This window comes from Lissotriton vulgaris, unplaced genomic scaffold (genome assembly GCF_964263255.1).
Source record: "Lissotriton vulgaris unplaced genomic scaffold, aLisVul1.2 SCAFFOLD_1040, whole genome shotgun sequence".
Classification (NCBI taxonomy): Eukaryota; Metazoa; Chordata; class Amphibia; order Caudata; family Salamandridae; genus Lissotriton; species Lissotriton vulgaris.
In genome coordinates this window covers 38,671-182,849 of record NW_028245133.1, presented here as the reverse complement: position 1 = coordinate 182,849, position 144,179 = coordinate 38,671, and the positions used below count along the sequence as shown (strand labels likewise).

Here is a 144,179-nt window from a genome sequence, read left to right as displayed (position 1 = left end):
AAGAAAAGCAACATATGATGTCTCGGCAGGCCCTTAAGTGGAATGGTCTGACATATAATACATGATAAAGGTCAATAAAGAGAGAAGGGAGGGGTGCTAGTTGGTATAGAATCGACCCTGTTCTGTCTGTGGGTAACATCTAGGAGGGACGTACAGCAATTAGTTTCAAGTGCAAATTAGGTTATGTGCTCCGATCCCTCTAAGGAGTCATTGCAGGGTTTAGAATGGTGACGTTGTCAGGTCTAGTTACTCTCATGTTTGTGCACTTGCGAGAAGGGGAGATGTACCGGAATGTAGAGGTGGATCTCCTGGTAGGTTTTCATGGTGGTTTAGAGGTGGCAAAGTAATTGTCAAGGGCGTTCCAAATAGGTGTGTTGCGTACCATCCATGAGGTATTTTGTAGTGAGATGTTATCTACTCCTCTCAGGAAGGAGAACCAGTTTAGCCAGGATGGGAAGGTGATGAAGGATGTATTCTTCCAAGTAGCTAAGATAGTTTTGCATGCAGCAGTGAGTAGGATATCAATTAGTAAGCAGTCTTTATGAGATCTTATTTTAGGGGTAAAAACCCCTGAGTAGAGTTAAGAAAGTCCGCTCTAGAGGGACTCCACAAGTAGAATTGATAAAGCTAAACACTGAGTCCCAAAAAGGGGAGACTGTGCTATAATAGAAGAGGAGATGAGGGAGATCACCCATGGGATCAGTGCAATTCCAGCAAGCTGGTTTCTCTCTAAGGGAGAGTTTGTGGAGGCGTGCAGGGGTCTAGAATGTCTTGTGTAATAACCAGAATTTCGTCTATGCAAGTGTGGGGGAGATTTGCATATGTTTCTGAAGGAGCTCTTTTGGTCAAAATCAGGATCCAAAGTTTCATCATCTTGAGAATAGATAGACGTGGAAACAAGAATAATGGTAATAAAAGGTAATGGTGCCATATTTTCAAATTTTTCCAAAGAGAGGTTACTGTGACATTTCTGAACTAACAAACTTGAGTCTATTCTTTGTTGTGCTTTGTTGTTAAATCCTTTGGGTCACAGTGGAGGAAGGTATGAATCCAATTACATGGTTGATGTACAATTTATAAGCCTGGCAAAGAGGCTTAGAATAAGGGATAGAAGGTAATTTCTGGTATATGATATAATTTTATTTGACTTGTAAGGGCTTGTGAAGTTATATGTTTAATTTAAGGATGTGCAAATTTTAATTGTAGTTGTAATTGCATTTATATAGCGCTTGCTACCCCTGATGAGGCGTCAAATCGCTTTTTTGGCAGGTTGAGTGCTACTCCGAAAACCATAAAGTATTAGTCTTAAATTAGTATAGTGAAATATGAAAGTAATTTGAGTGGTGGATATGGTATTCAGTTATTTGGGTAGAGAAGGGTAGCTGAGGAATAGAAGAGGGGAAAGGTTTGCATTTATATAGTGCTTGCTACCCCTGATGAGGTGTTGAAGCACTTTTTGGGCGAGTAGCCTGCTACTCTAGAACCCATAAAGGATTAGTGGTGAATTATTATGGTGCAATATGAAAGTAATTTGAGTGGTGGATATGGTATTCAGTTATTTGGATTCAGAAAGATAGTGGAAGGATAGAAGAGGGAAAGAGGTTTGCATTTATATAGTGCTTGCTACTGCTGTTGGGGTGTTGAGGCGCTTTTTTGTAGCGAGTAGCACACTACTTTGGAACCCATAAGGATTAGTGTTGAATTAGTATGGTTTAATATGAAAGTAATTTGAGTGGTGGATATGGTATTCAGTTATTTGGATTCAGACAAATAGCGGAATGATAGAAGAGGGAAAGAGGTTTGCATTTATATAGTGCTTACTACCCTTGATGAGGTATTGAAGCGCTTTTTGGGTGAGTAGCACGCTACTCTGGAACCCATAAAGGATTAGTGGTGAATTAGTATAGTGAAATATGAAATTTGAGAAGCAGACATGTTAGTCTGTTATTTTGCTTGAAAAGGATAGTGGAGGGATAGAAGAGTGAAGGATTTAAACTTTTTTGTTTGTTTTGGAGGTATTAGCAGTAGGAGGAGGCTTGGGATGAGTAAAAAGGGATGTGGAGGGGAAGAGTCAGAGTGAAGAGTTTAGAAAAGCTTGTTTTGTGGGGATCAATATGGTAAAAGAGGTGTCAGATGTTGCAATGAGGGGTGGAGTAGGAGAGAGTCTAGAAAGGGTTATTTTGGGGATCATAGTAGTGGTATGGGGTCTGCGATAAATGAGAGAGTGGATGTAGAGGATATATTGATAGAGGTATAGGGTGAGAAATCGGGTAGTGCATTGGAAAAAGTAGTAGAAATACATTTGAGATGAGTCAGAAAGTTATGGTAGAAGATATATTGAGAGATGTATATGGTGAGAAATAGGATAGTGCATTGGATATGGTGAATTAGAAGAAATTGATCCATAAGTACATGGAAAGTATATAGATGCATAAAGGAGGTAAGTATATGAAGATTAAAGATAATGATAGAGGCATAGAATGAGAAATAGCGTAGTGAATTGAATATGTTTTTTTAAGGAGAAAAGTAATAAATATATAGATCCAAGTACACGTAAGGTTTACCGATGCTTAAAGGAAGGAAGTATATGTAGATTAAAGATGCATTAGATAAACTCTGGTTTTGAAGTGTTCTTGTACTTAAAAATGTATTTTATTTATTTTTTAACAACATAAATATTCTACATGTTTATACAAAGCAATACACATATGTAGGTACATATCTATAGTACAAATAAATGCTTATATACAGAGGGATATGCTGTATATTTCTGTTGCGTTTGGTGCTTATGTGGGAAAGAACCAATTCTTGAGTAGTTTTCTGAAGATAAGGTGATTGTCTGTGGATCTTATGTTGGGGGGTAAAGCGTTCCATAGTTTGACTGCTTGAACAGAGAAGGATGTGCCACCCATGTTTTTTTTCTTGTATCTTGGGATTTTGAGGCGAGGTGCCACTCTAGAGCGGAGGTTCCTTTGTTGAATGTGTTTGGTGATGTTATTCCTGATGATGAGTGGTCCCTTTACATCTATTGCTTTGTGGGTGATATAAAGCAGATTGAACATGAAGCTTCTGGCAACGGGTAACCAATGCAGGGCTTTCAAGGCAGATGAGATGTGGTCTAGCGGTACGATATGTAAGAGTAGTCTGGCAGCTGAGTTCTGAATCAGTTGTACCCTTTTCATGGTTGTTAAAGGTGATATGTGGTAGAGGCTATTGGCGTAATGAAGTTTGGACAGAACAAGGGAGATGGTAGCTTGGACCTTGTATGGAAATCCCAAATGGGGGAAGATGTGTTGCAGAGTTTTTATAGTGACAAAACTTGATCTTGCTAGTTTGTCCATTTGGGCATTCATCAATAGCTTGGAGTCCATGGTCATTCCGAGGTTTCATACTTCCTTCGATACTTTAGGTGGTGATCCCAGTTCATCAGACCAGTCAGCAAGGGGGTCATAATTTTTCCACTCACCACACATGAGTATTTCCATTTTGGAAAAATTCAATTTGAGATGGCTCCAAGTTATCCATTGATCCACAGCTCTGAGACAACTAAATATTGGATAGTTTCCAATGTCTTCTGGCATTTCGGTTAAAGAAGTATTTGTGTGTCATCTGCATAGTTATAGCATGTGAGGTGAAATTGATTGATCAGTACTGGGATTGACTTCATGTAGATGTTGAAAAGCATGGGCAAGGTGACAGAGCCTTGAGGGACCCCTGCTTTTGTGGAGTACGGTTTGGATGAGAAAGGTGGGGTATGGATGACATTAGTTCTGTTTTGAAGATAGGACGCGATCCAGTCTAGAGCTGTCCCCTCTACGCCGGTTAAGTATAGTCTTTGTTTCAAAGTGTCATGGTCAACCGTGTCAAAGGAAGCCGAGAGGTCCAAGAGGAGTAGCGCTGCAACCCTGTTGCAGTCAACTGTGTTCTTCAGGTCATCCCAGATGGCAATAGGGGCAACTTCTGTGCATCTTCCCAGACAGAATTCTCTTTGGAAGTCTGAAAGTATGGCATTCTTCTCTATGAATTGTGATATCTGGGTGAATGGTGCTCTTTCTATCGGTTTACCCAAGAAAGATCCATTTTTAATGGGTCTGTAGTTGTCAGGGTTCAGCAGGTCCAAGTATATTTTCTACAGTAAAGGGCGTATGTATGACTTTTTGAGTTCTTCTGGAAATATTCCAGTAGTTAAGGAATCGTTGATGATTCTTCTTACTGGAGTGGCAGCAGAGGTTGTTAAAAGAATTGTCTTGAAAGTTTGCGGTGGACATGGGTCAGAAGGGCTGCCGGCAGGCCTGCTTGTTTTGACCACGCCCATAAATTAATTGTGTGAGATTTGTTAGAAGGAATGGAGAGGCTGGATTAGAGTATTGGATTGTTATTTTGTAAAATAGTTAGTGCTGGTACTTTGTCTCTGTTTTAAGTATGAGTCCAACATTTCTGCTTTGTCCGCGTAATGATTTGCCAGTTTGTCTATGAAATCTTGAGTAATAGGATGAGTTCCTTCTAGACTATTTGTTTTACAAAATTCATTGAGTATTTTATAGAATTCTTTATTTGCACATTCAGCATTTTGAATTCTGTCTGAATAGTACCTTTTCTTTTCTTTTTTGATAGCTGATTTGTATAATCTGCTAATTTTCTATAGGTGAAGTTTGTCTTGCTTGGCATTTGTTTTGAACCAGGTACATTGCAGCTTTCTAATTTTTTGTTTTATTGACACAGTTCAAAAATTAAATATGAAATACATGGTCGAGCTGTCCGTGCAGCAATGTTAAACCTTTGCGTTCAGGGAATCTGTTAGACTGGTGCTACCTCATAGTTGCCCAACCCATGCCCTTCCCTGAGCTCCATCATCCCTGCAGCAAAGTTAGGTGCCCCACATTACCACGCTATCTCATCACAAGGATTTCTGGTCCTATGTTACAGCTGTTTGGGCTGGTCTACTGGTGCATCCAGTTAATTGCACCTCTAGCACGTCTGCCTACATCCATCTCCCTCTCTTGCATCGCTCCTCAACCAATTACCTGGTGGCTGGAAGGGCTACCAGCTTTAAAGCTCTTGTCAATCTTCTGCTTCAGAATATCCATGCCGCACAACACCCTCGAGCAGAAAATCATAAGGATCTAGGCTGGGAATTTTTTTATGTCTCACATGAATTATGTGAAATCGGAAGGCTTTAGATGGCGGCCCGAAAAAATCGCCCACCCTCATTTGGCATTATAGTGTTCAAGGGGGCCACAATGGGCACTGCACCACTTTCTTTATTTTTGTGTCATAATATTTTATTAGATAACATGAGAGAGAGAATATGACAGTGAAGCAAGGATACAGCAATATATCATGGTACATAAGGTTGGTTGAAACATTACGTATACATCATATGCTGATGGGGGTATTGGAGAGTGGGGAGAGATGGGGGTAGGGTGAGACAGCAGGAGGAAGAGATGGGCGGAGAGGGTAGAGGGGAGTCGGGCATATACAGATAGTAACGTCTTCAGCATCATCAGTGCAGCAACTAAGATCATTCATGAAGTGGTAGCATTCTCTAGAGACAACAGGCTTCATATATGGCATCTAGGAGATGCCCTCAGGTGAGATTTGTGTTATGACCACAGCGGTGGGTGCTCTAGGTGGAGAGTAGGGGGATCGTATGCTGGTATGAGCTGCCGGGTGGAGTGGAGTGGGGATAGGGGGAGGAAGGGAGGGAGTGGGGAGGGGAGAGTCCCCTATTGGATATGGGTGAAAGATGGACTGTGAGTCTCGAGTAGTGGTGGTAGGTGTTCAGGTGAGGGGACAAATTTGCAGTGTAGTAAGGGGTGGTGTATCCGTCGATCTGCTTAGAGGGCAGAATGGGCTGTGTCCCTAAGTGGAGAATTAGTGTGTTGGATTTTGTGTATACGATAATAGCTATCCGCATTGAGTAGGGGGAGGAGAAGGTGCTTGCCTACGTGTTCAAGTGTGGGTCAGGGAGTCGGTCGGGTGGGGAGGAGATTGGAGGTCAGTGTAGAGGGGAGTAGGGAGAAGATAAGGGAGAGAGAGAGGGGGAAAGAAGAATAGTGGGGGGAGTTGGTAGGGAGTAGAGGGATGGGGAAGAGTTAGGTGAGGGTGTGTGTGACGGAATGATGTATCAGTGGGGGGGGAGGTAGGAGAGGGGAGGTAGGTTGGGAAAGCTGACCATAGCATTAGTCATTTGGTTTTAGACTTGTGGCCAAGTGCAGGCTGAATTAGGCAGTGGGGCATTAGTGCATTGCATCTCGGAGGAAGGGGCCCATGTCTGCATCAATACCTCCCTCTGGTCCTGTTTGCCATAAATGATGTGATCATGGAACACTGTTTGGATCATTGCCACCATCCAGTCCTCATATGAGGGGGTGGTCAACCTCCATTGCCGAAGGATACAGAGCTTGGCTGGACAGCGATGTATGAAGGAGGAGGCGTTGTGGGCGGATGTTATCTGGAGAGTCTCTGGTGTCATGTAGGAGGATGACTGAGGTTGTGGAGGGAGATGAAGGGGAATTGTCACTCCCAAATTATTCTCTACATAGGTCCAGAAAGGTTGAACTGAAGGGCATTCACAAAGTATATTGGGGAGGTTGCATCATGTGATTGGGCACCTCCAACATCTGGAGTGTGGTAGTAGGGCAGCCTTTTACAGTTTTGGAGGACTCCAATACCAATCATGACGGTATTTAAAAAGGCAACATTTGAGCCGGGCCTCGCTGGTTCCCTTTTCCAGGGCTTCTACAATTTCTGTCCAGTCCTCTTCTTCAATTGTGAGTTGTAATCGGACCTGCCACTTGGCATGGAGACCTTGTAGGAGTGGTTGTGAGAACAGGTGGTTTCTCATAGTCCCATAGAGTCCCGACATCACTCCTTTGTGTTTTAGCTGCATATATTGCCAGGCCTATTGTGGGGGCAGCCCAAATTCCTCTCGTGGGTGATCAAAAGGTTTGAAGTTGTCATCCAATATCACCTGGTCCAAGGTACTGATGTTCAGATCTTGCCCGTGAAGTTTCCGTTTGCCTATTCTGATGCTGCCATTACCCCAAATTGGTGCCTTGACGTGTAGCAATGGTTTATGCACATTAAGTGGTGCGCTCAATTCCATGCTTTGTGTCTGACCTGTATCACAGGATGTGGTCCTGACATGTGGGGGGTAAGGTCACCAAATAAGAGATCTAGGCTTACACCAGAGTTGAGGAGGGATCTTTACATTGCCACCCATTGAGATGGGTCCGGTGTCCCCTGAAGCAAATAGGCTGGGAGAGGTGCACGGCTGAGGTGTATTGTTCTACAGATGTGGTAAGCCCAGGCCAACACTTGCGCGGCGGGCCATGAGCTTGGATGCAGCAAAATGGGGGCAGGCAGAGCCCCAGACGAAGGCTTGTATTCGTGCATCACTGAAGCGTACGGTAGTTAAGGGTACAAAACAAACCAGACTGGAACTGCACCACAAAAAAGTCCAAGGAGGGTTATCATTGAAATCTGAGGAAACCACAATTTTATGAAGAAAGTTGCTGCTAATGCAAGGTGTACGATATATCTCTTCTTTACTATTCAATTCTTACAAAACCATCAGTCAACGCATTTCGTCCCTCTACAAAGGACTTCTTCAGGGCTGGAAATTAAAAAGATATGAATGTTCATCAGCCATGCTAGCTTGAATCCAGTGGCAAAGTGAGCAAGCAACCCATATCTGGGCATTCCCTGCCAACTTAGGGTGAACAAAGAAAACACAAGGAGATGATGGATGAAGCACTGAAACTTATTCTTGACCCTATACCTCATGGGAACAGCCCAGCCCGACCTGCCAAGCCAGGTCTGTCCTGGACAGGAGACAAGAATCCTGGGATGGGTTTCAGGGTAACACCCTTCATCAGCCAGGCTAGCTTGAATCCAGTGGCAAAGGAAAATGATTAAGACTGATTTGCATATGGCTGGGTCTGAACTGGAGTGGCGAAGTGAGCTAAAGGATGATGATGGATTAAAAAAGATCTGTGACTGGGTATGAGTGTCTGAAAAATTTCAGCACTCTGTCCATCATCTCTTTTGTCAGTCTGTTCGCCCTAATTTGGAAGGGTATGCCCAGACGGGTGTCCCTTGCTCACTTTGCCACTGAACAGGAACAGAAGTGTGGGTGTCCATGTCCTGGGGAGCGAGGCCATCCAGATAGTGAAGAAGGTCCTCTGGATCAAATAATTTCTTTGAGAAGCTGTCGCTGGTGATGTAAAGTTGTGCCGGTTCGAAGAGGCCACATTTAATGCCCATGTGTTGGGGGTAAGGGCCGTAAGGAATGGAAGGCTTTTTGTTTTGGAATTGTGGCGCCCCAAGAAGTATTTGACATCATAGCCGTCCACATTTTCCGGGAATCCGAAAAAGTGGATGTGGTCTCGCCAGCTTCCGTCTTCCAAGTCTATGACTTTACTGAGCAGATACAGGAGTTCCTGATCTCTCTCCCGTGCATTGTTGAGGCAATCCTCCATTGCGGAGTCAAGTTGGTTCAGGTCTTCCACTCAGTTTTGGAATCCGGCTAGTTCCGACCTAATAGATTTGGTCTCAGCAAGAGATGGTGAGACAGAGATGGTTGTGTCCATGCCCGCTAGTCTGCAGCCCACAGCTGAGATTTCTTTCAGCATTCGCTCTATGGTGGCGTCTTGTGTGGTTGCAATGACTGGGGAGCCGGATTCGGCAGGTGTAGGATTCTGGGTGCTGTTCAAGAGTTGGACCTGGCTAAGCGCTTCTGTGAAGAGAAGCTGGTACGCTTTCCAGTCGTTTGTGCCAGGAGTAATCCCCACGCTACCTGTGAGTTCCGTGTATCAGATAGTTAAGTCCCAGATATTTTGTATTCACACTGCTGGTACCAGTGAAAGGGGTGGAACGTGTGCTGAGCTGTAATAGGTGTGTGAATCCACCTGGTGCTCATGTGGTTCGTGGTCTAGGAATGACCCCCGCAGTGCAGGCTGTGAGGCGTGTAGGAGCAGAACTTACAGCAGAGGGGGTGTATGGCATTGGAAGAGGTTTTGCTGATGGTTATGCATCATCTGTGTGTAGGCAGCGGTATTTCCATACCCTGGGCTTCATTAGGCCCCAGGGGAAGCACACGCCCTCTGCCGATAGCGTGACAAACAGTGGTCATCAGAGTTCATGCTGGGGCCCTCCAATCTCTGGAAGGAAGGTGCAGTGAGGGCCAGGATGAATGGAGTCCAATGCTCCTTCAGGTGAGGGGGGTGCGGCTGGCAGAGAAGTGTCTCCTAATGTCTCTTCGACTATGCTGATATGGTATCCTGGTGGCAGCTACAGAAGCCGGGCACCTTGTCAAAAGAACGGCTGCCCTGATGGCCTATATGAGGGACAGTGTCAAACACAAAACCGCTGGCACCCCATCCATCCAGGGGCATGATAAGCCGTGTGGCATGTCTTTAGCTTATAATGCGTTGCCGCACCATGTTAATCAGCTGGCCCACTTGTTAATCTGCTGACATAGGATGGGCATATGCATGGGCTCCCGAGATGCAGGGGAAGCGTCAGTCCAGTAGAGGAGGAAGAAAAAGAATAAAGGGGAGGCTTGTGTGACCTGCAGTCCTCCCTGGGTCGCTGAGATGGTAGGTGGAGGAAGAGGAACTCACCACTTGGCGGCCCGGGCTGGCCCCGTCTCTCATTGCGGGTCACGGCTTCCTGGTTTTGTTACGGTCCTACCTCCCTGCTCTACAAATAGGGAGCGCAGCGTGGTCCGGCCTCAGCTCCCAGGTGTTGGCCTCTCAAGGTTGGGATGAGCCAGATGACTGCAAGCTGTGCTGCGGTCTGAACTTCTTGCCATTCGACAGGCAGCTTGTTCCGCTTCCGGCTGCTTCAAGCAGTCGCTTAGCGCAGCAGGGAGTCTGCCGTCAGAGTGCCCGGTTGTTGTCTCATTCTACGTGGTGGATCATCAAACTTACAGGGGGAGTAAACAGAGGTCATTCGTCCCCTCAGATCACTGAGTCAGCGGTGGGGGTAGGAGCCACTTGCTATCTTTTGTAATAGGTGGGGACTGTCCCTTGCTGTGGCCCATGCCTGCATGCATCACTGTAGGCGCTGCTATTGTAGGCTCTGCATGGGGATCACCTCAATGGCTCACCTTGACTCAGAAGTGCCAGAGATCTGGTTTGCAGATGTGATGTTGCTCCGGAGGGTCCGTTCATGACGCTCTCCCAGGGATGAGGGTGCTGCTTCCACCATCCTGGGCCCGTTTCACCCTCAGAGCCCCGGGATTAAGCGGCCATCACTGTTCGTGACCAGACCATGCCTCTTGCACCACTTTATCCTATCAATTTCTGTGTGTTAGACCTGACATCGGTATTCTCCTTGACTTTTTGCCTTCACTCCCTCGTTCTTTTTTTCTTTTGCATTAGGACTCTGTGCATTTCACCCCTGGTAATGTGGTGTTGCTCTATCCCTTGAACATGGTAAAATTAGCATGCACCTAATTAGCACATTTAATATACTTATAAGTTCTCAGTAAATGTACATTAAATGCTAATAATGGACAGCAGCACTCGTGCCACCTACTAAAAAACCATTGTAAAAGACGTCTCAGGTCTTTCCATGCAGCCTGTATTGTAGTTGTAAACTGTCATTTTGAGCTGGAAAAATAAACCCTTTGCCAAGCCTAAATCTTCATTTTTAATACTTATAAGTCACCCTTAAGAAAAGTGTGGGGCAGGGTGTTCCTCTCCTAAGCAGGATGGTCTGGGGTTGTACTCAGCTTTCCTGAGCTTCAAAGGGTAGGCTCAGTCTTATGCCCGCCCAATTCTTGAGTTCTAAGGGATACCTGCCTCGTCACTGACAAATGCAGCTCACACGCTGGCCTGCCTGCCTGCCCTTTGTTACCTTAGACAGTTTGGAACCAAACCCAGGAAAGGGGGAAGGTTACACAAAGGGAGCATCCCCCATCTGACTATGGGTAAAAGAATAGCAGCTTCATAACCTCACATCAGAGCACTTCTGGACCTGTGGAAGATGCAGAAGAAGGACTGCACAATTGACTGTAAAAGGAAGACTGGACCTGCATGCCTTAAAACCAGAAGTCCCAGAAGTGACTTTAAGGATCAGTTGTCTGACCTCCTGTTTGAGTTATAGAGGCACAAGTTTCCAGAAGCCACCATGCAAGTGCTCAGTTGACTAGCACCAACTGGAACTGCTTACACCTGCCTGAGCTCTGCAGTGTGCCTCAGGTGGAGTGACTCCTGGTCCCCAAGAGTGCCACCCTGCTCATGGACCCTTATCAGATTGAACTAATGCTGAATTTCAGGTAAAATTCCAGACGTTTTGGGCTTCTCTCTACTGCGAGCAGACTCTTTGTGCCAAGAAAATACCTTCTTAGAATACTGCCAAAGCAAAACTCCAGTGACGATCTGCTCCTCTCGCCAGCGTTGATGGTCCATGATAACAATGAATGCAACGTCTCCTACCAATGTGATGCTCCAGAGGCAACCTGTTCCCCTGCTGACATTGACCTCCTTGTCGCACCGATCAACGCAAAACCGTAGCTGAGGCTCCTACCAAGGACTTGGTTTCTAGGAAGGTAAAATCTCCACCAGAGCAAGCCTGGACTATGTATCAGACCAAAGCACCATCAACCTGAACTTGTGGCCTTGACCCAGTCCAGCGCAACCAGATACCCTAGAGTTGAGCTTCGAGATTTTTGGCCCTAATTTCACCTAAAACTTTTAAAACTCATAACTCCGGTTTAACTGATTGGATTTTTGACTTTTTTGTTCTTATTTTATTTAATCAAATTAACTCCATTGTTTCTAAAGTGATGTAGAATTTGTCTTCTGCTATATTTTCACTTTATTACTGTTTGTGTGCAGCATAAATACTTCACACATTGCCTCTAAGTTAAGCCTGACTGCTTTTCTGCCAAGTTACCAGAGTGTTAAGCTCAGGTTTATTTAGCGACATTTGTGGGTCACCCTGACAAGGACTTTGTTTATTAATTGAGTGGGACTCCCCACCCTCTCAACTAATAACCTAAATTCTTACACTGGGCATTCACCATCATAACCATTTCCATCAAACTGAGACTTTTTAACCAGCAACCTATCTTCCACTCACGCCATTTAATTCATGCAATGTGCTCTTGCAGGCATTATAAATATGAGCAGCGCTAAGAGAATATAATTTCATTTTTAGGGGCTTATTTTTGAGCAAGTTGCACTGCCAGCGGCATAAAATATGCGCCACACCAGGACATTATTACAAAATGACATATCTAAGCAGATTTTTGCACCTACAGATACATCAGAAATACTGACATATCTGTAAATCCTTGCGACATGGAGTGCTGTGCAGTAAATACAGTGCATCCATAGTGTTGCAAGGACGGTGCACTGAAAAGTGTTGCATCACTGTTTTCACGCCACAATGCGACACTTTTCATAAATGAGGCCCTTCATCTCTGGCCCTCCTACTGGTGAGGGCATTGCTGTCACCAGTTTTCTCCAGTGTGTATTAAGGTTGAATAATTTTAAGCTGATCTCCTTTCCTTACCACAGGCCATGGTACTTTAAGAACAAAGCTTTTTGAAAGGTTGCAAATGTCTCGATTCACATATTTTCCACTTTGCGATTGCAAATTTGTTTTTTTAAATGTTTAAAGGGCAACTTGTAATTTGGCAACTTGTTACCGAATTGCATCTTAGGTTTGCAATTTGGTAATTGGAAGGGGCGTGTTGGGAAAGCCCTTTCCAAATACCTGTTCGCAGTGTTATGTATTAATATTTTGTGACCAAATTACGATCGAAAAACATAATTTTTTTTACCAGCTACTGAAAGGTAGCGGTAACCATTTGCAAGTTGTTTGCAAATGGGAAGGGGTCTACAGTAGACCTCTTCCACTTTGAGGATTTAAAAATGTATATATTTTTAAGAGTAGGCAGTGGTCCCACAGACCAAAGTATACATTTAAAAAATGAAACTTAAGAGTTTCATTTTTCTTTTGAAATGCAGCTGGTTTTCCTTTAAGGAAAACAGGCTGAATTACATAGAAAAAGGCGTGCTTTTTTTTTTTTAAACGATCACACACATGATCCCAGCAGGCCGCCATCTCTGTGATTGCTGTGGTTTCCAGTGGGTCGGGTCACAAATTGCGATATACCTCTTTAATATTTATGAGGTAGGTCTAATTGCAATCCCCACTAGTAATCGGTTTTTTAAAATATATCAGTAAGAATTTTGGAAACTGCTATTCCTTACTTTTGTACATATGGTCCAAAGGGTCTTGCTAACTGACATCACAGGTGGAATCAGCCTGTGCAGCATAATGGACATTGCTGATGTAAGAAGGTGGGTTTTATTTTGAAAAACTTAATATCTTTTTTGATCTTTCATTTGTGCAAACATGTATTGTCTTTATTCTATAATAATTGTGGTTTTGTGGGTACATAATGGGCATGTGGTAGTAACAAGCCACCCAGTTGCAATCTGGTAAATACCTTATCGTTGCAGACTTGTAGGCACGCCATTATTGCTGCTCTGTCCTAAGAGAACACTGTTTTAAATATAAAATTGGCAAAATACGCTCAGCAAGCTTACAGTCTTTTGGAAAAATTGGAAACGGCTAATACCTTGCTGATAACTGTGTAGAATGATATGTATTTTAACCACATTTTTATTGTCCGGGAGTGCTAATTTTTAAATCTGACACGTTGCAGCAAGCACTGATTAGAAGACCAAATTTTATTTTGTTTTCTTTTAACTCTTTTTAATCTGTAAAATTGTACTTAATGTGCTGGAAGAATCTTTTAAAGATATGCTTTTATATATCTAAATAAAGAAATTATGGCACCTCATCGTTGGTGAGAGTGCAGCTTATTTTCGATTTTGGATTTCCCAGGAGTTCTGAAGTTTCTGGACAATGTAGATATTAGATGAAGATTTTTTGCTAATATGATAAGCCTCCTACAGCATGGACACAGTGCTGTGAGGTGTCATGCAAACAGGAACTGATTAGTGACCTTTAAACTCGGTTCATAGTCAGTGTTTGCTTTACGTCTTCTTAAATATTTGTGTAAACCTACCACTTTGCCATTGGCAATACGTCAGTGGGGCTTATGCATCAACAATGAAAGCCGATTAGTTGAGCTAGCAGACCAGATTGTCTTTACTGGAACAATGGCTCTGTGCCTCATGTAGCATAGATATTTGTGCACCACATATTCATACACTTTGTTGAAAACTGTTAATGTTCCAGCTAAGAAAAATAAGTGTGTTTCCTACTTTAAACACTGATTGCAGAGGCATACTAACAACACACATTATACGTATTATGTTATGTCATATGTATTTGGTGTGGAGGGTTCTTTATGTCTTGCCTAAGACAGTTCATGCACTGTGGCTTCAGTCACTTTTAACTTTCAGCGATGCTGCGTAGCAGCTGTGCACCTGTACAACATGGGTAGAAAAACATAGGCAAAGCCTATTGGCTTTGGCAAAGCTTGTTCTATTGGTTGTTTTTTTGTAGGCCTAAAGGAGTTTGGGTGAATGCCACAGTGATATTTTTAAATACAACCCACCCAACCCTATGGCTATTTAGGGCCTAACCTAGGGGTGATGTATATGTATTAAAAAGGAAGGTGGCACAGGGAGGTCTGCGGCATGTTTAAAATGCTATTTATGTGGATTCATCGGCCCCAGGTATCTATTCAAAGAGCAATACTGGCGGCTAGCGCTGTGGACTGGGGGGGGGTTATTTATGAGCCAGTTTGCGCCGCTATTGCACCACGCAAACCTTACATGTGATTTATGAAGCCATCCATGCAAGGTCACTTTGAGTGCCCCTAAGTGGCTCCATAAATCTGGAATAGGGCAACGCTTCGAAATCGCTGCATTGTCTTACTTTGCCCTGAAAGGCATTCATGGGCATTGTGTGGGTGTTCCCAAGCAACTCCCATGGTTTTGACGCATTCCTAGGTTTACCAGAATAGGTCGACCTGGAAATGCGCTAAAAAGATACGCCTTTTCAGGTGAGCTTAATGAGGCAAAATATCCTCATTTCTCCCCATTACTTCCTCTTTCTATGTCTGCTGCATTCCGCAACACAAATAGATGGTGGAATATGCCTCTTATGATTGTTGTTTTCTACAGGAAGGTGCCCCTTCTTGCACAAAAATACCCATATATTGTAGTCCCTCATGCACAATGTTACAAGGGTGCCTGTGCTGGCCCTAGGCTGCCAAAAAGGTGCCAGTACAAGGGAAATCTTGTGAGAACAACAGGAGTACACCCTTCAACCACGTTGGGATTGGGGTAGAGAGTATGTAATTAACATATAGTATCCCAACTGGTATAACTTGGAGACAATTAGTAAAGATATGTATAAAACATTATCAAAAGAAGATAAGGAGCCTCTTTTGGTATTTCACTTATGTGCGCGTGGCATCATATTTATTGTAGGAGTAAAAAGGAAAGAAACGCAAATGAAAAGAAACAATTTTGCAGTTATTACAGCACTGCAAAGGGCAATGTAACAAAATTAAGAAAAACCCAAATTGTACTTGGTGCTCAGTGCGAGTGAGTGAGCGGCACGGTAGCAACACAAGTGACAATAAGCAGCGACGGCGGCGCAGGTGACTGGTGATTAATATATACAGTGAGTAAAAGACACACAAAATGGTTCCTCATTTGTTTGAAATTGACTTCGACATGGTAATGCAGGTATTGTTTTAGGAACCATATAGTCTGGGGCGCCTATGTTCGCGCTGGACGGTCGACGGCGTTTCGATCCTTTTCAAGTCAGGATCATCATCAGGACTTGGGTAAGGTGCAGTGCGTAGGCAGCGTGAGTCAAGCGCCTGGTCCGTGGGTTCATTAGAAACCGAAGATTGGAAGCCGACACTGGTGGGAATCTAGTCGGCAGGGAAGGCTATCGGTTAGTAGATCCGGAGATGGACCTGGTTGGTCGATCCAAGAGGGGATCGGCAATCGTGGAGTGAATCTCCAAACGGCGAGGTCTCAGCAGGGGAATGAATCCGAGCTTGTGTTGCCTTGAAAAGGATCGAAACGCCGTCGACCGTCCAGCGCGAACATAGGCGCCCACCCGCGCACTTGGCCTTATATGGCGACCGTGCGCGCAGGTGAGTGTGACCCACTTGTGGGACACCCCCGCGCCGCACGGCCACCAGCTGCCGCATGTGCCCCAGCGCCTTGCCCTCTGCCTCGCTGCCTGCCTCGCTGCCGGTTGTCTCGGCTGTTGTTTGTTTTGGTTTTTGCCTTGTTTTGTTCGCCATTTGTGCCTGTTTTTCTGTTATATTTTCTGCCCGTGTTAGCGTTGTGTTGTTCATTTGTGCCTGTATTTTAATCTTTTTTTGCCCGTGTTAGCGTTTTCCTTCCTGTTTGCCCGCCTACCTCGCCGCCCTCCGCCTTCCCTCCCCGCTCCCCGCTCCCGCCACCACCGCTGACCCCGCCCCTTTTTTCCTTCTGTTCCCACCCCGCTCCCGCCTCCCAGCTGCTCCGCCCACCCGCGCACTTGGCCTTATATGGCGACCGTGCGACGCAGGTGAGTGTGACCCACTTGTGGGACACCCCCGCGCCGCACGGCCACCAGCTGCCGCGTGTGCCCCAGCGCCTTGCCCTCTGCCTCGCTGCCTGCCTCGCTGCCGGTTGTCTCGGCTGTTGTTTGTTTTGGTTTTTGCCTTGTTTTGTTCGCCATTTGTGCCTGTTTTTCTGTTATATTTTCTGCCCGTGTTAGCGTTGTGTTGTTCATTTGTGCCTGTATTTTAATCTTTTTTTGCCCATGTTAGCGTTTTCCTTCCTGTTTGCCCGCCTACCTCGCCGCCCTCCGCCTTCCCTCCCCGCTCCCGCCACCACCGCTGACCCCGCCCCTTTTTTCCTTCTGTTCCCACCCCGCTCCCGCCTCCCAGCTGCTCCGCCCACCCGCGCACTTGGCCTTATATGGCGACCGTGCGACGCAGGTGAGTGTGACCCACTTGTGGGACACCCCCGCGCCGCACGGCCACCAGCTGCCGCGTGTGCCCCAGCGCCTTGCCCTCTGCCTCGCTGCCTGCCTCGCTGCCGGTTGTCTCGGCTGTTGTTTGTTTTGGTTTTTGCCTTGTTTTGTTCGCCATTTGTGCCTGTTTTTCTGTTATATTTTCTGCCCGTGTTAGCGTTGTGTTGTTCATTTGTGCCTGTATTTTAATCTTTTTTTGCCCGTGTTAGCGTTTTCCTTCCTGTTTGCCCGCCTACCTCGCCGCCCTCCGCCTTCCCTCCCCGCTCCCCACTCCCGCCACCACCGCTGACCCCGCCCCTTTTTTCCTTCTGTTCCCACCCCGCTCCCGCCTCCCAGCTGCTCCGCCCACCCGCGCACTTCGCCTTATATGGCGACCGTGCGAACGCGCAGCGGTCACGCGCAGCGGGCGCGCCGATTGTGCGCCGAAGGCGCGCCACAGGTACGCCCGTCTACGCCCGTCCGCGACCGGATCGCGACCAGCGCCAGGACCCCTGGCCCACGACGACCCCAACCTACCCGCCTGACGTACTCCGCCGCCACCCTCATCGCACTCAATACCGGCCGACTCCCAGATTGCCACCAAGCCACTCCACGACGCACCCACGGACCCTTCAGCTGCCACGCCTGCAAATTCACCTGCATCCGGACCTGCCTTGCACCAGCACCCGCCAAGTCGAAAACCAGCAGCACCCACCTCAAGTGCATCCTGCTCAACACCCGCTCCGTCCACAGACACGCCATCGAACTCTGGAACCTTCTAGACGCCACAGCCCCTGACGTTGCCTTCCTCACGGAGACCTGGATGAACGCCTCTTCAGCTCCCGACATCGCCATCGCTATCCCAGAGGGCTACAAGATCGTCCGGAGGGACCGCAACGCCAACCAGATGGGAGGAGGCATCGCCATCATCCACAGGAACACCATCCGTCTCACGACCAGCACCCACAACACCCTGACCAGCGCCGAACACCTGCATTTCCAGATCCACACCAACCCGAACACCACCCTCAGAGGCACCCTGATCTACCGACCTCCGGGACCACGCACTCAATTCAGCGAGGACATCGCCGACTTCGTCAGCCCGCATGCCCTCCCCTCCGCTGACTACATCCTCCTGGGGGACCTCAACTTCCATCTGGAGAACAACAACGACCGCAACACCAGCACCCTGCTCGACAACCTCGCCAATCTTGGACTCAAGCAACTGGTGTCCACCCCCACCCACCTCGCCGGACACACACTCGACGCAGTCTTCTCTTCCAGCACAGACGTCGACTTCAGCCACGCCACAGAGCTTCAATGGACGGACCACAGCTGCGTCTACTTCACCTTCAAGAGAACGATGACCCACCACCACCAGCAACAGGCCGCCCGCAGAAGCTGGAACAAGATCACAGCAGACCAGCTCGCCACCTCCCTGAGCCAGCACCCTCCTGCCAGCTCAGCGAACCCCAGCCAGGCCGCCGACAACCTCACGAAGTGGATCAGCATCTGCGCGGACGAGCTCGCCCCGCTGAGGACCCCACCCAGCAGACCCGGCAGCAAGAAAGCCCCTTGGTTCACCGACGAACTCAAGAGCTCCAAGAAGAACTGCCGAGCCCTCGAGAAAGTATGGAGAAGGGAACCTACACCGGACAACAGGACCTCCTTCAAGCTTGCCACCCGGAAGCACCACCAGCTGATCCGCGCCGCCAAGAAAACAGCATTCAAGGACCGGTTGGACAACAACGCACACAACTGCAAGGAACTCTTCAACATCGTGAAAGAGCTCTCCAACCCCAGCGCAGGAAACAACGACATCACCCCATCGCAAGACCTCTGCAACTCCCTCGCTTCATACTTCCACAACAAGATCGCGGACATACACAGCAGCTTCAACAACCAACCAACGCACACCATGACCGAACAACCACCCTCCACGCCTGGACCCCGATCAGCACCGAAGACACCATCCGCACAATGAACTCCATCCACTCCGGATCACCGACCGACCCCTGCCCTCACCACGTCTTCAACAAGGCCGACGCTGTCATCGCACCCCACCTGCGAGACATCATCAACACCTCCTTCGACACGCCACCTTCCCTGAGAGCTGGAAGCACGCCGAACTCAGCGCTCTACTCAAGAAACCAACAGCGGACCCCACCGAACTCAAGAACTACCGCCCCATCTCGCTCCTCCCGTTTCCAGCCAAAGTCATCGAGAAGACCGTCAACAAGCAGATGGCCGCCTTCCTCGAGACGAATGGATCCCTCGACCCCTCACAGTCCGGCTTCCGAGCCAATCACAGCACCGAGACCGCCCTCATCGCCGCCACCGATGACATCCGAGCCCTGATGGACAATGGAGAAACAGCGGCCCTCATCCTCCTAGACCTCTCCGCGGCATTCGACACTGTCTGCCACCGCACCCTAGTACAGCGCCTCAGCAACATCGGAATCCAGGACAAGGCGCTGGAATGGATCATCTCCTTCCTCGACGGAAGAACACAGAGAGTCCGCCTACCACCGTACAAGTCAGAGGCCTCCGAAGTCATCTGCGGCGTCCCTCAAGGATCATCTCTGAGCCCCACCCTCTTCAACGTCTACATGAGCCCCCTCGCGGCCATCGCACGCAAACACAACCTCAGCATAATCTCCTACGCCGACGACACCCAGCTGATCCTCTCCCTGACCAACGACCCCGCCTCCGCCAGAGCCAACCTGCACGAAGGGATGAAAGAGGTAGCCGAGTGGATGACGACCAGCCGCCTGAAACAAAACTCTGACAAGACGGAGGTCCTCATCCTGGGCTCTTCACCCTCCGCCTGGGATGACTCCTGGTGGCCTCCCGCCCTGGGCACCGCACCCAAACCGACAGACCATGCACGCAACCTGGGCTTCATCCTGGACTCCTCCCTCTCCATGACCAGGCAAGTCAACAACGTCTCCTCGGCGTGCTTCAACATCCTACGCATGCTACGGAAGATCTTCTGGTGGATCCCCACCGAGACCAGGAAGACCGTCACCCGGGCCCTCGTCACCAGCCGACTGGACTACGGCAACGCCCTCTACGCCGGTACCACCGCCAAGCTCCAGAAGAGACTCCAGCGGATCCAGAACGCCTCAGCCAGACTCATCCTCGACATCCCACGAACCAGCCACATCTCCGGACATCTGAGAGACCTTCACTGGCTCCCCGTCAACAAAAGAATCACCTTCCGCCTCCTCACCCACGCACACAAAGCCCTACACGACCAAGGCCCGAGCTACCTCAACAGCCGGATCAACTTCTACGCTCCCAAACGCCACCTCCGATCAGCCAACCACGCCCTCGCCGCCATCCCCCGCATCCGAAGAGCGACTACAGGAGGAAGGTCCTTCTCCTACCTGGCCCCCAAGACCTGGAACTCCCTCCTGACCGACCTGCGCCTGACCCAAGACCACCTCTCCTTCAGGAAGAAGCTGAAGACCTGCCTGTTCGAGCAGTAGCGGCACCCCCCCCCCCCAGCGCCTTGAGACCCTACGGGTATGTAGCGCGCTCTATAAGTGTCATTGATTGATTGATTGATTGAGGCTCCCCAGACTATATGGAGTGGGATTTTATTATCCTGTTTTTTTAACTTTTTAACTGTTATGGCACTTGCAAATGCTTTACACATTTGCTCTAATTTAAACCGGTCTGCTCAATGCTATAGTCCCTGGGTGGTTGATTTCAGGTTTAGATTACTGAAACCTGTAACTGATCCTTACCAGGTAGTGACTTTATTACTAACCCTGGGCGAAGCACTACGCTACGCTCGCGTAGTTTGCGAAGTTTGCGCAACTTCGCACTACGCGAGCTGCACGTAGCACAGTGTGAACACGCGTAGCGCAGCGTAGCGTAGTGCAGCGGTCATTTTTTGCTTGTTCGTGGTCCTCAACGTCATGTTCGCGACCGCAAGCAAGCAAAATGACATCCCAGCGAGACTCTCAACGCGGGGAGGTCAGGTTTCTCATTGCGAGTGGTCGTGCATGCTCGCGACCGCTCGCAATGAGAAACTACCAGTTCGCGTTGAGAAAGCTGTAACTCGAGTAAAAATCTACTCGAGCGGCAGAAAACTACAGCTCGCACTGTGGAAGATGCCGTTTTCAATGATTGCACAGTGCCGGATGCTTGTTCGCACTGTGCAATCATTGAAAATGCATCTTGCATAGTGCGAACATGCTACTACGCAGCTCGCGTAGTGCTACGTGAAGTTCGCGTAGTGCGAAGTGTACTTCGCGTAGCTTCGCGTAGTGCTACTTCGCAAACTACGCCCACCCCTATTACTTGTGGTGGAGACTAATCCACCCAACTAATAAACCACTTCTTCACAAGGGGTGTGTGGAATTCATGCCATCTCCTTTTGTGTAATTCAGGATATTTCAGAAAATCTGTATGAAAAATTATATGAAATGCAAACCTGGCATTAAGGGACAGATGTATCAAGATACCCATTTGCAATTCTCAAATAGCGATTTTTTGAGAAACGCTATTTGAGAATTGCAAAATGGTATGTATCTAGAAATTCGTTATTTTTTAGCAATTTCTTAAAATTCCTTAATTGCGATTAGCAAATTGCTAATCGCAATTAAGGAATAATTTCCCATTCATTTCTATGGGCCAGGAGGCCCATAGGAAGGAATGGGAAGTTATTCTGAATTTGCGATTTGCAATTTGCTAATCGCAAATTGAGAATAATTTCAAGGGTGCAAGGGTGTCTTACGGACACCCTGCAGCACCCCTGAAATTTACATGTGTGCGCATATGGCGCACATACATGCCCTAAGGGCATGTATGAGCGCCACATGGCACCTTTACAAATGCCAAAAAGTGCATTTGTAAAAGAATTCGCAAATTACCACCAACTACAAGTTGGTGGTATTTTGCGATTTCTTAGTGTAAATTCGCAAAACATTATTGTTTCTTACATAGCATTTAAGGAATCGCTTTTTGCGATTCCTTAAATGCTTGCGCAAAATTAAGGAATCGCAAATTTTGAGATCCTTTAATTTCGGGATGCTTTTTTTTGATACATCGCATTTTCCGATTTTTTTGTCGCAAGCGCTGCGTTTTTGCGAATCGCAGTGTTTGCGACAAAAAAAATGGATGATACATCTGCTCCTGGGTGCTAGATGTTAGTGCAAAATACAACTTTGCATCCATTTGGGAAGCCAGGATGCATTTCAAGCTAAAAATGCACTAAAAGCAGATGCAACTTGTATTCTATTCGTTTACATTGTTTTCTTGCCCCCATGGTAGGATTTTTACCCGAATGGACTAGCAATTATACAACATGTTGTAATGGCATCATTTCGAGTAACACCCATAAAATGAAACACTAGACATTTTGTAAGATTACGCTGGTGTAACAAAACTTTAGCTGGGTCAGCTTTTAAACTCCATATTCTGTGAAAGCCTCTTCTAATTAATTCTCAATGTGTATCTTTAAACAATTTCCTTACTGAACTGTCCTTTGACTGCATCTTATTAATTTCAGATCCTTAAAGCCAATCTATGTCCATCCTCTAGACAACTTAGACTGCTTGATAGATAAAGCAAACAATACTCAACTGGTACATGTTGCTATTTGCCGGGCTGGGGCTCACATTTTAGGGCCTGATTGATAAAGGTAAACTTAAACTTTTGTGCAAGTTTATGACTGTTTGCAATTCACAAAGGTATTTTACAAGCAGTCTCTTTACAAGTGCAGAGTCTCCACACATAAAAAAGATAGGACTGTTCTATTTTTTTTATGTCTGAGAACTCCACACTTGTAAAGATACTACTAGTAAAATACCTTTGTGAATAGCAAACAATTGTAATCTTTACCCAAAAATCAATTTTTACCTTTGTGAATCAGGCCCTTAGTGTTCATTTTGGAACAGAATGCACAGCTGTTGTTGCAGTGATGTACAATCAAAAAGGGATATCTGGTCGTCCATGCTTGGAGACATACCCCACTCAAATGATAGAAACTCCACAGAAGCCTACAATCAGTCGAAAAGGTTGCCAGAGAGATGCTCTGACTGTCCACCACACATGGCGGGACATACATTTAGCACATGCCCAGAGAGGGAACATTTTGGGGGGGGTAGGGCAATATGACTGGCATACGTTGTCCCTAATCTGACATTGAGGTTGCACTCAGAAACTAGTTCGAATGAAGGGTCTGTTCCACCATTGCACAGGCTCATACATTTGAAGCTACATAAGTACAGATGTGTCTATCTACTGTGTTATTTCTTAAAACGGTGAAAGTCATGGGTGTGTGGGGATACTTTTCTTTCAGTAATGGGATATTACACCGCGTTGTTGCCATGGTATTACTAATAGCTCTCAGTACACAACTGTGCATGCACTGATGCAGTAAAACCTCTTTGCTAATATGGATCCAGGAGTAAATCAACGTCAAGAGTTTTCTGTATATAATTTGTCAGAACTTTGGGTAGGTTCTACTGCCCTCCTACCCCTACCCAAGTAAATTCTGCTATTGCTGGAAGGCTTATTGACTGGGTGAAGACGGCTGATAGCCAGAAACCGGTCCTAGGATGCTTGATTCCGGTCCAGGAAAGACATGGCTTGGCAGTTCGGGCTGGACTGTTCCCATGAGGCACAGGGTCAAGGCTGATTTGCATATGGCCATATCTGACTGGGGTGGTGTGAGCTGCAAACAAACAATGGATTTAGACTCAGATCTCTGTACTGGGGAGAATGTATGACATTGTTCTGCATTCTGTCCATCAACTGTATTTTTTGCATTTAAAGATGTAGTATTATGCCATTATATCCCCCATTTTGAGCTGCAAATCTAGTAATGTTGCAGTATTTCCCCACACAAATGTTGTCAAGTTCCACCTAGCAAAGTTTGCTTGCTTGGGAAAAAATTGTAGGGTTGTGACACTACTTGCAAACCCGATTTGGGTGCATACTCCGACTTGTCCATGAACCGGGACCACTAGAACACCATTAATGAAGCCATGTATACTTTCTTACTTACTTGGATAGCACGGTTTGTTTTTGTATGATGTCAATTGTAAACTAAAGTTTGTGAATTACAATTATATGAGACCTTCGGATCATTCAAAATTATTTTCTTTAAGTTTATACAAATACATTGCTCTGAAGCCAGGAAATTATACAAGCTTTTTTGGAGTGCACTCAGGATGCCGAATGATAGTAGTAAGTCAATGGCATGCAGTATGTCGGTGGAAGAGCTGGGGAAGAAAGACAAGGGCGCATATGTACAAGTTCTTAACAACACCAGAACGTCACCTTTTGAGACGTTCTGGTGGCGATAAGTCCTGCACCTTACTTACAAGGCAGTGTTATGCTACTTAACGTGGCTTATTGCCGCCTTGAAAATAAGGCCAACCTTTCATGCCTCACTTACTATGAAAGGGGCGCGCAATAGGTTTTGTGGTGGGCGTTCCGCCACAACACCCATTGATTTTGACTCTGACCCCTATTTATAAGGGTGGCGTAAATATGGGGCAGCACCAAAATTAAGACCCCAAAAAACCTGGTCTTAGCATGGCAAAACGAGGAGAAAGTATCAATTTCTCCTTGTTTTTGCTGGTTCTATGTGTGCTTCATTGTGCGGCACACACAGAAACAGCAAATCACCATTCATTGAAAAATTACGATTTGCCACTTCTGTGTGTGCAGCACAATGCAGTACACACAGGAGTCACAAATCACCATTAGTGATTGTTTATGTGCAGGAATGGACACCTTCCCACACATATATAATCATTCCCTCAATGCAGACCGCCTTTCACTATGGTCCAAGGGCACATGTGTTTGCGCCAGGCACCTGAATTTAGCACCAGCGCTAGGGTAAAAGCAGGGGTGCGCCGTATCATTGTAAAAACGGTTCATACCTGCGTTTTCAGAATGGCAGAGTGCAGCGTTAACAATTTTGGCTAAACTCTGCACTCTGCCATTCTCTTGTAAATATGCCCCAAGATCTTTTCAGATAAATAGATTCCTCAAAGCATCATTATGTACACCTTTGAGTTTTCAAGGTGGGTCTGTAGTTGTTACATTTAAAACTTTTACTTGTCAAAATCTAAATGGAGAAATGGGTAATTATTTTTTTCCATCTACCTGTATGGACCATGGAAAATGTATCTGTCTTATTGTCCATTTACTGCAATCATGCAGTGTGCTCTTGCTGCCATCTTGAGACAGTGCTGCTTTCTCTGCAGTCTCCCCTTCAGAACCTGCCGATGGTGTTGGGGCTACTAGACCCCTGCACTGTTGTGTTGTGGTCAGTTGCTTTGGATGTTAATTATGCCTCGTGGATTTAGGCAAATCTCCAGTTGATCCTGTTCTCAACAAGCAGACATCTCTGGGTATTTTTCATTGACACCAACAGCTGGAATCTACCCAATAAACATTAGGTCAAGGATAATGGGTTTTGGTTTGAAGAACGAAATATTTCTTGTGAATAACTAGCCTTTTTGACTCCTGTAATCCATGTGTCTTTGATGCTTATGTGCCTTCTATTATATAGTACCTGCTTCTGCATAGCATGTATAGGCTCATGACAAAAGCGTATTGTAGTTTGGTGGGCACTGAATGGGGGATTGTGGTAGAGCCAAGACATATGGCAATCGTGCAAGGTTGAGTGCACTGCCTTTAACCCGTTAAGCGCGCGCAAACATTCCGCCCCAGTGCGGACGTTCGATTGCGCTAACGGGATTCGGACGTCCAACGGTCGTGCGCAGCACTAGCGAGGTAGTGCACGCGACGACCGTTGGACGTTCGAAGCACTCAACGGGTTAATGAATGCCATGTCTTTGGTGCTCTATGTCCCTTTTTTGGATGTCTCCCAACTGGTGACGTTCCTTCACAAAAGACATAGGGCATTAAGGTGTTTGCTAAAAAGATGAGCTTTATGTGCCGTGAATCTAGTGCTGTCAGGTGGTATTAGGTGTGCAAACAGGAAGTGGGTGGTGACTTCCAGAAATGACTAGTTGTCATCGTCTATTATGTGCAGGGCCTTCTTAGATGTATGTATAAAGCTTTTATCTTACCATTGTCATAAGGCCAGTGTAGGTAAAGCATCAGTGATAAACCCACAGCAATTTCAGCAATTGAGTGAGCAGAGTAAATTAATTGGAACAGTGGCTAATTTCTTAATCCGGTAACAATCTTTTCAAGAGCAGGTACCACGTACGTGCTCAGTTGGTGAATGCCTGTGGGTGTAGTGTGCCAGCTGAGAAATAAAAAACAGGTGCCTAGCAGCACATTTAATATGTAGTCAAACACAAGTTATGTTATGATCTTGTTTAGACATTTGTCTTGTAGTATCTTGCCAGTGGTTGTTCTTTGTAGCTCTAGAGCACTCTGGGTGACTGCCATATTTGATTCTAATGATTCTACCACAGACAGGACTCTTATTCAACATGTGAAAGTTAGGTTATTAATAAAGTGTATTACTCTGTTTCCTTGGATAGTAACACATTCTTTGGAAGGTTTGTGTGATCTCCTGATGTTGGTTAGATTGGGCTAGAGGGACCTCTTCCTGCTATTTGAAATTTATCTGGGTCTTTCCATTAAATAAAAGGATGATGATACCAGCAGCTAGGATTTAAATAGGCTTTATTATATTTGCACTTTATTATATTTCCACTCCAATAAATTGTCCAATCCTCTCAATAGGTTCATAATTTCCTAAAGTTCAAAGTCTTTTTGTAAGGGAAGAATACTGGGGTTCTGCATATATGTCTCTTCAATGGCATTCTATAACCTGCTAGAGTCATCAACACTTCCTTCAGTCCTGTTCCTTCTCCTTCCCTCTCCCCTTAACTTCTCCCTTACCTCTTCATGAACTTTATAAGGGGTGCATGACATTTTCATTTGGGTAATTGTTTCAAGTTTTGGGAAAATGGTGTGAAATTACTCATAATTATGCAATATGCACATCCAACATTTAGTTCTTCCTATAGCAAGAAACGAGCCCTCAAATCTATTTTATGTTATGTTATGTTAACCCATCTCATATAGCGCAACAGCTGCCTCAGCAAAGCGGTGTCCCGGCGCTGTGAGTATCAAGACACAGAGGCAAAGACCTAAGCCGGGGGGAAGATATAGGTTTTGAAAGCCTTCCGAAACATCAGATAGTTGTCCAAACAGCGAATCTGGGAGTGGAGGGAGTTCCAAAATGTAGCCGTTAGGCTGCGAAAATGACCGTCCACCAGCACGTAAACGTTTCACCCGATGAACGGTGACCATGCATTGCCCCACGGAGCACAAGGGGCACAGAGGTGTATACAGCACTAACAGATTGGCCAAGATCCCCAGGGAGAAGGTCTTCAGAATTTGAAAGGCCAAGCAAAGGGCCTTGAACTCGATACGCTTGGCCATAGGTAGCCAATGTAACCATTGAATGGCCCCGGTTGTCGGGCATCTTCTAGGTAGCCCAAGAAGGGCTCTGGCTGCTGCATTTTGGACTCTTTGCAGACGTGTGACCTCAGTCTTATTAGCCCCCAAGTAGAGTGAACTAGTGTAGTCCAGCCTTGACAATATAGCTGCTTGGACAATAGTTTGTCAGATGGGCGGATCAGAATACCCTAACAGGGTTTTCAATCTCTGAAGTAGGCCAAAACACGTACAAGCCACTTTCTTGGTGTGATCCTGAAAACTGAGGGTCGAGTCCATCCACACCCCTAGATTTTTCACCACCAATTTAGGGGTGGGTGGGCACCTAAGAATATCCGGCTACCAATGTTCACTCCAGAGCTTAAGGTCTCTCTCCACCAGCAAAACCTCAGATTTGTTTGCGTTGAGCTGAAGGCAATTGGCCGTCATCCACTCCGTGACTGCCCCAAACCGCTCTTAAATTTGGGCGCATCCGGTATAGTGTCGTCAGAGAGGACCACCACCAACTGCATGTCATCGGCGTAGGAGACAATGGAGAGACCCCACTCCCTGGCCACCACAGCCAAAGTTTGAACATACAGATTGAACAGTACAGGACTCAGAGCAGAGCCCTGCGGCACACACTGTCAGATAGATTGGACAAGAGAGAGTAGAGAGGTCACTTGAAATGTTCTCTCAGAGAGGAAAGATCTAAACCACTCTAGAGCTGAACCAATGATACTGGCTTCTTCCAGACGCTGTACCAGAACCTGGTGGGAGGCCGTATTGAATGCCGTGCTGAGATCCAACGGAATCAGTGCCACGGTGTTCCCAGCATCCAGGTTGGTCCGTAGATGTTCGGACACAGCAAGGAGAGCAGTCTCAGTGCTGTGACCTGGGCGGGAACCATTCTGTGTGAGATCCAGAATACCGTGACTGTCCAGAAATGCTGTGAGTGGACTTAATATGTACCTCTGTAATCTCAGCCACCCAAGGAAAAAGCAAAATCAAATGGAAGTTTTCAAATTCGGCTGGATCCAGTCAAGGCTTTTTAAGAAGGGGCACCACCATAGCCTGTTTCCACAGCCTGGGGACCACAGCAGTGGAGAGCGAGATAGTAACCACCTGGCACAAAGGTGCCAAGAGCACAGGCAGTGAGCTCATGGACTGGTTAGGCTTAAGAGGGTCTACAGGAGAGCCAGATTTAACTTTGCTGCATAGCAGACATAGCTCATACTGAGATACCGAAGGAAAGGCTGTGAGAGTATGGGTAGTAGGGGGTGTGTGTATAGGGCTAGAGTGGGCAGAACCCAAAGGGAAGGATCTATCAATTTTAAATGCAAGGATGCATTTTGCACTATAACAATAGAGCCAAAACTGACAGCGCCATTAACGACAGCTGCTCGCATTCTGGTTCTTTGCATTCCCATGCTATGTTTTCACCACAAATGTGACGTTATTATGCAACGCAACATAATTTCGGGGATTTCATGTAAAAAGTGTTACACAAAATTTTTTTAATTAAGCAATTATGTCAGAGTGATATACATGTTTTCAGGGCCTAATCACTACACCATGATTTCGACTAGTCTTTAAAAAAATAGGGGCTCCCATCTGGTTTCTTCTCGACAATCATCAGAATGTGACTGCTAATAAAAACAGCTTGTTTTAGATTGTCCCCTGTCTGATTGCACCCTTTCTTGTGACTGGGTGAGAGACTGAAGAACGTTGCTGTCCCCACGAAAGCAGAATGCTATTGGTAACAGGGAGGTTCAAGTCTCTGCTAACTCCCCCACTATAACCTCAAGCCCAGGCATCATCTGGCGTCTCAACTGGAGTCAGACTTAATTTGTAAAAGAATGAGTGTTGATGCCCAAAGCTCTCCTTAGAAGCCTGTGGCTGGTGCAAATAAATATCTACATAGTTTTTAATTTATCTCATGCCTCTTCTTTAATCCCTTACCAGATACTCTATGTCCTTTATCTCACTCTTGTAGGTCTCTGCTTTCTCCATTTGTGATAGTTTTCCATCTGTATCTTCTGCCACCTTTCCACTTTGTGCCAGTGCCCAAAAATAGCCACCGGATCAAAATAATCATTGACTGGAATGAGAAATGGTGGCCCTAGAAGCACCTTGTTCAGACAACAACCTGTTGTCCTGTGGGAGCCCTGCTTAAGGTTTATAGTAATCATTCCCTTGGCCTTGGACCACCTTCATGTCCCACCCATTATCACTGCTGCATCATTTGTGAGAGATGGCCTGCATACTGGTGTGTTGTGTTGCATGAATATTTGATAAATATGGCCTGCATGTTTTCATCTATAAGGAAAACCATGACCTCCTCTGAATCACTGCCCTCCATGAAATCTCCATCTAGCTCCATCTGGCTTTTGTGCAGGAAGTGGTCCCTTCCTGCAAAGAAACAATCATCCTTGTCCTTACAAATCTGCCACATCTCAACAATTTCCAGGCAGATAATCACACATTTGTGTTGCTGCATCCAGTTATTATTTTAATATTTTGTACTTTTTATAAATTGAGCACTTTGTTTTTTTTTTTTCTGCCTGTAGGGTTTAGACCTAAAATCCATATTAATTCGATAAATAAGGAAAGGTCTGTCTCGCCTTTGGTTTGAAGTCTTATATGAAATAAACCCAGAAGCAATATTTGTTTGCTCAACACTCCTTCCTGTAGTTGCAGGCGCCCGTTAGCGCAATGCTATCCTGCCATGGATTTTTGGTCAGTCCTGGTGATGTATTATGAGGGACTCCGCTGCTCAGTGCGGTGACAAGTGCCTGTCTGTATGCGCCTGAGTTAAAGTTTCTTATAAAGGAGTGCAGCTCTGCCATGGTGACCAAGGGTGACCTCTTGCTGAAATAATGCACTAACTCAGAGAAATACCAGTTTAAATGAATTCACTACACATTGCAGGTGGATAACAAGCATTGGCAAATGCAATATGTTTCGATTATGTGATTAATGATACGTTTATTTTTTCATAAGTTTTAGCTTGGTGAGCAAAAATAAAATGCAGCTATCAACGTTTACCAACCATATCATAACCCTTTCTCTGGTTAACATTTGCTGTGCCCCAAAACCTGTGATATGTAATACTGCAATGCAATACATCTTCAAGCTGCGTGGACACATCACCCCCATTTGTCCCTGTACACTTACATGCTGAAAAATATTTGAATATTGTCATGTCTATGAATGGTAATAAGAATGCAGAGATGTATGAAACAATTACGCAAGCTTTTACAACACATGCCATTACAACTCGGGCAATACAACAAATGCGTTGTTACCACGCGTTCCATTACTATGCAAGTCGTTACAACGACTTGCCTTAGGGAAGTTCTGGATTTTCGTATATTATATATTACTATTCCAACTCCAGTCTGTGCAACAGTAGGGAAGGAGTTGGATTTAAAAGCCAACAACATGTTCCCTAATGCAAGTCGTTGTAACGACTTGCGTGGTAATGGTATGCGTAGTAAAGGAATGCGTGGTAACAACACATTTGTTGTATTGACTGCGCTGTAATGGTACTGGATAGTTCTGACTGTGTAGTAAACGCTGTTTACCAGAATGCAGTGACTACAGTTGCTTTGTTGAAAGTATACGAACATCTTCCTATGGTAGTCGTACAATGTCTTGTGAACAGTAAGTGTACCTTAACCCCTTGGGCGCGGCCGCGATTCTGCGCCTGTGCAGCGTTTTTTGAAGTGGGCGGGTTCATGACAGTTCCAAGCCGTCATCAGCGCACGCCCACCGTGATGCATGACGGCTGGGGGCCGTCATCAGCATCGAAGGGGTTAAACAGGCCTCTTTCCAGAACCTGGGCCAGCAAACTGCTTCCAGGGTACATACTCTGAGCATGTTACCGCAGTGATTGAAGTTTCTGCATGGTTCTGAGCACTTTGTATTTCCTGTAGAGTCTGCTTTGCTCTTACAGATTCCTTAACAGTAGTTCAGGTAATGCACTGGTGACAGCTGGTGGGCTCCCTGAATAACGATTCCACAGTACCTATCGGACAATAGTGCATCACATAATGGTGTGGCCTCCCTGCAGAATGTGGTCAAGGACTCCTGTCACTCCCATGATCTCAAGGATATTCATATATCTTTGGCTGAAAGTTAGTCAGCAGCCTGCATTGCCAGGGCCTGGGTTTAATCCCCTGCTGTGATAAAAATAAGAGAGGCGTGGATGCTATAAAGCAATAGCAGCACATGCGACACACAACGCTAATACAAGATGCTCACAGCTTTGTATCGTTTAAATCCTCCCATGAGTGTGAGTGACGTAAACGGGTTTATGCTCAGCCCACCATAATGAATCCCAAGCATCGCAGGAATTTTTGTCGAAACGTTGGAGTATGAATGAGTAGCAAAAAAGTGGGAAGCAAAGGCACGACAAAGAATCAGACGACTTCCTATCTGGGGTTGTGGGAATATATAATAAGGATGGATGACGGGTGGAAAGTGTGCATGCCAGCAGGCCCTGCAACCGGTGCATGACTGCCACCACCACACTCTTGTGCCTTAGGTGTCAAGGGCGCATGCATGTTCATGTATGTGCATTTATGCCTGTATGGTGCTTGGTATGTTGTAGTGTGTGTATATATTTGTGTTCACACATGCATGAGTGCCTGAGTGCCTGCCTTTTGGTTTTGTGTGTGTTTATGCGTGTGTGTGCATGTGTAACAATGCCTGTGGGTTCTGTGTCTCTGTGCAAAAGCACTGCACCACACCACATCTCCATACTTCAGGTTATGAGGGTTGCTCACATGTTTTGTTGCTTTGGCTCTGAAGAAGAATTGTTCTTAGGCAGATATTGCCTTGTTTATAGTAGTGAATGCAAACTTGCAAAATGAGCATATGTAATTCACTGCTAAGATTTTTAAAACAAAAGGTATTTAATAAAAATAGAACCATATATTAAATTAAATCTTGTGTACCTTTGCAGGGATAGTTTTTGAAGATAAGCTTGTTTATGTGAACTGATTGCATGTGTCATCTGATGACCTCATTGCTTGAAATCTCCTGCTGGTTATATGATAGAAGTTGATGAGCTGGACACCAGGGAAAGACAGCACATATCCATGCGGGGGATGTGTGAGTAAACAACCACTTCCTGAACCACGACTTCCTGAAACACGAAATTTAAACAACGCACTATGCTTAACCACAACTTATTTTAGAACGATTCCCTATACATCGAAAATCCTTTTAATTGCCTATTACTATTTGACGCCTGTTTTTTCTCTGAAATCAACATGTTTAATCTTTTTTTATCTGCGTGCTCATTTGAGCCGAGTAAAATTAAAGGCTGTGTTTATCTTCTTAATCTCCTAACAAGTGTCAAGCCCAAACACATCAAGCTGAGCCCCTCTGCACACGCACTATCAATGAAAGTAGTTTCATAATGCTGTAATCAATTAAGCATTTTGTAAATCAATTTAAGTGAAGATTCCTTAAAAAAATATATTTTCCAAACGCAAGATATACTTTTAAATACCGGAAGAACATGTAAAAGTCATTATTACACACATAGATTCACAAGCAAAAGAAGAAGTGTCATATGGTTTCAAAGAAAACACATGACGTATCAACTGCCTTACATGGGGATTGGTATGCCGTTAGGCTCACATCTGTCTGAAAAAACTAAGAGCAGAATTTGGAGTCATGAATTTGTGAATGTTTTTAAGCTGTTACATCGGGATATTCAGACCAATGGAAGGCTCGAAGGAGGAGGAGTGGGAACTGGCCAGGAGACCTAGGGTCCCAAAATCCATTGAAAACTGGACTTCAGCATTTCTTATATATGCTAGTATATATTGCGAAAAACACCAGGATAGAGCAATAGCGATGTTTGAGCACATGGACTTCATACGGAAAGCTTAGAGTTATTTTGCGGGCTATGCTTGGCTGTCCTATGTTGAAGAGTTTAGAGCGCGCATGAGCATTTTCCATGACAGGCCTTGGGGAGATGTGGACTCGGAGTTGTGGTTGCAATAGATGGCGTCTTCTCAGCAGCCTGCTACCACTCATACCACCAGTGGATTGCCTATATCTTATCGGCCCTTTCAGTACCATCCCACCCAGCCAGGGGCAGGGTTTAGTGGCAGAAGTCAACCACCTGTTTTTGGAGCCTGTTGGAAGTTCAACAAAGGGTTTTGTAATCGGCAATTTTGTAGATCCACGCAGGAGTGCTCACACTGTGGGGGCAGGCATCCCCTTACTCAATGTTTCCCAGGTCAGACATTCGGGGAGCAAGGATGGGGGCAGAGGGGCAGGGGGCAGCCTTTCCAGTTTATACCAAAGGGCTCCTACACCAGTTAAGTTGGATATCTTGGCACGTTGGCTGGGAGATTACCCAGACACGGATGCATCTTCCAGGTTATTTTGGGGTTTCAAAGATGGCTTTCGGATAGGTTATCAGGGGCCCAAACAGAGCAGGTGGTCTGATAATTTGAAGTCAGCTAAACAGTTTCCAGAGGTTGTTCAGCAGAAGTTACAGGCAGAGGTTGGAGCAGGCAGAGTAGCGGGCCCCTTTACTCATTGTCCGATGTGTCCCTTGATTGTCTCTCCTCTGGACTTTGTGCCTAAAAAGAAAGCTGGGGAGTTTCGGCTCATTCACCACCTGTCTTGGCCGGAGGGCTCCTCCGTTAATGATTTATTTCCCCAGTGGATCCCAGTGTGTCCTACGCTTCTGTAGATGATGCGCTGAGATTGGTCAGGTCAGCAGGGAGAGGGTCGCAGTTGGCTAAGAGTGATATCCAGTCTGCCTTCCAGCTCCTGCCTAGACATCCTTCTGATTTTAACTTGATAAGCATAAATTTCCAGGGATACTTTTATGTGGATAAAGTTCTTCCTATGAGGTGTTCAGTATCATGTGCATTATTCGAGACATTCAGCACCTTTCTACAGTGGCGCTTTACTTACATTAGTGGTCATGATCTTGTTTGCCATTATTTGGACGATTTTATGTTCATTGGTGTTCAGGATACCGGGCAATGTTTACAGGCTTTACAAACTTTTCAGGATATGGCCCAGGAGTTGGGTGTGCCGTTAGCGCCTGACAAAACTGAGTGACCCAGTACAAGAATGACATTTTTGGGCATTGAAATTGACACTATTGTCATGGTAGCGAGGTTTCCGGCTGAGAAAGTGCAAGAGATGTCAGCCTTTTTGTCTTCAGTGATTGAAGAGCATAGACTGGAGCTTCGGAAGGTGCAGAAGTAGTTGACTACCTCAATTTTGCGTGCAGGGTGGTTCCCGAATGGGAGGACATTTTGTAGGAGGTTGGGGATGTCCATGTCAGGGGCTTATCTCCCTCACCACAGGGTGCGCCTTTCGGCAGCCACGAGGTCTGACTTGTACATTTGGCTGACTTTTCAGGCAGACTTTAATGGAATATCTTTGTTTTTTGCGGACGAAGATATGATTTGGCAATCTCAGATATACTCGGGCGCTTCTGGTGCGCAAGGTTTCGGTATCTTCTGGGAAGGGCGCTGGTGCGCCAAATGCTGGCCGGAACATTGGTTACAGCAGGGCCGCAGTATCGCATTTCTAGAATTTTTTCCTCTTATTGTGGCTTTGCATGTTTGGGGCGAGGAATTCCAGAATCCGCTGTTTTTGTTTAATGTGGACAATAGAGCAGTGGTGGACTTGATCAATAATCAAAAGGCCAGGGACTTGAGAGTGTTGAGGCTTCTATGAGTTTTTATGCTCAAATGTTTACAGCTTAATATTGTCTATAAGGCACGGCATGTCCCAGGAGTAAATAATTGTATAGCAGACGCTCTCTCTCGTTTGCAGTGGGCGAAATTTTGCAGGCTGGCTCCTGGGGCAGATGCTCACAAGACTCAGATCCCTCAGTGTGTCTGGGTGTGGGCGGGATGAGAATTGTCTAATTGGTTGAGAAATCAGTAGCGGCCTCAACAAGACAGAGTTATCAGCAAGCCTGGGATGAGTTCTTGAGTTATGGTAACTCTGTTGCTGCGCAAGGGAAAACGATGTATGGTGAGAGGTTTTTATTGGGTTTTGTGTTACACCTGATAGATAAAGGTTTTTCACACAATACTATTTCTGGCAAGTTAGCTGGGATTTCTTTTTTTCTTTTTTCTTTTTTTATTTAATTGGTTCACGGCATAAATACATCGTCATAAATAAAAATGAATCAAGTACATATGGCGAATGGCTTACTTCATCCAAAACAAAACCATAAGATTGTTTATATGCAGAACATCCATAATGATAAATATAATCACATTTAAATTAAATGGCATACTCAGTCTTCATTTTTATGTACATTTGAAGTGGGGGAGGGATCCGGTGGGAGGGGTACTAGTGAAGAGGCTTCTTAGGGGTCTCAGTAGGGAACAAGCGGGTAGGAAGCAGCTCCGGCAGCCTGTGACATTTTCTTTGTTGCAAAGGATGGTGGCGCAGTTGGCTGAGTCCTGTTACAATGAGTTTGAGTGTTGCAAGTTTAGGTTATGTTTTGTTTGGTTAATTTTTGGGGCTTTTAGGGTATCAGAGTTGCTAGGTTTACGCAATAGGGTTGGCATTAGCAGTGCGGAAGTTTTTATTGAGGACCACAGATTGAGGATTTGGTTGAGGGCTTCCAAGACGGATCAATTGGGCAGGGGAAAATGGGTTTTCTGGAACAGAAGCGGGGTAGGGGCATGCTGTCCGATAAGGGAATGGGAGGTTTTCACAGCTTCACATTATTTTACTCCAGGTGCCATTTTTTGTCATGGGCAGGGATGTCAGATTTCCATAGCTCAGTTGTTGGCAGTGATGAGGAAGGTAGATCTAGCCTTCGGTGAAGACCCTTTGCTCTTTGGCACACATTTTTTCCGCATTGGGGCGGCAACGGAGGCTGCCAGATTGGGGTGGTCTTGGTCAGATATACATAGGATTGGGAGATGGAGGTCCAAGTGTTGCGAGAAATATGTTAGGAAATGAAGTTATTTACTACGTTGCTCTTCTTTTTTGTTAATGCTTGTTTTTTCACTTAGGTCAGCTTTCCAGGCTTGTAAATTTGATAAAGAGTACATGGATTGTAGGACACTCCTTCGTAAAGTGGGCTGCTGTTTATGCGGAACAACAGATTTGTGGGAGGCCATTGGGCCTTGCCAGTGCTCGTCATGAGGTGGTATGGAAGGGGATTGGGGGAATGCGTTGGGAGGGTTTATTTCCAATGCTGTCTATGATGTGCTTTAAAAGAGGGAGCCCTCCGGATTTGCTGGTCATTCACCTTGGGGAAAATTATCTTGTCGCCTTGTCTGGCCTGACTCTAATAAAGCTGATGAAGCTGAACCTTGCTGCCATCAAGTCTATCTGGGTTGACACAACAGTGATATGGACTGCATTCATAACGTGGCTGCACTGGAGAGGTGCAAGGAACAATGCAGCTTTGGAAAAGGTCAATAGAGCAATGACACTTTACTGTGAGGGCATGGGAGTCAAGCTGCTATCACATCCTTCCATACAAAGTACAGAGGGTCATCTTTTCCGTGAGGATGGGGTGCATTTGTCTACAATGGGGCAGGCTTTTTATTTACTTGAATTGAGGGATTTGCTTGCAGGAATCTGGCAGGAGAATGTATGGTGCTCTAACACAAGTTTATACATTTTGTTCCTGTGTGGGGCAGAAAAACTCTATTTGGTTTTCCTGGTTGGCGGATTTTGCTGGGGGGGGGGGGTGGGCAGCCTTGAGCGGGTTTGTCCAACCTCAAAGGGGGGAGGTGGGGTTATACTGTCACGGGGGAAAGGAAAAGAGAATGAGGGGGAGTTATCAATGGGGGTCCGTTCTGGGTTTGTTGGGGGGTCAACATTTTGGGGGGTAGGTTGTAGATAGTTTGGTATAAGCTTGGGGGTTTGATTGATAATACAATTGATAAATGTGTTTTGAGAAAATATATGGCACCTGTGTTAATAAATTGGCCTTTATTGCTAAACTAAAGAACTTGCGGTCTGTGAGTCATTGTGCAAGGGGGGTCCCAGGGGGAGCATGGCACGAGCCGGTCTCCCCCTGGGCTGTTTCGCACATGGGAGCGGCCACCCAGGTGAGGCAAAGGGATGATTAGGGCAGTTGGCGCGCCAGGCAAAATTATTTAGGAGGGCGGGCGGGCGGGGCGGGAAAACCACTGTGCCCTCAGGAGGTGGGAGGTTATGGAGGAGTTGTTTTGTTCCACCCACCCTTCCCTCTTTTTTCTTCATTTGTTTTTCATTGCAGTACAGATTCCTTTTTTCTTTGGCTACTGTCAGGGGTGTTTTTTGGGTGTCCTTGTTTTTCGTGCCACGATAAGACAGGTTTTTGATTTGCCATTTTTCGGTAGGCGGATTTTCCTAGGGGGGGGGGGGTTCCTTCAGCCTTGAGCTGGTTTGTCCATCCTCAAAGGGGGGAGGTAGGGTTATACAGTCATGGGGGAAAGGAAATGAGAATGAGGGGGAGTTATTAACGGGGGTCAGTTCTGGGTTTGTTGGGGGGTCAACATTTTGGGGGGTAGGTTGTAGATAGTTTTGTATAAGCTTGGGGATTTGATTGATAATAAAATTGATAAATGCATTTTGAGATAATATATTGCACCTGTCTTAATAAAGTGTCCTTTATTGCTAAACTAAAGAACTTGTGGTCCATGAGTCATTGTGCGAGCTGATCTTCTCGATTCAAGCAGAGAATGTAGCGTAAGTGCTAGAGCAGCGGGAGGCTCAACATCCTGTAATTCTGTGCAAATCACTTGCTGGTGCTTCTGTAAATGCTCTGATACCTTCACGCTATCTTATATTGACAAAATAAAAAAGAACGAACAACTAGAAGAGATTGGGAAAAATGCTTGCTAATGAAATACGTGCAGCCATGGGGAGTTTAGACAAAGGGTGGAGGACAAACAAAACAACCACAGGGCAAGCGCTGTGAATGAAAAAGCTAATAAAAAGTTAGACAAAGCAAAAGAGAACAGTACTTGGGCTCTGGGACACTAACAAGAGAAACACATGAGGAACAACAGGATATTTTATGCTACAGCCAATGGAAATGGAGGAAAAGTAAGTGGCAAGCACACAAATCAAAGAAAAGTAAAAGTAGGATGTAAGCCCTTTTAAGATTTATATAAAATACAATAGATTTCACAAGCATATCCAAAGCGCTGTGCAGGCGAAACCTAAAATTAGGCGCTCTGCTCTGCGCTGAGACCACACTTGGATGGCCCCACTGCTTTTTGGTACAGAGGAAACTCAGCAAAAAGCTCTCTCTACTTTCAGTACAAAAACAGCTTGCAGAAATATAAGCTTCCTTTGAGTCGCATGACCATCCAAATAATGGAGATTAAAAATATACTTGATAGCTTGTTTGTATATGAACTTTTCCAATTAAAGCATTGGGATTAGAGATGCAAACAAAGTTGCGCACAAACTGGGATTAAAATATTAAAATTTGGTGCAATATTACACTTTCCCCCCACATTTGTTTCACCAAGAAAAGGCTTTTTGGAATTTGTGCAGCGAAAATCTAGAACATTCCAAGGTTCATAACACAAAGTGGGGGGAAGCTGTTCAGCATTACAGGGTTATCTCTGATTCCAATGTGTGGACTTTGGAATGTGTAGGTCATACATCAGTTAGGAAAGGCATCCTCTGGTGAAATTTGGCGGATCTAGTATTACCTCCTCAAATACCAGGGTACACGTCATTAGTCATAAGCACAGCATATTACCTCACTCCCTCAAAATTCATACCTCATGCATTTGGAGTGGGATTTTACCTAGATTAGATATCCTGTCACAAGCTGCAAATTCAAAGCTTTTACCTCTACAATGACACAGTCAGGGGAGAATTCCCTCAAAAATTGGTTGCACATGGGATTTAGCGTTTTATAGAATTGTATGGCAATATCGATTTGACACTAAAGATCATTGGTTGTAATTTTTTCCACATGTTTCTACTTATATCTATGAACCTGTTTTAAATTGTCAGAAACTATAGTCTTTATTTAAAATGATGTAAATGTGTGTTCATATGTATTACTGTTACATATGTTCATCCTTTCCCTCATTCTGAAGGAATTTCCAAGAGGTGGATAAACATTTCTACTTTTCCATATTTATTTGACTGTCTTCTTTTTCTGTTGCTGTTTCCGTGCCATGAAACACATAGTATTTGTGTTTATTTAGTTCATTTAACATAGTACAGATATAGCTTTAAGGCACTTTAAACCATTTCCCACTTGGTCCAGTCACACAGCAGAAGATGTCGATATGTTGGAATAAAACAATGCTAGCTCATATAAGATAATAGAAAACCGAAAATTGTTGATTTAAAATGGCTCTTCTCCCAGAGGAGTTTACTCAATTGTGCTTTTTGAGCAGTCAGTAATATATCTGTAAATAACTCTATGGTCCTCTTTTTAGAATTGCTTTAGAATAATGTAAAAAAAAGTGTTAATTAGATAAAGGTGTTTGCTTCAGAATGGCATAATGCACTTAATTTATATCTATGATGTGTTAATCATTTCCTAATTTAGAAGAGTTCTGGAATGAAATGTCTGACGCAAAAAAACACACCTGACGTGCATCTGTGCGTGCAGCATTCTTTTTCAAACTTATAAATGGCTTAGGTGAAACTGTCAGACAATAAGCAGCCGGTAGAAAACCTGTCAGTCAACATATTTGTCATTTGTAAGATTTCTTTCAGTCCATAGCTGTTACACGGGCTAATATTTAGAGTTTGGTGGACAGAATACTCCAATTACAAATGTGGTGGATGTCTCATAATGCAATATACCCTATGACACTTGTAATGCAGCGCGCAGTAAACATGTTTTGACAGAGTACTCCGTCCATCAAACTCTAAGTAAGCCACATAGTCTTGTAAAGTTTCTACACACTATTTTTCAAAATTAATCTTTTTTTTCTTCAAAGAAACAAAAAATGTAAAATTCATTGGTATACAAAGCAAATGTGAAGAAAAGCAGTATGTGGTGAATGAACTGAAGTCCTGCATTACAAGAAGGCATTACAGATTTTCAGTCGAAACGGTATTACGAGGCATTCAATATTACTACACGAGGTATTACCACATGTGGTCGTACAGTTGGTTAGCGTGATCACCTCCTTCTAAGCCACCTGGGACATCATTTCCAGTCCTGATCTTTCGTGTGGTCATCTTCTGAGTTCTAGGCGTTGTGTTACTTTCATTGAACGAATTAGACTAACATACCTGAAAACAATGATTTGTAGGTGAAAATTTCAGGGCTGGAGACATTGTTGTAGAGATCAGGAGTGAGATGATCACACTACAGATGGTGGACTTGGAGACAGTGTTACTAACTATTTCACTACGATGGGACAAAAAGCTTGATCTATGCAGATTTCTGATCCTAATTTCTATTGCAGAGATACGCATAATTAGAATATCCTGATACTTAGGGATGTGTGATGTGGAAACATGGACTTTTCAAGCTGAGGTTCAGAAAGATGAATTTTGGCATAGGAAAGTGGAAAACTTACAAACCTATCAATGGCTGTGACACTCTTCTAGTGCTCAGAAAGGCTGCAGTAAATGGGGAAACTGGGTTTAAAAAATACAACGACTGCAAAATGTGTTGTGGGAAGTGGTAGTGGGGGAGATTTCATAACCTGAAAACATATTTCAAAGGGTTAAAAAAAAGAAATCCTACAATTAGAGATTTAAATACGAATATCTGCAATACTTACTCTGGTACATTGCCCGCTCTTGCAAAAAGAAAGGCCCTACACATACTGTGCCTATGTGCCATCCTTCTATTTTTTCCTTGAAGCTCACCTTGTTTTTTTTAATCTTTTTGGTATCAGTTTGAGGGTTCCTCAGTGCCTACGGGGTTTTTGAACTGCAAATTGGTGCTCATCATAGTTTTAAAAAAAATTAAATACAGTTTTATATAGCACAAACTAGACCCGAAGATATCAGGTATCAGAGCGCTTCACATGTGCACCAGTTGCATTACAGAGGGACAGATTCATAAAACACTGTGTTGCTGAACTGTGCGAAGCGAGATCTTTCTGTTTATCTTCCTATCCCAATGTCTCAAATGGACAGCCACTAAGACCTCCACTACTTGAACCATGGATGGTGGCAACTGATTGTAAATTTGGGGATGACTATTTGTACCCTGAGGTGTTGCCTACAACCTCCCCCCCTCCCCTGGCCCTTCTGTAAATTTAACCCCAGAGAATTATATTAGAAGGTGGCTCCCACTACGTTTATTTTTTTAGTTTTAAATAAATGTACAATTCACAAACATTATTGATGCAACCTTTCAAGATCTTTAGTATGAGTGTGTTTGGTAAACTGTTTACAGATATTACTGGGACACTTGTGGTTAGTTTTACAAGTAACTATTCACAAATATTTACTTTACTGTAATAGAGTTTGCAAGATCGCTGAAGAGGGCGCCCCAAAATGGACAGACAAACTCTCTACTAACTTTTTCTTCTCTATTTTTACTGCATGAAGGATTATGGGAAAGGGGCTATTTGAGATGTCTCACCGGGAAGGGAAACTTTGTTTCAAACTGCCTAGCAGACCTTTAAATTTGTGAGATGGAGGTAGGCAATATGGCTGTCTTCCTTCAGAGCTCTGTAGACCAGACTTGAGTATTTACCCCATGTTTGGTATCAGCGTGCTGAGTTTCTTATTGCTTTCAGTACCCTTGAGAGGACACTTAGGAGCAGTGCTGGGCTTGCAAAGATTATGGTGGGCACAGCAGGGACTGTTCTTTTCTTTTGTACTCATCTCACCAATCGACATCTGCAGATTTAACAAGCTGTCGCATCTTACAGTTGGGCGCATCGCGGCTAACTGCATTCACCTAGGTCAGCCCGACCTGCCCTGGGTAGTGAGGGCTGGGTGTAATCCTAGGACCCGGGGGGAAGACCAACACTCTTCAGATTACTATTGTCGGAAAAAAAAATGAATCGCAAATCCCGGCCCCAGCTTAACAAAGGTTGCCAAATGTTAATCGGTGTCTCCTTGCTCCCCTCTTGCTCTAATCGTGCCATAACGAACGAGGCTTTAAGCCAGTCTTCTCTGTTCGGGAGAATAGAATTGTCCTCTTTATACATATCTCCCTCCGAGCGAGCAATATGAGGTATAGCAACAATCCCCTATGGATCTGTGATAAAGCCAAGGTAGTAGAGCCATTACCCCCAAAAAACACTAACTGGAGGTTGATCTTGATGTTTACTTCGAAGATATCCGATAAGGAGTCTCCCACATCTTTCCAGTAAGATCTTAACTCCGGACATTAAAAAAAGATGTGGATGCCGTCCGCATTCGGTGATTTACATCTAGGACATTTAAGGGGGGGGGAGCGGAGCAAACTTGGCTATCTTGGCCGGGGTATAGAAAAGTCTATTAAGAACAACAAAATTATTCTTTTTTAAGCTGGATTGGTTCCAAACCGATAATTGGGATGGAAGGTCTATATCATCTACTTCAAGAAGCTTCGTATACCACATGGATATCTCTTTCTTTTTTGGCTGGACATTTTACAATAGCCGCTCTAGCTCCCAATTGTCTCTTATTTCGGCCACTTCTGCCTGTTCTGTTTCTGTTGAAAGTACTTAAACTTAGAGAGCGCAGGGCCTATCTTAGCTCTTAAAACCTCCCATGGAAAAATTCCATCTACATCCATCAAGTCAGACCACTTAGTCACACCTGCTCTCTTAATTGGTATCGCTAAGCTATCTCTAAGGCAGAGTGGGGTCCCGGGGGAATCCCTTATGGGAGCAAAATCAGAGAAATATCCAATACCCCATCTGCGTCTCACTTTATACCATGTCTCCAAGGGGTCCTTAAGGACCTTAAGATGCACACGTTTACAATATCTTGGGGCCCCAAACTTATATAGAAAACCTTCGCCTCCACTTCTCCCCTCGACCATAGCCATCTCACCCAGGAGCATACCCCATGTTGTATCATCTGGGATTGAAAGCAGCATCCTAATACCCTTAAATTGAAAAGCAATTAAGTACCATCTGATGTCGGGAAGGGCCAACCCACCTTTCGTGAGCATCCCCCTCAGCTTTTTCTAGGACATCTTTGCGCTTTTATCCCCCTAGATAAAACTCCTGATTTTACCCTGGATCTTACTAATGCTATCACTGGCGAAGACTAAGGGAACTGCATTGAACAGATAGGTCAGCTTAGGAAGAATACTCATCTTCACTAAATTGACCTTCCCATAGATCGTCAAGGGAAGATTCCTCCATCTGGCGAAGAGATAGTTGCTTTCCTTAATGGTTTTCTCCAAGTTGATCAGGGTGATTTTATTCAGATCTTTAACAATTTTAATACCCAAATACTTAAATTCATTACTGATGGGGCCTCCCCTATTGTCAATGTTCCAACACATCACTTCCGTTTTAGAGGAATTGGCTAGATAGCCTGAAATAGAGTCAAATTCCTCCAACAAATTATCGAGCTTTGGAAAAGTTGCCTCCGGAGTATAGATAATATTTTCATCAGCATACAATGCTATTTTACAATGATAATTTAGTGATTTAAAAGGGCAGATTAAATCATCTAACCCAATAGCTTGCGCCAAGGGCTCCATATAAATGTTAAATAAAAGAGGGGATAAGGGGCACCCCTGCCTAGTCCCTCTCTGGATGTCAAAGCTAGGAGTCAGGGTGCCATTCAGCAGGATCTTTGCGGAGGCTCCCTGGTAACAATTCCTCAAGGTCTGGACAAAGACAAGGCCCATGCCCAGCCCCTCGAGAACCCCCCAGAGATACCTCCAGCAGACCCTGTCGAAGGCCTTGGCCACATCCAAGGCCACCACTGCCAAAGGATCCGTTCTCACCACAGCCAAATCGATATTCCCAATCAACAGTTGTGTCTGTTCCTGGATGTACCTCCCAGCAATAAAGCTCTTCCGGTCAATATTAATCAAACTAGAAACCAGTTTAGCCATTCTCTCTGCCAGAATGTCCATAAAGAACTTATAATCGGCATTCAGCAGGGAGATTGGATGGTGGAAATTAGTCTTTAGTGGGTCTTTTACCGGCTTCAATATCAAAACGATGGTAGCTTCCTTCCAGGATCTAGGGACCACACCTGTTGGACTATAAACTGAGTTAAATAAAGTATACAGTACCGGGGTCAGTTTGTCCGAAAGAAGTTTATAAACTTCATTCAGAAGAGCATCCAGACCAGAGGCTTTATTGTTTTTGACCTCTTTATTTGATCCCTAATCTCTTCTGTGGTAATAGGGGCGTCAAGAGAGACCCAACTAGCTTCAGTTAAAGTAGGCAGGGATTCGCCCCTTATCCAGGAATGTATTTTATCCTGGGGGGGGACCAGATTTTTCTTGTAAAAATCCGAAAAGAGAGAAAGAAGACACTTTTGCAAGTCTTCCACCTTAGTAGATTTATCTCCATTACTGTTGATTATCAATTCATTGATGTTATTTTTTGAAAAATCCGTCCTGGCTTTTCATTCTAAAAGAGCACCTGCTTTTTCCCCATATTCAAAATTTTCCATATTTTTCACAAGCCATTGTGCCCTACATGTCTGGTCCAACAGACTCCTGACCTCCTGCCTAGCCCCCTCCAGTTCTTTCTGAACTTGTGCCAGTCTATCTAAGCTCTCCTGATTGAGATAATTCCTCTCTGCTTCTAATTCCATTATCTTTCCCTCAATAGTATGTAATTCCAAGTCCTTAGCTTGATTTTTGGAGCTTATTAGACTATGCAGCATGCCTCTCAGACTAGCTTTATAAGTATCCCATACATAGTTTATGGTCGTGGAACCCAAGTTTAATAAAAAATATTTTAAAGAGGATGTTCTAATGGACTGAACAATTCCAGGATCGGAAAACATTAATCTGTTCAATGTCCATCTAGTTTGTGGAATGTTACCTTTCTTGAAATACGAAAATGAAACGGGGGCATGGTCAGAGAGGTGGCTGGGTAGAACAGATATCTCACAAAGATTATCTGACACTTCCTTATTAACTAAGATATTAACTAAGATATAGATATAATCTATTCTTGATGAATTCTTGATGAATGATGATATTGTTTACTATAAAATGTGAACCTCTGGTGATCTCCCCTCTTGGCCCTCCAAACATCTACCAGGTGCATGTCATGTAACAGATTTTTCATGGCCCGGCGAGATTGCGGGCCCCTATTACACGGCTCAAATTAGACCTGTCTTGAATGGATTAAGGAGGACATTAAAATCGCCTCCTATTATTAAGGGGGGAGTCGCCTTCATCAATTTATCTTGCAATTTACTAAGATATGAAGGATCATTGAGATTGGGATCGTAATAGGAAGAACAAGCTAATTATAACCCCCCAAAAACCATCTGAGCCAATATCCATCTCCCTGTGTTATCTGTCTGTACAGATTTAAGTACACAGGGTAGCAGGGACTGTTCTAGAGGTGATGGAAGTGTGAAGGAACCAAGATGATTGACAGTAGTGGAGCACTGGAGTGCGGTGCTCTTGGTGAGAGTGGTACATCTTCTCCCCTGAAATACTGAGCTGAACAGCAGACAAGGAGAGATTTGCTCTGTGGGCCTGTTGAACAATAAAGGAAACAGAATCAATGTGCTCTATGAACACCTGCTAGGGGTGGGACTCCATGAGAGGACCGAATGGGAAATAGAATACTGGAATGTTGAGCGCTCCACTGAAAACAATAGCTTGCTGCGGGCTTCTAATGGCTGATAGAATCCCGGAGCATCAACTTTCCAATGTTTAACAAAGGCCTCAAGGGGCCCGAGGGGATTTCAACACCCTTGGGCTCCATGTCGCCTTTGTTTTACAAATTAGAACATTCTGCCATCTAGGGGCAGAAATTTTCCACAGAGCCCTCCGTAGCAGGGTCTACCAGACATGAAAGCCTGCGACCTTCTTACAGGCCCAAGCCGAATGGTGGAGCAGGCCTTCAATGGCCGGTAGAGCCCGCTGCAGTGGCTCTAGGCTATAGGAGATCCTAAAGACTGGGGCACTTTTTCTGGGGCCAGTAAACAGACGGCAAGCAGGACTTGTTCCAGTCGTGGACAAAAAAGAAGCAACTGGAAAATAAACTGTGATTAATGATCTGGCTAAAGGGCAAAAGAAAACGCTGGGTATGTTGTACAAGGTGGAAAGATTGGTCTCTACAATGGAAGTGAGACTTTAGAAAATGGAGTCCAGGGTTGCTGGTGTAGAGGCATCTGTGAAGTTAATGGGGAGTAAGGTGCTTCTACATGACAATTGGATACCAGATACAGGAACAAAGTGTCTCAGGACCGTGGGGGTGGAGACCATGATCTTGATAGACAGCAAAGTGGAAAGGCTTGAAACTGCATGTTAGGGCTGACAACATCCCCATCTTGTGATTTTAGCCAGTGGTCCAGACACCTTTATGGCCGAAGCAATTTGCTCATTTTTTAGGAACATTTGGTTTCTGTCAAGGTCACTAAGGGTGGGTTGATGCAGAATGCTTATAGTCTGCCTTGAAAAGCATCATGCCTACATGCTTCCTTTGGGAAGGTCATAGCTGGACTATCTGATCTAAATCTTCGGGAGTCAGTATCGTGAGTAGCAGCTTTATTGAAGGACTTCCTACACAAAGGTGACAGAAAAATGCTCTTCGTTCCATATTTTGTGACCCTGATTCAATGAGACAGAAGTAAGATGCAAGTTCTTTCCAAATACCTATCACACATAAGCATTTGGGTGGCAATGAGAAATCCAGCGTGGCGTGAACTGTGACGTGCAGACAAGCACAACCTTTTTTTCTGATTCTGATGCTGTGCACTCTTTAATTTAGGTTCCATGCCCTTAAGCCAGAGGTTTTCAAACTGTGGGGCGCGCCCCCCTAGGGGGGTGTGGATGGGTAGCCAGGGGGGCGCAAATCCCTCGGCAATGACATGTAAATGAGGATGGCCTGGAAGTGCGGTGATGTTGATCTGCTGTATTTCCAGGCTGTTCATTTACTCCTTGACATGAGAACTGAGATTAGAGTTCTGTGGGGACGGGGGTCAAAGAGGCTGCTAAAAAAAAGTGTTATGACAGTCATGTAAGTGTCTAATATATTTGCCACATACATGTGCTTACCAAATGCTATACAATACAAGGTTCTTATTTTTATTCATTTTCACATTTCATTATTTTGCCTTTTCTTTTAAAATTGCGTTCAATTAGGAAGGCTCTATGGGTATTTCCAAGTTTAACTTGAATTCTTTATCTGAGTCTCCCACAATCACTATTTCTGCAAGAAAAGAAAACTTGCGTTATTATTTGCCCATTAGACTTCCTGCTAAGGATCCTGTGTGGTGACAAAATGAACAATTTAGGCGATGCACAAACTTTAACATTTGCATAATCCATCATTGTTTTATAGTCATTGGTGTCAAATGTACATGGACATATTTTTAAATCACAAAGAATATTTGAATGTTGTCCTTTGCAGAAGTCTTCAAACTGTGGGCCCGCCCCCCTTGGGGGCATGGGTGGGTTACGAGGGGCACGGAAATGCCTCTGCAAGTACATGGAAATGAGGATGGCCTGCAAGTGTGTGATGTATATTTGCTGCATTTCCAGGCTGTCTTCATTTACTCCAGGCCCTTGAAGTGAGAACTGTGATCAGAGTGCAGTGGGTCAAAAAGGTTGCTAAAAAAAAGTAAAAAGTACGAGTTTTGTGTTTTGACAGTCATGTGAACGCAGTAATAACTTAATTGAAAAATAATTGCAAGTTAAACTAACTGGTGATAAATGCGCTCTTAGGTTATGAAACCTCAGTTAGTGACTACCATCACTCTAGATGTCTGTGTGTGTTAAAGCTGAGCGACACATAATTTAACCCTAATTGGTGCAGAGGAATAGTGACCTTTGTATTTACAGTTAGGGCCACTGGAATTATGAAATTGTGCAGTTTTCGCTTTTTGCTCATAGTAATGGATATCCTGCATTTGCCACATAATTCATCATCTATTGCTGAATAATTTGTAGATATTAACAAAAAAATTGTTTCGAGCTCAAATGGTTCAAAAGTTAAAAAAATTGCAGCAACACATTACCACCACAGTGGAAGGCCCTTTGTAAAGGTTGACTGGTTACCTTTCTGTTACTTATTTCGATATGTGGGGGTTAAACTGGTACTTATGAGGGGAAATATATGGCAGGACAGTGTTAACAAGTATAAAAACTATAAAATAATGTAGCAATGCTATCACAAAATATGCAGCATTATGCATCATAATTCGCCTTTGTTTGCTGCATAATGTAGTCAACCCTGCTGCATAATTTGGCCTTCTCCTGCCGCATAATTCTAGTGGCCCTCTTTATAGTGCTATAAGGTCCCAGCCTATGGCAGAGAGCACTGTGAATATATAAGTCATTATTTTAAAATAGTATTTACATATCCTAAGCTAGGCTGCTACAAAGGGATGCCGTGATTGAGATAATACAACTTCCTAAAAAATTGTACAGCAGGTACTTCTGCCAGGTGTTTGGTGGTCACTGCTGGAAGCAGATGCAGCAGGACTGGAGCCCAGGGGATTCAGGGGCCCACTACATCACAATTATGAATGTGTACCTTTAAAAAAAGGTCATGGGAGCCTATTTTTGTTTCTATCCTTAGGACTGAGTTGCTGGTCTGTCATTGTGGGGAAGAGGTAAAAGATGCATAGGAAATAGCCTGCTACTCAGGACTGCAGTTATCAGTAGTGCAGCAGGTGTATTTGCATTGGGGTCCAGGAGTGTGAGGGGCTCACATCACCCCAATTACGGGGAGCAGTATTTGGAATACTACTTGTTTTTGTTTGAAGCATTTGCTGTTTTATAAGTCTCATATTTGTGCGGTTTATGTGCTATGGAAAAAGTACTCCTGAAATCATCTCATAAGTCCAGCATGCAGCCATGTCCCTTCCACACCCCCAATCCTTTCCATAAAGTTTTGGAGGGGGGCCCGATCGCAAAACATTTTGCTTGGGGGGGCTCGGAGCAAATAAGTTTGAAGACCTCTGCCTTAAGCAGTCAATTGATATAGCCTTAGGTATGGGTAATTGGATATGGAGAGTTTACAAGCCTCACCACATGACCTTTTCCTCTCCCCATCATGAGATAGGGATTGTGGCTTTTGAGAAGGTGTATATTTTAGAAGCCATTTTTCTATTGATTTTAAAAGTGGCAAATCTTAGTCAGTACATAATAAATACAAAAGAAAACGAGTTTTAGAAAGAAGATTGTGATCATACCTTTAGCCATAGGCTTCATCTAAAGCTTTGCATCCACTACCTGTTAGTAAATATTGTTTTTTCAACTCTCTGATGCTTTGAATCTGGTGTTATGTCTTTATTTTCCAAATGTGTTTCAGGCTTCCTGAATATTTGAGTTGTTTGAACATTATGTAGAATGGTTATTCTCTGGCTGTGGTTTCATGACTGTGTACGTTTACAATATGCGTCCTTTGTTCAGAAGTGCCACATAAAATTACCACTCCTACCTTGGGATTAGTGGTTCATTGCATCATGTTACAGTTGGGTACTTTGTTTCGTGTTTTTTCATTTTATTTTGGTTACTGGTTTTACTGGTAGTATATTTAATTTGTATGAGGCATTATATGAAAAGTGTTTTGTTGCACATAATCTTAGCTCAACATTCACTGTATATTAAAGCTGGTATATTTATATTATACTGTAGCTAGGCTCACTCCACAAACCTCCTTTGAGTTAAGACTTTGGTGCTCACTCTAATATACACTCAGAGTGGAGGAAACATAGGTGAGCACCAGCCTCTATTGCAGACTTGGTGTCTTGGAATTTGGGTATCAGGGACCATCAGCTTTTGCCCTTGAGGGAGCATAGTTGGACCTGTGACTGTGTGACCCAAATAACTCTACCTAACACATCTGCATGCAATGCACATGAGTAAACAGAGGGGAGCATAATTAGACACAGACATATATAACACTTTCCAAGCAAAGCCCTAAGGATGTTTGTGAGTTCCAGACATTAGATTTGGATTGAATGTTGCTAGTGATGCTTCTGCTTCCTAGTTGATTATTAGGGGTTTATTATAGATGGAAATCCTAGTTAACCGCTTCGCCGCGGCGGCTTTTCCCGCTGTGCGCGGCAATTTCAAAATTACCGCGTTACGTGACGAGCTGGCCTTGTCATCCGCGCAGGACAGGTAAGCGCGATGACGAGCCCAGCTCGTCAATAGCCCCGAAGGGGTTAAACAGATGAAAGATTAGAACACTGGAAGGTAGGGAGCTCAATTGAAAGAAATGGAGTGCTCCAGGCTTCTAATGACTGGTAGAATCCCGGAGCTCCAACATTCCAATGTTTGCTCACAGCTTTTGCTGTGATCAAAAGGCCTCACGGAGCCCGAGGGGATTTTAATCCCCTCAGGCTCCGTGAGGCCTTTCTTTTACACATTAGAATATTCTGCCATCTAGGTGAGGGTGTTCAATAGCCTTAGAGCCCTCTGTAGCGGGGTCTAAGCCATGGTCATTCTGATATGCATCTTCTATAACTCACATTCTGGAAATCAATTATGCGCAAGGCTGAATTCTGCTTTTTTTGAAGAAGGAGAAAGGAGGGTCAGGAATGTAGAAGAAATGCCCACAAAATGGAAAGACTTTGAAGCCTTCCACTGGAAGCAAGTGCCAAAAAGCATTCCAATCAAATATATGTAAAAAACATTCAAATGAATAGAATCTCTCAAATTGGAGAAGAAAACAGTGGAAGAAAATGGTGCTGAGGAGGAGGCCAGACACAAATACTTCTTGTGAAACACTCTCCTACAGCTGTTTAGGAAGATCTCTGGTTCTGCCGCCAAGAGTCTCAGAATTTAGGATGTGAAGGCTCAAGGTTACAGAACAGCTTTATTGTTGTTTTTCTAGCTGTAGCCAGTACTCTGCTTTTTTAGTACAATAATGGAGTGCAGCAACACCGAGAGCTTTTTTCGCTATGAACTGGTGTTTTCAATTGTTGACACGTTTAAAGGAAGCTCCCAATCTCATCTCTCTGTGAACTTTCGTTAAAACGAGTCCAAAAGGGAACTACTTCGATGAGTGTCTTCCTTGTCTGGCTTCGAAAATAAAGCTACTTTAAAGAGACTTTGCTGACACATTTTTTCATATCTTTTATTGCACTTTGTTACCACGTTGCAAACAATTTCACAAAAACGCTGCAAAAGTAAGCCTAGAGCTGCAGAAAACCGCCCCCCCCCCCAAGATATTTATATATTTACACAAAAACTATCAAAAGCAAATTTGGAAAAAAAAGCAGCAGCTGTGCTACGACTGTCTAGAAAGTTAAAGGGCCGCTGCTCGATCATGGATAAATAGTACAACTTTTCATTTTACGTCACTTTGTGAAACCAACATTCAAGTATTTCTCTCATTGCACAATTATCAAAATTCGATTTTGATTAAATATTACCGTTTCTCACTTTTATTATTTTTTTGTCATGTCTTAACCCTTTCAATGCCGACTTGCTGACAAAGCATTCGCTTTAAAACTGTGGACAGTGAATGAAAGAGGGTTAACACAATGACGAGTGGACTATCATCGACAATAACTTGTGAGCCACAAAACTATGCTTTCCTTTTTTGACATTTTGGTAGGCAGATCTGTGATCCTTTTTTTTACATATATATACCATATATAAATACAAAATATTTAAATAAAGGCCTCCTTGCTATACAAAAAGGACAGGGTATGCTTGCCACCCAACTAAGATTGAATTTCAGTGATTTCAACTTTTGACAATTTCCTTATAGTCTAGTGAGAAGATGGTGCATCATACTAGATGTAAAGTCTTTAATAATCTAATCCTTCGTGTAGCCTAAACAATACCTACTTTGGGAACAATTATATCTTAACTCTGAATTCATTGAATTCACAAAGTAGCCGACATAGTCCTTTGCAAGACTGCGTTGTCTTCGAAGCACACACCGATGTGGTTCTTCTGCGCTACTACCTCTTAGCCGTAACCGTGTTAACATGAGGGTCCAAGTCATTTTCGACCACGTTGTCGAAGCTATCTTTTTCCACACAGTCATTGATAGCTTTGAGGACTAGCCGTAGTCGCCTGTCCATGGCCTCTAAATGTGGCTGGTAGAGGATAGGTGCCACCTTGTCCGTCAGCAGCGATTCTGCCATCAGGTCACTTAGTTTGTACTCTTCCTTCGCCAGCAACTGCAATCGCAAATAAGTCGACTTCCTTATTCTGGAAAGGGGAAGAAAGATACAGAGATCAAGCATTGTCCGAAAGAGGAAGAAGAAATTCAAAGATTCAGCAGTAAATGTCATCCTTCTTTCTAAGAATCTTCCGCAGACCACAGCATACACCGAACATTTTCCAAGAATAGTGTGTTGGAATATAACTATGGTCTTTCAGTGTAATTTTAATATACTGGTCCAAACCACAATATCTATAGCAAGAAATTGACTTGAAAGCCACAGAAATTAGGCAGCTTTGAAATATACCTAAAAAAATTGCTTCATTTCGACATAAAAAAGCAGACCTGGTTTTCCTTTTAATACTCTCAATTGTTATGTACTCTCCCGTCAAAGCTCAGCAATGTCCAAGCCTTCTCTGCCACATGAGCTGCGATCACTCATCGCAAGAATCACCCCCCACCCACACTCTTATATGGTGTACATTTTCAGGATAGGAATGTGGTCAGGGTCCATCCCTCAGAGCATGTGGCTTGCCCATCACATCTTTAGCTTGTTTGAGAAATGGGGGCAGAATACAAGGAGCCCTGATAGACCAAACATTATCTACTAGTTCCCAATACATTATAGATCCTTGGTACCAAACCTTAATGGCTTGTATGTTTAGCACCAGCAGATCAAATATGGCACTCAGAAACCTGAACAGTCATTTCATGAGTGCCTGGTAGAGGCAAGAGAACTCGCCACCTAGCAATCAAGCACTGCACAACCCAGCTCTGTAGGGTACCATAAGGTCAAGAGGCTCATACCTATAAGATCCCAGATCTAATTCTAGGAACATTCTTTCTAGAAATTCTTGGGCCCTGCGCATAAATGAGATGGATAAGGCCTTTATGAATGTGCCCATAGGATGTGCATGCAACTTAAGGGTTGTTATTGAGTGTGGAAGCAATATGTTTTTGACTTCCCTGACACTGACAGAAAAGAGTGGTAATCTTGTATCGTTGAGGCTACCGATGGAGTTGGATCTGTGCATGCTGCCAGTGATCATAAGGCAGTATATCCATGGGGATTTGCGTTGGGATACCGCAGAATAAACAAGGTAATGCTCTAAAATTACGTTCACGTAATCACTAGCACTAGTGGGAAAAGAGTGATCACAGTCCTGTAGTAATTTCTTCTGCATTACTACAGTAAAGTCTAGGCATGCCATAATTTGCCCCGCTACAGACAACATTAACCATATGGACCTAGTATGTAAGTTTTTCTTCAAAGCCTTGAAAATACATCAAAAGTTGTCTACTAGTGCATGGTAACTTTGCCAAGCTACTATTTCATTTGATTTGCAAATTTCTTTCATTAACTTTTCAAGTCAAACGTTTTATGAATGCCGTTTGTCAGGGCACGAATCTCATAACCACACCTAACTTTATAAGGTCAGGTTAACTTTAGAACAATAGACGGTCAAGTGACACCTGTTAGCTCAGTGGTTTGCTGGTTGGTTTTGCCTCTGCATGCCTCTAAAGCACCACACGAAAGGTGAAATACCCCAATCAGAATTTGACAGCCTGTAGAGATTTGGTAGGACCGAGAGATACTCTATTTGATCAAGAATGAAGGTATAGAAGATTGAACTTATTGCATGCTGTCTGTCATGTGACAGACAAATGATGCTTTCTTGTGGACAATTGTATGCAATATGGCCAATTAATTACCAAACCCATTACATACTTCAAAATGTAACAATCAGTGATAATTTCTGCACCATATCTAACTGTAGTTTGTCTACGATCTCTAATTCCTGCTGTAGCTCTTATGTAAATTGATGAAAAAAGGCCAATCAAGCAAATTTTTTAATCATCCGGCAGTTTATTACATCTTGAAGATGCCACGATCCTGAAGAAGAGCATTTTCGGTGTCTACCTACAGCTCCGAAACCCATTATGAAAATTTTAGATGGCACATTTATAGTTCTGTCTAAAAAACTACTGAACTATGTATCAGTGCAGAAAGAAGTTCTGACACTGACAACTATTTATTTAAAATTGGATACCGTTATTTTGTCTCTGCTTTCAATTCGGTTGTGTGATTAATTTTGACAGCGACATCACCTTATGCTTTTCTATATAATGAATAATCAGAGAATAATAATTGCTATGGACACTAGCTTTTTATTGGAAAGCTTAAAGTGCTTGCTAACCCTTAGTTTGGTGAAACTATTTGAGGCAACTCTGGATTTTCACTTAAGACCCTCTGGGACATTTATTTTTAGTATATGTGAAAACAATTATAATTTTATGTGTAACCATCGACATAGATAATTATGGCTTATGTTCCTTCGCTATTCTTTGGAGACAGTGATGGTAACACGTTTCAGCCCTGATTGCAAATACATCCAATTGACTTTTAATGTTATGTATGAGTTACTTGTTAATACATCGAATCCATATAAAAAAAGTTTGAGTTGTCTCTTATTGTATGATTTGTTTCTTATTTTTGTCCTTATTTAGGTTTGCATTAAAATAAAATTCGTCAGTTTCTGGCAGATGCAGTCATTACATGGTAGGGATCACCAGCAGTGAAATTATTAGCTATATACAATATAACAAGCTGTAGTAATTAATTATACTGGGAATATATTCTAAGCCGTTCCTCTAGTCAGTGGAGAATTTAAAGAGGAATGGGGAGATTTTACACTACTACCGACCTTGAAATTAGGTATGAATTCTTGTGGCACTCTATAAAGTGGGAAACAGATATTTCCTGCCGATGTTTTCAATAAACAGATTAACAGAAGAACAATTTGTAGCTTTACAAGGAGGCTCAAACAAAACAAGCAGCTGTTGCTACAAGGTGGATATGTGCAGTACTATTTGTTTCTTGCATTATATTGCATGCATATCGAGCATACATATAGTCGTTCTTTTCTTTTTACCATTACTTAATGCAGTAGGTTATCACTGGATTTTAGTAAGTGGACTTTAGTTCAGGATTGTGCTGATTTATGAGTGTCAAATGCCTGCACATAAAATACTTTGGAAAGTTTTGGACTTTGCAAAAAGTGGGTCTAGTATCAGCAGCCCTTCATAGAAAAAGATAACATCTCACTGCTGGTTAATGGTGATAAAGGGGAACAGGTGAACTGACCCTTCTTGGTATTGATTTATCTTCCCCACATAGAAAAGACTGAGGTGAGGACCTGCCTCCTGCTCCAAACCTTTGCACGGATTGCCTGTACTATACTGTGACCTGCCCACATGCCTCTCATTTGAACTAATCCAGTTTGACTCACCCGCAGCCCACATCATCAGCACCTCCTACTTATTGGCTGTGGTGGCGCTGCAGACTCTACTGATTTGCACCAGTATGTCTTGACGAAAAGGCCGACTGGAGCAGGAAATCATAAGGGGGAGAGACTTGGACAGTTGATTTTTTTAGTAGGGCCTGGAAATTCGAACGCTTTTTTAAAATTGCTTTTAAAATCGCACTGTTATTTTGTAATTTTGATTCACTCACATGAAATTTGTGTTCTAAACTTGGGGGCAGGGCAGACTTACATGCCCTCTGCCGCTTTGGGGAACATTTGCTGTACTTGCTGGTATTAGCGCGAACATTGGGCGCCATCTTTGTTGAAGGTGGGGTTAGCAGGCCAGGCATTGGGCAGACGCGACACCTGACTTCCGGGATAAAATGGTGCCCGCGCAGCGGATTCGGCGATGGCGCGCCGAAGGTGCGCCAAAGGTTAGCCCGTCTGCGCCCGTCCGCGCCGGGCCACTTCGAGGGACGGGGAGCATAGGTAGATCGGGCACCGCACCTCAGAACACACCGACCCGGAGGTACACAAGTAGAAAGCTACGGGATATTGGGAAGAGATCATCAATAAATCAAATGAACAGCACTACCTGCCCCACATCATTACCAGCTATGTTGGAAGGGCCAGTAGGCTGCAGGGCTTGTAAGAATCAATGTGCATTAGAGGAGACCATCTTGGATGTCCCCAAAGCAGGACCGAGTTACCTTTTATGTAATGTCCGTTCACTGACCAAACATGCCATCCCATTCTGGGACATGTTATCCTCACTTACACCTGACATATGTTTCCTGACGGAAACGTGGTTGTCCCCCTATAGGCTACCGGCAATCAACATTGCGATTACGGAGGGGTATAAAATAATTCATCTGGATAGAAGGGGGAAAGTGGGGGAGGGGATAGCAATAGTATTCAAAGAAAGTCTAAAGGTCCAATGGCTAGATACGCTTAGCAATGAGCAGTTAGAGATAGGCCTGTTTAGGGTCAGTAGCCCAGTGGCTGCGACATGGGAGGGCGCACTCTTGTACCGCTCACCAAATTCAAAAGTGAACTTTGTAAATACTGTGACAGAGTTCATCGCTACACATGTTGTGGCTTCCAGGAGTTTTATACTGCTGGGGGATTTTAACTATCATGGGGAAGCCACCCAAGACCCGAAGGTGGGGCAGCTGTTGTCAGGACTGGCTGACATGGGTCTGGGTCAATATGTACAGGGCCCCACACATATAGCTGGCCATACACTGGACAAGATATTTTCAAATAACGAAAATCTATCATTCAGGGACTCTTGGCCCCTGACATGGTCTGATCATTACCTGGTCTCCTTTTGTTGCCCAGAGGCAGTGAATCCGGAAAGGGAACGTCTGTGCAGACTAAAACAAAAAACCCTAAAAACTAGACCCTGGCAGAAACTTGACATAGAAGCTTTTGAAGGAAAGTTTCCGAGCCTCGAAAGGCAGGCCAAGGAAGTAGGGGAGGCCGACACAGAGACATTATTGGCGAATTTCAACCAGGCTCTGACTCAGACACTGGACGCAGTTATCCCGGAAAAAAATAGCAAGCAGGGTTCGAGACGAGTCTCATCACCTTGGCACTCAGGGACTCTAAAAACTGAGAAATCTTCCTGTAAAACTGTAGAAAGAAAATGGAGAAGGACTAAATACGAGAGCGATAAAATAAACTATAAAAAGGCTTTAGCAAATTACCATCACAATATTAAAGGGACCAGATGTACTTTTAACCAGACACAAATTGAACAAGCAGGGAACTCCGTAAAGACACTGTTCAAGATAGTGAAGGGTTTTTCTTCTCCGCAAGCATGTAAACAACAGCCTGTGGAAACACAGGAGCTGTGTGAAGCGTTAGCCACCTATTTTCAGGAGAAGATTGCCCGGATATACGAGAACTTCCCAAAAAACAATAGCCCTTGCGCGGCCATACCGGGCATTCAGAATGGCGAGCCAGTTATGGGTCTCAACAAGTTTGAGCCCATTTCACGGCAGGAGGTCATTCGGCACCTGCAAATGGCAAAGTCTGGGTCCCCGAGCGACGTCTGCCCGCCTTATGTCATGGCTATGATCGAGTCCAGCTGTGCGCCGACCATTCAGGAGATCCTGAACTCTTCAATGGCCAGCGGTTACATCCCCATGATATGGAAGGAGGCCTACGTACGCTCAATCCTCAAAAAACCCTCAGCTGATCCCGCAGTATTGAGTAATTATAGGCCCATATCACTACTCCCTCTGCTGGCTAAAATACTGGAGGCTCACATTAACACCCAAGTGAGACAGTATTTGGAGTCCAACAACATTCTGGACATATCGCAGTCCGGCTTTCGGCCGGGTTTCAGCACAGAGACGGCTATTCTGGCTGTCACGGATTCCATCAGGCGTACGCTGGATTAAGGGAGTTCGGTGATGCTCATTCTGCTGGACCTCTCCGCAGCATTCGATACGGAATCTCATCGTCTGCTGGCGGAGAGGTTCCAGGACTGCGGTATCGGGGATCTGGCACTAAAGTGACTGGTCCTCTTCCTGGCGGATAGGAAGCAACAGGTCATGATGGGTTTATTCAAATCGTCAAATGTACCTATTGGAGAGAGGGGTCCCTCAGGGCTCATGTCTAAGTCCGACCCTCTTCAATATATACATGGCCCCATTAGCCAGAATAGTGCGGCATTATGGGTTTGAAGTCGTCTCATACGCAGACGACACTCAATTGATTTTCCCGATTGGGAAAAATCTGGCGGAGGAAAGAACGCGCTTTGCCCAAGAAATGCTGGCCATCGCAAGCTGGATGGCAGAGTCCTGTCTCCAACTAAATCCGGAGAAAACGGAGCTGATGTTTCTCGGAAAAAGACAGGAAATCGTGCTAGATGACTGGTGGCCTGCAGAACTGGGGGCCGCTCCAGTCCCTTCAAACTCTGTGAAAAGTTTAGGTATACAGCTTGACGAGAACCTGTCGATGAAGAACAATGTGAGTAACATTGTAAGCTCGTGTTATTACAGCTTACGACTGCTGCAGAAAATTATTCCATATCTGCCCCTGAGCCATCACAGAATGGTAGTGCAAGCCCTAGTAATCGGTAGGATCGACTATGGGAATGCACTGCTGGCCGAAGTAGGATCCACACAGTTAGCAAAGCTCCAAGTGATCCAAAATACGGCAGCAAGGATGGTCCTGAATCGCCCACCCGGTACCCCTTCGCTCCCCTTACTGAAGGAACTGCACTGGTTGCCGGTGAAGAAGAGAGCCTTTTTCAAGACCTGCTGCCTGGTCTTTAAAGCTATGAAGGAAATTGGCCCAAAAAATCTACAAGACAAAATTTGCAAATGGACATCAGCTTGTAATTTGAGATCGAATGGTAAAGCCCTACTAGCGATCTCACGTATCTACCGTAATCGCTTGGGAGGTAAAGCCTTTTCGTATGTAGGCCCTAAATATTGGAACTCCCTACCCGAAGGACTGCGAAAGTCTCCTTCATACTTGACTTTCAGGAAACATCTTAAAGCCTTCCTATATTGTTGATTCACTCAGGTATCCTAACTTTCGCTCTCAGGAAAAAGGACTAGGGAGCGCGGAGATGCCCCCGGGTGATTCAGGCGCTTTACGAAAACCCAATAACAATAACATAACAATGGAGTGTAATTTAGAAATGTCAGCCATCTTCACAAAGGCTGAAATCTCCCAAATTTGTCATAGCATAAAAATTGCCCACGACTAGATTATTTATTCCGTAGATTGGCAAGGTGGCTCCTATTACCTAAGAAGAGCATGATGATATTTTGCTGGAGGAGCATAATTTTGCTACTTTCTTGTGGGAGTAACTATGGAGTGGATACATCCACGAGTAAACAACATGTTTTGGACTGGCGCCCTGGGCATTAAAGGGGCATGGGACATGGTATGTCACCTTTTTGCTTGTCTATGCATTTATTCCTCTATAGCCCTCTATTTCACTTATTGTGGTTGCCTTTGTAATATTGCTGAGTTCAACTGAGTAAGAAGCAGAATAACTGAAAGAATCAGTATTTTTAATACCACACGATTTATGTTATTATATATCACTTTTATATGCTTCAAACAATGGGGGCCTGATTCACAGAACTAATTTAAGACAAAATCCTAAACTTACTACCATTTTGGTATTCACAGACGGCACTTATTCATTTTGGTATTCACAGAAGGCTCTTACTCATTTTGGTATTCACACAAGTTAGGAGTCCTAACTTTAGGACTCCTGAATGACTTCTGTGAATACCGAAAGTCTTAAAGTTAGGATTTTTCTCAGTTTAGGAGTCCTAAAGTTAGGATTCCTAACTTCTGTGAATACCGAAATGAGTAAGTGCCTTCTGTGAATACCAAAATGGTAGTAAGTTTAGGATTTTGTATTAAGTTAGTTCTGTGAATCAGGCCCTGTGGGTTTACTGCTGACATTTCAGTGCTGTTGCCCGATGAATCTTGCCTTGTGGAGCCTGCACCTCAGGTTTGCTCACCGCGTATGGAATGGGAAGAAAAGATGTGGTGGGCATAGGCCGTAGGTCTCTGCACCCCTAGAGGACATGAGATGCATTAGTTTGTTCAGAAATATCTGCTCATGAGTATGTTGACTTTTTTTTAACCAGTATGTAGAAAGATAATGTTATTATTGGTGTATTTATTAAAGTTTGTGATAAGCTGTTGTCTTGCACAGTGTACTGTGTCATTTCCCTGATAATGCCTCGTGAGCCAAATAAGAACCTTTTATTTTTAGGGACCTGGGCCTTAAAGCCCACTATAGAATGTCTGGAAACGGTCATTATAATTTTCTCTCTGTTTTATCACATGTGAAATGTATGCCTTGTAAAAAAACAAATGTAAAGTGTTCGCCACTAGGGACAAATATTGCCTCCTACGTCACTGAAAATGATGCACACCACGTCATCAACGACGTTCAATGGATGGCGTGTTAACTAAACCATACCAGCTGAAAACGTACCTGCAGCATTGATTCAAAGGCACAAGGATGGACAGCTCGTCGTGTGAATACTTCCCATACCTGTGAAAAGAGAAAACAGTCACAGCACATGAGGAAAGGTGGTTAGATGTGTCACCTGCAGCACAAACATGCGACTACCATATCACAGCAATAGATATAATGAATTGACTTAAAATGGAGCATCTGGCTCAGTGATACCAACGGAGGAAAATTAAATCCGAGCTCTGAGAAAAGATGAGGGGGAGGAGCTGGGAAGGATGCACTTTTGACTCTGGGATCGCTCCTTATTACGTCGGCTCCGGGCCACACATACACAGATAAGCAGGGGCAGCGCAGCGCAGTCTCTTCAAAATTCAATTGTAATTTCACAGACTGAAAATTGAAAATGTGTCCCTGTTATCTCCCTACAAGCACCGAGAAGGTGAGAAAATGAGAGAGGCTTCGCTTGGCCCTGCGGACTGTGAGTTTCAACATTTTCTACACATTAAACTGAAAGTTCTGGGTATAGCTCGTCAATACTAGCGATAACTTGCAAAAGTTTTTGCCGACTAAGCCCCCTTTGGAGCCAACTACAAAGTTTTTATAAACTACTTTTGCAAAGAGCAGGAAAAATGAAGTTCTATGTGGTGGAAATAAAAAAAAAAGTTATGTACCACGGAAACTCATAGGCGAGGAGCGAACAGCGCCTTTTAATCAAACTTGGCCCCGGGGCAAAAAAGGGCAAATAGACTGCAAATCATTCTTCCGCTTGAACAATACGGAAGGAGGAAACACAACAAAAGTTCATATCCCATGAATGGTTTAGCTACAGTAGGAAATGTAGGCAAATTCATTATGGAACAGTTGATAAATAAACGTAACGTGCTTCTTTGCTTACAAATCATGTTACACGCGAGCAAAGATGTTCCCAAAAAAGTCCCTTAATGACCTTTCTTTCAAAAAGCAAGCCAAATAGTTTTTTTTCCAACATATGCATAAAAGGAAACATATTTTCCCTCAAACATGTATATCTTTTTAATTCCTATTACATAAACGTAGCATACATATTGGGAAATTTGCTTACTCCAAGATTTAGCAGTATATTAATTCTGTTTCCCCATTTCCCCTTACACTAACAGCAAAAATGGTACAAATGGGTGTGTTACTTTGCATAGCATTAGTGTATTGGTCTGTATTATGGGCAGGGTCACTGGAATTATGTGCCAATGGAGAACCAATTGAGTGGCAATGTTAATTAAATCATTTAGCAAGAAAGGCAAATTATGCAGCACAATAAGGCAAATTCTGTGACTGTATGATTTCACTGCTTTCACATTTAAACACACATTATTACTGCCTGAGCAAAGGCTCCATTTCATCAGTACCACTTTAGTACCTGAATACAGTAATCAGAAATCAAAAGGTGAACAGTTAACCTTTCCATAGGGCCTGCCACTGCGTGCCAACACAAGTGCCTCTTTTTTAAATAACCTTATGAGTTAGAAGCACAATTCTTCTGCATATTTTTCCTAAGCAAACTCAAAGCTAGTGGGCCTGCAGCACTGATTGTGTCACCCACATGAGTAGCCCTAAAATGGTGTCTCAGGCCTGCCACCGCAGTGCCTGTGTGCAGTCTGTGGACTGCCATGTCCTCCTGGTCAGTGCCCCCACTGACCAGGCCTAACCCTTCCCTTTCTGTACACAGCGGACACCCCTATAGAAGGCCCAGGTTACCCCCTTGGGCAGGGTGCAGTGTATGTGCAAGGTAGAGCATGTACTACTGCAGGTGACATGCTCTGGTAGTGAATTACAGCCATTTTCGTTTTTCACTATTGTAAGGCTATCTTGCCCCATAGGCTATCATGGGGAATGCTGGCTACAGCGGCTACCAGCATGTCTTCCCATAAGAGCAAGTTAGAACATAAAAGTATGGTATCCCTGAACTCAGAATTTAATAACACATCTTTTAGGAAAGGTTGTTTTTAAATCCTGTGTTTGAGAACAGCACTTTTAGAAAGTTGCTGTTCTCTTGTCTGTGTGCCTTGGCCTGTTTGTAAATTGACTGTCTGGTTTGAGAGTGACAGAGGCTGAGAGCCCCCAGGAGGCTGGCTGAGTCAGCCCTAGGCTGAATGACTGCATCTGCATCTTGAGTGGTTGGAGGGGATAGCACCTCGGCCTGAATAGGGCTGTGCCTGCCTTCCACAATGCTTGCTCCGCCTCCTGCTGGGCGGTTGGCGACCCTGCCCCTCTCCCTGAAGGGAAAGGAGAGGCCAGGAAAACAAAGTGCTCAAGGAACACCCAGAACTGGTTCAGACCAGGCTCAGAGCCCTCCTGCACAAAGGGATCAAAGACTTTTAGGGATATAAGTTCAGGACCCCTGACTACAGAAAATTAGATCACCCTGGAATCAAGAAGGAACCTCTGCCAAGGAGAAAGCTGAAACCGAAGAAGGAAGACTGTCCTGCTGTTGCTCTGCTGGTCTGACCAGCTGTTGCTTTGCTGCCAAGGAAAGGGGAAGGACTTTGCTTTGTGCTGTGTCCCCTTGCTTGAAGGAATCTCCAAGGGACTGAGAACAGCTGGCTCTCTGTTAAGAAGTCCCAGGGCCAAAAGGATTTCACCCCCCAGCTTCCCTGAACTCTGCTGAGAGAGTTCTGTCCTTCCTAGAGTGCTTGGGCCAGTTGTGGTGCCTCTGGAAGTTGTACCTGTGTTGGGAAGCTGGAAACCAAGATTTTAAAGACTTTCTGCAAGTTTTGTCGCATCGCTCGCTTGTGGAGCGCATCCCCGTCAGTGCGAGGAAATTCCCGCTGCTACGAAGGCCGAGATCGTCGCAGCGCCTGTTGCCACTGCCAGAGTCATCGCATCCTTCGTTTGCGGGACGCACCAGTACGGTGCGGGAAGATTACCATTGCTGCGAGAGTCGTCGCAGAGCCTGCCGTCACTGGGTGAGATCGTCGCACCGCTTGCTTGCGGACCGCATCACGTCGCTGCGAGCATCGTCGCAGAGCCATCGCATCAAGGAGCTGCGAGAGGAAGATCGCCGCTGGACCGCGCATCGTCGCCCCGGAGATCGTCGCAGCTCCAAAGATCATCGCATCGTGCCTCTTGTGAGCTTCTTCCCTAAGGAACCTCCGCACCGGAATCCATACAAGGTATTGCATCCCTCCCCGTACAGACTGGAGTCACCGCAACATGCCCGCTACATTGAGCGGGGTTGTCACATCGCCTCCCCAAGGTCTCAGGAGTGACGCATCGCTTGTTTTCCACCGCACCAGCTTCTGTGTTGGAACTTTGTCGCATTTAAAGGTACTGTTGGCTAAACGTGACGCAACTCTGAACTTTTCACGCAACTGTGGATTATTTTATCGCAACGTTAAGAACTCTCTCGCAACCATAATCTTGAACTGTGTATGTTGGATTTTAGTTGTTTTGGTCTTGTGTAGTTTAGATTAAATACCTTTATTTTTCTAAACTGTTGTGGAGTCAGTTTGTGGTGTTTTCACTGTGTTACTGTGAGTGTTGGTACAAATTCTTTACATATTGCCTTTGATAAGCCTTGACTGATCGTGCCAATCTACCCAGAGGGTGAGCAGAGGTTATCTAAGAGTGTTTCCTTCTTACCCTGACTAGAAGCAAGGGTCCCTATTTGGACAGTGGTACCTACCTCTGCCAACTAGAGACCCCTGGTTCTAACAGTTACATTCAATTTATTTAGAGTATTGCTGTATGATAAGTAACTACAGGCTACCAGCAAATCAAATAATTTATCTGGTACCCTCCAGGTGTAACTGGGCAAGTTTGAGAAGGATTTGCATTTTTAACACGTAAATACATATCACAGAAATCACATACTCTGAGGTGAAATAATGCTCCTTGCAAAAATTACATCTATTGAGACAGACCACTCCTTGTGATTTATGCGGAAATATGTCGAAGGGTTAGATTACAAACAAACAAAAGGGAGATAATTGGATGCATGTTGATTCATTAAAAAAATTATAATCAAGCAAGGGAATGTCCATCCATGCTAATGTGGATGGTCTGGCTAGACATGGGTATGAGAGGATAATATGTGTATACAGCAAGGGAATCTTTGGATTATACCAGAATCCTCATAGATATATCTGGTAAAATTTGACTTGGAGGACAGCTCATGATATTTGCCCACTTCCATACTGGCCATCTCAGATTTGCTCGAAACATTTGCCAATGTTATTCACTGTAGATGAGTGAAATTAAATAATAGTTCTCTTGCACAACCTCAGTGTAACCTGGTCCATCCCATGATGGTGCAGAGTGCATCTTTATACATTTGAAGGAATCTATTCCTCAGCATAGATTACTGAAGTATTATAGGGCATTTTAAAACATATCCACCAGACCAGAAATTAAATGTACATCTTACGTGTTTTATTATTTTGATGACATGAGTACAGGAGCATGTTAAGGCTGCCCGAATACCTTTGAGATGCTCAGTGCATCTGGGAGAAGTACATGAACAAAACCTATTGAACAGGATGAGGATAATCTGCAACAGCAACAAGGAGTATGCAACTTGTGAGCTTTAACAAAGACAATTTACATGTACCCATCCACAAGCAGACATGACCCTGGTGCATAACTGACCTAAAAAACAGCAGAATGTAATTGTGGGGTATGTACGGGGGGGTTTTACCCAAACATAGTCACTGGGACCTGGGTTTAATATGTACTGAGAGGAATGTAATTGTAGCTTGACCCAATGGAAGTATATTTTTTGTGAAGGTAAGTTCATCTTCGTCAAGCCTCCAAATCTAGTATTCTTTGGCTGTTAAGGCACGTGACCTACACGTACCTGAACACTCTGTGCTCAGCAGCATCAACTGTTGGGCTGTGCTTGTGTCCAACATGCGTGCATCTCCACCACTTTCTATTTTTTACAGGAGCACATGTAAATGTAGCGTATTGTCTCAGGTCCTGGTGATCAGCCTAATAATGATAATCTCCTGGGTTTCAGACTCAGCTCATGCATGCGAGAGACCTGTCTTAATGCTTTTTAAAATTAACAAAGTATTTCAGGATAGATATTTACCCTCTTCCATTATCTAAATGAATAATGAAGGTCTCGTTGCCAAATTTCTCAAATGTTTCATAGTGATGACGATCCATATTTCCTAAAACAAAAAAGTATATTTCATTAATACAAATATTAAGCTTGAGATAGAAAACAATTAGCAAATTCGAAAAAGCCTAGTAGAAGTAATGAAAAGAACAGTCAATGGTCAGAATAAAAGCTTGGTGGAATAAAGCTCCCTGAAATTAGGGGTGCGCGTAGTTCGCGAAGTAGCGCTACGCAAAGCTACGCGAAGTGCACTTCACACTACGCGACCTACGCGTAGCACTTCGCGAACTGCGTAGTAGCATGTTCGCACTGTGCAAGATGTCATTTTCAATGATTGCACAGTGCGGACAAGCATCAGGCACTGTGCAATCATTAAAAACGGCATCTTGCACAGTGCGAGCTGTACTTTTCTGCCGCTTGAGTAGATTTTTACTCGAGCAGCAGCTTTCTCAACGCGGACTGGTAGTTTCTCATCGCGAGCGGTCGCGAGCATGCGTGACCACTCACAATGAGAAACCTGACCTCCCCGCATTGAGAATCTCGCCGGGAGGTTTATTTTCCATGCTCGCGATCGCGAAGAAGGAAAAAGTCTCGCGAGGATGTCATTTTGCTTGCTCGCTGTCGCCAACTTGACGTTGAGGACCGCGAGCAGCAAGAAAAAAATGACCGCTGCACTACGCTACGCATGTTTGCACTGTGCTACGTGCTGCTTGCGTAGTGCGAAGTTGCGCAAACTTCACAAACTACGCAAGCACAGCGTAGTGCTGTGAACAGGGCTACCTGAAATTCGACGTGACTAGAAATACCTGTTTCATTTCCATTAAGCAAACTCTATATTCTTATAATGTATGTCTTTGAGTGTATAGTAGGAACAAAACTGAAGCTCCAATCGCAGGTGAATGTGTGTCGGTACCATATAAAAGCTGATGTTGTTTGATGTGCATACACCTCCAGGTCACTTTGTGCCACAGTGAGAGACATGAAGCGCATTCATCATGGTGTCGGGCCAGTTAAATCTGAACAGACCCCTCAGTGAGGAGATGAGAGTGATGCTGTGGTACCAAGATCAAAGGGTCAAGTAGCTGATATCAGAGACTGACACTTCTTCAACACTAGATTGAAAAGGACTGGAATTGTGTGGGAAATGGATTTTGTTGGCTACGACCCCACTGGCCAGTTCGGGAAGCTGTGGTAGGTGACAGGAGTCCAGCAAAGAATTGCCATTACTATAACCGATGAACGTACGCCGCACTGGTGTGAGAAGTGATTCGATATTGTGGTTCAGTATTATCAAGGATAATAGTATATTCGGTTTGAAACAGCCAACGTATTAAGGTCAGGTTTTTGGGCCATTAAGCTGTCGCAAGGGGTCCGTTTCTTGGCAGGTCACAGGCGGAACTGATCTATATACAGTTTAATAATTTTGTCATATCAGATACTGTTATTAGTCCGCCCGCTCGAGTCCTAATTCACTGAAATGTGGGGCTTGCAGACCTGTGTATTGTTTCATCTGTGACCATGAAAGAAATACTTTACGCCTTGAGAATGCTCACTGGCCAGGCACCCTATCTCAAAAATGTGGGCTCTTTTCAACATTAGAAAGAACTACCCTGGATAACACTGAAAGACAATAAAGAATCACTTCTCACCCCAAAGTGGAGTATAATGGTCATCAAAGATACTAGTCAATAGTGGTGCTGTGTGTGACTGCCACCTACTAGTCTGTATGTGGTACCCCCTTACAGATCCAGATGATGACGACAAGAAAGGGTAAAGTCGTGCCTGGTCTGAGAAGAGGGAGCAACAGAGCTCCCATAGCCCAACTCGGCATTGCAAGCTTGTGACGCCAAGGAAGCATGATGGTAGCAGGTGACAGACCTCGTGTAGCCCTGCAAGCACTTCCTAATCATTTGGACCCCATGTCACTCAGACATCTTTAGTCACCAGTAATCTTTACAGATGGCAAGTAATGCATTCTTCCTTAATAAATGTGCTTTTGAAATCTGGAATTGCTTCTTGTAAGAGATAATTGCCCGATTTTGAGGGGGAACATATAATCTCCTATGCATCATACAATTTACACACCGCTTGCAAATCTAAATATATTGAAGGCCTAGGTGAAATTTAAATTACAGCAGTGTAATTTGCATAATTCCAGAAACTTCAAGCAACGCTTGCTATGCAAAATGTCCGAAATTATGCATTTATGCCATACTGCTTAATTCATTGTAAAAATATAGCAGGGGAGTGAGAGAATATTTGCAAACAACCAGAATGCCAGCATCTCTTGCTCGCAGCAACTGTGTGTTTTTGCACTATATTGTTTGTGTGAAAGTTATCCACGATAAAGAATTAACACAAAGACACATTTCCTGGCAAAATATAGCACCAAATGGCAGATTTGAATTCCTTGTAATTCTCATAACTTCGCATACTTTTCCTGCAATCTCTCCAAATTATGCGAAGCAAATTACAATGACAAACCCCTCGTAGAGCTCATGTACCCCCAAGAACATATGATAAATGTATCCTTGCACCCACATTTTTCAAATCCAAATTCAAGAAAATCATTGTAGGTACAACATTAGCAACATCATGCTAACATTGATATTATCAATGTATATGATTATCCCTCATTTAATGTCTCCTCATGAAGATCGTCTCTAACTCTTAAGTAGGTTATTCACTTTACCAACTTCACTGCTCCTATCCACTTCACTACGCGCTCACAGGTTGATTTCACACTGGTTATATTTGAAGAAAACTTTCACCTGCTGGTCCTAACAGTTTTAGGGACCTAAATATTCATTGCACAAGGAATGAAAGTACAAAATATTCGTCACCTACAATCAAACAACATCCCAATAAGAAAAAACTTGAAAACGTATCGGGGAAACAAAACAAAGTTCTAGGTTTGCAATTATGGAATGACTTGACATCCCACTACTAAACCTGATATAATGTGACACCTTACTGGTAACTAAGGAGGTGCTTCATGCAAACACATTTTACATCAGTATTATAAAAGCAGAATTATGGAGGTGATTAGTGGCAGGAATATTTCTGCATATTTGTTGTGTTGCATTTTTTGTGTAATGTGTTGTTTTTATGATGCCTTATAACAGTGTGTTTCTGTTGTGTTGTACAGTACAGAGGGGGTTGTGTTGCATATTGGTTTGATGGTTTTGTGGTGCTCTGTGGCTTTTGTTGTGTTGTTATTTTACTTTGTATTATGGTACTGTGTTGTGTTCTTTTGTCTCTGTGATTACTTTAGATGTGTCAACAAATGTTAGTATGTTTTTTAGCCAAAAGCAGCAAACCTCTTTGAAGTTCTGGTGCACAACAACCATTTACCACTACCTACGTTCCTAAAACAACTTTTCTAAAGTTATCTAACTGTTTAGGCCAACTGTGGTAGAGACCATAGAATTTGCGCTTGCTGTGTTGACAATATGAAACCTCGTCCTACATCACTCACGTGAGCTTTGAAGATGCTCCTATCCAATCAAAATTCCATCATCTACTAATTCAATCAATGGGACCCTTTCACCCCACCAAGAACAAGCAGGGATTCTTCAGGTGCATACAAACACCTAGGAACTGAAGGAACCCACATCGAACATAATAAGGGGTAATGGAACCCTGAGGTGGGAAAAGGACCCAGGTAGGAGGAAGAAAATAATACTCGCTGGAGTGGGATTTTTGTTCCTTTTTGAACATTTTGAACCCATTCATGATTTCCATGTTGTACGCACCCCTACAAGTCAATTGCAATACTACTAAGCTACCTTTTCGCACCAAGCCGCATCCACCACCCCTTCTGTTTATTTCACATTGTGGCCTCTTCCAAGGAGGTGCACTGCTAGTGCATCTCGTCCCTTTGAAGACGTGGGGCAGGTTGCATAGATTTGCACTGGCGCAAACAATGAATCAAAAGCTCTTTTGCTTTCTTATTGCTATTAAAGCATATGGAGCAACTCTAGTATGAAGTACATAAAGATTTATGGACAAGATAGTGTGCACACTCTAGCTGTTATGTTTTCTACTGTGTCTCAAAAGCAAATGATACAATATTGCTGCCCTTTCTAAAACATGAAAGTGTAAACTAGGTCTTAGGCAATATCACTGGGCTTCTTATCATACTTTCTTTTTACTTTTCCAATCTTTATTTCGGCCATTTGGCCATAAAAGAAAACAGTACACATATACAGTTACAATAAGTCAAAACATTAAAACATTGGAAGTACATATGTTAAAAATACTATAAAAACTGTGCGTCTAAAATTTTAAGGGGGACCCAACACCTTTAAAATACGGTTGCGCGTATGCCAAACATTGGTAAGAAATTTTGATACTGCGAGGACAGTTGGGCCAGAGAGATCAGATTTTAAAATCCTATACATTGGAGCATATTCCCTGCCACCCATATTCCTAATCAATGGGAGAAGCCAGTGTTTCCGCGCTGCCCTATAGGCTGGGCAGAAGAAGGCCACATGTAAGTCAGTTTCCTCCAAAGCATCACAGGCCAAGCACTGCGTCGTAGTGGGGGGCGATGACCAAGTACTTGTAAAGGACCGAAAGGGCAGTGAGCCGTATCTCCATTGGAGAAACAGCTTCCTAGCAAGTACCGGAAAGATAGGATCCAATGCCCTCTCAAACCTATAAAGGTCCTTGCTTTGCAAAAACACAGAGGATGGAGACCCTTCTGCCTGGGTAACTCGGGCCCTAGCTAATTTGTGTTCGTGGTATACGTTAGTCAGGGACCTTTTAGAGATGTTCAGTGCGGCATTCGCAGGGTCAGTCCATAGGTCAGGGAGCCCTAGTTCCATGCAGGTGGATTGGATGTTTTTGACCCAAGGGATACGGTGCGCTTTTGGGTGGTTCAATAATTCTGCCAGTTCCGCCCTGTATGCTGCTAGGTCATTACTGCTCCATAACCTACGCCAGAAGGCTATGGGTCTCAGGCTTATTTCATCAGATAATGGTCGTAGACCGAGGTCAAGCCTCAGGGGGAGGAGCGGGGTACTGGGGGGAAGCGCGGCTATCTGTCTTATAAACTTGTTTTCTGTTAGTGACAGGCTACGGCATGGTGTGTGTCCCCACAGTTCCGCCCCGTACATGATCGCTCCCCTGGCCTGAGCCTTGTATATCTGGATTAGGGCCCCCAACGGGCGATATGACGAGCCGGTCATCATCCGGGCAATACCCCCAGTGGTTTGTATAAGTTTGAGGTTCGCCCTACTCTGGTGGGATCCCCAAGTCATGGTTTCATTAAGAGTCACACCTAGATATTCAAAGGGGGCAACCCTCTCGAGCCGTACTGCTCCCAATTGCGGGTTCGGCCGCAATTTTTGGCTTGGATTTAAAACCATGAATTTAGTTTTGGCCGCATTGATTTCTAGCCCCCTGTCCGTACAGAAGGCTACAAATGCATCAAGGATCCTCTGTATCCCCATGGGGGTTTTAGATAGCAGCAGGGTGTCGTCCGCAAACATGATTGCGGGCACCCTGCTGCCATTGAGTTTGGGGGCGTCAGTATAGTCGGTGGCATTTAGGTGGGCGATTACCCCGTTGACGAAGAGGCAAAACAGGGTCGGTGCCAACACACAACCCTGCCTTACCCCTCGGTCAACGGGGAATCTATCGGTCAATTTCCCCGACCTCCCACACCTCACTCGGGCATAATTATTATGGTGGAGCCTCTGTAAGATTACTAGGATGTCCGGGGGGACGCCCATCTCTGCCAAGACGCTCCAGAGTTTTCCCCTGGGCACCAGATCGAATGCGGCCCGTAAGTCCACAAATATTGTGTACAGACTGCCGCCCTCGAATATTGCTGCCCTCCAATAAATAAGATTCAACCTAAAAACCTGGTCCACTGTGGATACCCCCTTCCTAAATCCCGCCTGATAGGGACTAAGGGCACCCACCTCTTCCATCCAATCCTGGAGGCGATTCAGCAAAACCCTGCCAAACAGCTTCTGTGCCACGTCGATTAAGCTGATGGGTCTGTAGTTGGCCGGGAGGAGCGGCGAGCCCTTTTTAAAGATAGGGACCACCTCTGCCCCCAGCCAAGTACCAGGAATTTTCATGCCGCTTAGAACTCCATTGAAGAGGGCAGTAAGGTAGGGGGCCCATACAATGGGCTCCTGTTTGAACATATCCCCAGGTAAGCCATCCAGTCCTGGCGCCTTTCCAGAAGCAAGACCTGAGATGGCAGCGGTGACCTCGCCCAGCGTTATCAGCTCTCCTTCATAGCCTGGCCAACCAACCTCGGTGACAGTAGGAGATTCTCCCGGCTCGGAGCTGTAAAGAGACTGGAAGTGAGCGTGCCACACCCCTGGGGCAATATTGGGCTCTATTGCCGATTGAAGGTGCCCCGACCCCCCATTCAATATCTTCCAGAAGAGACGTTGGTTTTGGATCGCTAGGGCCTTGCTAAGTTCTTCCCACTGATTTTCCTCCCACTCGGCTTTAGCGTGGGCAACTAGTTTCTTGTAAGCCCGCCTGCTTTGTCTTAGGCTATCCCCCCCTAGTCCCTCCTTAATAAGTCTGAGGAGTTCTGCTTTTGCCCTTCTGCATGCCGGATTATACCATGTTGTTTTACCTTGCCGCCCCTGTCTAGGTTTTCGTGAGCTACTAGAGAGATGAGGGGCCGCAGCTTTTATAAGGTCCTCATGAGCCTTGTACAATTTAGCCCGGGAATCATTATTGCTTGCCTCATTGTCCAAACTCCCCACAGTTTCCAAGATGGGAGTTATCCCCTCATAGAGCATGGGGAGTTTGTTTTTTCTTGTAACCAAGTGCTCCCACCTGATTCTTCTCCTACTAATATTGTTGACTGATTATTAAAAACATATTTGTGACAGTGATCTTCTAATAAGTGTCTCCATGGTCAGCTTGGTATTTGTATAAAAAAACATAAGAGGCACTAAACACTGTACAGGGACATTTGACTATTAGACTTGTGCACTAGTGCAAAATGTGTTTAATTTACCCATAAGAAGACTTTGTAAAAAGCAATTGTTATACTTATTCATCAGTGCCTAATGTGTGTATTGTATCTGTTTGAAAACTATGCACTAGTGCCCAACGTGTGTCATTTATCCGTGCAGAAACAATGCACAAGAGCATTTGTTACACCTATGCACTAGTGCAAAAGTGTTCTATCTGCATGCATGGAGTTTCAGCTGCATTCTATTATTTTAGAAACTCCAGAAAGCATTTGTAAATTGCAAAATAGACCAGTCTGCCAGAACCATCTTTGCTCTGCTACAAGTCCACCAATTATCCTCGCAGATCGCGTTGAACAATGATTTGATCGAATGTCGGTGGCCTCTTCAGTTAAACCCTTCAATAGAGATCATATACAGAATTTGAGAAGGAAGTAACTTATCTAGTTACAAAGAAAAGCTGTGTTCCAGCAAAAACAGGAAGTTATAACAAGCACCGCGTTTTTGAACATTTTAAATAAAGGGGGTGGAAAGAAAAGCTTTATATTAGGGAAATCCTTTAAACGATTTTGATACAATCTAAACATGTCCCTATAGTTTCCATTTAAGTGTTAAACAAATATAAACAACACACAGAGAAACAAGCCCGCTGACATGTTCCCCGCAGATGTGTTGTACTTATCTCTCTGTTTTGGCAAACTACACAGTGTTTTCTGGTCAATAAAATGCAGGCCTGTGTTCACAGTGATAAGCACAAACTAAAACATTTGAACAACTGATTAAAGGCGCAGCTCTTTCAATGAATGTGGAAAGAGTTTAACTTATTTTATCCTGTTTCAAAGAATACGATATTTCACAGCATCATCTCATAAATAAGATAATGTATTTTCTCCCTGTTGGTTTTTTTGTGCCAATATAGTATAATGTATGAACTTGCCATGCTCGAATCATATATAAAGCTGCAATGGTTCCAGTTAAGAGTTAGCTTAATTTTAGTTGTCCCATTAGTAGTTGATATGATCTGTGGCTTTTTTAAATGGAAATTACAAGACGAACTCATAATGACACTCCACATTGTAGAAAAAGACAGTATAGGTTAATTATTTTCTAATAATTTTCTTATATAGAATATTAACAGTCTCAGTCCTGGGTTGCAGTGTAAATGACAAAGAAAAATGTGTTTTCACCACAATGTAGAGTTACTTTGGCAGCTGTGGACATGCAAAGGGCAGTATTGGCCTGTCCCACAGTTATTAAATATGGGAAAATATGGGCTACCAAAGAACATTTAAGGACAATTGGTTAATCTGTTTTATTGGTGTAGCAAATTTTGAGTATGAACATAGTATATATCAAGGATATATAAATTTGTAGATTCACAAACTGTGTTTTACAAAAGCGAAAACGCTGCCTATTCATAAAGATGTCAGGAGGGAAACATCCGGAACTACGCGGCCAGAGCCACGAGTTCCGGAAGCACGCAAGCATAACCACACTTGCCCGAACAACGTATTTTCCAAAACCACACTTCTGCGTGGTTCTGGCAAATGCGCTCTTGTGTTTGGGATGGGTTGGGACTGCTAATAGGAGTATTGGGACGGAAATAGGACTCGGACAGGTAAGAGGGTCTGGGGCCGGGTCTGGGGGTCGTTTTCAAGGGAGGAGGGGTTACGAGTAGCTTTAGGGGCTGGGTTTTGGGGAGTAGTTACGATTTTAGGACTGGGAGCGGGGTGGGGGCATGTAGGGCGTTTGTAATTCAGGGCTTGGCAGGGGAACTGGTAGATGGGTTCATTTTTAGGGCTGGGTCTGGGTAGGTTTTAGGAAAGTGGAAGAGGTTGGGATAGTTAAAGGGACAGCGGGGTGGGGTAGTGTACATAAAGGAGCAATGTTTTAGGCCTTACTGCAGTGGGAGGGGAATTACTAGATGGTGTCATTTTTTGGACTGGGTGTCGGGGTAAGTTTTAGGGCAGTGGAAAGTGTGGGGTAGTGTAAGGGATAGCGCGGGGGCAAGGAGGTCGGTGTAGTGTATGTAATGGAGAAGGGTTTTAGGCCTTAGGACAGAGAGAGGGGAATGGGTAGATGGGGTAGTTTTTAAGGCAGGGTCGGGTAGGTTTTTGGGCAGTGGAAGAGGTTGGGGTATCAACTTCCCGAAACGTAATCTGTGGTTGAAGGTTGTAGGGGAGATTTTTTTCAGGAACAACCTTTTGCTAGACTTTTCACCTGCTATACTTTTCGTCAAAAGTTCTCAAAATTAGCATAGTTTAAAAAAAATCACAAATTCGGCAGAAGTCTTCATTTCTGAATCTAGCACACACTAATAAGGATGATTTTGGAGGAACGTTTGCAAAGTTCCCCCTGAATACTGTGTCTTATCTTAAGATTCACAAAGTGTTATAACAGACAACAAAAATGTACAGACCATTCAGAAAATAGATAAAGCACAGCGTGGTGGTTTTATTACCTATTACTGTACATATGTCAATGTATTTGAGATGATTTATACAGTGTTAAAAGTATCTCTGGGCTCTTCAGCACACTGAAATTGCCTTTAACTGTTAAAGAATATATGGGAAAACTTTTTTCCAAGGTTTTTCAAGAAGAATCAGTGGTAAGAATAATAAGATGGTCCGTGCATTCGGTACAACGCTTACCAGATCTTCACTGTTTTTCAACATACACAAATATGAGATGTCTGTATGATACTTTCTGTGGGGTTAGAGTAATCCAGGAAATACAGCTTCTACTTGCAGATACTTCTATTATGTAGGAGTGCATCTAGAAGGTAACAATCCATTGACGGTTAGAGCCCTTTTTTGTTCTTTTCTTCTGTGTGTTTCTGTGTGACTTTAAGGGGGCTGAACAAACTTGTATCCACATTTTTTAATGGTCAGGCCGCATGATTCAAATTGGTAGAGCAAGGCTCTGAGCCCTGGATTCACTTTAACTTAAGGTTCATCATTTGCTTGGTCCATCGCAATTTACTAACTGGAGCTGTGTGGTTTCTTTTTGTGGGAGGCTGAGTTACAAGACATTTATGCGGCTTAATTTTCTCATTGCCAGGTTTCCGGCATGGTTAAAACTTTGAACGATTATTGTCTCTGGAAGGTAGGATTCCTTAATGGCTTTGAAGATCTTTCATAAGCTGTGGCCCTGCAGATACAATCTTACTCGTAATCAGGATACCAATATGGTGGACCTCTGTCTCTCCTCATTTAGAAATTGCTGTAAGACCACTTATTGCTTAATATGGGAGTGGCTAATGTTTATATTAGTGTGGTTTAAGTAACTTGTCCGGTCCTCCACATTCTGGATTTGAACTGGGTGTCATTCATTTATATGATTATTTTTCATAATATATTTATAATTTGTGGTTAGTCTCTCAGACCTCAGTACAACTGCATCTGTAATTCTGATGAGGTAATTCTGCACATGAAATTACAGATAGCGGAGATATTGGTAGTATTTAGATGTGAAATTACCCCTATATTTCAAACATTCCACTATGGAATGAGGAAATATTGGAGAAATGTGTGATACTCCATTGATTTCTGTGGTAATTACCCCACTTCAGACCTTTTTTATAGGGACAAAAAATATCAAGTTTGACCTGGCAAATATGTCCCTGGAAAACCTGGGATAATATCACATGCAAAGTTAGTACATACGGTTTTACCACAACATACAGGATTCATGTTTTGGCCCGAAAGAGGAGTTAGCAACCTAATCTGGCATGTGTGTCTAGTCCCTCGCTATTTTCATTGACTACATTGAACAAACCAATACTCTTCAGCTAATTTTTACCTTGTCTTGAGCACTCCCGTAAATGGACTAAAATCATTCAACACTTTTCAGACACTAACAGCTGTGTAGAGCCTGTGATGATTGACAGAAGATTCTGTAGACACGGGCTTCCAATTGACAAGAACCTCCAACCTCAGGTGATAAACGTATGCTTTTGATATTTAAAATTCCAACACAAGGCATTGTTTTTCTTTTTTGCATCAACCTTCATAGATTTGCCGTTAGAACATTTTGGAAGTGCACTTTGCAACCCCAAAGACTACAGCCACAGCCTTCAAGACTTCATAATGTTGTTCCCTTTGGACAGTGCAGAAAATTGATTCTATTTGTCACATAGTTTTAGTCATAGACCATATGTATGTAATTTAATGCATTTCAAGATAATAAATTAAATGTCTAAGCCGACAAGGCTTTTACTAGCCATTCCTTGACAATGGCATCATGCTTTTTAAACTCAAGTACAGATTCATGAAGATTTGCTTTTTAGAAAATTATGCAATCCGGATTATACCTCAGATTTCCATAAATCAACCTGTATTCCATTCACACAGTTTTGCTCTAAAGCAAATTTGATAATTACTAAAGCACATCTGTGATGCCTTTGTGAAAATCAAATGTAGAATCGAAATTTACATAGAATAAAACACAGTGTAAATTCTTTATTCTCCCTGATGAGTGATAACGTGCAACAACAGCTGGGACAATCTGTACAAACATTCTAGACAGAGTGAAGGCAAATCAACGTAAGTCTTAGAAATATTTAGATTTTCAACACCGATTCACCAGGCTTCAGAGTGGGGATTCTATTAGATGCAGACCCATTTACATAGGAAATCGGATGTTGACATCCATGACAGGTGTGGACATACACATTTTAGAAAGGGTGAGCTCTATAAATCATTAATGCTCTATTGCTATAGCTTGATACAATTGATGATTAAACCCAGATCACATCCTAACTATCATAACACACATCAGAGAGCAGAAATTAAAGGCTAGTGGATTTCTGCACAAATTGTGGCTATTTACTGCTATTGTTTTCTCTAGGATTATGTACCACATGAGCACTGCACATATTACTTGTATGAACAAGCACATCCATAACTACATTATTAACAAGACAATGGATTGTATTTTTAGTGTTGAACCTAAATGAATGTGTTTTTACCATCTAGAAAAAAAAAAGCTAAAGTTTCGGCTGTTGTAATCGCCAAGCGATCAATACAGCTCCATCTGCAGCTCAACATGGTGCTCTCTTTGATTCACAGGAAGGGGTCTTCAACAATAGTTACAGTGTAAGCCAGGAATTAAGCACATCAGAAAAGTCCATCCATTTCACAATATAAAGCACTGCCCGCGCCAAGCCAGCAGAAACGTATGCGCTGAGAATTTGTGCATGGTCCACACAATTACATTATCTCTGCCATGAAAGGCTTGTTGTCATGGCAACTGTCCCATTGCATTATTCTCAAAGCGTGCTACCTCCAGACATCTTTCAGGCAGCACATACACTTAACAAGGCAATTCCTGTAACGTTAGCAGTGCTTTCAGGAAATACATGTTTAAAATACAGGAGCCCATTTAGAGAGATCAGAGATTGACTTTTGCCAGCGGCTGCTTTGTCCTGTCCTAATGACACTGCTCATGTAAATCATTACAGCCCATTTCATAAATTGGGGGATGCATGTGTATAAACAATTATTTAAATGTACACAACTTGCAATTATTTCCTGCAGAGGGTATGTCTAGCTCTACACTGCATAGTTCATCCAATTGAGCCGGAAGCAAACTTACCCATCAGGAAGTCAAAAACTGTCATGTCCATTATGTCCAGTAGCCTGGTCCCGCTGTCGTAGGGAGGCGTTTGCTTGACCTCTTCGCAGTAATCGTGGTCTACTTCCCATCTGCAAAGACAACAAGAGCCGTCAGGCATTTATTTTACAGAATAGATATTATTACCTGCTAATGAACATTGCTTGAGAAGCCTTCGAGCTATCAGATTTTAGCTGTTCTCGAAACAAAATAGCTACGGGTTTGTGATGTAATAAGCAAGACCACAGACAGTGCATGGCAGGGGCACAAGTTATAGTGAGTTCACTGAAGTATAACAGGGGAATATCAGTGTTTTGTTGGGTTTTTAAATGTTCGTTTTTTTAAAATATTTCAACAACAACGTCAATTTAACCTTTGTTTTTTCAGCGAATTGTTAGCTATTTTTTTATGACATACCTAATTATACCATTTTGCTTTGACCTTTGTTTTTTCAGCGAATTGTTGGCTATTTTTTTATGACATACCTAATTATACCATTTTGCTTTAACCTTTGTTTTTCTAAGTGATTTTTTGGGGATTTTTGGTCATATATAGGAAGCACTCCAACTCACACACACAGCCTTTGGCTATGCACAGCAAGGTATTCCCTAGGCCCACTCTCTGCAGATGGCCAACCCACAGAAGCCTGGCCTTCATTGGCAGCTTGCTCCCCTTCCCCCTTCCTGTCTGCCTTTCTTACTTCATCTGTGTGCCCCTGCCCACTCCCTTCTGCCCTCCGTGATCTGATTGCTGCCCCTGCAGGCCTGCCCTGATTTGTCAACTTGCTGCCCTATGTTCTCTGTGAACGCCCTTGCCCCCTCCCTTCTGCCCACAGTTGTATGTTGCCCCTGCCTTCCATGGTGAGCTTGCTGCCCTGCCATTGGCCGGCATCCCTCCACCCTGGCCTCTGTTCTCCATTATGTGCCCTGTCCTCTCCCTCTTGTGCTCCATGGTCCACAGGTCGGCTGCGCAGGCGGGGCAAGTGGGTGGGGAAGTGGACAGACGACGAGATAGGGAAAGTAAAATAAAAAATAACTGAAACCACTTACCTTGAGCAAGGTAAGTGTTTTTTAAATATTACTTTCCCTATCCCGTCCTCTGTCCACTTACCCCCCACTTGTCTCGCCCCGCTGCCTCACCGCTTTTACCTGTGCTGGCCGCGCCTGATGGTTCATTGTGTTTCTGCTCTTCATGCCGCCCGCCCTCCATGTTTAGCGTGCAGCCCCAGGCTCCCTCCCACTGAACTCCATTCTCCATGTGATTGCCCCTGCTTTCTTTTGCCATTACAATGTGGTCTGTTGTACTGCCCCCTCCAATGCCGGCCTGCCCTGAATAGTTATCTTGTTCAGCCACGGTCCGTGTAGGGCGTGCCACCGGGTGATGATGTGGGGCTGGGGAGGGGCAGGGTGGGGGGTTGTAAAATGTGGGATACGGACGATTTCAGGTAAGTACCGAAAAAAGAAAAAAAAAATTGCTGCGCGCGCTGCATCACATTTGGCGATGCAGCGCGCGCAAAATAATTTGTTTTATTTTTTGTTCTCGTTACTTACCTGAAATCGTCCGTATACTGCATTTTACAACCCCCCACCCTGCCCCTCCCCAGCTCCACGTCACCGCGTGGTGGCACGCCGTACACGGGCCATGGCTGATCTTGTGGCCCTGCTGCCTCCCTTCTGTCCTCCGTGGTCAACTTACTGTCCATTCCATTTCAGCTAGCCCTGTGTGGTTAGCTCGCCGCCCCTATAAACCGCCCCACTTCTCTGTGTGCGTGCATCTGCCCCCTCCATGCTGCCCTGTGTGATCTGTCCTGCTGCCACAGCTCCTGCCAGTCTGCCCTTCATGATCAGCTTGTTGCCCCTGTTCCTGCCACTTGCTTGTCCTTATTAGCTTTACACAGGACTAACCATAATTTCTATGACAAAAGAACCCTCTCATTTTGTTACTTTCTAAAGGAAATACTTTAGGTTTTACACCATTGATTCCATCAAGATCGTTTAAGGTGTGACATATTTTTGTCATGCACACACATTTTAGTGCTCTAGTTGTTGGAGCACTGTGCAACGCTGCATTAGCACGGAAGGAAGTGAATTTACGGACTAACGCTGGTGTTGAAAGTACATATTTCAGTCTGCATATCAGAATGTTTTACTGACATGAATGAAAAACAATTTGAGAACTCTTCGAAAATGTGGCCATTATTTTAGCTTGCTAAAGCACTAACCATAATTTTCTTGACAAAATGAACCCCCTCATTTCGCTCATTTCTGAAGGAAATGCTTTAAGATTTACAGCTTTGAATCCATCAAGATGTCTTCATGTCTGCTACACTTCTGTCATAAATACAGCTATAGTTAGCACTACAGTTGGTCATTAGAACATTAAGGGAGGCTGCGGAAGAACACTGAGGAGTTAATTGACAGACTGCTGTTTTAGTTGGAGGTACATGTTTTACTCAGAATGTCAGACTATTCTCACATGGCTGAGGGAGAGTGTGAGAATTTATTGAAACTGTGCTCTCATTTTAGCTTCAGCAGTATCTCGCATAACCTCTATCAGAAAATCATGAGAAAACAGTTTTCCCTCAAACATGGGTCATCAAATAACATCAGATGAACATTGTTCACTGGGTAAAATGACCACAGAACACATCGCAATTCCTAAAATTACTATTGTACCTCCAATAAATGATTTATATTATATCCTTTTTGTGACTCTCAAAACCTGCTATTCACTACACTGCATTTCAATCGGGATCATGGCCTTGAATCCTGTAATGGCAGCCACAACAAAATGTCTGTGCTTCGGCTATCTAATTAAGAAGAGATCTCATTGGGGCCCACCACCTGAACTCGCTCTAGAGCGGTGGTGCGGCTGGTGCCACCGCACCAGATGCTGACTCCAGGGGGTGCAGTGTTTGCAAGTTCATTTTGGTTTAAAAGCACCTGCTGCTATGTTACTTGCCTCCAGTAATTTCCATAATTTTCCAACTATACTGCCTATCAGTATGGATGACATCATTCCTACACCTTCTAGTCCTCTGCCTTATGTAATATTTCCTATATGCTGATTTACACACCTTTGATTGATTGTCTCTGTGTAATGTGTGTGTGATGCAAAGTGCTCTGACACCCTACACTGGTAAGAGTGGTGCTATATAACTAATTTAATGCAACTGAAAGAGAGAGGTTATAGGGTCTTGAGGGGCAATGTTAAAAGGTGGTGGTGAGAGAATTTGTGGTGGTATATATATTCTTATATCCTTTTTTGGTGTACATGAACTAATCAGTTGATCACATGTTCAAAATACACGGAAGTGCTGCCGGAATGCAGAATGTTGATCAACGCGCAAGCCGAATCTCGTCCATTGCACCTGTAACTCATTTTATTAAATCAAGATATTTTCCTCTCTCGTGAGTGCTGTCTCTTCTTTTTGAAGAAATCTGAGCTGGATATATATCTATATATATAGATATATATATCCATCTATAATTGCATCAGCAACATGATATTAATAAAGAAAAATTATAAATATTATCAAATTCATTATCTCACCATTTTAAAGTGACATGCACTTAGATTGAATTAATCTCATAGGATATTCCATTCTAAGTAACTGCGGAGGTACTGTTATAAGGACACAAAGTCCAAATTACTGTAACTGAAATAATTCTTACAACACTAATCAATAATCAATTACCGTTATATATATATATATATATACCCCCACACATGTGGTGTAGTTCTCCAAGTCTAATCCTGGATAATAATCATTGACATCTAATATTGTCCTAGTATTTAATAATTGCCCGTGTGAGTAGATATTGCAATGTCAATAAATATTATCATTTCAAAAGCCTCTGGAGACACATCAAGATTCCAATTTTAAATTAAAATGATCTTAAATCAAATTCAAAACAACTTTACAATTCTGCCCAAGTGGGCATGTATCTGCCACCGGTCAACAATATCAATAATGTAATATAAATAGCCGCCTACATCCTCCCTATCAATACAATCAAACCTACTGAGTACATTAAAGCACCTGCATTTCTTTCACCCAACCCCACATCAAAACTGTGCATCCTTATCTACTGAACACTGTAATTGCCTCAATTAAAACTTCCCCTCCCGCTTACCAGTGAATCTATTAACAACTAATAAATGTAATCTTCTTGTGACTCAACTTTTAACTTCCTGTGACTTCCGGTGTGGACTTATCTACCTTCCCTCAGTGCCTGTTTTGCCAATGTCAATAACCATAAACTTAAGTCAAGCTCTGCAAACTTGTGGGCCCACCTCCACACCTGCCACATTTTTCCTTCCCCAGCGCACCTGTCTCAACAAAATGCCTCTTAGCGAAACCAACACTTGGAACAAAAACCCTTTAAAACTCTAGTGGAAGGGTTGGAGGGTGGGAAAATCTCTTTCCTATTTATGGGGTTGCCACTGTGTGCATCTACTATAAAATGGTGGGTGCCTGCCCCTATATAGGGTGCCTTTTTGGGGCTGTCACCCACCAAATTATGGTAGGGGCACACGGTGGCAGCCCCAAAATGGCACCCTATATATCCCTTGGGCTATATCCTTTAACAGATGTAGCCCAAAACAGCTGAGACGTCTATACCTCATCTGATTCCCCTAATACCCCAGGTGTGCACCAACCATAAAATAGGGAGTGGCTGCCCCAAAATGGCACCCTATACATCCCTTGAGCTACGTCCTTTAACAGATGTAGCCCAAAACAGCCCAGACGTTGATACTGTGTTTGATTCCCCCTTACCCCAGGGGGGCAGACCTCCCATCAGTCTGCTGTTTCCCAAAGACCAATTGGGTGAAATAGGGGGCATCGTAGACCACTGAGTCCCTATTATATGTGAAAAGAGCTGCTTTTTTGAAAGAGGTGCACATCACCACCTGCTCTTAGCTTAGCTCGCTGCCCCTGGCCAGCCTGGGAAATCAGGGGCACAGGCTCTAAATGTTGGCCCTCTTCTAGGGCCCACAGAGCTTCTTGTCGTCTTCCCCCTTCTCTCTGAGCATCCCCCTGGGGGCTGGCCTGATAAGGCCTCCACACCTCCACGCTGTTATTTTTTGGACTCTACCAGCCTATTTTCCCCCGTTCTCCAACCCCAGAGTCCTGTTCAATGTACCCAGGCCACTCATATCATGTGGCTCCTCCGCCCTACGTGCTTTACTCGGTGGAGCCACTCTGCGACCATGCAGGTGTCCCCGTGAAACTATCTCGGCTGACAAAAAGCTAGAAGCATGTGTGCTGGGTGGGGAGCATGCCATGACAGCAGCAGCAGCAACCCCTCCCGCTGCATGCCTCGCCATCCAGATCGGCTGGGCAAGCATGCCTCCTTCAACCAGAAGATCCAGCGCCAAGTCTCACGGAGGAAATGAATCGCCTACTTTAGTTTCTCAGCTGCCATTCTACCGGTAAACACTTTCAAAACCACTACTAAAGTGAGAGCGCTAACTCACTAAGCTCACCTACCTACAAATAAACAGCTACATTCTCTTAAAATCTCTTTCCTTTCTATGGGCCTGCTACCCTGTGCACCTAACATAAAATGGCAACCCCAAAATGGCACTGTATATATCCCTTGGGCTACATCCTCTAAGAGATGTAGCCCAAAACAGCCCGGATGTCTATACCACACCTGATTATCCCAAAAGCCCTAGGGGACAGACTTCCCTCCGGTCTACTGTCTCTCAAAGGGGGGAAAGATGCACGCATGAACAAGCACAGTCACATGGAAAAGCACATAGTATGTTTTTCTCACTCCTACTCCTATACCACCACTGCTGTTTCAAAGGAATATAATACATTGTTTTTAATTGATTGGTATTCATTTTAGGGTTGTCTTCTCATTTTGTACTGCAACTCATCGTTTGTAACGTTTGAAAACTGTTTGTCTGACTTTTCTGTGAGCTACAAAGAAGAGAAAGCAAGTCAAAGGTAGCTTGGGCCGAGATGCAAAAGGCAGCATTGTTTGGGCACTAAACTGTACATATTTTCAACCCGGACTTTTATTATCTCTGAAGTAAAAGTTCACGCCATGATCTATTTGGAAATTTAGATATCCTAAAAACCATGGTGGTGTGATGCCACGCTACTGGACATTGCTAAAACTCTATAAAAGAAGAAACCCCAAAGGAGGGGCAATGAACACCATTCATTTTTGCTTCTTGATGCAACTTCTATTCTGATTTTTCCTGCTTGAGACCCGGATGTTGTACTGATCGATCGTTTACTTTGGACTGTTTGTCGATGCTAGCTGATGGACTGAGACCTTCATTGCCAAACCATTTCTATTTGTTAATTTCCCCTTATATATTTAACTCTAAGCTAATGGACTCGCCCTTTATGAATTTTAAGTCTGAACCTTTCACCTTATTTCGTAGGACCTGAGCTGTTAGAAATTTGACCCATCTGTCTGCCTTAATGGTGTAGGACTCTGCAACTCTGAAAACGAAACTTTATAAACACTCGATAAGGATTTACCTAACTGTTTGGTGTTTTAATGCAAGCTGTGAGATTCTTGACCGAAGTCCTTGAGAAATTGTTTATTTTAATGAATTTTGATTGTTTTATGCAATAACCAATTTAATCTAAGTCTGCCTGAGTCTATTATTGAGTCCTGTTGGTTCTTCCATTAAAACTGAGCTTCTGTCATTATGTTTTAAATACATTGTAGAGAGGATCAACAAGCTCTATCAGAACATCAGGTTTTACTTCTTTTATTCTATGTTGCAGTTGCAGAGCTATTGGTTTGCATAATCCTCACTCGACTTAACTTTTTTATGACGCTGAGTCTTCCAGTTGCTATTCTTTATTTCTACAGCATGGTCATAAGAGTGGTGTATCTAAATCTGATTTTAGATCTGTGAGTTGGCTGTTGATTAATGGTCCTCACTGCACAGTTAATGTAGAGTTTGGACACCCTAATTCCCAGCAGCTGTCCGTTTAGGTTAGCGTGGTGGCGGGGCTGGGGGGGATGTTGACAGATGACGGAATATGATTTATATTTATTAAATTTTCCCTATTTTTTGTCTGTCGACTCCCACCGCGAATACCTCCACTGATCGCCGCTGCTAATTTCCACCCCTCCTATCGGTCAGAAAAGATTCATCAGAGGATCATTGCCCCTGTGGTAATAGAAACACTTCATACTGACTAATTGTGAAGGACCCAGTACGGTTTAACCTCATAAGTGCTGCGCCGGTTCAATGGCCGACGGCACCACTACCTCCGTAGTGCTGCCGTCGGCCATTGGACGTTCCAACTGCACCTGCGCAATGGAACGTTCAGCACTGGAGCTGGACGTTCCATAGCAGCTAAGGTGTTAAGTAGTAAGGTGAGTAAGAGTACAATAGACTTTTATGCCCACGTCACAAAGCAACACCACCCATAATACCCTCTCCCGTGCTCGCAATCCTCTCTCTTGTTGTGGTTGTGCAGTCTTCCAAGGAATAGAGAGTAAAGGCTTGTGGGATTACTGGAAACAGACAAGACTGATGTCATTTTATAATCTGAGTCAGACAGGAGAAACCCTTCAACAGGCCAAGAAACGTTACAATGAATTATGTGTTATTGGCGGGTGGTTAACAGCTGTCGAAACCTGCAGACGAAATAACATTTTCATTTGCTGTAATTACTGTCTGCGAGGGAACTGTCCGATATTAAACTCCAAGATATATCACATTAGCAAAATAAAATATTTCAATTGTCTACACAATCAATTTATTTCCCCTCTCCAAAATATTAAATATTGAGCAGAATCACCAAAAGCATCTTGCTGGTTTGGATTTTATTTTAGTTCATTAAAATGGTTGATTAAATCATGTGTAATAAATCTGCGGCTGTAAGAGTTATCTTGTGGTACTGTTAAGTAATTTTGGCAATTTTCAGGTGTCTTGTTTTTCCACTTGATTCTCACTGTGTGGTTCTTTGGACACGTATTCGCCCAAGAACATGCTTTATCACTTGTCATTTCTTGGCTCAGTCATTAATGAATTGCAAACCCATATAACCAAACTGTACATATTATATGATCCCATATACTTATATATTGTAAGTGATCCATTTTTATGAGAATGAAACCCAAATTAATATTTCAGTGACCCCAAAAAAAATTATAAATTCATTATTATAAAAAATGTGTATCTGAAACTGGCAACGTGGAGCCTGCCAATACACTCTAGGGAACTTCACATAATTAAACTATATTCACAGATTTAGTAATTTATAGTCATTCCATGCCTGAACACATTTTATTTCAGTGCTTAAATATAAGTGTCCTAAGGGCTATTTCTCAACAGCAGCCAAAAGTCTGGGGTGGAACCTAATGTCTGTTTCTCTCTTAACAACAGGATGCGATCATTCATACTTACTCAGCTTTCTTGCGTTTGTGGTAAGAGCGCCTCCATGGATTCCGCCAGGTCTTTCTTTTAGCTAATGATAGATCCGGGAGGAAGGCTGCAAGAGAACCTTCAATTTCATCTGGCTTTCCACACAGCGCATGCTCCGTTGAACAATAGTAGGAGCACTCTCCATAGAAACAGATGTTGTTGGCTGAAAGAAAACATGTGCACACATTACTTATTGATGCAACTACTGCAGCTTAAAGTCACAGGTTGCTGGATGCGATGTTCTGCTCTTGCTAAGATACAATTTCAATATTTTCTTATACAGATCTGGAATTAAATGTTTGGTAAGTTTACTAACAGTTTAAAGACAGAAATACGTTTAGTTAAGAGCCAAGGCACACCATGTTTCTTCCCATGCGTTGCTTTCCTACATCAAATAACATTAATCTTTCGTATCCCCATCGTCTTTTAAATATGACCTCAACCTGGTACAGTTCTAATTTTTCTTACCGTGGGCATGATACCTTACTATGACATAAACCCAGGCGTGGCCTGCACAGGTAATAGCGGTCGGGCGGGGGTGGAGCGGGCGAGAAGTCGACAGACGACGGTATAGGTAAAATTAAAATAAAAAATGAATAAAACCACTTATGCTCGCCGCATTGCTGCGTAAAGTAAATTTTTTTTTCTTTCTTTTTACCTATCCCGTTGTCTGTCGACTTCTCCCTCACCCCGTCCCTGCCCCGCCACCAACCGCTCTTGGCCGTGCTGTCCGCGCCTGCTTTAACCAGGAAAAAGGAGTAACTTGTGCGTAAATTGTTTACAAAGGTATACAGATCTAATCCTAAAATATGCAAGGACCAGATTCACGAAAAGAACTTCAAAGTACATATAGGATATTAATACTCACACTTGAAATGACCTTTAAGTTTTTGGAAAGTCACCAATCTTTACAGGCGTATGCCTGGGTAGTTGCACCAGAAGCAGGTTTCCAAACTTACTTCAGGGAAAGTCACTTTAAGTTTGGGGCATAGATATTTTCATACAGAGGAATTGTAGGCCCATTGCAATTCAACATTGAAAAAAATGCAACACTGCATTTGTACGGTTTTTCCTTTTTTTGCCAGGTCCACTTAGACCCCTTTAAGTTTGGGGGTGTTCGCCTGCCACTTCTGACCTTCACAAGGGATGTGCATTACCCTAATCTAGTGTATATATCTCTGATTATTTTGAGAAAAAGAAAGTCAGCAGGGAGTTTGTCAATGCTCACACAATCGGGTGTTCATGGGCAAACTATACCCTGTAACACCCACTACCAGCCATGTGCATGGGATTTTCTACTGTACTGTATGCAGTGGTAGTGTAAAACTGCATAGGAATGCCTGTTTGTTTTTCCACTGCTAAATATCCATTTGACAAGACAGAGTTGATGACATTCGGGAGATTGCAACCTATCTGGTCCCCCCAATGGTGGCCACCTCAGATGGGAACGCCCCCCCAACCAGTTACCAAGGTACGCAACCTAGGAGTCATATTTGACAACAAAATGACTTTCCAACAACACGCCAACTCTGTGGTTTCCTCATCCTTTTACACTTTAAAAAGGATCAAAAAATTAATTCCATACCTACCTCCGTCTGCGGGCAAAACTCTTATCAGTACCTTGGTTTTCTCGAAAACAGACTATTGTAATGCCCTTTTATTAAACGCCCAAGAAAAGGTCCTCAACAGACTGCAGACGGTGCAAAATGCGTCGGCCAGGACTCTATTAACTATCCCCAAATTCACATCCATCTCTCCCTACATCCGACAGCTGCATTGGCTTCCTGTGAGGAGTCATATTAAATTCAAGGCTTTATGCATAGCCTACAAAGCCATCCACAAACAAGGCCCACTATTTCTAAAAAAAGCCTTCTGCCCGCTTGAGCATTAAAGAACTTTACGCTCATCATCAGCCCATCTGCTGAGGGTTCCACGTACAAGAAGGGCCAATTGGGGAGACAGATGTTTCTCCACTTCGACAGCCAAACTCTGGAATACGGTACCCCTCCACATTAAAACTGCTCCCACACTCATCAATTTCAGAAAAAAACTCAAGACCTGGTTGTTCTCAGCATAATTTATTTTTTTCCTTCCTCAGTGAGAGTTCTGTTACGATAGCGGCGAGACACCCATCTGGGTATTTGCGCGCTCTAAAAATCGCATAAAATAAATAAATAAATAAATAAATTTGCAATCCTTAGTAGGAGTAAATGCTGCTATTTCCACAGTAAACATCTGTTTTCAGACAGAAAGGCGTGTTTGAATTGTAACTACAAGTTTGTACGTTTTTCACATGACTGCAACAAACAATTTCGTAATGTTTAATATAAACTGCATTTAATGGCATCCTCATGAGTGTGTAATAGGTGTGGTCAGGGAAATCTCATACAAAAGTGGTCAAACCCCACTTAGGTGTAAGTTAGTGGGGATACTTAAACTTGTAAAGAATCATTTTCCACACTTTTCGGTACATGTATTACATTTTATAGTATTATTTATTTATATTGTACAGCAAATACACTCAAAGATATATTGGCACTATAAATAAAGCAAAAGCAAAAGAAAGCGTTCATTACCCCAGCTGTAGGAGCACCAGAGTAACAAAACATAAGAGCAACATGAAGTTAGCAGAAGAGAATAGCCTTCAGGGCTCAATGGAAGAGTCTATTATCATAACTACATGAAAGATAGAGAGATAGTCCATTCAAAATCTTGAGGCTTTGCCCATAGTTGGCAAGCTGGAAGAAGGAAACAGCCTGCCAGTACTCAGAACCTTAAAGGAACTTGTGTGGTCACCAGACTAGAATAGGAAACTGGCACCTATCCTGTACTAAGCCAAATGTACAATGCAAATAGATAATTTCCTTCACCCAAACTCTAGGCATATGCCATTTATGCCAAAAATTAAAAAATGTAGAAAGCAAGCACAATATACCACATCTCCATGGTAAATGTTGTCTGATATTGTATCATGATGACTCATAAATGAAAATAATGCTCTTACAAAAACAAATGTTCACACAGTGGAGTGGGGACAACCACCCCACAAAACAACCTAAAAGTGCACCAGGAAAGGATAACAGTGATAGACTCGGAGATCAGATGCATGAGTGCACAGAGCTATGATACTCTATTGTACGGGGCACTCTGCTCATTAAAACTGTAAAGTTCATCTTTATGCATGGCAGAAACTTATATTTACAATATTTTTATCCTCAATATTCTTGACACAATATTTTGTCCACACAATATTTTTCCCTGATATTTTGTCTAAATACCTCATCATCAGGACGACAAAGAGATTCACCTTGTTTGAACACTGTTGATTTAAAACCACATTTGACCTTGGTTACACAAGAGGTTTCTGCTGCTGTAGACCTACCCTCATGCTGTGAAAGCCAATTTGGCCTCCTACATGCCTAGGGATGTGGTCAAATTGAATAGTCTACAGGAACGTCATACAGCTGTTTTATGGTCTCTATGAGTCAATACTACTGACTCTATCAGCCCTAGACACAGGGCTTCCCATAAATTGGGTACAAGAGAAGGTAGCCCCAACTGATATGGAATGTCAGTCTACTGGAAGAAAATTAAGGATCTTCTAAAGAAAGCAGAGATGCAAAAAGCATGGTTCAGTACACCTGAAAGTAAATGTGATTACTTGATCAATGACAACCCTGCCTTTTTTTATGAATTTTACACAGGAAGTACCAAGGTGTAAGACCTGCTGACTACATGGAAGGTGCACCAATCACCCCAGTTCATCACAGGGCCTGTAGAAATTAGACACTTGTTAGGGAAATATTTAGAACTGTAAAGAAAAAGTATTACATTGAAATGTGTCTAACTTCTGAACTCTAAATATGTTCATTTTACGCAATGCACACATTTTTCTGGTGAAAATCCTACTAGAAGCACTGATACTTGTCTGTGGTTATTTACTAGACTCAGATGGATTCTGGATTACTCTAAATTGTGGATGATTCAGAGACAATGCAACACCCAAATCTTTACATACTTTGGTTTCTGGGTTTCAAGGGTTTCATTATCCGTATAAACGTATAGGCCCTGCTGAGTCGGCAAGGTCCCTCCACAGCAATGCAATATGGCTTCCTTCGTTTACTAACCTCCATATGGAGGAGGTGATGGATCCCACAGGGTAATGTAATGTTTTTCATTTCTTAAGCCTTTGTTGAGCCCCTGACAGTGGAGTGCATCTTATTTTTTAATTTTGAGCCCTGCTGGGAAAAACAGATCAATGCATGAGGGAGTAGATTAATTGTATTTAAGCCCTTTGGGGAAGTGCAATTCGATACAAAGGAGTGTAGAATCTACTTGAACACTCCTACTGCCAGTTACAGCATAATAGAAAGATTATTGTGCCTAGAGTGGGATTAGAAACAAAACAACCAACAATGCCTGACTGTTCCAGTCCACTTCTAACCACAGACATAAAGGTAGGACTATAATGACTACACAGACATGGCCCCTACTGTAAACACAACTGTGTTTCTACCATGTCTATTCTAAGAGATGTAAAGTCTTGTAGAGCTTGTAATAGAGGTACTTATTTGACTATAGAAACAACAGAAAAATACAGAAATCACAAGCTGTGTTGCTCTTTGGGCTAGAACTTGGTCTCAAATAATGAGAAACTGTGTTTGATGCTCTGCATGTACTTGCCATTCCCACGTGACTTTAAAAAGAATAACATGCTTAAATTTAGCTTACGTTTCTGACGGTTCTGGAATCTGCACCTCAAATTTACCTGCAAATATATTTCATGTAAAATGCATGAATAATCACTGGCCACGTTTTAGCAAACTTGGCCTGGATTATCATTATATTAATGTATTCGTAGAGAATGTCAAATACCTTTTATGGACAATTTTCTGCATTGTATAAAGAGACATTTAAGTTCCAGAGTATACCTAAATCACAGAGCTTTATTTGCTTTTAGGGGTTAATTGTGCACATTTCTGCTCTGCATGGAAATGGGGTACAATGCACCTAAGTACGTTAGCAGCAGCATCCTTTAAAACATGAAATTACATATAGAGACAGACGGCATTAACAGCTGGATTGCACAGAAAGTACATAAATGTGCAACACTTTGCTAGAAATACAGAAATAGAACTTGATGGAAGATCAGGCCCACTTTGTTTGCCTATGTGCTTGCTGACTAAAATGGCAAATCTAACTTGGAATCCATTCTACTTTCCAACTCATAAAGAGCTCCTGTGCGCTTTTGGAGTAACCGCTGGTGCAATGAGGGAGGAGAGGCAGGGTCAGTCTGAAGGAAAAACACAGGGGCATATTATCAAGGGGGTTTATTTCTGCTTTTTTGGCTTTAAAAGCCAAGAAAGCGGAGATAAAATGATCTCCCTATTACCTAGCTGTCGCTAACACCAGTTAGCGACAGCTGGTAGGAGATAGCGACCATCTTGGGCCCCACTTTGCATGTCAGAGAAATTTATCACTAATGACATGCAAAGTGGGCGTGCCAAGATGTTAGCGACTGGAAACAGTCGCTAACATCGCCATCTCTTATTACCAACTTTTGGAGATTCGCGCTAAGCGCGAATATCTCCAAAAGCTAACACCTGCCCAGTTCTTAGCCATGTTATCCAATGGGAAGTGGATAACATGGCTAAGAGCATTAGCTCGGTAATGCTTGAATATCGCTAACTTTTCAGCGATATTCATGCATTGCGACTGATTTTTATCGCATTTGCAATAAACCTTGGTAATACCAAGGTTTATCTGCGATAAAAATCGCTGCAGGTCAGCAATACATTTTTGTCTCTAACCAAGTAATAGCGATAATTATCGCTATTGCTTGGTAATATGCTCCACAATCTTTGAAATTCTGATTTCTCAATGTTTCCACCAAGGAGAAACAGCTGAACCTAAAGGTGATGGGAGGAAGGGTAAAATTAAAGGGACCCAAAGAACGAGGCTACAGTCCTCTGGATGGTAAATCATAAGAGGGAGATTTAGAGACACAAACCTTGAAATCTTTATCTTCCCAACCACTTGCACTGGAGTGAAGATAGACGTAAAAAGGGGAAAACCAAAAGATCTTCAAATTTGGCTAAAACAATTGGGTGTCTCCCAATTGAATGTAGAATAGTGGCTGTCATTTGAGCCACTGTCTCACTGCACAGCAGTCATTTCCTGCAGCTGCCTTTTCAGAGGACATTGGGGAGATTGGAAATCTAGATTTTAGCACATGTTGTACAGTCTTTAGAGTCTGGATTTGTTCAGCTAATAACTTTGGCGCCATTGGACAAATCTTCAATAGGGCCAGATGTACGACCGTTTTTTGCAGCCGCAAAGGGGTTCTATGCCAGTTTACGACCGCAAAAAATGTGTGGCCAATGTACCAACCCTATTTTGAGAGTCGCTAATCAATTAGAGACTCGCAAAATAGGGTTAGTGACTCACAGTTAGGAAGGGGTGTTCCAAGGGCGTCCCTTCCAAATAGCGACTCCAAAACCTATGTATGAATGAAAACACTTGCAGTTTATCACCCTTCTCAGAAGGGTGGTAAGAAACTCTCAAATGGGAAGGGGTACCAGGGGACCCCTTCCCCTTTGGGAATGCATGCGCAAATATGTTTAAGGGCAGGCAGTGGTCCCAGGCCCCACTGCCTGCCCTTAAAAAATGAAACTGAAAAGTTTAATTTTTATTTTTTAAATGCATCCCGTTTTCCTTTAAGAAAAACCGTCTGCATTTAAAAAAAAATCTGCTTTATTAGCAAAGCAGTCCCTGATATGGTGGTCTGCTGACCCCAGCAGGCTACCATCCCTGGGAGTGCAAGCCATTCGCAATGGGGTCACAAATTGCAACAGCATCATTAATATTCATGAAGCATGCAATTTGCGACCCCATTGGGAATTGCAATCACTGTCTCAGACACTGTTGTACATAGCATTTTGCGACTCTCAAATTGCGACTCGCAATTTAATGCAATTTGCGAGTGACAAAATGCTATCTTCATATATCTGGCCCTTAACTTTCAAACACAAAAGGTGACCCACCTTAAATGCTTCCTGAAAAGTTTCAGGGTAATCTGTCAAGCTGGAGCCAAGAAAACTGAGGACCCAAAAGATTGATTTTCAATGTTAATTCTCCTAGGGAACGTCTGTCGCAGCTACAAAAAAAATTGATGAGCAGAAATACACAAAATGACAAAAAGGTAGCACTTTAATGAGAAAGCATGCTGTTTGTGTTTTTGTGTTAATACAATTAGCTACTGTTGAAAAATTTGCATTTAAAGAAGTGTTTGAGGCATGAAGCGGTATAAAAATTGGTTCTTCTGGACGGTTGGTCCCTCAGGAGTAAGGCGTTATTACAAATTAAAAACATAGGACCCTCGATTACTTGAGGGAGCTGATTCTTCCTGTTGGCCATTTCAGTATGTCTGTCCGCCACCCTTAGAAAAACGTTGTGGCCACCATTAGAGGACTTGGGGACTCGGTGCACTTATTCTATAAATGTTTTTTTTAAAGTATAAGGTGGCTAGTTATGGACCCCTTCAACCCCTGGCACTTGTGGGGGAGGGGTCCCCCGAGGGAACTTCCACCGCAGGCAAACAATATATATATTTTTCAGGCTATACTAACACTCTCCTCCTGTGAGTACCGTGGAACTTTCGTGGGAGCTGTCATGCAAGCTTCACCTGAGAAAGATTGCACGATATGTTTCTTTTTTTATAAAGAAAATAAAAACAAAATGTGAGTTGAGTGTCTCTGGGGTGGAAGGGTGTTTGAGGAGTTGGGGCAGAGCCTGGCTGGAGGCCATGCCATGCGGCCAACACCACTCTGCTTCCGGGTGATGACCTTGTACAGCGGGAGGATGGCTCCCCGTGGGGTTTGGGTGCAGGGCCTGCCCATGCGCAGGGATGGGCTTGGCAAGCCCCATGCTGAGCATGACCTCTAGCCATGCACATCAGGGGAGTTGGTAAAATACAATCAAAAATCTCCAAAAATTCACTGAAAAATATACAAAGGTTAAAATGAGACATGGTAATAGGATCTTCCCTTACATAGGAAACACCTAGAAATTCACTTTCAAACAAAAAGGTTAAAGTTACGTTATAATTAGCTATTAGCCCCTCTACTGAGGGAGCAAGGTTCTGATTGGCTGTCAGCAACATGAAATAAAATTTGCAGTCAGCCATTACAAGACTCGGGGACTTATTCCCCTGTCCTACCATTTTTTTGAAACATATAATATAAGGAGGCAGTGTAAGGATACAGGCCAGTTCACTGGGACCAACATTATTTTATAAAAGAAACCATTTTTACTGCAATCCCTTGAGACTTCCTCAGGATCACATCAAAAAAAGGATGCACGCCATTTTTTAAATAAAATAATTGTGGAGGAGGACATGAGTGAGGCTCCCCTCCTTGAGCCCATTTTGTGCCCCAAGGACCCATCTCCCACGGCTGGGTACTTTAATTAAGGGGAGGGGGTATGTGGCACCTCCATGAACCGATGGCAGCCCCGCTACCCCATCCCCCATAGTCAAATTCATAGAAAAAGGGGGGCACACAACCCTCTCCCACAGCATGTTAAGGCCCTGGGGACCCCCATCCTAAGACAACATGCCTTCCCTGTGTGCAGGAGAGTAGCAGGGAAGGCATGTCTGCTCCCTCCCATTGGGAGCTTTAAAAATGCTGCTGCAAGGTGGGAGTAGGATTTTCTTTCCCTACACATGCTCCTGCAGACAGAGAAGCACAGATTACTCATATCTGGGGGAGCATGCCGAAAGAGCTGTTCCTGCCGGGTGAGATCAATGCCAGTTCCTGCAGCATGCAGGGAGCTGGCTGGGGCCGGGGGGCCTGGGGCTCCCATGGCAGCCCCCAACTTGGCTGCTTAGTGTGTGCACCAAGTGGGCACCGACGCTCCCACCTACAAATAAAACAGGACCTATGGGGTGGGATCCCCTGGCTCACAATAGGTTCGGGGAGGGGGGCTGCTCTCCCCAGACCCATTTAAGTTAACTGCAGCCCCGGGTGATGGGGCCACAGGGCCTATTAAGGCTTTGGAAGGGGGGCCCACATGTCCCCCCCTCCTCCTTTGAAAGGAATTCGGCCCTGGGAGATGGGACTCGGGGGCCTATTAAGACTTGGGGAAAGGGACCGCACCCACCTCCCCTTTAAGTAATCTGCGGCCCCAGTAAAGATTTCTCATTATTAATTTCAATGCAAATGTTGCAGTGATATTTTCAATGATGTCATTGAAGATGTCATGTATGATGTAATATGTGGGGTAATTAGTACTGCATGGCCAGGGTGCAAGTTATAGTTACTTTAAGGCACAAATTATAGTTGCTTCAGATAAGTATAACTATAAATGGTGGGTTTCTGTGGTTTTTAGAGTTAAAAACATGACATTGTTACTAAACATTTCACCTAACTATAACGTTACTTTAACCTTTATTTCCAATTTCTAGTTTTCTTTGAACCTAAATTAATATTGTATTACCAGACGTAAAGCCAGCCTCCACAGAGCAAGGTCTCTGGGTGTGCATGGCGGGGGTTGACCGTAGGGCCTGACCACGGGCCAGGCTCTGTGGCTAACTTACCCAGTGACAGCCAACCACACACTGCGTATGGCCTTTGGCAGTGCATGGCGACATGTTGGGCGAAGGCAGCCAACTTCCCAGTGGTCAGCCAACCCGCACTGCACATGGCAGCCATGAGAAGTGGGGGGTTGACAACAGGGCCTGTAGCCAACCCACCTGGATGCAACCAATCCCACACTGCACACTGCCTTTGGTGTGTGCAGTGTAAGGTTGACATTCAGGCACTGGGGCCTCCTCCTCAACGGCAAAACATATATATTAAGGGGAAGGGAGTGAAGCTCACCTCCTCAAGCCTTATTTGTACCTTTGGAACCCATTGCTGGGGCTGAACTTTATCAAAAAAAGGAGAGGAGAGCAGTGGGAGCCCCACTGCCTCTGGAACCCCATCCCGGGGCTAAATTAATCAGAAAAGGGGAGAAGGACCCTGTGACCTCCTCCCTGAGCGTTCAAAGGCCCTGGGGACACCATCCTTATTCAAAAGGGAGGTGGCTGCGTGGCTCCTCTCCCCGATACTTCATAGGCCCTGGGGACCACACACCCCAAGACGGCATTTTATTAAAAAGGAGAGGGGCTGCGATTTTAGCTTTCAACATAGCCACTTTTTTAATTCTCAATATCCACATACTGGGCAACGCTGGAGCGAGGCATGATTCCACAAAGACAGATAACGCTGCCTCAAAGTCCTGCTGAAACACTTTTCAGTGCTACAACATTTTTTGAGGAGGATGATCCTAGTTTTCTGCCATGCCAAAAAATGCATCTTTGCTGGGAAGCATCAGCACCATGACCCTATACTCTGCAGGTGGAAAAAATGAATAAGTGCCACTTTTTTTCAAGAACTGGGAAAGTTTTTCCTGGTCACTTCTGCAGGCAAATTGTCCTAAAGACAGGTTTTTAGGCACCAGGTCATTTTTCAACCAAATCTCCTGAAGGGGTCCAGTCCTCAGGGATTGAGCTGGGTCATCTTATAGACAGTAGTACTTTTCTTTTCATGTCTTTGTATGTCCACATAGCGGGCGAACAGATGGTCCAACTCTTGACTCTTAGAGAGCAGTTGCCGTCCCTGGGTGCCAGCTGGAGTCACGACTCATCAAGCCTTTGTTTTTTGGAGAAGGGATTCAGAGTGTTCTTCCTTTAAGATGTTTGCATCTGAGTTCTGGTGAGGTAGCAGTAAGGTTCCAGTCTTATCCTGTACACAAGCTAGGGATTGAAAATCCCATACACCTAATCCTAGACACATTGCTGCAGAATATCCACCTCTATTTCAACATTTCCTTTTTCAGTTTACTGCAAACTTTCCTAACGTCCCTCCACCAAAATGGTCCTAGCACCCTACCATCTAGTCACTCAGTTAGGAAGATTAGGTTGTATATCCTCTGTCAGTCCTAGGGCTGTTTAAGTCCTGTTAGGGTTGCAGACAGAAAATCTATGGCGGCTCTGGAAATCAATGGTTAGATTTTCAGATAGTCCTATTGAACACTTCCACTTCAAAGGAGGAAACACTGTGAAAACATCCATTTTTCTATGCCTGCCACTCCTGTGCCCTCACAGGCAAACCCTTGTTAAGTGGTCAGTGTTGGACTCCCTCTTTCCATTCTGCCAACCGAGGCTTAGCCATTGTCCTCCAAGAGGAAGGTAGATTATAGTTTGTTTTTGGGGCAAGACTTAGAGGCAAACCAGTCCTACACCAGTTTATTCTCAGGCAGCACAAAGCCAAGCTTCCTAAAGCACTAAAATCATTAAAAATCTATTTTCACTTGTGAATTTGATTTTTAAAACTGGGGGAAAAGAACTTTTAGTGAGTACTCTGGTATTTTCCCAATGCTTAGATTTGAATGAGTGATTTGATTCTTATCTAGACCTGCTCCTGGACAATGTAGCTTTACTTACAGAATGGAAAAAGCTTTTTGTTATTGTTCACTGTGAGGGCATACTTTTTCCAATCCTTAGCCAGCCCCCTTTGTACATATATTAAATAGCCAGGCCTTTGGGCTTAAATGCATATTTAAAGGGGTGACGTAACAAACATACAAAAATAGATTTAACTTCATGTGAAGGGTACTTTTCCATGCAATCTGACAAAGCGGTTCTTTCAAACTACAGCCACACCCAGAGCATAAATGTGCTCCCTCAAGCCATATATTTTGGTCATATAAGTGGGTGGTGTAAATACAGACTGCAGCCTACACATGACATTCAACTTCCAAACCATCAGTGTCTTTCTTCCACCATTTACCACGGTCTTACAGGAAGGTTATACAACCCAATTAGGTGAAACCAAGGCACGATACATCATTTAGAGGCAAAGCACACATGCTGCACCACTGTTTGGAAGATGTCTGCCTCACAGAGTCCTAACTCCTGTAAAACCATGCAACAAAATGTTGGGGAGGGGAGCAAAAACAAAAAAATATATCCTTTTTTTTCACCAACCAAAAACTAACCAAAGGTAAACACTGAGGACAGCAACAATTGGGAAATGAGAGTAAACAGAAAATGACTGTCATCTTTAAACAGTCACTGCAAATTAGTATTAATATTAAAAATCCGTACAGTTATATACCGCAGAACCTATACACTTTCCGATTCAGGTCAAAAAAATGTGTTTCAAATATGCACACATTTTTTCAGACAAATGGCTACTTAATTTTGATAAGCAAAACAGTAATCTAGGGTATATGTCTTGTGACTCCTGATCTGTTACTAGTGGATATGATGACGCCTGAGAAAATGTCAACATCGGTATTTTAAATGGGATGAAGAATACTAAGGGGTTGCTGTACACAGTGTTTTAGCGAACACAGCCCATTAATTACATAGTTTGCAAGCAATAAATTACTTTTTCTGCTGTACTAACCCTGTTTTGTGATTCAGGAAAACTTTTTCCGAATCATTAAATGGGTTGAGAAACTTACACCGAATCTCAATTTATAAGGGGTGATCCTGGAGCTTTTCAAAATGGGGTTTTATTTCTAAAAGATTAAGCAATATACTAAACTCTAGTACAATATTTTCTCCTATTTGCTTCTAATGCATGCCTCCTTTTTTTGGTGGACAGCACTGCTTTAACCCCTTCGATGCTGATGACGAGCTCAGCTCGTCATCAGCTACGGCGCTCGTATGCTGATGACGAGCTGAGCTCGTCATGTAACGCGGGTTTTTGAAAAATCGAGCACACAGCGGGAAAACCGCTAGCGCGCAAGGGGTTAATTGAGGCTCCCAAAAGACCACACAAGACTCTTTTTGCTGTACCTGCCCTTCACCCACAAATCAAGCTAAGGATACAAACTTAGGCACTCATTCTGATATTGGTTGATTGCGGTCTGATCAACATCTGCTGCTGCCATCCAACCGCCACATTACAATGCGTGTGGTCGGATGCAGTAGGCATAGGGACCGTCTGACGATTTCCAGTGGGCTCAAGGAGCCCGTTGGACCGTCGGAGGGACAGTAATGCCGACTGTAGAGGCGGCGCCGGCTCAGGCACCACCGTAGGTATTACAATGTCCCTTTCCGCCTGCCCCTTCATGGCGGTTCAGCTGCCATGAAAAGGCAGGTGGGAAGAGAATTTGGGGGCCCCTAGCAGGGCCCCCTTTGTCTCTGGCCCTCTGCTATGGGACCCTATATGGCACCACACGGTGCAGGGATGCTTTTAAAGTGTATATTTTCTAATGCGGCTTGTGCTGCTCTAATGCGGCTTGTGCTGCAGCCCGCAGCACAAGCCGCAATAGAAAAAATACACTTTGCGACCGCCATGACGGCGGTCGTACTTTTTTTTGATGTATGTATATATATATATATATATTTGCTTATATTATTAAATTCTCTAAATGTTAGCAGATCCCCTGATTAGGCTTTGCTGATCCCTAGAGGTCAAAGACCACAGGTTAAGAACTACTGCCCTAGAACATTTGGAGGTCTTGGTGTACCATGTAATTGATAACCCATTTTTTTTTATTTAAATGTATTATTTGTTACTCCTTAGGCATTCCACTTATTCTAGTGATTTAGGAGACCTCTTACTTTGCATATAAAGATGGGGTGTCCTTGAACAGGACTTGTCCTCCAGAAAAGCCCACAGTAGCTGGTTAAAGGTTGAAATAACCCACAAACCGGCTTTGTCCAAACATGTCTGCCAATCGGAGGAGAAGAGGCAGCCTGGTGTTGCAAAGAGCTTTTAATCCCAGAATTGCACAGCAATATTCTGAACAACACTGTTGTTTATGCAGACTTTTAAATCAGGCTGATTTGTGAAGATTTATTTAGTTAACATGATTCTGAATAACATACTTGGACAGCTCATCTACAGAATGAATATACTTTCTACTAAATGAGTGCGAAAGGAGGCATATTCTTTGACTGACTGTCCATGCATAGCTGCAGGGGCGGCCTTAGGCATGTGCAAGCTGTGCACCTGCACAGGGCCACCAAACACCAGGGGCCACCACGCCAATATATATCCTTAATATAATAATCCTCTGAGGATGGATACATCCCTCTTCCGGGGCCCCCTACCTACGCTCCCTGCCCAGGGCCGCCATGAGCCTAGAGTCGCCCCTGATAGCTGTGAATACTTACATAAAATTGGGTACTTTTGACTAAGTGTCAAAGCTCACGCAGCAATATGTGCTCCTGCGACACACTTTGTATCACCCGCCTCCTGAAATATTGACCTGTACACTGGAAATCTTGAAAACTGAGCAGGCCTATTCATTTCAGCCTCAGATTAAAATTTCTCTCGTCCTAATTGTTGCATTTGTCACTCTAACACCCAGCAGAGACGCGCAAAATGCGCTATATTTTATCAGAAGTGCTTCAAACACGATCTCAGTAAAAACCGCCTTCATACATCCTGGAGCATAATCCTGACAGACCGTCACAAAGACGTATGGGAGGCGAAATCGAGATAGGCTGACAACAGAAATGCACGACAAACATTTCAAGATTGCCAAGGAGTGAATTGTGTGCTAGAGTTTTCCATTTATTGCGCGGATGTGCAGGGACGTTTGCAATCTCACGAAGCTCTGTTATTGAAATTGCGCCCATCGAGGACCATTTATTAATATTATGAGATAACGCGCAGCGCGCGCACTCGGAATGGCAGCCATTTTATCTTCAGTAATCAAAAACAATGCCAGCCATCTATTACTTGGCAAGCCTCGCAGATCGCGAACTGTGGCACAAAAACGTGTTGATGGAGAAAATGATACCATTTCTTGTAGCTATTGAAAGCTGAACTGCTTGAACCATTTTTATCCTCGTGTGGAGGTATGAATTTCACGTTTGTTCTGCTTTGCCTCTTTCATCGGCATTTCATTTTAGTAATGGAAGCAGGAAGGAATGATACCCGTCATCAAAGCTTAGAGAAAAGTCCATTTTCAATAACCAGTGAATGGATTAACTTGAAGTTCACGTGTACGGTTTTCCCCCTTTTTTTAATTGCAAACTTTTTTTTATTTTCATTCATAATATCCGTGTTCACATAGTATTTCAAATCACATTTGAAACACTGGATTGTTCTCTTAGAACACAACGAAAAAAAGAAAAGAGAATACACTAGCAAATATAAGTAGCTAAAGGAAAGACAAGCTAACAAACAGAAGAAGGAACAAAAAGGGAAAAAAGAAAACTAAAAATCTTCAATATTACAGAGGTGAGTTTAGTATATAAGGTACCTATCTAATAAAGAAACAGACTCTTCAGATTCAAAGCAAAAGAGACTTTAAGATAAATATGGGTTACCTGGCAACAGTCCCAATTCCTTATCTACAAATATACTTCCGTCCTATGAATAACTGATGGCCTGTTTGCTACTGGCTGCCAGGTCATAGAGAAAGTCATTCCATCCTGTTTAGGGTGGGGTGACCATCAGCCATTTTCCCTACCATGAATGGCGTGTAAATCTTGAGCAGAAAAAATTTAAAATGGATCCGATCTAAGAGAAAACTGTCTTAGCATCAGGGTCACTTATATGTGATATTCTGAAAACAAACTCTAGCTTCATGAGTTTGTTTTCAGATAATGAAAAGTTATGCTGAGTACGTGCATCAAACGCGACAGCCACTCACAATACTACACACATACTTCAGGCATGTGCAGAGGAAGTTTGCCAAACTGAGTGACTTTACGCTCAACCCCCAGAGGCTGTTTAATCACTACCTCCCCATACCATTCAAGCGTGCACAGTGAGTGATCGTTTAGGGTTTGACCTTCAGCCTGCCAATCAACCAATGCCAAGGGATCAACCAAAACAGCAGGGCCTTGACATCGGCTGTGCACTGCCTGAATTGACCATAGAGGTTAACCAACCCCTGTATGCACAGACTTGGATATTATCTTGCCAATATAGACCTTCCAACTTACTATTCATTCCTTAAAAATTTCAAGACATTCCATGGATCCTGAAGTTTCCATATTAATTCGATATCCTATCGCACCTGATTCGGGAAAGGTTTGAATTTTGTAACTACCAATATCATTAAAATTACAGTTCATCTAATTTGTATCTAAGTGATTACTGGAGTCATGTTATCTTGCACTGGGCTTTCCTGCAGTAATACATATCAGGTTCCCTTGCTTCTTTTGAGCAGCATTGTTTATGACTCAGTGACATCTGTAAAAGGCGCACTCATAGATCACAAACTCTTGCTAACGTTAAACTTCCCTATGTTAGCAGCTTATAGACTGAGAACAGTTGTTTGTCCCAACCAACTCCCAGGGATAGAAGATGGAGTCAAGTAGGAAAGTCATCCTTTTTCCCCTGATCATCCCCCATTTTTTGACTGATACTGATGGTTATCCTATCTCTAAAAGTGCCCTGGGTTCTGCTAGCCTGGCCGAGGGCCAGCGCACTGTCCTCAAAAGGTACATAGTAATTGGTGTAATTACAATTAGTTCAGACAACCTACCTGTAAGTCTCTAGTATATGGTAGGGCATGTAGATTAGAGACCTCCAGTGGATTCAATGCACTTAAGTGTGCATTATTGTGGTGTCTGGTGTCAATTTAATAAACTGTGTTCAAATTCGACTTTGGAATTAAAAGTCCAAAACAACATTTTTATTAAATATAAGAGACCCTTAAGGTCTGCCCCAGGTGCCCCAAGGTTAGGGTGCCTTGTTATAAAAAGCAGGGGCATTATAAAATATGTTTTATATGTCCTGGTGGGGGAAAACCAGCCAAAGTCGTTTCTCCCCATTGTAGTGCTGTTAGCTCTATCGGTAGCATGGGAAGGCTTTATTAAACTTTAATAAAGTCTAACTTTTGATTGGAAGTAGCTAACAACATAATTCAGAGTATCAAAATAATAGTTACAATAAATCCAACTACTTGTCACGGGCAGATTTATTGTAACTATTGCAGGAAATTATTTTTTGAGCAATCTTTAAAGTTACCTAAAACAGCCCTGTATCAGCCTCTTCTGATTGGCTAGCCCCTGACAGCCTGAGCCAAGCTACTCCCCGAGTAGTTGTGAAGAGATCTGGGGTTAAAACAATGCAGCCAATTGGTTGGAGGGGATTTGTTTCCTGAAGAAGCAAGGGACAGGAAGGAGGCTGGGGAGTTAAAGTGATCTGCAAAGATAGAAGCACAGATGTCACAGGACACATGACGGCCCCAATTTCCTTGATCCAGAGCCAGATGGGAGCTTCTCTAACTAGATTAGGAGAGGGGCAGAAAGGGGAGTGTATGGAAATGTTAGCCACAATCTGGGTTGGGGTAGCCAGACCTGCTCTCCAAGGAGAGAATTTCAACATTTTGATTTTTGGTGATGTGTGCATTCTGAGACAAAAATATGCCACATTTCCCAATAAGTTGTCATAGAAGAGGGTGGCAGCTTGAATCCAATTGGCTGGGGTGTCCCCCCTCTTCCAGCCAAGAATGGGGAATAAATATGTGAGATTTGCAGGAGCCCCTCAAATCCCGACCTGAAACATCTGGAGAAGAATGACTGCCATTCTCTATCCTTGGACTGCTCAATAGAGGACTGCATTCATAAGGACTGCGCTTGCTGCACTCTAAAGGTTTCACACAAAAAGGACTTTTCCTGTATCGAAGGATAAGGAGTAGGTTCCTTGAGCAGCAACAGGTAGAAAAGTGCTTGAAAAAACCACCTGCAATATCCACTACAAGGACAACTCCAGCTAACCAGCTTCACCCGGATTTTCCTGGCCTGACTAGATGTATTGTGGGAGTTGGAGTCCCAGACGCGTTGGGGCAAACCAATGCTTCTGAACCCTTAGCTGGTGCTGTAGAACCCTTTCATGCATCAAGGAACCTTGCGAGATGAACTCCTTAAACGTTGGGAACTTTTGACCAATTTTGGTGGAAAACCTCCAGAAGAAAACCTGAATCAATGACGAGCCATGCTGCCAAAGTCGAACTACGGCTTAACCTGATCAGCCTACTCAAAGCTCCGCAGCTCCTCGACATTGAAGATGAAGACAAAGGTCTCCAAGGCTCACTGAGGTATCACTCTCTAGCAGGCCGCCATCACCCCCTCAAAATCGAGATCAGAGGACCTGATTGCTCGATGTCGAGTGAAAAGGTCCAAAAAAGTGACTTAGTCAGATGGTAAAAACTTGACCGGGCCCAACCGCTTATCGTATGCGACCCGCACTCTATCGCAGTCAGCCTGAAACTTTGATTTTGCCCTGGTCCAGCAAGACGCAGATGGCGCTTTGCACTTATTGTGTAATTGTGGTGTATAATGCAGAACATCCTTTCCCTCCAACTCTTCCACCTGAGTTGTGTGAGCGCCAAGATACTCCTTGGAGTGAAAGTTGCGCGGTAGAAATGTCTCTTACATTACATTACATTACATTACATTATTGGAGCTAGAAAGCACATTTTTTAAATGAAACTTCAAAAATGAATATCTCCAGTTCCCCACAATAAATGTCTGTGGTTTTGGTATAATTTTGAAGATAAAAATATTCTCAATTTTTATAAATTGGTGCGCTTTGGTTTATTGTGTTGTATCTTTTACTTATTTATTGTTTTGGTGATATTGAATGCTTTGTACACCTGTCTCCTAAGTTAAGCAAGATTGCTCGCCTGCCAAGCTAGCCAAGCATTAACCAGTTCCAAGAAACAAGTAGATTCAATACGAAAATCTTTCATTGCAGCTTCTAGGTCCCTGAAAACCTGCATGAAGCACTGGCGCCAGAAGAAATCTTGAGTAGTAGCACACATTTCATTTCAATTGGAGTTTTTTGGAAGAGTTTCATAGTTGTGTCCACCACAAACATTTTTGGCAAACCAATTAATGTGTAAGAGATAATGGGAGATTTCAAACTATTTTCCTACCTACTTGCACCTATTGTTTGTTCTGTTTCCCATGCATGCGCGCATAGTTCCTGATTCAGGATTGCTTTATGTTGAATCGTTATAATCCATATTGGGACTCTTCCATGTAATCCTCTTTCTAATAATTAAGTCAGTCAGTAGATGGATTTTGAGATGTGGCTCATCAAACAAATACGATTTAATTGAAAATGCAGGAAATTAAAAAATGCAAACCAACTATTATTGCATATCAATTCCCAATTATCAAAACACAACTCCTAAATTACAGTTATGCATTATTGTATGTGTAATATTCCTTGCAGCACACCAACTAACAGTGCTAATCGCATCTTTAAACTTTTTCCCTATCATTTAAGATAGATCATTTTGTTATGGGGTAAAAAACTAATAGGGTAAGTCAATGTTTGGTAGAGCAGTGGGCATACCATAAATTATCAGTGCGCCCTACCAAGCAAACCTCTAGTTCTTCTACTCTGCTAAGAGTCAGAGAAGCACTGGGTGTACACCAGGTGACGCGCAATGGTCTCCACAGGTGGAACACTGGACCTATGGGTGGTTTGCCTTTGGATTGACAGGTCATAGAGAAAGTCTTTCCATCCTACTTAGGGCAGGGCGAACATCAGTTGTTTTCCTTACCGGGAACCAGCATTTAAGACCAGATTAGGGGAAATGTATAATAGACACAAGCTAAGAGAAAACTCCTTTAGCATCAGGGTCACTGCTATGTTGTATTCTGAAAACAAACTCCATCTTCTAAAGTTTGTTTTCAGATAATGAAACGGTTTACCTCACAAGTGCATCAAACATGGTATCCACTCACAATAAAAACATGTCCGGCTCAACTGCAAAAGTGGATGAAACAGAGACATCTGAAATTAAACAACAGAAGAAAAAATCCTCAAAATTCTGATTTGGTTCTGTGGAGGTATGTGATCAGCGATTGAATTTGAAGGAAAGTTATTTGGGTGATGAGGCCAGACTGGTGTATAATCTTGCTTATGTAGGTTCTTAGTTTGTATGGGTACTATTGCAAGGCAAACAAATAGGTGTTGTATGCAGCTGAGGGTAGAAAGGTCTCTTGGATGCCTCAATACCCACTTAAATACATAACTGGGAAGAGATGGGTGTATGTTCGAGTTCATTCTTAAAGTGTGCTCTTGTAAGGAGGTGTATTGTACATTGATGGGCCGCACGTTGCCATCTATCTTTATAACTGGCAGTCCTTAAATTAAGCCAGAGGCTGCAGGTGGGGGACACCGACACTCATTTTTGGTGGTTGCCACCTATGTTTCTGAGTCAGACATTTCAAGAGAGGAAGAGAGAGAAAAACACACACACCAGAAATACAGAGCATGCTAAATCCGTCACAAAGGGAGGAAGAAGGAGTGTGATAAAGAGTCTGGTAGTGGTCTGAAGAAGCATGAACTGGTTTAAGACAACCAATCTTGGTATTTGGCTCACCAACATTCAATTCATCAACCATGGGCTTTGGGACAAGAGCTCTGGGCACTGGAACACATTCAAATTAAGCACTGGCCTTTGCTGTGTTGCAAGTTCTAAAGTTCTGTCACATGAGAAGGAGGCTGTGTTAGTGTTGAGTGCTGTGGAGGCCCTTGTCATTTATGTCCAGTGAACTAATCTACCAAAGGAACTAAATAGACATTAATGATCCAATTTAGAAGATGGTGCAAATATGCATGTTTCAGATGCAAATCTATTTTATGTAATAAAGTATTTCTGCATATTTTAAAAGAATGTCAGGTCCTTGGGAAAATATATTTACTGTTAACACAATGTTTGGCCCTGTAGTTTTCTAGCACAATTAGGATTCTTTTAAAAATAAAACGGTGCAATTAGCAGTCAGACTACAATTAGCTAAATTAACTAAGTTTGCTTTTTTTCTAATGCTACTAATAACTTGTTCCAATTGCTCAATATCACAGGTTGGCAAGCCCTGCTGTGCGACATGTGATGGAGCCACCCTTTCTCTTTCTTTCTGAAGTAACACATCTGGATCCATTGATACATTTATATGGGAAATCTTACTTAACTGAAACACAGGGTCAGATTTATTATGCTATTGTGCTACAGTTGAGTCACACAGGATGTTGCAAGGGCAATGTAACACTAAAATCAGATTTACCCAGCAACACAATGGCACCTTGCATGGACCCGGTTTGCTTGGTAAATCTCGAGTAACTCAAAGCAGTACAAGTCTCTGCCTTGAGTTAACCTACCGTGGTAAGGCATTCCATGGGTGCAGCGTGGCTGTTCCCACACATCCACCCGTGGATTTTGGTGCATTCCCAGATTAACCAAGAGTTGTAAACCTGGCAAAGTGTCAACATGCTGCAACGTCCCATGCAAGGTGCAACAAGGAGAAATATCTTTACTATTCCTTGTTGTTTCCTTTTCTAAGTGTGTTGCATTGTTCAGCACACCTAGAAAGCGAAAAAATCCTCAGAGGATTGTTTCTGTGCTAGAGGTGGCCCTTCATGCACAAAAACAATGCCCCTGCAATGCAGGCAGCCTTGAACTATGGCCCAAAAGTGCCTGCTTTGGCCCTAGTCAGCAGACTGCACCAGCACAGGCAGAGAGCAGGAATGTGCCATATATTGGTAATGGCACATTCCTGCCCTCTCCCTTTCATGCGGCTCAGCGAGTTGACTTTCTGCGTTGTGTGAAAGATTGACAAATATGGCCACAATGTTTAGCCACTCAAGTCTCTTTACGATCCTTCGATCATTTAACTAAAAGAACTATTAACTGCCCTCTTAAATTCTATATTTAATGTAATAAATGTGTGTTTTAAACATATTGATCCTGACGACTGAACAAAACCCCAAATCCATATTGTAGTTGAATGCCTTCATTTGAATGTCCCACACTCTTCCTCTGATTGTACCTGTACATAGATTATAATCAATTTCGCTATCCTTTCCATACAAGCTGTGCACTGTTATTGATACAAAAATAAGCACAGACATAAAATATAAAACTTTACTTACCTGCCACTGCGGTCGCCGCATTGCTCCTCTCCATATTCTAGCCTCAAGAGCTGGTGCACACTGTGCAGGATAACACACCACTTTTTGAACACTCGTGCTGGATTATACTGCGTCCGAGGTTCGTTGGGGCATTATCGTCATTTTGAATACTTGCTCTTTTTGATTGATCTACCGTACCACGAACCGTCTGATTTAAGAATATTGATATGTCATCACACTGATATTTTGGAAACCGCTGCTTCATTTTAGAAATTTATCGTTAGTAATAGCCCTGAGGAAGTCTGTGGCTTATACCACTAAAGACGAAACACGTGTTGGCGGCTAGGATTGTTTATGAAGAACAACAATACAATAAAGGAAGATAAGAAGACCGTCTCGACCGTGATTTATTAAGGACTTTACTTACTGTTATTGCAAGCTCAGGTTATATCTGTTTTTTTCACACTGTGCAGGATGAAGATGCCAATCATGATGCTGTTCTCATGATGGGAATTGCATTCCCAGTATGACAGCAGCGCTGGGATTGGTCTGAGCAGACTGGTTTACCATGCAGACAGTGCCAGGGACCCTGTGGCTTTTCTACAACCAACTGTACAACACAGCCAGTAGGAGAAATGCTAAGTGCGCATCACCCCTCCTCCCCACTTTTGCACATATATTGCATGGTCCTGTCACCCTATGATGCGGCTCACTGGCAGCCTGCAGGAGGTACAAAGTAAAATTAAATGATAATAAATTGGTTTATTATAATTTATTTTTCATATGGTTACCTCTGCTGCCATTTAGTAGGGTGATGTTCCTCCGCCATAAAGTAGGAGCCACCCCTTTTTAAATTTCAGATGTTTCCTTTGCTCATCTAATGAATTTTGTTGTATCTGAAATCAGGGGTGGGTGGAATGTGCGTAGTCGCACGACGCAAGTTCCGCAAAATGGCAAAAACTCTGTGAGCACGTGGAATTCCGCAAGCTCGCGGAATACATTTTTGTGACAGGAGCATTGTGCCAGAATGAATCCTGCCCAGCATATATTTATTCAAGAAGATGCCACCATTTTGTGCAATGCCTCTACTCAACTGGAGTACTACTGGCTAATTAGTAAGTGCTACCTTGTTGGGTAAATGTATAGGGCTTTTCCTACACTTCAGCTGCGGGCCAGAAGAGTTGTCTCCAGTGACCATGTGTGTCTTTAACTATGCCACCGCGAAGAAAGGCGCCGGGGTCCCTTCAGTGAGCTGTCCATCATAGTGGGTAAAGGGGGGGAAGAGGTTGCATACCACTAGTGTATGTGGGGGGCCAAACAGGCGGGGCTTCTATGCGAGTTCACATGCCTCTTGTAAATAAAAGGTCAGAGACCGATCAGAGCAGCAGATGAGAAGAAAGAACCTATTGGTCACAGGAACTACACGGGGATTGTGCGCGAGAAACTCATGGATGCAAAGACCTCCATCAAGGATTACAGCTATTTTTTGACTGTAGATGTGGGGAGAAAGCACACCTGTCCAGCCACAAACCGTGCTCACAAACTTTTTGGGCTGAGTAATGCGTTACTGAATTTGAGCTTCAACTTGTGCACCTGCTTTATTTATATCTGTAATTGCCTTCTGTTGAGGTTTAATTTTTGCGACTTGGGCATCGTGCTAGAATGAATCATGCCCTGCATATTTATCCAAGAAGATGCCACCGTGTTGTGAAATATCTCTACTCAACAGGAGTACTTTCTACTGGCTAATCAGTAAGTGCTACCTCGTTGGGTAAATGTATAGTACTTTTCTTAAACTACAGTTGTGTAAAGGGCCAGAAGAGTTTTCTCCAGTGACTATGTGTATCTTTAACTTTGCCACTGCGCCGAAAGGCGCCGGGGCCTCTTGAGTGAGCCTTCCATCATAGTGGGTAAAGGGTGGGAAGACGTTGCATACTGCTAGTGTATGTGAGGCGGGGCCAAGCGGGCAGGGCTTCTATGCGAGTTCACATGCCTCTTGTTTATAAAAGGTCAGAGACCGATCAGAGCAGCAGATGAGGAGAAAGAACCTCCTGGTCACAGAAACTACACGGGGATTGAGCTTGAGAAACTAATGGATGCAAAGACCTCCATCAAGGATCACAGCTAATTTTTTACTGTAGATGTGGGGAGAAAGCACACCTTCCCAGCCTCGACCATGCTCACAAACGTTTTGGGCTGATTAATGCATTACTGAATTTGAGCTTCAACCCGGGCACCTGCTTTATTTATATCTGTAAGTTCTTCCTTTTGAGGTTTAATTTTTGCGACAGGAGCATCGTGCCAGAATGAATCCTGCCCTGCATATTTATCCAAGAAGATGCCACCGTTTTGTGCAATACCTCTACTCACCGTGCTCAGAATTCCGCTATGCAGTGGATTGCGGAATTTGCAGAAATTTCGCAAATTCCGCGAGCAAAGAGGAATTTGTCACCCACCCTTAGTCTGTATCAGATGGAGATTTTGACTATACATTTGGTATAATTGGGCATGTGCAGTTTTATGGCTTTACAATGATATATTTTAACCCGAAAATGCTGAGAGCTTTCTAGACTTTTGAGGTGTGAGAGTACAGGGGGTATGCAATTTTATTTCCAGGTTCTGGAAACCAATCTAGCTGCCACACATAGAGCCACGCTGTTGGTAGCAGTGTGAGAGAAAGGCAGACTTATTAGTAAAGATGTTCCATATTCTATGGATGACGTGTCTAGAGTGTGGGCAACTTGTTCATGATATTCCTTAGGGATGGGGAGTTGGGTAGAACTCAGTAGCCTTGGCCAGCAGCGCCACTCTGCGAAGAGTTCTTGATTTGCAGGTTCAAGGTAACCTTATTGTTAAGTGTGAAATCTAATGATCTATGGCTATGGAATATTTTAGGGCAACTGTGCTGGGTGCAATTAAAAACTAATTAACGAGTGAAACACCTGGTTGACATGAGTATTGAGCTGAGTGTGTGTATGACATGACCTTGTTGTTTTGTTGCTCTGGTATCTTGGGTTGTGTTTATATTGACTAAAAACGAGGTAAGAAACAGGCGTTTTTAAAGACTGCAGCTGTCCTTGCTAATTTTTCAAGAAAGTTGGGAAGGAGGCCGCCGGTAGAGCTCATACATATTTATAAGGCCAAATGTGCCGCCACAGCCATGTATGGGGCAGGGGTCTGGGGTTTTGTTGATATGTACCCCTTACAAATAGTGGAAAACGCGCTCTTGAAGTATATCCTGGCAGTCCCGAGTAGCATATCATCGCATGTTTGCCACTCTGAATTGGGTATTCCACACATTGCAGACCGTATAAAAATGGAACCCATTCTTCTATGGCATAGGATTTGGTCATCGACAAAAACCATGCTAAATCAGGACATCTTAACGGATAGTTTAAAACTGGAAGGGGCTCTAACCATCCCATGGCTAAGATAAGTTCGGGACTTTATGCGTGACCTCAGCCATCTAGAATATTATACTGAGCCTAGCACTATGTCCATCATCACAAGAAAAGTGCTAAAAAAACAGGGCCTCATGCTACTAGACACACTCAGAATATCGGCAGAGATCACAAAGCCCACTATGCTGTCCAACCAAATGATTTTAACAACTTTTAGTATTCAACCATATCTAACAATGGTACCTTGTGGCCATGATAGGTTTTTATTGACCAGAATGCGACTTTGGATCTTTCACAAACTTGTAAGTTTTCCAAAAATGAATGACTGGTCACGAGTAATGTACTTGTGTCCCTGTGATAACCACTCAGAACAATCCACCATACATGTTGTTTTATTTTGTGCTGAATTAAGGAAAATGTGGATTGTTACAATTTTAAAATCCCTAGGGATCAGACAATGTCGTCCTACGTTTACTGTATTCAAATTTTTGGAAAACGAACACATAGTCTGGAGGGTGGCAATGTTTTTAATGAGGGTACACAGGAAATGCAGTGTAATATAAACGTCTAGCCAACAAAGACTAGAGGGATAGTGATTTAAATGAATTAATTTGAAAATTAACTACATATTATATATGTGTATTGAATTGTATTTTTATGTGCTTTTATGATTGTCTAAAATAGCAATCGAATAAAGTTTTACTTGACTTGACTTGACTGCAGCTCGTCACTTGCTCTAAGCAAAGGGATGGTACCTCATGATTGCTTAAGGCATGATTAACCTTGCATGGCTGAAACGCTTCCCTCTGATTTGAAATACTCCATCCCTTCGAATCTTTACTGAATTTGTCAAAACCTGACAATGTTTAGTTTGAGGGATTTCAAAATATTTAATTGTGTTGCAGGGATTCTGATGAGGAACAGAACTATGCTTCGGATCATAGAACATCAGCATGTAGGAACTGAGTCTCAATACCACCACAGTATCTATGAGTCAGAGTCCGACTAGCTATAGTGCCTCACTTGCCCTCCTAACCTTTCCAGAGAAACAAGTTAATTAGCACCCCAGAAGACAACACTCTCCACCTTCTCAGGGATTGCGCTACAAGGGCACACCTTTTCGCTCTCTCACTCGTCCTTGTACATAATAAGTTAAACGAGAGACACGAAGGAAGTTTATAATATTTATTTAAACTATTGTGCTCTAGGATACAGTATTTGCATGACAATTAGAAAAAAGGCATACCAAAATATTGTTAGCAAGGTTAACAAACCATATACCATAAAAAGCCTGGTTATGTTATAAGACAGATTAGCCTATACCTCCCTTCCTACTGAAGCTAACTGATTATATATCAAAGATCTCTGTGATTAGTGGCGGACTACGTACTTTAGCATACATAAATGTACAATCTACATCTGAGACGAGGTGGTGATCTTGCCTCAGGACTTTCGCTCAGAGAGTGTTTTTAGAACTCCTGTCCTCAGTTATATGACAAGACATGTTTGCTCACAAACAGCAGCTGCTTTCTCGTGTTATGTCTAGGTGCTAGTTACTGTCCAGAGAGATTACCCAGGGGTAGTATTGTTTGACCTTGTCTATGGTGTTCAGACTTAATCCCAGGAACAGAACAGAACACAAAAACATATTCAGGTTGTGTGTGAAAATACAATGTGGCACAAAAGCAAGCGTGTTTATTATAGTAACGTGTGCAAAAGAAACACGGCCTACAGCATGAAAAACTAGGATAACAAAGGGAAAACTACAATGGGCCATGTAGGAAACACACAACAATTGCTTTATCTGAGAGTTATCTACATATTTACCTACACTTGTTGCTAATCATACATGCTCAAGAGGAGCTTACACCCATATTTCTGTAACATACATGAATGTGTGCTGGGTTCACGTGTGGGATATTGATTTATATCACTAACACAGAACTGACTGCGTAGTTTTGTAAAATGTCACAGAGCTTCTTGTAAATGTGGGTTTTGTGGGTCACTGGCCTCAAACCATGTTGGATCTTTTTCAATTACTTACCAAGATTCATCACAAACAAGTCCACTCAAAGTTGTTCATACAATTGTTGGTAATGGCTATGGTAAACTGTTATCTAAAACTGCTACACTTCACAATTCCATCCAAAGATCTTAGCTCAGCACAGCAGTTATTCTACAGTATATTGCAGCAAGAGTTACCTCTGTGTGTGGTGTATCACAATTCACACCAGTTGTCAAAGACACTTTTCAATTACAGCTTCTACCACCAATTGCTCATGTCAGTACTGCAAAATGCAAGTACTAATGGCCTGTAGAAACACTGATATTTTGTGGTGCATATTGCAGAGCTAAACTGGTGTGCTCAGCTTAAATTAGGCAGACAGCGCCACCATATGGTGGGCTGTCATATAAAGGTGCCATTGTTAAGAATTAAGTGCCTGTGCCGAGCACCAGCAAACACTGGTACAAAATAAACACTGCTGGCACCTTAATATATTTATTTATTTATACAGTTTTATATAGTGCATACGTGATCCCAAAGGATATCAGAGCGCTTTACAATTTAAAGGAGAGGAAGGTAATAGTTGCAGTACAATCATCAAAAGGAATACCAACCCAAACAAATCAAATATGCATATCAAACTAAAAGGTTACGAACAAAAGGGACAACAAAGGGTGAGATAAAAATTGGACCATAGAGTACTGGGAGGGGAGCAAGTGACTAGTAAAGCAGAATAACGACAAAGGCAGGACTTAGGGTGTAAATCCAGAGCATTAGAGCAGACGATCCAAGCCTCTTTTAAGGAAGGAACTTGTTCAGGAGGAATCTTTTCTCTTCCAATTTGAAGGCAACCTTGGAGGAGATTCTGCATATTTCTGGTGGGATAGAGTTCCAGAACTTCGGCGCAGAGCCGGAGAAAGCTTGTTGACACATTCTCTTTTTGCGAAAGATCTGTGGTTTCAGGAGGAGAGAGTTATCACTCCGAGAAGGTTTACCCCCTTTGGACAATTCTAGCTTTTGCGCAAGATAACTGGGGGTTTTGAAATGGAGGGCTTTGTGAGACAGACAGGCAATCTTTAGCTGTATTCTTACTTCATAGGGCAACCAATTTAGGGATTTTAGAACTGGGGAGATGTGCTTGTTTCTTTTGGTACCCATGACCAATCTTGCCGCTGCATTCAGTGAAGCCCTTAGTGGGGCTAAGGTATATTTGGGAAGGTCACAGAGCGTAGCACTGCCATAGTCTAGCCTCTGCAAAACAAGCGCTTGGACAACTTGTTTGAAGTCCGCTTGTGGGAGGAAAGTTTTGAGATTCCTGAGTATCCTCATTAGGTGATTAGCTCCCTTGCACACATTACTGATATGATTTTTCATGTTCAGATGCTTGTCTAGGGTGAGTCCGAGAGATATGGCTGAGTCAACAATGATGGGGAGTAGTTGAAGGCAGTGAGGTGGTTCATCCAAAGGTCTATCTTGGGGATGTGATTCAGGTGAGAAATTAGAAGGAATTCTGTTTTGGAGGTGTTGAGCAAGAGGTGGTTCTCAGTTAACCAGTTTTGAGTATTTATTAGGGTAGAGTTGAATGATATGAGTTTATTCGGGGAGGCGATTTTCAGATAGAGTTGCATATCATCCGCATACATATGGAAGAGAATGTCTGCAGAATTTAGTGCATTAGCTAAGGGTTCCAAGAACAGATTGAAGAGTATGGGGGATAGGGAGGACCCTTGGGGACCCCCATGGATACTGGTGATGGCTGGGAGAGAGAGTGGTTCACCTTAACTCTTTGGAATCTGGGGTGGAGGAAGGACGAGAACCATTGCAGCACCACACCAGAAAGGCCCATCCTGTACGTCAAAATGGATAGGAGGTTGTCATGATTAACAGTGTCAAACGCTGAAGAAAGGTCAAGGAGGATAAGGAGGCAGGATTCATTTTGGTCGAGCATTTTTAAAATGTCATCCATAACATGAGTGAGAGCCGATTCAGTTGCTTTCTCATCCCAGTGCCTAGGTTTCCAGTTCATGTGACAGGCTGGATGTTCAATGATACACCTAATACACCAATGTTCCACAGGAGCATTGGTGTATTAGGTGCTTTGGGACTGAGTTCCAGAGGGTAGAAGGGCCATTATGCGCCATTATGACTGTTTTTTTTTAACCAAATCAGGATACAGTGTGGGGATATTCATTATATGCATTAGGGCCTTGCTACACCACAGATTTTCCACCAGGTACATAGATCTCTTTGAAAACAATGTCCATCAAAGTATGTTAAATAAATGTTTTATCGCATTAGCCATATGATCACAAGACTTCTAACAGAATTGACAGCACTCTCAAGGACTATGGCCATGTGATACATCACATGCAGTGGTAGCTTGTAGTACATGTATCGCCTCATACAAATCCTTACAGATTTTGTCCTGATTCCCAATATATCCACAATGCAATCATTTCTTATCCATGGTGAGAGGACAGGAGACTCAATATTGTTTGGATTCAAAGATGATACATGCCCAAGCCTCTCAAAATTGAAACATCACAGCCTACCTACAATGCTGTAAAACTGGATCTGTGGCAGGTGGTACAGAGTTGCATTTTTTACATCCTCTTGCAGGCAATAGGTCTTTTGCAAATTTCAGAGTTATCATGTAGTCTAGGGAACCGCACCGTTTTCAAAGAGAGGTAGAATTATAGCAAATACAATTTCATCAAACAGTTATGAACATACAAAGGAAAATTACCAAGAGCCCTACTCCCAAAACATTCTGTTTTGAAGCAATGAGTCTTTTGAAAACATGGCCATAATGTTTACTAATGGAACACATTAAAAGATCCCTCATTTACCTCATCTGCACAGGACAATAATAGGGCTAGCTCCGCTTTGTGCGCCGAGAATGTCGCTAATCCCCCAGGATGAGTTAATGTGTGGAAAACAGCCAGTGCTCATTCGACATAACATTGATTTTTTTAAGCGACAGCTTCAATTATTCCTAAAACTGCTGCTGACATCTTTCAACAGGCTTGCTTTTTGCCCAAAAAAAATTACCATTCATTTGTGCACGCGCTAGAATTAGACTACAGAGCTACAAAGGCTGTTAAACTAATTTAAATAATTACTGACCTATTTCCATTTCTTATGTTTTGCTCACAATTTGCTCGGAAGTGCATTTCTAAGCAAAGTGATTCGAGGCTGTATGCAGCATAATGCACTGATTGACCCAATTCTGCTTGTGTTTCAGGGGATTAGACATGAGAGAGGCGCCCTACAGAAGAACAACGTTTATTGATTGGAATATTGGCTCTCGGCTGCCACATTACCAGAAACTTGAAATTGGCATTAACTTGCTTAGATGGAAATGGTGCATGCGGAGAAGCTTTGCCATGATGCTATTCAATCATTGTTAAGAAATACAAAAAGTCTATGATGAGAAGGTGGGTCTCCAAATGATTGTTTTTGGGTCAATTTATTCTCGTTGTCCATTGATGCACTACAAAGCCAGCACCACCCATGTGGGTACGGTCTGTTCGAAAAATAGTTCTTCAATGGATAGGCTCATGGTAATTTGTTTTGTTCGCTTTTTTCGCACTTAGCTTACTTGGCAAGATCAGGAAATGATCAGCGATTCAAACAGGCAATCAACAAATGTTGGGTGTGAGATTTACACCAGTCCCAACGCGGTGGACTTGGAAGTTCTCTCTATACATAAATAGGCCATTATACCATGTGCAAGGAAATAGGGTGCTCTTGTAAAGCGCTTCAATGCCCTTAGGCTGAGTTTGCGCGATATAAAAATACAAAAACAAAGAAAAACCTTTGAGATGGACTTTGCTTGCTTTTATCCCCACCGCTCCCTAAAAAAGCCCCAGGGCTGGATTCCACAAGGGCGAGTGAAGTGAACAGAAAGTTCAGAATACAACATACAAATAGGTCATGTATCAATAGAGACAGAAAAAAGCTCTTTTTTTTTACATAAACTGAAACTTAAAGAATTACAGATCCAGCAGGATGAACCTATCACAAGACAAATACTCCATCAGAGGAGAACATGCATGTTCTGTCTGAGAATCATGTAAGGGCTTCTGACCATCGAAATGGAAATAATACCGTAGTCACCAGTACAATATTGTCTGTTCGTTTACACCATTGGCTTACTTATTGCCAATGTGGGGTAACAATGCCACCGTGTACAGTATTGGTACATGTGATGAACCTACATTTAAAGGACAATTAAAACGTCTTTCATTCATAGGCAACTATTTTACATACATCTTTTTTGATTCCCAAGGTATGAGAAGAACGAATAGAGAAGGAGGCAAGAAAGAAGGGATAGCAAAGATTGCACAAACATCATTTTGAGGACCACCTTCCCACATATTACCTTATTTGTAGCTAGTGTCACTGATGTCGCCCCTGGGAATACAGGTATGTAGACTAGGAACTTTGCCACTTTGAATTTTCTTCTCACTGAGTTTGCTCAAATTCCTTCAGGGAGGGTGACCACCTAGAGAGGGCGACCTTTGATATGAAGGATGGCTGGCTCTACTCATGGTGTCCAGACTCTGCTTTTGGTATATCCACTACACTCGAGTATGATCAATGGCAGAGGTGGTCAAATATGTTGATTTAACACATAGTCAAGTAGAAGTGGTGGGCTGAAGAGCATACCAAACCCCAGTTCTACGAAGAGGGCAGATTTAACCATTGACTGGTGGAGTGGAGCCCATCCAGCTTAAGCATGGGCGGAAAATCCGTTCCGCTCGCGGATTTTGCGGATTTTCGGGAAATTCGCAATCCGCGAGATTCGCGAATCTCCCGCAAAATCCGCAAATCCGCGAGCAGCGGATTTTGCTCGCACTGCTCGCACTGTTCGCGTGAGTTCGCGCCCCGCGAATAAGTGCAAAATTGCAGAAATACGATTTTAGCAAAACTGAAAGTAACTACTTACCAGGTTCAAAAGTTCAGGCTCATCATTAGTAGCCATTTCCTGTAGTGCTTCCTGAGGGGCCCCTCCAGAGTTCAGTTGCCAGTTGAAACTATTATGTGACCCTGCTCTGAACCTCAGAATAGTTACACATATGCCACAAAGGTCCTGAATTACAGCTAAGGGAGACAAGCAGGAGCCAGGCTGGAAGTTAAAATCCATTAATCAGCCCCTAATTCATTATTGTCAGTTGGGGCAGGGCAGGTGTTGTAACTAATTTTGCAACAATGAAAGCACTTAGCAAGTGCAAAAGATCACTAATCAGGGCGCACTAAGGAAGCAGGTGCCAGCTAAAAAAATATTCTGTGACACATTAATCAGCCCCAAATTAATTCAGGTCACTTGAGGCAGGGATGGTGTGCTTTGCTTTGCCGAAAATAATGTACACTGGACAACCAGAGGGTGTGGTGATGAAACAGAGGGTGGCATGGGTGGGCCAGAGGGTGGCATGAGTAGTCAGAGAGTGGCAGTGGTGACAGAGAGTGGCAGTGATGAAGAAGAGTGTCCCAAACAGGCTGGACACGTAGAAACAACAAGTTCGCAAAACTTGCGACCCGACAGGTAAGTTCGCAAATTGCGAAATTGTAAAAACCCTCGCGAACTGGCAGAAACACGGGCGAACACAAAAAAAAAAAATCCGCAAATTCGCGGGAATTCGCGGATTTTGCGGATTGCGAATCCGCAAATCCGCAAAATTCGCGGATTGCCAATCCGCAAAATCCGCTCATGCTTATGCAATTTGTGATTGAGGCAAACACACGGGGCCCGATTCACAAAACAAGTGTAATCGGATATGGGGAGAATTACACTTTTAAGGAATACACAAACATTATCGGTTGGGTGCCTGTAAAACTGATTCAGGTGTCCCCATTTACGATAGAAAAATATGGGTTTCACTACCTAAGTGAGAGATAAAAAAAGATTCTATAAGCAGAGTTTAGAAGCATTGTTTGACCACTCAAGGCTAAGGCAGCCCACTGGAAAAGTCTTACCATATCCCTGTTGCAAAGGTCATTCCTTTAGAAAATGATTGAGCTCCCTAGGTTTCTCTATAATTTGCATGACTCCCCTTCTGGGTCCCAGAAACATTCTTTAAAACTGTACATGATTTGTGTGTGTGGTATTGATAGATAACAGCACCACAATGAATACACCATAAAAAGACTCCAATGAATAGAAGTTGAGATTTTGAATTTTGAAATGCAATAAAGCACTTAGAAGCAAGTAGCGCTGCAAAGGCTACTGTAGGTCATGTTGGACTAGGGCAAAGTCAAAGTTCAGGCTGACCACGATGGAGCCCCGACCAGCTAAAGGACCCACGCTTGCACCAGTGAACAAAGAACCTGTCCTAGTCACACACAACGAGATGCGTGAATGTTGAGTCCCACAGGTGCAGGATGCGCGGAATTTCTCCATGCAGTGAAGGTGATGTGCCAGTTCCAGAGATAGGTGCTGGAGGGAGTTGAGAGGCATTGAGGGATTTGTCAGATTCTGTAATGCAGTCAAGGTGGTGCTGCAATCTCACCAAGCTGCAGTGGTGGCATTGCAATACGCTGTTCAATGCTTCGATTGCTGGAGGCAAAAAGGTTGCTCTGAGGCGATGTGCTGATTTTACTCCTGCAACTGAGTCGAAGCACTGGTTCTGCTACACACAAACAGGAGATGCGTGGGAATCCATGTTACAAGTATCTGGGCTACTTCAAGTGAGCCAGGCACATTAGTAGGGACAGAGACATTGATATCCCTGAGCCAACAATCCCTTGAAGATCAATTGGAGTGAAGGCAGCATCCACCTCTCCTTCAGCAGAGTAAGACAGCAGGAGGCAGTAGGGGAACAAGCAGAAAAGCAGGCCTTCAAGATCAGCAGTCTAGTTGGGCCCTTTAAGCAGCACAGGAGTTCTTCTTGCAGAGCTTCAGTTTCACGTCCAGTGGTGTCTGATTTTAGGGGTCAGAAAACCAGTGCTTATACCCAATAGTGTCTTTGATGTGGGGGTGATTTCTAAGCAGCTCTCTGAAGAGCACACATATCCCTCTCAACACAGTTCTGTCTGCCAGGCTATCAGGGGGCGTCATCAGTCCTTTGTTGGGGGACAGGACTCTGTCTATTCCAGTGAAGTGTTAGCCCCTACCTTTCATCCTGCCTAGGCAAGGCCATCAGAGTGCATATATATGCAGATGGATATTCAGACACACATATCCTTCCTGTGTTGTGACTGTCTAGAGGGAATGCACAAAGTATACCTGTCATCCACCCCAGATGTGTATTAAAGACAGGCTGTCGGGCACACAAAGCAGTAATTGCAGAGAAATGTCCCATTTCTTAAAGTGGCATTTCTAAAACAGTAATGTTAAATCCAATTTTACCAGTAAGTAGGATTTATCATTACCCTTCCAAAGATATGAAGCTTGAAAGAGCTACTCCTCTCTGATTCTGAATTACAGCTTAAAAGTGTTTTAAGAAATGTCCAGTGCTAGCCTAAGCGAGAGGTAGTCCTCACTGTAGTAAAAAAAAAACATTTTGGGGGTTGTCACTACCAGGACATGTAAAGATTAAACACACACGTCTTACCTTTTACTTACATGCACCCTGCCCTTAGGGTTACTTATGGCCTCCCATAGGGGTGACCTATAAGTAATAAAAGATGGGTTTAAGGCTTGACAAGTAAAAGGGTTTAAATGTCAATTCAAAGTGACACTGCACACACAGTTCCTGCAGTGGCAGGCCTGAGACAGGTTTGAAAGGCTTCGTATGTGGGTGGCACAATCAGTGCTGTAGGCCCACTAGTAGCATTTGACTTACAGGCCATGTGAATATGTGATACCACTTTACAAGGGACGTACTTGTAGATCAAATATGCCAATCAGGTATTCACCAATGTCACCATGTTTCAGATAGAATCACATGCTCACAGGTTAACAGTGGGAGGGTGCTCAGAGTCATAAGAACAACACAAAGAATCAGCAGAAAAGGCAGTAAAAAGCAAAACCCTGGGGGAAGACCACCCTAAGGATGACAGGTCAAACAATCACCAATAATGTCTAATTATGTCATGCTATCAGTAAATATGTTGGGCCTATGGAAGGCAAACATACATGATTAAACTTACTAGGAAATCATCTGCTAACTGATTATATAAATCCAAGATAGCCTCATTGGCATGTGAAAAAGTACACAGAATGGTTCCCACACACTCACACACTCACAAAGCAAGAAACTTAATAGGAAGAAAAATTTGGAAATTTGGATTGTGATGATTGGCAAGAGACCAAAATCCAACTACAAGAGGTAGCTAATAGGGAGAGCTTTAGACACACAAATTAAAGTCCTACATAGGGTCTACTGTCCCAGGACACAGCACCTGTGGGTGTGTTGGTAGCAAAGCACATTCTTTCATAGAATGTGGCTCTGCCCAAGAATCAAAGTTGTTGGAGACTACTACTGGGACAGTGATGCCAAAGAGTTGGACTCTGCAGGTAATGTAATCAACGCTGACTTATCTGGGATTATTGGAGGAACTGGTTACCTCTATACATAATATACAATTTGTTAGACCTAGCATCCTTGACGTTGGTTCACCTGACATTTTACCTTCTGACCTCCTGTTTTGCGGGCTTAAGGATTTTGCAAAAGGATTTGGGGTGTTTTACCATTTCTAACCAGTGCTAATGTGCATGTGGTCTGTACGCAAATCCTGGAAACATTGGCTTATCCACAATTGGTGTATTTAATTTACCTATAAGTCCCTAGTAGAGAGTACCATATGTGCCCAAGGCCTGTAAATCAAATGCTAATAGTGGATCTGCTTCACTGATTGTGCCACCCACTCAGTAGCCTATTAAACATGGCTCAAGCCTGCCACTGCAGCGCCTGTGTGTGTAGTTTAAACTGCTATTTCGACCTTGCAAGTTAACCTACTTGCCAGGTCCAAGCTTTTCCATTGATTAAATATAAGACATCCCTAAGGTAGGCCCTAGGCAGCCCTATGGGCAGGGTGTAGTGTATTTAAAATGTAGGACATGTACTTTTGAGCTTTACATGCCCCAGTAGTGAAAAATTGCTACATTTGTTTTTCACTACTGCTAGGCCTATCTCTCCCATAGTTTAACATTGGGATTGCCTTAAAACCTCTTTTAAATGTAATTTCCAATTGGGAAGAGATAGAATTGTGAAGTTTGGTGTCTCTGGACTCAATTTAAAATTACAACTTATGGTGAAGTAGGATTTTAATGTGTAAGGCGGAAAATGCTGCTTTTAGAAAGTGGGCATTTTCTTACTTTCACCATCTGTGCCTCTGACTGTCTCTGAATACACATCTGGGCTGAGTGACAACTGGGCTTCATGCAATCCCTCTAGACAATCACACAAAAGCTAAAGGGGAGTGACATTTGCATCCTGATGGGAGGAAAGAGCTGACACTTGCACCTAAATAGGGCTGGGCCTCTCCCCACACAAAGAGCTGAATATCCCCCTGTAGTGACTCAAGAGCCAGGCCAGGAAAGGCAGGGACCTTGTGTTCTTCCAAGGCATCTTTGATGTCTCCCCCACTTCAAAAGCACATTTGGGTGTAAGTATTGGACCCCTGGAACCACCACATAACTCTACTGTAACCAAGGACATTCTGCCTGGAAGAAGAGTTGCTGTGCTGTAGGGAGGACTGCGAATTTGCTACCTGTGTTGACCTGCTGATTGCTGGGTTAAAGGAGGGACTGTCACTTTGGAACCTGCTCTGCTGTGTTGGCCTAATGCCTGCTGACGCGTGGCAGGGATGGAGAAGGACAGGACCTGCTCTCTTCATCCTTGAACCCAAGATTCTGCAAGGGCTTGCTGGCCTGCCTCCTGTTTTCTGAAGTCTCTGGGACACAAAATACTTCTTGCAACTCTGCTGGTAATGCTGGACTCTGTCACCTGTGAGCCCAACCCTTACCTGAGATGCACCCCTCTTGTCCTGGGACTCAGAAATGAGTAGTACAGCTGTTTTAATGCAAAAAACGGTGCATCAACCCAACTGCGTGAGATAAACCAATGGATCGCTCCCACACACCAAAGCAGTGCCGAATCGACGAAGATGCGGGTCCCGGCTGCGAGGTCGGACTACGACGCAGCAGCGATTCTTCAACAGTGTCTGCCAGGCTCGATGAAGATGCAGCGCCAAATATTTTAGTCCGTCTGTAAGGCTCATTTCTGATGCAGTGATCTGACTGCAAGTAAAATTACAGCTCATCGTGTGCTCGACTTCGATGCTTTGCTCTATATACAAGGTACTTTTTCAGCGGATCCTGCATGGTTTCTGTAGCTGGCCTGCCCTAAATCGTGGTCGGCCTGAACTTTGGATTTGTACCAGTCCCTTACGACCTCAAGTAACATTCCAACTGCTAGTGACTTCTAAGCACTGTTTTTACATTTATTCTTTAAAAATGTGTATCTCAAGTACTATTTATTAGATGTTTGTAATTTTGGTCTAGTTTTACTCAGATAAATATTTTCTTTGTTTCTAAACTTTTTATGGTGTTTTGATTGTATTACTGTAATTAAGGTCTGCACAAAGACTTTAAATATTGCCTCTTAAGTTAAGCCTGACTGTTTTCTGCCAAGCTACAAGAGAGTAAGTACAGATTAATTTAAGTTGTGTCTCTAACTTACTCTGACTAGGACTGTGGCTCCTGGTTGCAAAGGGTGAATGCTCTGTTAACCAGAAAACTCACTTTCTAACACTATTCACACTTTTGGAATTGGTAGTAGCATGGAACACATATCTCAGAAATAGGGCCTTCCAATAATCCCCCGGGGAATGGTGGCACAGCAACATAGACTGGCGAATGGAAGCAAAAGGATGATCTACCAGAGAAGAGGATGTTTGGATAAATTTAATAAAATATGTAGCAAAGGAGACAGCACTCTGGACTCGTGAAATCAAGGTGATCCAATAGGATGATAGAGTGTCTACATATGGAATGAGAGTTATTCAGTTTATTTTCACAAATGCACAGTATTGAAGATTTTATGGTTCGGTAAACAACTATCAATGTACAGAACTGTAACGACAAAAATTTGTCTCTAATTTGTTAGGAATTTATTTCCATTTCTAGATGATATCTACCTAAAATCAATAAAAAGTGTTTTAAAAAAAGGAATACATATTTATTAACCTCTGAAATGCAATAATAAAATGTTTGCCGATGATGGTCATGATGGACAGGACGTGTAAAGTGGAGTAAAGGACACACAAGGGGGCTGTCTGTACTACTTCCAGTTTAAGAGTATTGATACTCTTTCATTAGATACCTATGTGTTCTTTAATTTCATCAAGACATAATAGCAGAACATGGAAACTAATGATATATAACACCTATTTCTAAAGAAACATAGAATAGCCATCTTTCCTCCATATATGATGGGCAACATATTGTCTCACAGGCAAGGTAACTGAAGTGCAAAACTGAATAAATTGCTCAGGAATGTTGGGAAATCCCAGACACAAGCAACTAAGATGTAAGTATAATGAAAGAAAGCTTTTTTCCAATAATACCTGGTGAGAGGAAGAATGTCCGCCACAGCTTCTTGTCACGAGTAACGTCCCTGATTTCTTTTGTCATGTTGACCAATCTACCTGCAACTGGTGGAACACGACGGAAATCTAGGATCCTAGGAATAATAGAAAAAAAGGTATATTTTTTCAACAATGTTTAGAGGTTAATGACATTTAGTGAAAATTAAGATGTACAGCATCTTATAGTAGCTTAATAAACAAAAGGATGTGAATCACTCTGTTTCTGGGGTTTGGGCTGCTGCACAAAGTAGAGGCCTTTATTTACACATTATTACCTTTTCCAGTTTTATGTGTCAGGTTAGTCCTGATCTCAGCATTTTGGAAACCTTTCATTTAACATATACAAATTAATCCATGCATAGGTAACTTTGAAGAAAGAAGAGAAAGCCCTTCCTTAACAAGACCTTTAGGCATTCATCCGTGACAGCCTCCACAGCCTACATTATCTACAACAGAAATAATGGCCAATGACAAAAACACCACACTACCCAACGATGTAAATTAAACGTACACTCTACAGTGCAAAGTTTGAAAATAATGTAAAACTCCTAGTGAGGCATTTCTTAATGTTCAAGGTTTTAAAGACGAGACAAAGTATATTCAATGTAGTTTAAAGTTAGTAGTAAATAAATGCATTAAAATACAGGTAGAGACTAATAGTATTTAATTACTAATCTTCATATATTTATATTATAAGGATGCTGTAAGTCACCAAGGAGTCTTATGGCATATAGAGGAACGAGGCTCAAAGAACTCCAAGGTGACTTGCATTTTCTTTATAATGAATACCAAAGAGTACTTTAGTCATTAAAACACATGGTCACACCATAACTCTTCCCACAAACTGCTTAAATCCTTGGTATGTTGCTCTATCATATGAAAGAGATTGGATTTTTGCAATCATGAAGCAGAAAAGTTGAATTTATATTGCAAATTAAACATGCCAAAAAGCAGTTAGATATTTGTTACAAAAGTATATTACTATCAGTTTAATACAAGACATACAAGACATATTTGTTTTTAAAAGTTGTAGCTGTCAATGTGTTGGTCACAGCATCCTACTTCATCCCACTGGAACATTATGGCTTCTGTCTGACTCTCCCCCTATCACAATTGGCATGAAAAAGCCCACTGATGAATATTGCTACTTGGATATTTCTTTGTGCTTTTTAATATTTTCGAAAACATTTTCTCAATCTTTCTCTAATGCCACTGCTGGTTTGTGTCATTTCAGTCTTGTTTTGTTCATTTCATCTTTTTTCTTTTTCATAAGTTAGTTTGAGAGTTTTACTGATTTGACTTTAATATTATTTGAATGCTGCGTTTATTCTGTAAACACCGTTCTCTGAGGAAAACCCTGATGCTGAGTGCTGTAGCTAACAGGGGTAAATTCACTTTTTCACCTTTAACTATAGTTCCTTAACAAGGCACTGTTTTTTACATTTTTGTATGCCTTCACACATTTCACTCCCACCTCCATTTGGTAATCTGAAATCTTACACTAATGACTTTATTAGCAATAGTAAATCCTGTATTCTCTCATTGGGTGAAAATTGTTAATATTATCTTTACCCTCAAAATACCTAGTGATTCCATATTATTTTAAAAATTGAAAATGTGGGGAGGATAAGTGGGGCTTGTGTACAAGATCACAGGCATCATGTCGTGGGACTCAACATATACATTATTTGAATGCATTGCTGTCCCTAAATCCAACACAATGTTTGCTATGACTATGCCTTTATGGACACCAAACCATGGCAAGATATTTCTTGGCAAAATCATTGAACTAGCACTATATCTGCAAACATTGCTGTTGGGACCGCTAATAATGGGTTACTTCAAATTCTGAGTGGACAGGCCCAAACATCTGTGACAATGGGCTTTAACCAAATAATCAGGATTTCAATCTTTATAGCTGGTCTAGACCCTGTATTTATATAGAACAATGGTATAATAAACCTAGAGATACAACCCTACATATAGTCAGGTAAATGGTTGATCTAACATCTACGTCATAATATTAAATAAATATCATACACATACACATAAAACCACCAGAATGCAAATAGTTCAACTATGTCATAACCCAAAAAAGACGTTCATAATAATCTGAACAAATCCCATAAGGCAACAAACCGAGAAAAAATCCTAGACACCCTGTTAGCAAATTCCCAGCCACTTTAGCCAAAGTTGGTCCTGTAAAATAGATTAAGATTAAACCAGAGTCTAAAACAAATAACTGCTACAAAAGAAGTTGCATCAAACTTAAAACAAGAAGCAGAAAACTAAAGCACCAGTTGCAATGGCCAAAAACTATGAATGTCCAGGAAAAAGTAAAGTACACAGGCTGGGGTGCCCAAAGCAATCGAGTGAGTTAAAAGATTGCCATTTTTAAAAAACATCAGTGAGGCAAACAACTAGTCAAGTAAAATCTTTACTACGTTCTCCAAATCAACAAAGCTGAAAAGATTAAATCATGCTAAACCCAATAGTACCAATAAATGTCACATGCATTTGTTGCAAACAAAATAACTAAAAACAAAAGCTGCGGTTCCAAAGCATCTCACCATGTCATGGCTCAACGCAAATTATAGACAACTCCACCATCATTAAAGACTAATTAGGAAGCAGAGATCACCAGACTAGCTCTCAATACTAAAGTGTCAAATCTACCAACTAAGTTTGTGCACACATTGGAGTCATAACCTAAATCTACCAACTGAGCTGTGTAGAGTTGTGGTACCAAGGAGTTATTCCAAACCCTACCTCCACAGTTCCCAAGATTATTCAATGCATGCACCACTTGGAAGTTGGAAGTTTGAAGTTGGAAGTGGATTTATAGAGCACATAGCTACCCTTGGGCATCCCAGCGCTGAGAGGACCTAGTTTATTCCAAAAGGGGTCAGAACAGGAAGGTTTTTAGGGAAAGAGCCAAGTTTTTAATTTTTTTCGGAAGGAGAGTAGATTATGATCACTCCTCATGGCTAGTGGGAGGGTGTTCCAGAGCTTTGGAGCGTTGTAGGCGAACCTGCGGCCGCCAGATCTTGCCTTTTTTATTCTAGCCTCTTCGCCGCTAATGACAAGGGTAACTCGTCATGGAGTTTCCATTGATTTCAATGGAAATTACATTGAAGTGCAAGAAGCACCATAGCATCCAAGTGGTTAAGGATGGAGGCCAGGGCAAGTGAGTCAGATCTTAGGTGTTTGTTAGATTGGTGTGGTTTCATCAGGGATCTGAGTATTGGGGGGCCCTTATCATGCAGGATTTTGTGCGCTATGCAGAGCGTCTTGAATGTGATGCACTCCTTCATTGGGAGCCAGTGTAGGCTTTTGAGGGCAGGTTTTGCCGAGCTCCGTGCTTTGGTTCCCGTAAGGACTCGAGCTGCGGCGTTTTGGGCCACCTGAAGTTTTTGAATGACTGATGCAGGGGCTCCCAGGTACAGGATGTTACCGTAATCTAGTCTTGAGTTGACCAGTCCCTGCATCAGTAACTTCCTGGACTGGAAAGGGATCAGGTGGAGGATCTTACGGGCCATACGGATTAGGCCAAAGCAGGTCCCTGATGTTTTCCTGGCCTGGGTTTTGAAGTTAAGGTCCTGGTCGAGCCAGATACCTAGACTTTTGACCTCGGTTTTGGGAGTTGGGTAGGTGCCCATGCAGGGTGGCCATGAAAGGTTTGCAGGTAATTTATTTTGGTTGCCCAGGAAAAGGATCTCGGATTTATCGCCGTTGAGCTTGAGTCTTGAGTCCGACATCCATTGTGAGATCCCTTCGAGACAACTGGCGAGGTTTTCTAGGCTGGTGTTTGAGTGGTTGATGGACACCACCAGCTGAGTGTCATCAGCGTACATCACTGTCTTGACACCAAAGGGAGTGATAACGTCTTCGAGGGGGGACATATAAACATTAAAAAGTGTGGGGCTGAGGGAGGAGCCCTGGGGGACCCCACACTGCATGGTCAGGGATTTGGACGAGGAAAAGCCGTCTGACACCTGAAAAGATCTACCCTCGAGGAAGGATTTAATCCACGCGAGGGCAGAGTCAGTGATTCCCACTCGACTCAGCCGGTGGACCAAGATGGCGTGGTCCACCGTGTCGAAGGCGGCACTTAGATCGAGGAGGATCACTGCCACTGATCCTCCTACGTCTATGATGGCTCTCGCCTCTTCGACAACTGCTAGCAGGGCGGTGTCGGTGCCTTGCCCCGGTCTGAAGCCGGTCTGGGAGTCACGTAATAAGTGATTGGACTCCAGAAAAGTGGATAGCTGCTGGTTAGCTATTCGTTCAGCCACTTTACTGATCCCTGGTAGGAGTGAAATCGGCCTGAAGTTGGAGGGGTCCGAGGGGTCCAGGTGGGGTTTTATCAGGAGGGCTTTGACAGTGGCCTTTTTCCAATTGGCTGGAACGGCGCCCTTCCTAAAGGAGGCATTTATGAGATTGGTGAAGGGTTGAGCTACAATAGGGGCGACCAGTTTAAGCTTGCTGATGGGAGCAGGATCAGCAGGTGAGCCACTTTTTACAGTTTGCATGGTGTCTAAAAACGTCTCCGTGGAGATCTGGTCAAAGGCTCGCAGGTACGGAGCCTCCAGGTGAAGGGGAGGTGGGGTGGAGTGGAGAGGAGCGGAGGGTACGGGAAGTGAAGTAAGTATTTCATCAATTTTTGCGGAGAAGAAGTTGGCCATTTGATTACATCTCACGCCTTCAGGGTCTGGGGGGGGGTCCTGGATTTTAGTAAGGAGCCGTACTATCCGGTATGTTTCCTTCGCAGAGTTGGCCGCTGCAGCAATCTTTCCTTCGAAGAAGGTGGCCTGAGTAGATTTAATTGCATTTTTGTAGAGCTTGATAGCGGCTCTGTATTCGTTTTTGGAGGCTGTTGACCAGGTTTTCCTCCAAGCACGTTCGAGTTTTTTACAACTCTTTTTTAGGGTGCGAAGTTCCTGGGTGAACCAGGGTGATTTGGTCGTTTTGTTCCTGCTAGGCAGTTGTTTGAGTGGCAAAGTGGTTTCTAAGGATTGATGGATCCAATCCTGTAGTTGAATGTCTGCAATAGAAGGGTCATGTTCCAGGAGGGGGGAGGTGGAGGAAAGAACCTGGGCCCAGGCGTTGGTGTCCAGTTTTTTCCACGGGCGATCGGGGGGTTGGGGGGGAGGTTTACCAAGAGGTTTGGTGGATAGCTGTAGCTCGAAGGGGACCAAGAAGTGGTCTGACCAGGGAAGGGGGATGGGGGGCTTAGTTGTGAGATGCGGGAGGTTGGAGAACACGGGATCCAACAGATGCCCTTTGATATGAGTGGGAAGGTTATTAATCAATTCGAGGCTGAGTGAGCCAAGGTCGGCTTTGAGATCCATCGCCGGCTTGCTGGAGGAGTCGTCGAGATGGAGATTTAAATCTCCCAATATCGTGAAATTCGGTGTCATACACGCCAGGGATGAGACAGAGTCAATGAGTGACTCGCTAAAGTGACGAATTGGTCCAGGGGGACGATATACTAATAGTCCCGAGAGGGTGAGCGAGGGTGGACGAGTCACGGAGAAGAAGATATTTTCGCAGTCAAGTATAGGACTATCTCTGAGTTGACATAAGAGGTAGTCTCTGTAAACGACAGCGATTCCTCCGCCTATACCTTCGGGTCTGTTGTGGAACTTAATCAGGTATTCCAGTGGGAGTGACTGAACGATGTCTGGCTCTGATCCTGCTGTGAGCCATGTTTCAGTTAGAAATAAGATTTCAATATCGGAGTCTTTCAGGAGCAGATTAATTTCCGTTTGGTGCTTTGGGAGGGATCTGCAGTTTAGCAGGGCCATATTAAGGGTGCTGGGTTTCAGCGGTGGCTCAGGGCTAAAGCTGTACGCGCATGAGAGGCAGCGAGAGTGCCCTTCAGCGAGTGAGATCGAGTTGCTGCAGGGGGGGGCTAGGGGGATTCTAAGTCCAAGCAAGGTGTCACTAGAGTAAGTGATGGCTTGGGAAGAGCGAACCAGGGGTCCGGGCTCTGGGCGCGGTAAAGCCCCAAGAGATTTGAACTATTGAACCTTCTAAGAATACTTGGCTCATCATAATCTACTACGCAATGTTTAGTATGCCTTCAGTGCAAAGAAGGGAGGATAAACACAGAAAGGACAAAATAATCAAGACTTATGGTTTAGAAGGAACAACAGTCTCTGATACTCCATGATCCTTTTGTGACATGTGAAGTTGTGAATCAAGAAACACTAATATAAAGGATCTGAGGATTTTTCGACAATATCAGTTCATTAATCTAAGTTTGGAGCAAACAAATTTGAATTAATTAAGGCAAATCAACCAGATGTATGGTCTTGGGCATCATCCAACAGGGGTTTGCCCTCTAACCCTTCAAGTGATGCATGTCCTCCATTAGTCCAGATATTTGAACTAAGAAACCTCAATTCCCAAATATGGGCTAACAATATTGAAATCTGCATCTTAGAGAATGACTCAATGAACAAAGGTATTAACAGTTTTATGACTAACAAAAAATAAATTCCCCCTTGACCTCAAAAATTACAATGGTATAAATCCAACATTGTGACTCAAATACTTTAGTACAATAGGGCAAACAACAAGAAAGAGTTTTTTTATAACTTTATCATTTTATTCTTTTTTTCTTTTTAGTTGTATTTCTTAGTACAAAAATAGTTTTTCCATTTGTCAATTTATCATCTCAGTTCATCTGTTTTATCAAAAAACACATAATATGAAACACATCATTTTGTAATCTCGTCTATAAAATACTGGTTTTATGCAGGGAAAACAATAAACAAAACAGTCAACACTCTCACAAAAACAACCATTCCTTATTCATCATACATGCAACATTCATTCTTAGATTCTGCGTCTGAGGGATCGCAGATGGACGTGCAATTGATACGCAGTCCTTGCGTATCAATTGCACGTCCATCTGCGATCCCTCAGACGCAGAATCTAAGAATGAATGTTGCATGTATGATGAATAAGGAATGGTTGTTTTTGTGAGAGTGTTGACTGTTTTGTTTATTGTTTTCCCTGCATAAAACCAGTATTTTATAGACGAGATTACAAAATGATGTGTTTCATATTATGTGTTTTTTGATAAAACAGATGAACTGAGATGATAAATTGACAAATGGAAAAACTATTTTTGTACTAAGAAATACAACTAAAAAGAAAAAAAGAATAAAATGATAAAGTTATAAAAAAACTCTTTCTTGTTGTTTGCCCTATTGTACTAAAGTATTTGAGTCACAATGTTGGATTTATACCATTGTAATTTTTGAGGTCAAGGGGGAATTTATTTTTTGTTAGTATTTTGTCTTTCCCCTCTTTCCCCGACCATTGAAGTAACATTAGAGGGGGTCCCAACTTTCATGCCATTAACAGTTTTATGACCAGGCATACTTCTGAAAGAAATAAAATGATCTCTGATCAAATAAAGCCAGACCAGATTTCATTAAAGTGAGTAGTACCAAGAACAAGGATCACCCTTTCAAACAAATCTCCTCTTAAGAATTGATGCCCAGCTCCAGCAGAATATTTAAAACGAACTATCATCAGTAAACTGAAAAAACAGAGGGTTAGAGAAGACTATAAGACTACAGTGACATCCTTTGCCAAAACAACATGTATTTTGCTTGTCAAAGGCAATTCAAGTTATTGGAATAAAAGAAAATAAATCTATAAATGCATTATAATAAGTACTTTATACATCAATCACAGTCAATGTACATCCAAGAGGCCGTAATTCGTGCCAGATTTCAGGATAATCAGGACTTAGTAAAGGGGCTCAATCTACATGCATTTATGTAAATTTATTTGACACTGATATATTAAGAATCTGGCTTGAATTCGGCTCTCTTGAATTTAGGGAGGATAGCACTGTTAAAAACTATATTTATTACACTCTACACAATCCAGCAAAGCAAGTGTGCTGTAGAGTAGCTCTAAAAAAACATCAATAGTGGTAGGTTCTGTATGCTTGCAATCACCTGTCCAGATGAAAAGCTGCTATTTCTGCATTGTGCCTCTCATAATCTGAGAAGTAAAAGAAGTCAGGCGGTGTTTCCTGTTCCCTGGTTTGCCTAAAAAAAAGAGAGAATAAAGTCAATTTTTTGCATTGTTCTCACCTCACAAGAAGCTATCATTAGCTTGAGAAATATTGTTGTTGTTGCCATGATACTTTCTTTTCTTTGTAGGTACAGGAGTGACTTACACTGTTATTATTTCATTTTGCTGCACTGTAATTTCATGAAGCTAGTCCACTTGTGATGACAATATCTGCATTCATGCTGTGGTGTTTGAGCTGTTGTTGTGTGAACATATGAAAGCCTGAGGCCCAGCGTTAAATGTGCTTTAATGGGAAACATTGCCATAGATCTGTACCTAATAGGATTAATTCCCGCAAGTACATGACCAACCTTGTTATTTGATAAGCATTTAAACGTTCAACACTTATTCCATGAACAGAGGAGTTTAAGCCATAGTATTCACTGTGCTGATGTGCTAAGATGGTGGTCAACAGACAGCAGCTGGAAAATGTATGTTGCATGCTTTAGTTAACCACATCGCTGCTTGAGAGATTCCTCTGCTGTGCTGGACAGCAATAAAAACGGGTGTGGTCATGACGAGCTCAGCTCGTCATGAGCACAGGAGCACTGTACTGCATGACGAGCTCAGCTCGTCATGAGCATGGAAGGGGTTAATCAGATTCTTCCACTTACATTTCAATTCAGCACACCAGGCTGCATTCAGAAAGCACAACACTAAAGCACCCTGCCTACTTTCATAGAAGGGAAACTGGGAAAGGCTTGGGTCCTGTCACTGACCGGCCTGGACCACTATTATGCACAAAACAAAACAATAGCCGGGCAGTTTGAATTTACGTAGTAGTACACAGCCTTGATTGACCTGAGGCCTATCACAGTTGTCCATGTTAATTATTTGTGACAATCTTCTTGTTTATGTACTGTGTTTGATATTTTCTTTTCGATTCACTGATTATGTATTTGTGTATCTTCATAAATGTTGTGTTGTATTTTTTGATGCCAAAAAATCTTAAAAATATTTTATAAAACTAAAAAGTCAATCAATACAAACGGTTGTCCAACCTAGCAATTTATTATACTAGGCTGTGTACTACTACGTAAATTCAAACTGCCCGGCTATTGTTTTGTTTTGTACTTTCATAGAAGGGAAGGGGCTGTGTGATCGCTCTGTAACAACTGTTCCCTCACTCGCTTAAAGTGGTTACCTTGAGAATGGTGGATTTCATTGCAACACTAGAGTGTGTGCCTTGTGGTATGTGTGCCTAGGCAAGCACTCCTTCCTTGGTGGTCAGAGTGAGGAGATAAACTGTTCTCCATCCTGGTGATGGGTTGGAATTAACACTCCACTGGTAGCGGGAGGCACCTGTGGAGTCCTGGAGGGTCCCTTGGACCATATGGTGGGGATCACAAAAACAGGCTGGAGATGCCATAGTACAGCTTCAACCTGCTCATTTAGGACCACACTGTCTGCATCTGTGTTGGCACATCATAGCCTGGGCCTTAAGGGTGGCCAGAACACACTCCCCAAACACCAGGGTTTTCAGGTAGTCAGCGATGTTATGGTTGCGCAATGTTTTTGTAACCTGAGCATAGTGAGGTCCACATGCTGATAGCCGTGTTAACAACGGAAAGAATCATAGCATTCACAAAAATTAAAGGAAGTTCATATGAGAAAAAGGTTGCAACTTTACATGACCTTAGTCGAAGCAGCTAGCCTTTGATTTTGTGCTAGATGCTGGAGTGCAACCTCAATCACTGGCCTGCTTTCAAGTGCTGCACTGGGAATTCACTGGTACCTTCCAAACACCAAACTCATCTCACTTCTCCTTTTATTCAAATTTGGTGGCAGGGGTCTTGCTAAATGTATAGGTGAGTGATAAGCTGCAGCAAGGTGGATAAAACCACTGCCACCTAAAATCTGGTTGTCTTGAATACTTTTTCTGCGTTTGATATTAGCTTCTAGTGGTTTGTAAATTCATGGTAACCTTTTTTCTAATTCTAAAAGTGGTGCATTGCAACAGTAACATTCAAAACAACATCTACAAGATTCAACATTTGCACAGATTCTAAGTTGACTGGTTAGAACAACAGGTGCTCTAGACAGCAGCAAGGCACATGAACAGCTGTTCAAAGATTTTATTCAATAGAATGCACGTTTCTTGGTTGTAACCTGCCATGAAATGTATATTTGCTCTATCGTGTCAGACTATGTTAATGTTCTTCAAACTGTAGGGCGTACTGCCCCTGGGGGTTCATGGCAGTATACCCAGGGGAGAGCAAATGTCTCAACAAGTACTTGTAAAAGAAATGTGCCTGGAAGTGTGACTTTGTTTATTTGACACACTTCCATGCTGTCTATATTTACATGAGGCAATTAAAATACCTAACATCAACAAATGCATGACCTTCCACAAACTGACCAGACACCTACAATCTGCCTCCCTCTTCCCAGCAGACCCCGCACCACGGATCCGCAGAGTCAACAGCGGAGGATACTCGTTCTCACATCTGGTGGCCAAGGCTTGGACCAACCTTGCCCTGCACCACAGAACCGCCTCATTGCAACAGCAATGAGAAAAGTACTCAAGACCTGGTTTTTCAAATGATCAGATCACCACGCAGCAGCTAGCACCTCCTCGCCTTGAGACCCTCATGGGTGATTTGCTGCGCTTTACACATGACTGATTGATTGATTGATTAATTGATGGGAACTTTGGCCCTGAGTGCTGTGGTGATGTAAAAAAGGTTGCCAAAAAGAATAAAATATTCTGTAGGTGTCTTATTTTTTTCACCTTCAATGATTCAATCAAATAATTTGTAAAGCGCACTACAATCCCGCAAGGGTTCCAAGGCATTGGGGGAGGGGAGAGGGGGGGTGCTGCTGCTACTGGTCGAACAGCCAGGTCTTGAGTTGTCTCCTGAAGGTTAGAAGGTATTTGGTTTGTCGTAGGATAAGGGGGAGGGTGTTCCAGGTCTTGGCGGTGTGGTGGGAGAAGGATCTGCCTCTGGCTGTAGTTCTACGGATGCGTCGGACGGTAGCCAGGGCGAGGTCTGCGGAATGGAGTTTCCTGTTGAGTACGTAGAAGGAGAGTCGACTGTTGAGGTAGGCTGGGCCGGTCTTGTGGAGTACCTTGTGTGTGTGGATCAGGAGCTTGGAGGAGATTCTTTTGTCGACTGGGAGCCAGTGCCTTCAGTTAATTGCATATAAAATAAGCACAATTCTTAAAGGAAAATCGATGCAAGGTAGACTAATCACTGTGAAATGTTCTATTTTTCCTTATGACATCTCAGTTTGTTAATGCAATCACTGACAATGTCTGTGTGTGATCATTGATTCACAGAACTAAACCTGGTAGTGCAGTTGGTAATGGTGGCTTCTGTGTTTATATTGCTGATAGATCCCAGCCTCTAACAGAGAGCACTGTGACTATGTAAGTCATTATCTTAAAATTGTATTATACACAGTTTAAGCTGCTGCACAATGATTGATACTCAAATTTACTATCACTTTGTGTGGGGTTTGTGTTACTTTTGTAATGCAAAACCGATACAAAGTGTGAAGGTAAGATTTGAAATCCAAAGCGAATCTAGATTTGCAGTAGATAGTATCCAAAAGTAACACAAAGTTATGCAAGGCACCGTATTGCTTAGCTTTGTGTCAACGGAGAGTTCCATGGGTGTTGCATGAGCGTTCCCATACAGCCACGCATGAGATTTGATTCAAATCCATATAAAGAAAGAATCGTAGACAGGGATTTATGCCAAAATTCAACGTCTTATCGATTTTCCTACTTTCCATGTGTGCTGCTTTTAGGAAAGTCCTTAAAGCAAAGTGTGTCTACTAAAAGGGACCCCTTGCAGTACAATATCTATGGTTTAGAGAGCATAGATACCCTTGTAATATGGCGAAAGGGTATCGCATAGGCATGGGGCTGCCAAAAGTGAACCAGCTCAGGGAGAAAGGAGAACAGCACCATATATCGAGGCATAACAGTTGCAATATAAGGGCACAGTTTGAGAATATTTAGTGTCTATTGTTTTAGAGTAATTGTAATTGTATTTGTAAATGTATTTACATAGTGCTTATGACCTCTGAAGAGAAGGCAGAATATGGCTCAGGAGAAGGTCTTTGCAGTGTTACAAATAATTTATATTTCAAATGTATGGATAGAAGAATGGTTATTAAAAATGTCCCACTGTTTTTGCTACAATAACCTCAAAACTCAAAACAAAAAAGCACAGGTCTGACGTGCCAGCACAGTTGTTTGAGAGCCCTTTTAGGACTAATTTTTTAACATACCCATAAAGACGTATTTGGCTCCATTCTAAAGACATATAAACCCTTTCACCTCATGCTATTGGCTTTTTGGTAAATCATTCCACTTCCTACCTTTGCAGTGCTAGCAATGTAATGCATAAGACACAATTTTACATCTCAACGGTACTACTCTGAACCATCACAGGTTAAGTTATCTCATAGATGCATTGTTTAAAGAAACCATTCCGTTTTTTTGTTGTTGTTTTTCCACTCCAGGAGGCCTTTTTAAAACATCTTAACATCTTAATTATGACTTAAAATGCAAGCAATAAGTGTTGGCTCTGCCAATGCTTGTTTCAGAATACCTTCGAAGTTCATTCAGCGAATACTACTCCTACAAATGCAAGCACGGTCCACTTGTTTCTGCGTGTGACAGTGATCAACGCAGAACACCCACTTTCTCATAAAGAATGCCAAAACAAAAAGTGGGCACTGTGCAGGGAAAATGAAAATAGACACAGCAACACAATGATTACTTGTCTAAGCCTGCATTCCAAGAGTTTTGTGTTACACGGGGAAGAGACAAGGACTCTGCCTGCAAGTGCTACAATATTCAGGGGTTAGGAGTTCTTTAACTTGGCTTCTAGGCGTTTCTCCCCCCCCTGTGCTGAAAATTACCATTTTGCTGGTGTCATGACGAGCTCAGCTCGTCATCAGCACAGCTCAACTGTGCATCATGACGAGCTGAGCTCGTCATGAGCATCCAAAGGGTTAAAGGTTGTTAAATAATTCATGTGTTTTTCTCATTTGAATCAAGATATATGAATACAACTTTATAACAAAATCATGGCTTCGCAGCCATATTGTGAGACTGTTGACAGAAGACGAGGCCAGAAGACGAGGCCAAAGCTTCTTTAAAGATAATATGATTGGGACAGTTTTGCAAACACAGAGTTGTATGCCACCCTTTTCAATCTGAATATATTCAGCTTTATTGCGGTAGCTGGAGTGACAAGCTAATGTTATAGTGTGCCAATCTTCACTATTTCTGATTGAGAGAAATCATTTGTGTGCATGTGTTAATTCATAAAACAAATTTGTGCACGTAGAAAATGTTTTGTCTGAGCAACGTCCCTTACAGGTTATTTATTATTCCACGTGTTTAATCTGGAACCACAGCTGTATTAACACATGAAGTGGTTTTGTTACTTTCAGTGCATTAGCCTTGCACTACTACACAACTTATTCCGATATATGTTAATCATGCTATGAATCTGGAAATATTTCAAGTTTATGCACAATCACTGATATTGTTAAAATAAACCTGTTTTGTTTGATTTTTGGTTTTGTGAGATTTGATTACTCTCACCCCTGAGGCGGAAGCCGGGGGCTCTCTATCTTTCCCTTTCGCCCTCGGGCACTAAACATATTGATTGCCACATTGTTCTTTTAAAATTTGTAAATATTTTAAACGGTGCGTTTTAATTGTTGGCATTGCTGCTCCCTCGGCGCGAGACTCACGTCGCTCCGAGGTACTTGACAGCCACTTCTTGACCGGCTCAGCCGATCCAGGGCTGACGCCGGGAAGCTACGAGGGGTGACGCCATCTTGGGAGAGGAATACGGGAGCGGTCCAGCAGTTGGACGCTTCACGCCCCCCCTCTACCCTGGATTTAAAGACGACCACCTCCCGTTCGCGCAGCGGGCGGGCGCAGCGGGCGCGCCGACGGCGCGCCGAAGGCGCGCCTAAGGCAAGCCCGTCTGCACCCGTCAGCGCCAGCTCAGCGCCCAGTGCCAGGACCCCTGGTCATTTCAGCCCAAACTCACATGCAAGGATGGTGTACAGCCACGATCAACTTTGGAGCCTCAAGGCCTCAAGGGGGTGAATCGAGTTGACTGCCGACGCATAATCTTAGGTAATGATAAGCCTATCATGCCAAAGGTCTGTGGAGTCTGCCGCTCTTGTGTACCGGACATTTTGTGGACACCAATCAAGGTCCTAACTGTTCCCCACAATGTCGAACAGTATGGAGAAGATGATATGATTAACTGCCTCCTATTCAATGCCAGATCTTTGGTTAAACACAGCACTGACTGTGCTGACCTAATTTTAGAGAGAAGGGCTAAAATTGTATTTATCACAGAGACCTGGACGGACGCGGCCTCAGGACCGGACCTGGTCATAGCTATACCTACAGGTTATTGTTGTCGTGTTCTAGATAGAATAGGCCAAAGAGGGGGCGGGATCGCCATTATTTATCATGCCTCGTTCCAAGGCACGTTCCAGACAGTGACTTCACAGTCGACTGAAGCACTGGGATTTAAGTTTTCTATTTCTAGTCACTGCACTTTCCAAGGCTGCCTCCTATATAGGCCACCAGGTTCCAAAAACCAATTCTTAAAGGAGGTAGGCACCTATCTGGAAGCAGCCCTCTGTGTGAAGTCCTTCACTATGCTAGGTGATTTTAATTTTCATCTAGAGGAAGACTCAGACCCTGATACTGCATCTCTAGCTGATGCAATGCTCGCGGCTGGATTGATTCAGGTGGTAAGTGGAGCTACTCATGTCAAGGGACATACCCTGGACGGTATCTTCACAAATAATCCAGATCTCCACTTCAGCCATGTAGAGCCTTTAGCCTGGTCGGATCACTCAGCAGTCCTTTTTAAAATTCAGCTGTTCAAGCCCAACAGAGCAAGAAAAGACAGAAAGCCTGCCAAGCTTTGTAGGCGCTGGAAGGATTTAGATGGTAAAGTATTGGAGGACTACTTATTAGCCTCCACTTTTTTGCCACCTACAGATATAAACGAAGCCGCTGAAAGCTATACAAATTGGTTAGATCATGCCTGTACCTCCCTAGTCCAGCCCAAACTCTGCCGCTCAACGCGTACAATACCATCTGCTCCTTGGTTCACCCAGGAACTACGCGATTATAAGGTGTCGTGTAAAAAATTAGAGCGCCAATGGCGCACAAAATACTCAAAGGCAGACAAAATGATACTTAATGCCAGGCTTAAGACATACAAAGGAATGATTAGAAAAGCAAAAAGCGTTTATTTTTCCGCCAAAATTGAGTCCGCGAAGAATTCCTCTAAAGAACTCTTTGAGACTGTGACTAACTTAAGTACTTTGAAATCAGTCACTATTCCCCCTAGCTTGGAGCTATGCGAGACTCTTGCTAAATTCTTCTTGGGAAAGGTAGAGCAAATATTTGCCGCCCTAGAACATCAAGTGAAGCTTACTCTTAGTGAAGGAACCCACAAATCCATACAAAAGAACTCACAGCCTTCGGAATTCGTGGAGTTCAGCCCAGTAAAAGTAGAAGAAATAACAAAGCTACTGTTAAGAACTAAATCAGGCTCACCCCACGATCCCTGTCCAGCTGCTGTGGCTCAACTTGCAGCCACTCCCATCTCAGTTATGCTAACTGAGGTCTTTAACACAATGTTTAAAGGGGGAGAATATCCATTGTGTTGGAAGCAAGTCTCCATCGCACCTTTGCTTAAAAAATCAACTTTGGACATTTCAGACCCCAATAGTTACCGGCCCATAGCTAGACTTCCATTGCCGGCCAAGCTTATTGAGAGGGCCATGAATGCTCAGCTCTGTGATTTCCTCAGATCCTCTCAAGGGCTTGACATGGCGCAACACGGATTTAGGGAAGGCCACAGCACTGAGACTGCCCTTATTAAGTCCACAGAAGAAATCAGGAAGGTGTTGGACGCGGGCGGACGGGCAGTCCTGGTGCTTCTTGATTTGTCCGCGACCTTTGATACGGTCCACCATAGTATTTTGGTGGACCGCCTTGAGGGGTGCGGAGTGCGAGGAGTCGCGCTGAGCTTGTTGAGATCTTTCCTCTCGGACAGGGTCCAGGTGGTAGCCCTGGGAGATTTCGAATCCACTCCTTTTACACTCCCAGGAGGGGTTCCTCAGGGCTCCTCCCTGAGCCCTACCCTTTTTAATATATACATTTCCTCCCTTGCCCCGGTGATTCGGTCATTTGGCTTTGAATTGACATCATATGCAGATGATACACAAATTGTGGTATCTCTGCTCCCGGGTCGAGAGGAAGGAACAGCAGCAAGATTTCAGGACTGTATGATTGCAGTAAGTTCATGGATGGCTAGGAATTGCCTTAAATTGAACTCCTCGAAAACAGAGGTTCTTCTCTTTGGCAATGAGACCAACTTATGGACCCCCAATTGGTGGCCCCAAGAAATGGGAGAATCTCCCATACCTGCCACGACAGTAAAAAATCTGGGGGTACTCATTGACAGACAACTTTCTTTCAAAGCACAAGTCAATGCCCTCTCCTCCTCTGTTCACTGGATAATAAAAACAATCAGGAAAATTCTCCCCTTTCTCTCCACTAGCAGCAGGAAAACTGTCGTGACAGCATTAGTGCTGTCACGCCTTGATTACTGCAATAGTCTGTATTTGCAAGCACAGCAAGGGATCCTGAACAAGCTACAGATGCTGCAAAATGCTGCTGTCCGCTTAATTACGGGTCTACCCAAGTTTGCATCCGTTTCTGGGGAACTGAGCAAATTGCACTGGCTCCCAGTACGGAAACGTATGATGTTCAAAGCACTGTGCATAGTGTTCAAGGCAGTGAATGGACAAGGTCCGTCTTTCCTTCAACAACACTTCCAGCTGTATCAACCAGGCCGACAGTTAAGATCATCCAATAAATGGCTTGTCAAGACTGATCGTATTAGGAAAGCTCGATGGGGAGGTCGCAGCTTTATTTCCGGAGCAGCCGATATCTGGAATAAAATGCCCCTCCCCCTAAAACAAAGCACTGACCTAATGACATTCAGGAAGAACATTAAAACATGGCTTTTTAATCTATAGGGACTAACATCGTATGGAGAAAGTATATCATTTCAGCGCCAGGACACCTGCCCGGTAACAGTGCGCTTAATAAATGGTAAAAATAAATAAAATAAATAAATTGCTGCTACTAGAGTTAGGCCCTGTTTACGAGTTGGGGATTCAATTCTAAAGCTTTTGGGAAAAAAAGAGTATGTACAGGAAGGGGAATTTCGAGTTCTTAGTTGATTATCACATTGCTGCTGCTTCCATCTGACAGATTTCGCTAGATAAACCCAGGCAAAATTGATTAAAGTTAAGAAAGATAAAAAAGGCAAAGAATGCAAATGTAGGCGCGATAAAAATCAAATTCACATGTTATGCCTCATTTCTAGGGCCAAAGCTCCAAAGAAAAGTCATTTACTGTGTCTAGTCTGAAACATCACAGAGGGATTTTGGTATTTACCTGGTGCTGTAAATGTGTCAAATACTCTGTCTACCTTATTGCAAGTGCATTTTAGTTCTTACAGGACAAATAAAAGCCTTATAACACTCGAACTCTACCTTTGGCCAACTTAAATTTGCTGGTGGTACCTAAGTTTCAAAAATCCAAAATGGAGGTCGGGCATTTTCTGTTCAAAATGCACACCTCTGGGACTGTGATATTTATAGAGTGCATATTGTAAGAAGGTGGAATCTGACTGCATGGGTACCCCCACTTTTTTCCTGGTGTTTTGCTGGATTTCAACTTAGTCTTACTGGGATACTGCTAATCAGGAAACCAGTCTATCTGCTTTCTCCTCTAAATTGATTGCATGTACTTTAGATACACTCCAAATTGGATTCTGGGGTACCCTTATAAGCAGGGCACAAGTCGTAAAAAAAGAAGTGGGAGGATACAACAGGAAGTGACGTCACGAAAGGTGCAGAGCTCCTCGTCCCAGAGAGGCCAAAGAGTGAAGTCCAGCTGTTTGGCATGGGCGACGGCGTGCCCCCAGTAAAATAAGTGGGGGACGCCGTCCACCCGCGTGGTACCCCGACTCGAGCCCTGCTTATAAGACCCTTGTATATGGTATACTATGTACCTAGGGCATATGTACCCCAAACGCCTCCCTGGGGGTGCAGTATGAATCGTGCCACCCCTGAGAGACCACTCAAACTGACACCACAGGTCTGCTACTGCAACCTGTGCAAGGTGGTGCATGCACCCCTTGCTTAGATAAAGGTTCACTATATCTACCTTATATCACTACACATATAAACCTATCAGTCACCCTTATGGCAGGCCTTATCAATCCTGAAGACAGGGTGCTGGGTTTTGTGTGAGAGGGTGCCTATGCATGAGCAGAGCCCCTCTGCAGTCTTCGGAATC

General features: G+C 43.3%; 1 protein-coding gene across 1 annotated transcript; it reads right to left on the bottom strand.

Annotated features, from left to right (window-relative positions):
* Positions 1-51,462: 51,462 nt before the first annotated feature.
* On the bottom strand, positions 51,463-133,773 carry LOC147666518 (extracellular serine/threonine protein kinase FAM20C-like; the record flags this gene model as incomplete). Its single annotated transcript, XM_086949017.1, has 7 exons — positions 51,463-52,576; positions 60,816-60,875; positions 65,863-65,944; positions 78,441-78,550; positions 86,853-87,033; positions 125,678-125,793; positions 133,681-133,773. Coding segments are annotated over 7 exons (895 nt in total), but the record flags the coding sequence as incomplete, so codon positions are not given.
* Positions 133,774-144,179: the final 10,406 nt, after the last annotated feature.